This window comes from Bos taurus, chromosome 24 (assembly GCF_002263795.3).
Source record: "Bos taurus isolate L1 Dominette 01449 registration number 42190680 breed Hereford chromosome 24, ARS-UCD2.0, whole genome shotgun sequence".
In the NCBI taxonomy this organism is placed as follows: Eukaryota; Metazoa; Chordata; class Mammalia; order Artiodactyla; family Bovidae; genus Bos; species Bos taurus.
In genome coordinates, this window is record NC_037351.1 from 55,237,694 (window position 1) to 55,381,872 (window position 144,179).

General features: G+C 40.4%; 1 long non-coding RNA gene across 1 annotated transcript; it reads left to right on the forward strand.

The window, feature by feature from the left end:
- Nucleotides 1-18,831: 18,831 nt before the first annotated feature.
- LOC132343741 (uncharacterized) lies at nt 18,832-77,888 on the forward strand. The gene is made up of 4 exons (XR_009492671.1): nt 18,832-18,945; nt 44,962-45,078; nt 55,071-55,124; nt 77,170-77,888. It is a non-coding gene; the product is annotated as an uncharacterized lncRNA (long non-coding RNA).
- Nucleotides 77,889-144,179: the final 66,291 nt, after the last annotated feature.

Genomic DNA, 144,179 nt, shown 5'->3' on the forward strand with positions numbered 1-144,179 from the left:
TTTGATTTCTTCTGTGATTTGTTGGTTATTCAGCAGCGTGTTGTTCAGCCTCCATATGTTGGAATTTTTAATAGTTTTTCTCCTGTAATTGAGATATAATCTTACTGCATTGTGGTCAGAAAAAATGCTTGGAATGATTTCTATTTTTTTGAATTTACCAAGGCTAGCTTTATGGCCCAGGATGTGATCTATCCTGGAGAAGGTTCCATGTGCGCTTGAGAAAAAGGTGAAATTCATTGTTTTGGGATGAAATGTCCTATAAATATCAATTAGGTCTAACTGGTCTATTGTATCGTTTAAAGTTTGTGTTTCCTTGTTAATTTTCTGTTTAGTTGATCTATCCATAGGTGTAAGTGTCAAGACAGTATGGTACTGGCACAAAGACAGAAATATAGATCAATGGAATAAAATAGAAAGCCCAGAGATAAATCCACGCACATATGGACACCTTATCTTTGACAAAGGAGGCAAGAATATACAATGGATTAAAGACAATCTCTTTAACAAGTGGTGCTGGGAAATCTGGTCAACCACTTGTAAAAGAATGAAACTAGACCACTTTCTAACACCATACACAAAAATAAACTCAAAATGGACTAAAGATCTAAACGTAAGACCAGAAACTATAAAACTCCTAGAGGAGAACGTAGGCAAAACACTCTCTGACATACATCACAGCAGGATCCTCTATGACCCACTTCCCAGAATATTGGAAATAAAATAAAAAATAAACAAATGGGACCTAATTAACCTTAAAAGCTTCTGCACATCAAAGGAAACTATTAGCAAGGTGAAAAGACAGCCTTCAGAACGGGAGAAAATAATAGCAAATAAAGCAACTGACAAACAACTAATCTCAAAAATATACAAGCAACTCCTACAGCTCAACTCCAGAAAAATAAACGACCCAATCAAAAAATGGGCCAAAGAACTAAATAGACGTTTCTCCAAAGAAGACATACAGATGACTAACAAACACATGAAAAGATGCTCAACATCACTCATTATCAGAGAAATGCAAATCAAAACCACTATGAGGTACCATTTCACACCAGTCAGAATGGCTGCAATCCAAAAGTCTACAAATAATAACTGCTGGAGAGGGTGTGGAGAAAAGGGAACCCTCTTACACTGTTGGTGGGAATGCAAACTAGTACAGCCACTATGGAGAACAGTGTGGAGATTCCTTAAAAAACTGGAAATAGAACTACCTTATGATCCAGCAATCCCACTGCTGGGCATACACACTGAGGAAACCAGAAGGGAAAGAGACACGTGTACCCTAATGTTCATCGCAGCACTGTTTATAATAGCCAGGACATGGAAGCAACCTAGATGTCCATCAGCAGATGAATGGATAAGAAAGCTGTGGTACATATACACAATGGAGTATTACTCAGCCATTAAAAAGAATACATTTGAATCAGTTCTAATGAGGTGGATGAAACTGGAGCCTATTATACAGAGTGAAGTAAGCCAGAAGGAAAAGCATAAATACAGTATACTAACACATATATATGGAATTTAGAAAGATGGTAACAATAACCCGGTGTACGAGACAGCAAAAGAGACACTGATGTATAGAACAGTCTTATGGACTCTGTGGGAGAGGGAGAGGGTGGGAAGATTTGGGAGAATGACATTGAAACATGTAAATATCAGGTAAGAAACGAGTTGCCAGTCCAGGTTCGATGCACGATACTGGATGCTTGGGGCTAGTGCACTGGGATGACCCAGAGGGATGGTATGGGGAGGGAGGAGGGTTCAGGATGGGGAACGCATGTATACCTGTGGCGGATTCATTTTGATATTTGGCAAAACTAATACAATTATGTAAAGTTTAAAAATAAAATAAAATTTAAAAAAAATCAAAAAAATAAAAAATAAAAATAAAAATCCTTAATTAAAATCCTCAGTAGTGACGGTTGTATTCTAGAGAAAGTCGTCATTTTTAAGGTGCTCCAAAAATCTGTTCCCAGCTTACCTTTTCCACATCAGCTTTCACTGCTTCTGCTTATGAACCCTACTCTGCAGCTGACCTCGACTCCCAGCCAGTTCCCAGACACATCAGACCTACTTGAACTTTTGCCTTTTGTCATTACCCATCATGACCCATCTTTAGTCAAAGGCTTCCCTGGTGGCTCAGACGGTAAAGCATCTGCCTGGGTCGGGAAGATCCCCTGGAGAAGGAAATGGCAATCCACTCCAGCACTCTTGCCTGGAAAATCCCATGGATGGAGGAGCCTGATAGGCTACAGTCCATGGGGTCGCAAAGAGTTGAACACGACTGAGCGACTTCACTTTCATCTTTATTCAAGCCTTTTTCATTCTCCCAGGCACAGTTCAAATACCACCAACTCCAAAAATGTTTTCTGAAGTAATTTCTTCTCTACCAACACTGAAAATATTTGGTTTGTCCATCAACAGAGGAATAGATAAATAAGATAAAAAGATGTGATAAACACACAGGTATATACATATGTGGGGCTTCTCTGATGGCTCAGATGGTGAAGAATTTTCCTGCAATGCAGGAGACCAGGGTTTGATCTCTGGGTCAGGAAGATCTCCTGGAGAAGGGAATGGCTACCCGTCCCAGGATTCTTGCCTGGAGAGTTCCATGGACAGAGGAGCCTGGCAGGATACAGTCCATGGGTTTCAAAGAGTTGGACACTACAGACTGACTAATCCTTTCACTTTTTTCATATATATGTATATACATAAACACAATGGAATATTACTCAGCCATAAAAAAGAAAAATGTTGCCACCTGCAACAGCATGGGTGGACCCGGAGGATATTATGCTTAGTGAACTAAGTCAGACAGAGAAAGACAAACACTGTATGTTTTCACTTATATGTAGAAACTAAGCAATAAAACAAATGAATATGACATAATGGAAATAGACTCATAGATACAGAGAAGAAGCTTATGGTTATGAGTGGGGAGAAGGTAAGGTAAGGGCAACATAGAGGAAGGGGTTTAAGAGGTACAAACTACTAGTTATAAAATAAACAAGATACAGGGATATAAAGTACAGCACAGGGAATATAACCCATATTTTATAATAATTTTAAATGGAATATAAGCTATAAAATATTGAACCACTATGTTGTACAACTGAAGCTAATATGATACTGCAAGTCAACTATACTTCAATTAAAAGTATTTGGTTTTTACAATCATTATGTATGTATACATTATCCATGTCCTATATACTAAAGAGGAGTTTAGTCAAGGTTTGACCACATAAACGGATGAATGAATAAATACCTACTGTGTTTGTTCTTATGCTTTCTATTAGGGTCATGCAATAGATAAGAGTATGCATAGAAATATGTTAATATAAATATATAATATTTATGTTAATACTATATTTATAGGAAATCTTAGCCCACCCAAAAGTAAATAACATTTTCAAAAAAAGTAAAATGGAAACACATGTGATTTGCTCTAGGTCAGGCCTTCATTCATCAAATCTAAAAATACTAACCTTGTGCTTTCCAATGTGATGGATCTGAAATGTCATATTTGTCCACCTCCTGCCCTTCCTGCCCCATGTGAAGCCTGCACCATCCCTTGACAGCAAAACATTTCCAACAGGCTTCTTTGATTCCAACTTTATCCATCCTTCATGGATGTCTTGGCGGTCAGACTGAACTTCTGATACAAAAGACAAGAGGATGTCAGTCCCCTGCTTAGAGCTCTTTGAAGCCTCACAGACAAACTTCTGATGGTCTACCCCATGCAGTTCAGATCCCTTAAGCTGCCATTCGGTGCTCTCAGCCATCTGTTCTCAGGGTGCCTCCCCTGACCCATTTCCTCTCACCTCCCACCCCATGCCCCATGCTCAGTCTCATGATAACCTTCACCTCACCTTGAAAATGCCCTTATACATCCCGCCTATGGACGGGAGCTTCCTTTCTCCCGTTTTGCCAGTCAAACGCTTCCTACTGTTCTAGGCTCAACTCCAGTGCCCCGGTGTCTGCTAAGCCTTCTCCGATCCTTCCGGTCAGAATGGGTTGCATTTCATTTGTTATTCACCTATATTTCCCTGTGCCTAAACCTACGAGTAACTTGCATTTTCAACCCTACCAGATTCCATGTACATTTCCCAAAAGCAAGAACCACGTCACCATTGCATTTGTGCTCTTTCATCAATGGTGCCTTCTCACTTTGCCTTGCAGGCAGTACCTGGCTGCCTCTTGAGCAATTCAATCACTTCTTTTGGATGTGTGAAAGTGAAAGTGTTAGTAGCTCAGTCGTGTCCAATTCTTTGCGACCCCATGCACTGTAGCTCTCCAGGCTCCTCTGTCAATGGGATTCTCCAGATAAGAAGACTGGAGTGGGTTGCCATTTCCTTCTCCAGGGGATCTTCCTGACCCAGAGATTGAACTCGGGTTTCCTGCATTGCAGGCAGATTTGGATGTATTTGGATGTATATTTCAATGAGAATTGTATTCTTAGAATAAATAAATAAATTTAGAAAATTCTGATTAGCAGTCATAAGTTAATAATGAACTTAATTGCTGAAGCATTGAATGGTTGGCAGTTTTAAGTGAATTGTCTCTACCTCAATTGTTTTCCTGTGTCAAATATATTGATAAATAAGAAAAAAGCTTGATATTTAACCTCTAAATCCTTTTTTGAAATCTAGGACAGTTTGCAGTTGAATTATCTGTATGGATAAGTATAATAATAATGCCTTCAGTGTTGGTACTTTTATTCAAGTTTGGAAAGTCAGGTGGAATATAATAATACCTATGGAGTGAGTGATGACCTCATTCTCCATGGCAATAATCTGCCTTTCAGAAAAAGTCAAACAAACTCCTTTATTTATTTTTTATTAACCTTTTTATTTTGAAACAAGCTCCTTTTGTACAGAACAAAAGTAGGCTTGAGTTTAACTTTGCTGGTTGTCTGGACTATAAAATTGAAAGTGTAAGCCAAGTTACCAAATGAAAAGAAACAGGAGGTGTCTTTCATTTGGAAAAGAAATTGTAAAACAGCTCACACCAGGCATTTATTCATTTTTATATTTCATGCATTTTAAGAGTTGTTATTGCAACTATAATATTTTAAATACTTAATTTCGGGCTGTGTGTGTGTGTGTGTGTGTGTGTGACTAAGGCTAAGATTCTAAATTGTAGGATGGGGTGGCTCCTTCTCAAGATGCAAGAGCCCCAAGCACATAGAGGGTCTTACTCTATATGTAGACATTTATAATTCCTTAAGGAAATATTCTAGCTCATGTCTTACCAGATTCTTACAAAGGGCAAGTGAACATTGTCCGCTGGCTGGAGATTAAGCAGAGCTTTCTGCTGACCTTGGAGTGAGACTGGAAGATTATTTTAACCTGATAATCCTGGAAATCCTGCATTATGGTATTTGGCAGTATGAAATCACGCTCAGTTTACCTTACAGATAAGAATACAAAATGCAGAGAATGAAAGTAACGTCTCTAGACAGGAGCCAGTCTGGACTAAGACTTGTACTTTTCTCAATGCTCAGTTTTTTTATTACCAGTTCATTCTTCTTACCATTCTCGATTTGGAGTTTTCATCCTTGGTAAACATTGTGATCCATCCCTTTAATTTATTTTGTTCCCTTCTGAGCTTGGCAGTAAGTTGGAGGTAAGCACAGCTGCATGACTGCTGAGCATGCGTCCAGATGCTTTCAGATGGAGACAGAAGCTCTTTTATCCTGCAAACTCCAGCTGAATCAGGAGGCCAGAGGCCATGACTACCTGTACACATTTTCTTTAACGTATCCAGCCAGCTTTGCTGACAGAATTGTATGGTTCCACATGTCTTAATTCAAGAGAGATGTATTTAGCTAGGGATTCCTGGTGAAGTGCATCATTTTGAAAGTACTCATGAAGCTCCATAAATGAGTCAACTAGACTTAATTGAAAGAAGATGCTGCTTGCTTTGTATACTCCCGTTAACAGTGCTGTAATGATAGAGACATCCTGTGCTGGGGCTGCTCAGTGTGGTAGCCATCAGCAACGTGTGACCACTGAGCACGTGAAATGCGGCTTGTGTGACTGAGGACATGAATTTTAAATTTTAATTTACTTTAAATATTTGCATGCAATTAGCCGCTGCCATAGTTGACAGAGCAGCTGTATAATAATATGTGATTGAAATATAGGAAGAAAAGTTTGATAGTTTTTAGTTATTGCCCATTTCTTTATATTTAATAACTGATATACCTAGAGGAGCTATCCCACGTTGAAGGTCAGGAAGGGTGGTGGTGAGGAGATACCCCTCATTCAAGGTAAGGAGCATTGGCTGCGCTTTGCTGGAGCAGCCGTGAAGAGATACCCCACGCCCAAGGTAAGAGAAACCCAAGTAAGATGGTAGGTGTTGCAAGAGGGCATCAGAGGGCAAACACACTGAAACCATACTCACAGAAAACTAGTCAATCTAATCACTCTAGGACCACAGCCTTGTCTAACTCAATGAAACTAAGCCATGCCCGTGGGGCATCCCAAGATGGGCGGGTCATGGTGGAGAGGTCTTACAGAATGTGGTCCACTGGAGAAGGGAATGGCAAACCACTTCAGTATTCTTGCCTTGAGAACCCCATGAACAGTATGAAAAGGCAAAATGATAAGATACTGAAAGAGGAACTCCCCAGGTCAGTAGGTGCCCAATATGCTACTGGAGATCAGTGGAGAAATAACTCCAGAAAGAATGAAGGGATGGAGCCAAAGCAAAAACAATACCCAGCTGTGGATGTGACTGGTGATAGAAGCAAGGTCCGATGCTGTAAAGAGCAATACTGCATAGGAACCTGGAATGTCAGGTTCATGAATCAAGGCAAATTGGAAGTGGTCAAACAAGAGATGGCAAGAGTGAACGTCAACATTCTAGGAATCAGTGAACTAAAATGGACTGGAATGGGTGAATTTAACTCAGATGACCATTATATCTACTACTGCGGGCAGGAATCCCTCAGAAGAAACGGAGTGGCCATCATGATCAACAAAAGAGTCCGAAACGCAGTACTTGGATGCAATCTCAAAAACGACAGAATGATCTTGTTCGTTTCCAAGGCAAACCATTCAGTATCACAGAAATCCAAGTCTATGCCCCAAACAGTAATGCTGAAGAAGCTGAAGTTGAACGGTTCTAAGAAGACCTACAAGACCTTTTAGAACTAACACCCAAAAAAGATGTCCTTTTCATTATAGGGGACTGGAATGCAAAAGTAGGAAGTCAAGAAACACCTGGAGTAACAGGCAAATTTGGCCTTGGAATATGGAATGAAACAGAGCAAAGACTAATAGAGTTTTGCCAAGAAAATGCACTGGTCATAACAAACCCTCTTCCAACAACACAAGAGAAGACTCTATACATGGACATCACCAGATGGTCAACACCAAAATCAGATTGATTATATTCTTTGCAGCCAAAGATGGAGAAGCTCTATACAGTCAGCAAAAACAAGACCAGGAGCTGACTGTGGCTCAGACCATGAACTCCTTATTGCCAAATTCAGACTTAAAGTGAAGAAAGTAGGGAAAACCACTAGACCATTCAGGTATGACCTAAATCAAATCCCTTATGATTATACAGTGGAAGTGAGAAATAGATTTAAGGGCCTAAATCTGATAGATAGAGTGCCTGATGAACTATGGAATGAGGTTCTTGACATTGTACAGGAGACAGGGATCAAGACCATCCCCATGGAAAAGAAATGCAAAAAAGCAAAATGGCTGTCTGGGGAGGCCTTACAAATAGCTGTGAAAAGAAGAGAAGCGAAAAGCAAAGGAGAAAAGGAAAGATATAAACATCTGAATGCAGAGTTTCAAAGAATAGCAAGAAGAGATAAGAAAGCCTTCTTCAGCAATCAATGCAAAGAAATAGAGGAAAACAACAGAATGGGAAAGACTAGGGATCTCTTCAAGTCAATCAGAGATACCAAAGGAACATTTCATGCAAAGATGGACTCGATAAAGGACAGAAATGGTATGGACCTAACAGAAGCAGAAGATATTAAGAAAAGATGGCAAGAATACACAGAAGAACTGTACAAAAAAGATCTTCACGACCCAGATAATCATGATGGTGTGATCACTGACCTAGAGCCAGACATCCTGGAATGTGAAGTCAAGTGGGCCTTAGAAAGCATCACTACGAACAAGCTAGTGGAGGTGATGAAATTCCAGTTGAGCTATTCCAAATCCTGAAAGATGATGCTGTGAAAGTGCTGCACTCAATATGCCAGCAAATTTGGAAAACTCAGCAGTGGCCACAGGACTGGAAGAGGTCAGTTTTCATTCCAATCCCAAAGAAAGGCAATGCCAAAGAATGCTCAAACTATCGCACAATTGCACTCATCTCACACGCTAGTAAAGTAATCCTCAAAATTCTCCAAGTCAGGCTTCAGCAATATGTGAACCGTGAACTTCCTGATGTTCAAGCTGGTTTTAGAAAAGGCAGAGGAACCAGAGATCAAATTGCCAACATCCGCTGCATCATGGAAAAAGCAAGAGAGTTCCAGAAAAACATCTATTTCTGCTTTATTGACTATGCCAAAACCTTTGACTGTGTGGATCACAATAAACTGTGGGAAATTCTTCAAGAGATGGGAATACCAGACCACCTGATCTGCCTTTTGAGAAATTTGTATGCAGGTCAGGAAGCAACAGTTAGAACTGGACATGGAACAACAGACTGGTTCCAAATAGGAAAAGGAGTTCATCAAGGCTGTATATTGTCACCCTGTTTATTTAACTTCTATGCAGAGTACATCATGAGAAACACTGGACTGGAAGAAACACAAGCTGGAATCAAGATTGCCAGGAGAAATATCAATAACCTCAGATATGCAGATGACACCACCCTTATGGCAGAAAGTGACAAGGAACTCAAAAGCCTCTTGATGAAAGTGAAAGTGGAGAGTGAAAAAGTGGGCTTAAAGCTCAACATTCAGAAAACAAAGATCATGGCATCTGGTCCCATCAGTTAATGGGAAATAGATGGGGAAACAGTGGAAACAGTGTCAGACTTTATTTTTGGGGGCTCCAAAATCACTGCAGATGGTTACTGCAGCCATGAAATTAAAAGACGCTTACTCCTTGGAAGGAACGTTATGACCAACCTAGATAGCATATTCAAAAGCAGAGACATTACTTTGCCAACAAAGGTCTGTCTAGTCAAGGCTGTGGTTTTTCCTGTGGTCATGTATGGATGTGAGAGTTGGACTGTGAAGAAGGCTGAGCGCCGAAGAATTGATGCTTTTGAAGTGTGGTGTTGGAGAAGACTCTTGAGAGTCCCTTGGACTGCAAGGAGATCCAACCAGTCCATTCTGAAGGAGATCAGCCCTGGGATTTCTTTGGAAGGAATGATGCTAAAGCTGAAACTCCAGTACTTTGGCCACCTTATGCAAAGAGTTGACTCATTGGAAAAGACTCTGATGCTGGGAGGGATTGGGTGCAGGAGGAGAAGGGGACGACAGAGGATGAGATGGCTGGATGGCATCACTGACTTGATGGACGTGAGTCTCAGTGAACTCCGGGAGTTGGTGATGGACAGGGAGGCCTGGCGTGCTGCAGTTCATGGGGTCAGAATGAGTCAGACACGACTGAGCGACTGATCTGATCTGATCTCTTAATTATTACTTAATTATTATATTAATTAATATATATCTTAATTATTGATTAATATATATCTTAATTATTACTCACTATAAGGCACTCTACTCCAGTACTCTTGCCTGGAAAATCCCATGGATGGAGGAGCCTGGTAGGCTGCAGTCCATAGGGTCGCTAAGAGTCGGACACGACTGAGCGACTTCCCTTTCACTTTTCACTTTCATGCATTGGAGAAGGAAATGGCAACCCGCTCCAGTGTTCTTGCCTGGAGAATCCCAGGGACGGGGGAGCCTGGTGGGCTTCCGTCTGTGGGGTCGCACAGAGTTGGACACGACTGAAGCGACTTAGCAGCGGCAGCAGCAGGAGGGGTGAGTACTAAAGATCTGTGTGATAATATGGCTTCATTGAAACTATGGTGCTGCAGTGAATAATGGACCCACTGCAACATTTCTATGTTATAGAATCAAAGCGTGCCTTCGAGAACTAAAACATATGGAGGCAGGGGACTTACCTTTCAATTTGGCCCTATTTTCTGAGTGCAGTTCAGTTCAGTTCAGTTGCTCAGTCGTGTCCGACTCTTTGCGACCCCATGGACTGCAGCATGCCAGGCCTCCCTGTCCATCATCAACTTCTGGAGCTTGCTCACACTCATGTCCATTGAGTCAGTGATGCTATCCAACCATCTCATCCTCTGTCATCCCCTTCTCCTCCCACCTTCAATCTTTCCCAACATCAGGGTCTTTTCAAATGAGTCAGTTCTTTGAATCAGGTGGCCAAAGTACTGGAGTTTCGGCTTGAGCATCAGTCCTTCCAATGAACACCCAGGACTGATTTCCTTTAGGATGGACTGGTTGGATCTCCTTGCAGTCCAAGGGACTCTCCAGAATCCTCTCCAACATCACAGTTCAAAAGCATCAATTCTTCTGCACTCAGTTTTCCTTATAGTCCAACTCTCACATCCATGCTTGACTATTGGAAAAACCATAGCTTTGACTAGATGGATCTTTGTTGGCAAAGTAATGTCTCTGTTTTTTAATATGCTGTCTAGGTTGGTCACAGCTTTTCTTCCAAGGAGTAAGCATGTTTTAATTTCATGGCTGCAGTCAACCATTTTCTGAGTTATCTTGGGCAATTAAAAATATTCGGTTTTTTCCTTTTATACTACCATCTTGCTTTCATTTTCCATTCCTCTCTGAATCAATTAGCTACCACCTCATTAATGCTATATTAAAAAACACGTAAAAGTCAGTGGTTTAATATAATAATTGTTCTTGTCTGTGTACATGAGTTTTCTTCTAGAGGTGTTTAGTAGATCTAGGCTAACCTCAGTTGGTGTTGGCAGCAAGCTGCAAGTGAGTTCAGGTCTGTTCCATGTCTCTTTCATATTCCTAGTCCCTGTGGCAATAAATATGTATATACTGATTCATCAGTATGTATACATCTGTATTTCTACTCTTGAGAGAGGTTGGGAAGTCATTCTCTTTCTCTTTTGTGAATGAAGAAGCAAGTTGTCTTAGTTGCTGCTGGGAGCTATTCTGCAACTGGGTCAAAGAAAGGCTGAGCCATGAGAATGGCAGGGAGAAAACTGCAGTCCTGACCGGGCTCTCCCCAAACCTACTCTACCTATTAACGTTCAATTATGGGATTTATTAATTGTTCTAATCATTTAAGCCACTGTGAGTTAGCTTGTATGTCTTCATTTCATTTAATTATGCATGCTATTTAACTTCCTCCTTTCTTATTCATTTATTCACTCATTCATTTGTTCATTTAATATGATCACATGAAGGTCACTCAAGTGCATAATTCTCACTCGTCTTTAGGAAAGATGTAAGATGAATTTAAGAAACAAAAGGACAGCTGTTTGGGGGTAAAATTGCAAAGTAAAATTATGCTTTAAGAAAATCCTTTATTTCAAACACTTGGCAACTGCAGGTGGAATTAAAAAAACAGATAACCAAAACGACATAGCTAGGTACAAAAATGAGTAAACATCTCTATGCATCACAAATAAACAGAAACACAAAATTCGAGCAGGGGTGAAGGTGTAGATATGACAGCTTCCAATCTGGCAGCAGACAGTGGCAGCTTGGAGCTGCTGTGCTGTCTGCGTCGAGACAGACGACAGACCAGGCCAGATTTACAGCTGGAAGCCAGGGACTGAGGTGGGCCAACCACCTCCTGACATGAGGCTGAAAAAGAGTTATTGCTGACTCACTGTCTGAAGTCGTAGTTTTATAGGACTCAGTGGGCCCAGGCAGACAAGCAGACAAAAACACCGTCTCAAAACAAGGAATTGAGCCAACCCATCTGATGACTGGATTTGTGGTATCTCTCAAATCAAGACGGAGCAGGAGAGAAACTCACTGTTGCATAAACTGGATGTTGACTGCATCCGTCTTAACAAGTACAGACTGGAAGGGAGAACCCAGGAAAAGAGAGAAAGAGAGATGAAAACAGAGAGAGAAGAGAAAAATTCTACAGACAAATATCCCCAAAAAAAGAAGGCTGATGCTAAACAAAATAATCAATAAAATCAAGAAACAGAATAGGAGTGAACTTAATGGTATTAAAAGACTAAAATGAGAATGCTTAGAATGCTTCAAGAGACACATAAAAACATTTTACTCATTAAAAAGGAAAAGATTATGAAACGAAGGCAGCCAGAGTTAAAACAGGGACAGAAAGATAAGAGAAAATGGAGATAATAGTAATAAAAGTAGAGCTATTGAAATAAAAATAGAATAAATGTGACAATATCTAGAAACGAGCAATTGGTATCTTTATATGATATTACTAAACAATAAGCCATGTCTCAGGACCAGAGTTTTTAAGAGACTCATGTATCATGTCTTTCTTTATTTCAGAGCATAGAGAAGGACAAAATTACTATAACTTTGGTAAAAACTTTAAAAGGAGAGTTAAAGAAAGAAACATAGATTAATAATACTTACCTAATTACATGCATCCTGAATAGAATGATAATAAATTATCTCTCTAGTATATTTTAGAAAACATGAACAAGTAGAGTTTACTGCAAGCATGTAAGAATAATTTAACTTTAGAAAATGTACTAATGTATTTCAAATTAGCTGATGAACAGAGAAAAATATGGTTATTCATTTATCTGTCCATGGATACTTAGGCTGTTTCCGTGTTTTGGCTATTATAAATAAGACTGCAATGGACATGGGGATGTAGATATCTTTTCAAACTGGTGGTTTTTTATCTTTGAATAAATTTCCAGAAGTGGAATTGTTGGGTCATAAGACAGTTCAACTTTTAACTTTTTGAGGAACCTCCATGTTATTTTCCATTGTGGTTATACCAATTTACATTCCTACCAATAGTACACAAGAGTTTGCTTTTATCGATAGCCTCTCCAACCCTTGTTATTTCTTTTTATTTTATTTTTTTATTATTATTATTTTTTTTACTTTACAATATTGTACTGGTTTTGCCATACATCAGCATTTGATAATAGCCATTCTAACAGGTGTGGAGTGATATTTCACTTGTGATGTGAATTGCATTTGCCTGGTAATTAGTGATACTGAGCACTTTTTTCATGTATCTATTATCTGTGTATGTATCTTCTTTAGAAAAATGTCTATCCAAGTCCTCTGCCCAGTTTTTTTCTTTTAAATTCATTTTTTTCTACTGAGTTGTTTACATATTTTTGACATTAAATCCTTTGTTGTAAACCTAACTCCAATACAATATTTTATATCAATAATTTGTTGTGGTTCAGTCACTAAGTCGTGTCTGACTCTTTGCAACCCCCATGGACGGTAGCACAGCAGACTTTTCTGTCCTCCACTATCTCCCAGAGTTTGCTCAAATTCATGTCCATTGACTCCGTGATGCTATCTAATCATCTCATCCTCTGCTGCTCCCTTCTCCTTTTGCCTTCTTCAGTCTTTCCCAGCATCAGGGTCTTTTCCAATAAGTCAGCTCTTTGCATCATGTGGCCAATGTATAGGAGCCTCAGCTTCAGCATTAGTCCGTCCAGTTAATATCCAGGGTTGACTGGTTTGATGTCCTTACATTCCAAGGAACTCTCAAGAGTTTTCTCCAGCACCACAGGTTGAAAGTGTCTACTGGTGCTCAGCTTTCTTCATGGACCAGCTCTCACACCTGTGCCTGGCTGCTGCAAACACCACGCTGCTTGGTCGCTCAGTCCTGTCCAGTGTTTTGCAACCTCCTGGACTGTAGCCCATCAGGCTCCTCTATCCATGGGATTCTCCAGGCAAGAATACTCGAGTGGGTTGCCATTCCCTTCTCCAGGACTGGGAAAACCACAGCTTTGACTATATGGACTTTTGTCGACAAAGTAATGTCTCTGCTTTTTAATGATGTCTAGGTTTGTCATAGCTTTCCTTCCAAGGAGCAAGTATCTTTTAATTTCATGGCTAAAGTCACCATATGTAGTGATTTGGAGCCCAAGAAAATAAATCTATCATTGTTTCCATTTTTTCCGCTTCTGTTGGTCATGAAATGATGGGGCTGGATGCCCCAATCTTACTTTTGTAATGTTGAGTTTCTAGCCAGCTCTTTCATTTTCCTCTTTCACCTTCATCAAGAGGCTCTTTAGTTTCTCTTCATTTTCTGCCATTAGAGTGATATCATCTGCATATCTGAGGTTGTTATTTCTCCCAGCAATCTTGATTCCAGCTTGGGATTCATCCAGCCTGGCATTTCACATGATGTACTCTGCATATAAGTTAAATAAGCAGGGTGACAATATACAGACTTATTGTACTCCTTTCCCAATTTTGAACCAGTTGTTCCATGTCTGGTTCTAACTGTTGCTTCTTGAACCTGCATACAGGTTTCTCAGGAGACGAATCAGGTGGTCTGGTACTCTTGTCTCTTTTAGAATTTTCCACAGTTTGTTGTGATCCACACAATCAAAGGCTTTCTCGTAGTCGATGAAGCAGAAGTAGATTTTTTTCTGGAACTCTGCTGCTTTCTCCATAATCCAGCTAATGTGGGCAGTTTGGTCTCTGGTTCCTCTGCCTCTTTGAAACCCAGCTTGTACATCTTAATTTAAAAAAGAGTGTAGTTATCTTAATAGAGGTAGATAAAAGTGGTGAAACTCTATGTTCATTTATAATTAAAAAATAAGAACAAAATACAAAACTCACAGTACATTAGAAATAGAAGTAAAATTTTCAAACCTGAAAAAATAAATTTGAGAAACTTTGAAAAAACATCAGGTATCTGTGAATCATTAATGAGAATCCATTTTGGTCAGAAAAAAGACAAGAATGGATTCCTATTATTAATACTCTTCAGTATTTTACCTGCAGCCTTACCAGAGTAACAAGAAAAGCAAAAACAAATGTACCCAATGCCTCAGCAGGTAAAGAATCTGCCTGCAGTGTGGGAGACATGGAAGACTTGGGTTTGATTCCTGGGGTGGGAAGATTCCCTGGAGGAGAAGAATAGCAACTCACTCCAGTATTGTTACCCGAGAAATTCCTTGGACAGAAGAGCCTGGTGGGCTATCATTCAAAGGCTCGCAAAGAGTGGAACACAATTGAGTGACTAAACGCTCAGAAAGAGACAAAATGGTTCTATATGGAAAAATTGAGAATCTCTGTAGAACAGTTATTAGAATTAATAGAAGAATTTAGAAAGGCTGATGATTCAGAGACGTCCATATGCGAAGACTGAATACTGTTTCTCTTCAAAGAAATAACCAGTTAAAATATAATTAAGATGTTTCAAGTAGTAAAAAGATACAGTAAGGTGCATAGAAGTTAATTTAATAAAAATGAGCTAGATTTCTTGTGGAGTGCCTTATTAAAGTAAAAAAGAATGAATGTCAGAATAAAGAGGTAAGCCGATATTTTGGGTGAAAAACTTTAAAATTGTAAAGATGTTAATTATTTCCATGGCTAAACTGTGAAATTAATGCTATTTCAATAAAAATAGTTATTGTATAATTTGAAAACTATTACTAAAACATAAAGTCAAGAAAAATTAGTGTAATTCTTAAAAATAATGAAGTAGTGGAATAAGCTGTTTTAGCTCAACAAATGAAGCTGGAAGAGTTGGTTTCCCAAATTCCAGGGATATAAAGCATCTAAATGTTACTGCAAAAACAATACTTTCAGAAGAAAAAAAAATAATCTTGATTGGTGAAGATATCTTCTTTAAATAAGATGCAAAAAGTAGCAATCATAAGGGAAAAGATTTATGACTATCACTGCACTAAAATTTCAGATTATTATAAACAAAAAAAACAAAGGAATGTTAAACACCACCACCAACAACAAAAACCAAACAACCAAACACTGGAAGAATATATTTACAGCCAGTAACTAATAGGAGACTACTAGACAGGAAGTACAAGTCCTTACAAATCATTGAGAAAAAATCTAATATAAAAACAGGCAAAAGAAGTGAACAATCAATTCAAAAATAAGTATCCAAATGGCCAATATATTCATGTTTACATGATCACAGGGACTGTTGATATAAAATTTTAAACCAGTTGGATCATTAAAAATGATTTTAGCAACTAAGTGAAGTAACAAGAATTTTCAGAATGTATCACAGCCACCTTTGAAAGAAATTTGTCACAAGAATCTGCCTGCAAGGCAGGAGACCCCGGTTTGATTCCTGGGCTGGAAAGATCCCCTGGAGAAGGGATAGGTTACCCACTCCAGTATTCTTGGGCTTCCCTTATGACTCAGTGGTAAAGAATATGCCTACAATGCGGGAGACCTGGGTTCAATCCCTGGATTGGGAAGATCCCCTGGAGGAGAGCATGGCAACCCACTCCAGTATTCTTGCCTGGAGAATGCCATGGACAGAGGAGTCTGGTGGGCTACAGTCCATGGGGTTGCAAAGAATCAGACATGACTGAGTAAGTAAGTGCAATACAGCACAGCACAGTAAAGTTGAAGAGATGGCTGAGTCTGACCCATTTCAGCATTTGTGTATCACAGAAACTCTCATACTTGTGCACAAGGAAACATGTATCAGAATGTTAATGTGGTATGTCACAATCTGCCACAGGGAAAATGGGTTTTAACATTTGGTGTATTTATGCAAAAGAAGGCTTTGTAGCTCTTACAATGAATGTATATTTAATAATTAAATTTTAAAAGTATTTTAAACAGCAAATGAAATAAATATAGGATAATATATACAATATGATACCATTTATGTAAAGTTTTGCATCATGCACAGAAAAACTCTTTATTATTAACATTTATGCATGAAAATGGTAAACACTAGATTAGGAGCTATGTCGATTCATTTTAGTAGTCTCTCAGGGGAAGGAAATAGGAAAGTGGAATAGAGACACATTATCGATGCATTAAAGATTATTTATTATAATCATATCTCTTAAAAATCAGAAGTACATGTTGCCAAAATGTTAGGATTTGACAGAGCTAGTAGAGGGAAGGGATACATGGAGTCCTTTAGTTAATGCTCCTGTTTTTCTCTCTGATATATTGCATGGAGAAAATGAAGAGGGGATGAGTCTGAAATTTTGAAGATGGAGTGATGATTATGGATTTATGACAGATGAAGAAAACATTATATTTTCACTAGTTAACTAGTTCAAACACTGTGACAGACAACAAGGTTTCTGATAGAGTTGTTATTTCCCTTCCTGAGTGAGCTTTTCAATATTCTCTCCCTGTCCATCACTTCCAACCACTTTCAGCTCAATATACACTTCTGGATTCAGACAAGTGGAGAAGGAGGACAGCAGTATCTCAGGCATACATTCTTTATGGGGAGGGGTGTGTGTGACTGGAATTCTCTTGTTAAGATTATAGAAACAAAAGATTTTTTGTCAGATGATATGTGGCTTTGGGAAGCCATGGAGATCTGTGGCTCTCAGCTGGTCCAGAGAGGTAGTTAATAGGCATAGACAAATTTACCCCAATATTTTCAATAGCCTAACGGAAACTGAGCAGTTACCCAAGCCAGGATTCCCAAGGCTACTAATGTTTCTTTTCTTTTTTAAACTGTTGCATGAAATATGTCAATGGTGTATGGTTTTGTTAGCTACTCCTTACTGTTAAAGTCCTCTCATAGAGTCTAATAACATTATCAGAATGTTTGAGCATCTTAGGGAAAATTAATGGAAGAATCCAGAAGCTTAAGTAGGAAAGATCTGGAAATATAGTGTCTCTAAGATAAAAAAAAAAGAGAGAAATTTCAAGATGTATTCAGGCCTCTTCAGTCAGATACAGCAGAGGCAGGGCTTAAGCCTGGACCTTCTCATGGTCTGTTCAAGCATTCTTCCCACGGATGGCGGTCCTCTCTCTCCAGTATGTCCCATGTTAGATTCAGGCTCTAACTCACTCGAAAGCCATGAGGCAGGCTGAACTAATTCCAGAAGCAGGGTTAGCGTGTTGTGGTAGCAAAAACACTGGGTTTGGTCGTGTATCTATTCTGAGTCCTGGAGACTCTACTTACTGCTTTACAGCATTGTCTTTGTCTTTAGTGGCATTTTGTTGTTGTTCAGTCACATCTAACTCTTTGTGCCCCGTTGGACTGCAGCACGCCAAGCTTCCCTATCCTTCACTATTTCCCAGAGCTTGCTCAAACTCATGTCCATTGAATGGATGATGCCATCCAATCATCTCATCCTCTGTCACCCCCTTCTCCTCCTGCCCTCAATCTTTCCCAGCATCAGGGTCTTTTCCAATAAGTCAGCTCTTTGCATCAGGTGGCTAAAGTATTGGAGCTTCAGCTTCAGCATCAGTCCTTCCAGTGAATATTCAGGGTTGATTTCCTTTCAGATGGACTGGTTTGATCTTCTGTTCTCCAAGGGACTCTCAAGAGTCTTCTCCAGTACCACAGTTTGAAAGCATCAATTCTTTGGCACTCAGCCTTCTTTATGGTCCAACTCTCACATCTGTACATGACCAGTAGAAAAACCATAGGTTTGACTATATGGACCTTTGTTTGCCAACAAAGCGATGTCTTTGCTTTTTAATACACTGTCTAGGTTTGTTGTAGCTTTTCTTCCAAGGTAGCATAGCATTGCACTAAAAAGCATCAGCCCAGGCAAGGATTATTTCTCAGCACCATCGTCTTGTGTCCTGGTGGGATTCATGTCACTTGTTCAGCCCAGAAGATATCAGTACAAGTTATGTGTATCATTTTGGAACCAAAGGGCTCAATACTTTTAAATAAGTAAAATAAGCATGAATACTTATTTTCCTTGCTCTTTCCCCTTCCCCTTACAGGTTGCAGAAGCTTTGAAGACTAACGGAGGCAGGTGCAAGGAGGCTGGGTCTCTGAATCACCACATGAGGGACGCCCCATCTGCCAGAACACCTTTTCGGGGCCTCAAGATAATGAAAAAGTAAGATTTATTGTATTAAGTTGCTGAAACTTTGGTCTTTGTTTGTTACAGCCGTTAGCATTTCTCTAAGTAGTGTGCAGGCCTCTTACTGGGTCATTCACTCTTCTGTGCTTCAGTTTCCTTATCTAAAAAGGGAATGACAATCCCTAGAGTCATAGGATTATCACAGGTCTCCAAGGAGATGTAAGAAGAAAGTGCTAGATAAATTGAGGCCTGTTGAGGGCAGCCACTTAGAGCTTGACAACTTAAATACCCTCCTAGCAATTAAAGGAAGCAAATAGGAACCATTCTGCAGCTGCCACCAAAATCGAATCAACGTTAGCATTTAACCACATCAGTCTCCCTCTGTAATTCCTTAAGCTTTTGGCCTGCTTCCCACTAGTGACACGCTTGAATCAGTCAGTCAGTCAGTCAGTCAGTCAGACAAACAAAAAATTCAAAGTTAGTTGGGAACTGCCATGCTCAGGGCATGCAGTTAAGCCACTCATAAGTTTTATGTATTTAATTCCAATGATTAATATTGACCTTGTTGTCTATTTTCCTGTTTATGGAGAAAAGGCATACAAAAAAACAAAATAAAAATTAGCCATAATCCTACTTTAGTGATAATCACACACAGGTGAGAATTTTGTTTTCTATACATATGTAAATTTTTAACAACAACAAAAAAGGGAACCATAGTTTACACACAGCATTGTGAATATGCTGTATGTAATTTTTTTGACTCAAATTATCATGGAAAATTTTTTCCAGGTCAACAAATAAAGAACTTTATAATCATTTTTAGCAGTTATGAGGATTTCACTGTTTAGTGTTTATTTATTCAGTTAATTCTCTGTCGACAAACATTTAGGTCACTTAATATTTTTCAAGATTATAAATAATGGTGCAACATTAGTTTTAGTACATGTACAGATCTTTGGCATATTTGTTCGATTATTTCCCCAGGAGAAAAACTTAGCATTTGCATTTCTGCATCAAAATGAAGGTACTTTTTTAAGGTTTTGCATTCAGACTGCCCAGTTACTTCAGAAACATTTTTATCCTTCTATTTTCTAATAAGGTTAAGTATTTACATTTGTATTTTAAAATCCTTTGTATATGAAGAAATGGAAAGACAATTAGTGCCCTGTGTAGTGTTTTAGCCATGACATCTTAGATTCCAAGATGTCCTCATTTTCTTGTTATTGTCCTGTTATTTTTCTTCACTTTTCGGTCACTACGTGCTCCTCCTTCACGAGCTGCGCCCTCGTGCTGGTCCCTTACTGCCGATAGGTGTTCACAAAATCTGTCCCAAAGACCCTGCTCCATACCGAATCTGTACACACAGACCCTACTCCATATAAAATTACCCTTTGGTTCTTTATTCCTCTCTTTTTCTCCATCAAATCGGTAATGTCTATGGTGAAAATTTATCTCATCTAATATTTAGAGGGATGTTCTTTAATTTAGGGAATTCACAAGAAATGAATGTCAGATAAGTGTCTTCCTGGTCTCTGCATGCAGACTGTAACTCCCAGCAGATTCTAACCCTGGTAAAGATCATTTCACAAGAGGCTCTTTTTGGTTATGGACTTCTAACTCTTAGTTTTAGATACCAAGTGCTTAGCTATACAAGGTCTTACTTTTAACTATTTTGGAGCTTATATTCATGCTTCTAAGCAATAAAAAAGAAAAGAAAAGAAAAGGAAGAAAATGCTAGGCAGGTAGGAAGGAAAGAGGAAAGAAGAGAAGGAGAGAATGAAGGAAGAAAGGAAGAAAAAAAATCCCAACAGTTTTCTTTCTGAGTGTTTTATAGGTTGTTGTTGAGTCACTCAGTCATGTCTGACTCCTTGAGATCCCGTTGACTGCAGCCCAGCAGGTTCCTCTGTCCATAGGATTTCTTGGCAAGACTACTGCAGTGGGTTGCCATTTCCTTCTTCAGAGGATCTTCCTGATCCAGGGATGGAACCCACATCTCCCGCACTGGCCGGTGGATTCTTTACCGCTGAGCTACCAGGGAAGCCCTGTTTTGTAGATTAGAACAGCCCTAATCAATAATTACTGCGTTGATCTCTTGAAGCAATTTTTGTGATGTGGAAGTTATGATCAAGATGATCTTAATCATTAATATTAAGCTCCCATTACATCTGTGACAGTTAACTTCTGTTCCAACAAAACAAAGAAAATGCAATCTAGCACTCATTAATTTTATAATTCAAATGAAACAACACAGATAACCAATGCAGAAAATGATCTAGGAAATAGGTTAAGTATATTCAAAATTAACATACATGAAGCATCTCAACTGCCGTATTTCAATGACTGAACTGCATAGAGGCTGTTTCTTTATGTGAAAATTCACTCCAGTGAAATTTACTGAGTTATATCATGCTGGCTACCTGGAAAGGAAAAATGAATTAAAGATGTCTCGATATTTATTGTCATCAGTCTCTAGGTAAATATAACTAAGTGAGACTATAGGAGTGGATTGTAATATTATTCATATTCTGAATATAAATATTGTTCAAAGTAGACATGACTAAGGACATCTGTCAGACAAACCGACATGACTTGGCAGAAAAATTTAAACACCTCTGTCCTTCACCACGCCCTCCAGCTTTATTGACATAAAATGGACCTATAATACTGTAGGTTGAAAGTGTACCAGGTGATGAGTTGATACATGTCTATATTGCAAAATGATTAGCACCATAAGCTTGGCTAATACATCTGCCACTTCACAGTTACCTTTTTTTGGTGAGAACATTCAAGATTTATTCTCTTAGCAACTTTCAAGTATACAATAAAGCATTGTTAACCATAGAACAATGCTGTCCACTAGATCCTCAGAACTTATTTATCTTATAAATGAAAATTCGTACCCTTTGAACACCATCTCCTTATTTCTCCTGTCAACGAACAGCAGAAATATGCTGTTTCTGTGAGTTCAGTCTTTTTAGATTCCTCATATAGATGGGATCATGCAGTATTTGTCTTTCCCTGTCTTAGTTCACTTAGCATAATGTCCTTGTTTCATCTGCGTTGTTGCAAATGGTAGGAGTTGCTTCTTTTGATGGCTGAATAGTATTCCATTGCATGAACATGTGCATGTGTATTTGTATGTATGTATCTGTCTTGCATGTTCTTTATCCGTTCATCATCTGTGCCTGGAGACTTATGTTGTTTCTTTGGTTCCATGTCACTGCGGTTGTGAATAATGCTGCAGTGCGTGTGAAAGTACTGGTGTCTCTTTAAGTCAGTGATTTCACTTCCGTCAGGTGAATGCTTGGAAGTGGGATTGCTCAATCAGAGGATAGTTCTATTTTTCAACGTTTTTAAGAATCTTCCTAATGGCAGTAACAATTTACATTCCTACCAAGAGTGCACAAGGATTCCCTTTTCTCCACAGCCTCACCAACACCTGTTTTTTCTTGTCTTTTTGATAATAGCCATCCTCGCAGCTGTGAGGTGATAGCTCAGTGTAGTATTTTATTTGCATTTCCCTGAGGATTAGTGGTTTGAACACTTTTTTTTCTGTACTTGTTTACTGTGTGTGTGGTTTTTTTTTTTTTGAAAAATGTCCATTCGGGCTCTCTGCCCATTTTCTTGATTATTTGCTGTTTTTGCTATTGAGTTATATGTATTCCTTACATAGTTTTAATATTAACACACTATCGAAAGTATGCTATGCAGATACTTTCTTCCATTCCACAGCTTGCCTTTTCATTTCACTGATGATTTCTTTGCTGTACAGAAGCTTTTCAGTTTGATGTAGTCCCACTTACTGATTTTTTCTTTTGTTGTTTGTGATTTTGGTATCATTTAATAATTGCCAAGGGCCATTTAAGAAGTTTTTCCCTATGTTTTCTTTCAGAAGTTTTATGGTTTCTATCTTAAATTCACACCTTTAATTCATTTTGAGTTAATTTTTTTAATGAGTAATGTAAGACAGGGATCCATGGATCCAATTTCATTCTTTTGCATGTGAATATCAGCTTTCCTCAGACCATTAATTGGATGGACTATGCTTTTCCCATTAAGTGTCCTTGGTTCGAATGTCAATTAGCTGATGGTATATGCATGAGTTTATTTGTGGGCTTTTGATAATGTTTCACTGGTCTATGTGTCTGTTTTTATGCCAGTACCATACCATTTTGATTATTATAGCTTGGTAACCACAGTGTGCAATTAGGAAGTGTGATTCCTCCAGTTTTGTTCTTTTTTCTCCAGATTGCTTTTCCTATTTAGGGTCCCTTGTTCCATATGAATATTGGCATTATGTTTTATATTTCTATAAAGTATGCCATTGGCATTTTGACAGGGTTTACATTGAATCTGTGCATGGCTTTGAGTTATATGGACATTTAAAAAATATTAATTCTTCCACTCTACAACACAGGATATCTTTCCATTTATGTGTGTCTTCCTCAATTTTTTTAAATCGGTGTCTTAAACAATCCTATTCTTAATTGTCATGGAATCCCTTAAGGTACATAACCTGTTTTCAATATTTGTATATTATTTTACGAAGTATTTACTACTAAAAATTATTACTAAGAGATCAACCTAAATCATAGTTTTTAGCTTTGTGAGTTCTGCTGTGTCTAACCTGGGTGAAAGATAATTGGAAATTTGGATATTAAAATATAAAATAGTTCTATTGACATAATAATGAAGGACAGGCACATATGGCTCTCAAGTATATCATAAGAGATTTTATATCATGTAGGATATTAATGTCATTATTAATACCATATTTTTTGAAAAACCAAGTTAGATATTGTGGTAGCAGCCTCAGAGTACTAATACAGATTGTAGTACCTACCTGAAAGTGACATGCTGACATATTGAATACTTAAAATATGAAAGTGGCTTTGGAATTGGGCAATGGGCAGAGGTTGAATGAATTTTGAGAAGCGTGATAAAGAAGTATATGGATGTTAATGACGCTGCTATTGAGGGCTCAAAAAGTGAGAAGTATAGTAGAGAAAGCATATATCACCTTAGAGAACATGTAAATTGTCATGAACAGACTGTTGGTAGAATTATGGACTTTATAGACATTGTTGGTGAGGGCTCAGTAGGAAATAAGGAGCATGTTATTGAAAACTGGAGGAAGGAAATTCTTGTTAAATAGTGGCAGAAAGCTTAGGAGAAATGTGTCCTGCCATTATGTGGGAAGCAGAACTTGTAAATGATTAACCGAGATATTTAGCTGAGATCTCCAAGCAAAGTGTTGAAGGTTCAGTCTGGTTTCTTCTTGCTGCTGATAGTAAAATGTGAGAGGAAAGAGATAAATTGAGGGAAAACCAATAAAATGCAACCATGACCTGATGACTTGAGAAATGTTCTGCCTGCCCAGATTGCAAAAGGTCCTAATATTAGATTCACTGTCAGGAAACTGCACTAAGGGAAAACAACAACAACAACAACAACAACAACAACAACAACAACAACAACAAAACTGAAGAGTGCCTGGAACGCCTTTTGCTGAAATCAGGTCAGAGTATTCAGTCACAAAAGGCTCTTTGAAAAGATTAAATATGTGATTTTTAGATTCCCTCAGGCAGCTCAGTAGAAACCAAAATAGAGATGAGACAGACCTTTGTTGGCAAAGTAATGTCTCTGCTTTTGAATATGCTATCTAGGTTGGTCATAACTTTCCTTCCAAGGAGTAAGCGTCTTTTAATTTCATGGCTGCAGTCACCATCTGCAGTGATTTTGGAGCCCCCAAAAATAAAGTCTGACACTGTTTCCACTGTTTCCCCATCTATTTCCCATGAACTGATGGGACCAGATGCCATGATCTTCGTTTTCTGAATGTTGAGCTTTAAGCCAGCTTTTTCACTCTCCTCTTTCACTTTCATCAAGAGGCTTTTGAGTTCCTCTTCACTTTCTGCCATAAGGGTGGTGTCATCTGCATCTCTGAGGTTATTGATATTTCTCCCGGCAATCTTGATTCCAGTTTGTGCTTCTTCCAGCCCAGCGTTTCTGATGATTTATTCTGCATAGAAGTTAAATAAGCAGGGTGACAATATACAGCCTTGATGTACTCCTTTTCCTATTTGGAACCAGTCTGTTGTTCCATGTCCAGTTCTAACTGTTGCTTCCTGACCTACATACAAATTTCTCAAGAGGCAGGTCAGGTGGTCTGGTATTCCCATCTCTTTCAGGATTTTCCACAGTTTATTGTGTGGAGAAGCTTCTTGTCTCATTGAAAGACATACACAGGAGACCCACAAGGTTCTTGATAATTTCATACCAGTAGAAATAATGTCAGCTTGAACTGAAAGGGACAGATAAAATACAAAATGAAGAAAGGCTATTGAATTTCCAAAATTCTATAGACAGGAAGTGCGTTGATAGAAATATTCAGCTACAAAATATGTGCTATTTTCGTAAAAACTCAAGGCTTTTACCTGGTTCTCTTACCTCAGTCAGACTTACTTTGATCACCTGGGGTGTGCTACTTAAGCTTAAAAATTGATCAAAACTTCCCAACACATCTCATGCCATTTACCACACTAGAAATAAGTTTCCCTCTCCCCTCTCTTTCATTCTCTTAAGTCTCACTCAATAAATTCTTTCTTGAAATAGTATAGAGCTCTTTAAAATTTTAATATTGTCACTCTGAGGAATATATACCCTGAGGCCAGGAATAATACCTTACTTAGTTTTTCACAGTACTCAATTGAGGTATAATTTACATACAGTGAAATGTTAAATGCACCTCAGTAAGTTTTTATATAATCATCTCCTAAATCAAGATAAAGAACATTTCTGTTAGCACCAAAGTTTCCTTGTGGATTTGTTGTTGTTTCGTCAGCTGTGTGCAGCTCTTTTGTGATCCCATGGACCATAGCCCTGCCAGGCTCCTCTGTCCATGGGATTTCCCAGGTAAGAATACTGGAGTGGGTTGCCATTTCCTCCTCCAGAGAATCTTCCTGACCCAAGGACTGGACCCATGTCTTCTGCATTGCAGGTGGTTTCTTTACTGCTGAGCCACCAGGGAGCCCTGTGGATTCATACACAACCATTATTTTGATTTCTATGCCATGTAATCAGTCTGTTCTTAAATATTATGAAAATGAAATTGTACAATAGATACTCTTTTGTGTCTCCTTGTTTTGCTGAATATCAGCCACAGTTAGACTCCACTCGGCATAGCTTTCATCTCACCTCTCATATAGGTGCTGTTGCTTTCTCATACTGTGGTGTTTTTGCCCCTAATTATTAAGATCCTATTAGATTTTCTAGGATAAAGAAACCACAGGACAAATCCTTTAGATTACCTTCAGGTTTGTGAAAATGAAGAGTTGAAAAAGACATTTGCATTAATTCTGTTTTTTTCAATGTCCTCACTTCATAATCGAAGAGAAATATAAAGTTACAGAAAGCATATAAGGTGAATAACTGACATAGATGATTTGGGTTTTTTTGCCCCTTTAACATACATTGTATTTTAAATAGCATGTAATTATTAATTTCTTTATACTTTTCTAGTAAATACTACCAACTTTATTTTAAGCCTTTGTACAGAATTTGTTTTTGAGTTGCATCTCTCCATCTCTTTCTGTATTTACAGTAAGTCTTTGCAATATGCAACAACTGGGTCTTTCAATGTGCCTGGATAGAGCACCAACTTGACTCCATGAGTCATAGAGAAAATTCCCACTGGCATTAACATGGTGTATAACATAGCCACATTTATTTAAGAATATATTCCAATATCAAATAGCAAAGTTCAACAATGCAAACTGCAATTACTTTTGCACCAACCTAATATGTATAGTAGTGTGTATATGTTAATCCCAATCTGCTAATATACCACTCCCCTCAATGTTTCCCCTTTAGTATCCATAAGTTTGATGTAGAGAGCTATGATTCTGTTTCTGTTTTATAAATAAATTCATTTGTGTCATTTTTATTAGATTCCACATGTAAGAGTTATCATATGATATTTGTCTTTGTCTCACTGACTTAGTATGATAAGCTTTAAGTCCATCCATGTTGTGGAAAATGGTGTTATTTCATCCTTTCTATGGCTGAGTAATATTCCATTGTATGTATGTACACGTCTTCTCCATCCATTCCTCTGTCGATGGACTTTGCTTGCATATTTTGGCTGTGGGCTTCCCAGGTGGCGTTAGTGGTGAAGAACCTGCCTGCAAATGCAGAAGATCGGAGTTTAATCCCTGGGTCAAGAAGATCCACTGTAGGAGGGCATGACAACCCACTCCAGTATTCTTGCTTGAAGAACTCCATGGACAGAGGAGCCTGGGGGGCTACAGTCCACAGGGTCGCAAAGAGCTGGACATGACTGAAGCGACTTAGCATACACGAACACACACATGTATATCTTGGCTATTGTAGATGGTTCTGTAATGAACACTGGGGTGTGTGTATCTTTTTGAATTATGGTTTTCTCCAGATATATGCTCAGGAATATGATTGCTGGATCATATAGTACCTCTATATTTAGTTTTCTAAGGAGCATCCATACTGTTCTCTATAATGGTTGTACTAAGTCGATTCAGTCATGTCCGACTCTGTGCGACCCCATAGACAGCAGCCCACCAGGCTCCCCTGTCCCTGGGATTCTCCAGGCAAGAACACTGGAGTGAGTTGCCATTTCCTTCTCCAATGCATGAAAGTGAAAAGTGGAAGTGAAGTCTCTCATTCGTGACCGACTCCTAGCGACCCCATGGACTGTAGCCCACCAGGCTCCTCCGTCCATGGGATTTTCCAGGCAAGAGTACTGGAGTGGGTTGCCATTGCTTTCTCCATATAATGGTTGTACTGGTTTACATTTCACAGCCTTTGGATGCTCAAAGCAAGTCAGTCAGTTTTTCCTTCATACACCTACCCAAGCCATAAGACACACGTTAAAAGGAGGTTTGATATAAGAAGCTGCTGTTGTCCTTAAAATAATTTCTTTTCTCCTGATCAAGATAATACAGTCTGTCATAGAAAACACAAAGTGGTAAATTTGCCAAGAGCAAATATGAAGACAGCATATTAAAAAGCAGAGATATTACTTTGCCAACAAAGGTCCATATAGTGAAACCGATGGTTTCCAGTAGTCATGTACAGATGAGACAGTTGGACCACAAAGAAGTCTGAGCACCAAAGAATTGATGCTTTTGAATTGTGGTGCTGGAGAAGACTCTTGAGAGTCCCTTGGACTGCAGGGAGAACAAACTAGTCAATCTGAAAGGAAATGAACCCTGAATACTCATTGGAAAGGCTGATAACTGAAGCTGAAGCTCCAATACTTTGGCCACTTGATGGAAAAGTCCTTAATGCTGGAAAAGATTGAGGGCAGGAGGAGGAGAGGATGAGATGATTGGATGGCATCACTGACTCAATGGATGTGGGTTGGAGCAAACTCTGGGAGATAGTGAAGGACAAGAAACCCTGGCGTGCTGCAGGTCATGGGATCACAAAGAGTCAGACATGACTGAGTGACTGAACAACAGCAACAATAATATAACCAGTGGCAAAAATAGCAAAAGGTCAAGAAAGCACCATATATTTCAATTGCAAAAAATTAGATTAGTAGGCTCAGCTTCTCCCAGTGACCTACTTTCCATTGGCTATGTCTTTGGGTTCTCTCTGTGACAGCACATTGGACAAGGTTCTTCCAGGATTCTGCAGTCAGGAACATAGCAGATGGTAATTAAAGACTATAGGGGGACAGTGGTCTTCTCTCTGTAATAAGAATTTTAACTTAGAAAAAGTATTCTATTTAGGCTGATTGTTCCACTTACCAGAATTTAGCCATTTAAAAAAAATTCTCATGAGTATTTGTATGGGATAAAAATACCCTCTTGGCCTGGGGAATAGAACCTTTCTGAATAAAGTAAAGAGGACTAAGAACAATATCATGGAAAAGTAGAAATGATTTCTTCTGGCAATTTGTATGCACATAGCTCTCCATTATTCATGAGCTGCTCCTTTAAACGATCAGTGTCTTTGCTGTTCTTTCTTTTCCCTTCTGTTTCCACCATGTTGGCATTTCACTGCTCATTAATAATTGTGGGAAGAAAAAAGAGAATACATTAATTGACGATTGCATCAACCACTACATAACTTTCCACTGGTGTAAAAGTCCTGGTGGCATTTTTAAAAGGGTAGATATTGATGGCTAAACTCCCTGTGGGAGGTGGAATGGGTTTATGATTATTCTTATCAGAAGAGCATGTGATTGTCCTCTGGCTTTCATGAGGTGGAAGAAATACTCTAAAAGAATAGGAAATACAGAACATACATCTTTAAAGTTTCTATTTTGAAAAGAGACAGGAGAGGGAATTCCCTAGTGGTTGAGTGGTTAGGATTCTGAATTTCCACTGCAGGGGGCACGAGCTTGATCCTTGGGGGAACTAAGATCCTTCATGCCCAGTGTGGCAAAAAAAAAAAAAAAGAAGAAGAAGAAGAGATAGATTTGAGAATTTTCAGAATTGTGTTTCATGCCTGGCTCCGGTATTAGTACTGTGTATACACAGAGGTGGATAATGGCAGAATGGAATTAGGCAAAGCACCACCTCACCAAAATCTTTGCTATGAACTCTCCTGTTCTGTCATAGCCCAAGAAGCCTTCTCAGACACCTACAACAGTCTAGCCTGTGGACTAATAGAATGGTCAGCAGGCTCGGACTCTCCAGCTTGCTTTGTCCATTTGAATGGATGGCTTTGGGTGAACTCGCTAGCCTGACTTAAGAACATTTCCACAACTTCCTTGAGCGCCATGTGCTTCTAACTTCATGTGGGATCAAGGATCTCTACAGACCCTTTTATGAGGTGGGTTGAATTTTGTACTAGAAACATAAAGATAGATAAAATACTCGAAGGACAGATTATCACTTAGAGTAAAATACATATAAGACTAAGAAAGTGAAACAACAAACCGAGTGCCAAAAGGATGGCACAGACATCATACGCTGGTGGGAGGAAGCAGTCCCTGAGCATGGAGCGCCCACCACAGGCTGGGAGAGGCAGAGAGAGACCTGAGCTCAGCCTGAAAGGAAGACTAGCAGGAGAAGGAGGGAGCACTCCGGGCGTGGAGGACAGCAAGCACAACAGCCCGGATGTGGGTGGGGTTGTGGCATTTTGGGGAATGAGAGAAAGGGAGAGATACACCAAACTGGATGCAGAGTTCCAGAGAACCACAAGGAGAGATAAGACAGCCTAAGTGAACAGTGCAAAGAAATAGAGGAAAACAATAGAATAGGAAAGACTAGCGATCTCTTTAAGAAAATGGAGATATGAGGGGAACATTCATGAAAAGATGGGCACAATAAAGGACAAAAACAGCAAGGACCTAACAAAAGCAGAAGAGATTAAGAAGAGATGGCAAGAATACACAGAAGAACTGTACAAAAAAATCTCTTAATGACCCAGTTAACCACGATGATGTGGTCACTCACCTAGAGCCAGATATCCTGGAATGCGAAGTCAAGTGGGTTTAAGGAAGCACCACTATGAACAAAACTAGTGGAGGTGATGGAATTGCAGTTAAGCTATTTCAAATCCTAAAAATGATGCTGTTAAAGTGCTGCACTCCATATGCCAACAAATTTGGAAAACTCAGCAGTGGCCACAGGACTGGAAAAGATCAGTTTGCATTCCAATCCAAAGAAAGGCAATGCCAAAGAATGATCAAATTATTGTACAGTTGCACTCATTTTACATGCTAGCATGATTATGTTCAAAATCCTTCAAACTAGGATTCAACAGTATGTGAACCAAAAAATTCCAGATGTACAAGCTGGACTTAGAAAAGGCAGAAGAACCAGATATCAAATTGCCAGCATATGCTGGATCATAGAAAAAGCAAGGGAATTTCAAAAAGAAGTCTACTTCTGCTTTATTGACTACACTAAAACCTTTCACTGTGTGGATCACAGCAAACCGTGGCTTATTCTTACAGAGATGGGAATACCAGACCACCTTACCTGCCTCCTAAGAAATCTGTATGCGGGACAGGAAGCAACAGTTATAACTGTACATGGAGCAATGGACTAGTTCAAAACTGGGAAAGGAGTATGTCAAGGATGTATACTGTCACCCTGCTCATTTAATGTATATACAGAGTACATCATCGGAGAAGGCGATGGCACCCCACTCCAGTACTCTTGCCTGGAAAATCCCATGGACGGAGGAGCCTGCTAGGCTGCAGTCCATGGGGTCACTAGGAGTTGGACATGACTGAGTGACTTCACTCTCACTTTTCACTTTCATGCATTGGAGAAGGAAATGGCAAGCCACTCCAGTGTTCTTGCCTGGAGAATCCCAGGGATGAGGGAGCCTGGTGGGCTGCCTTCTATGGGGTCGCACAGAGTCAGACATGACTGAAGCGACTTAGCAGCAACAGTAGCAGAGTACATCATATGAAATGCTGAGCTGGATGACTCACAAGCTGGAATCAAGATTGCCAGGAGAAACATCGATTACCTCAGATATGCAAATGACACCACCCTTATGGCAGAAAGTGAAGAGGAACTGAATGAAGAGCCTCTTGATGAAGGTGAAAGAGGAGAGTGAAAAAGCAGGCTTAAAACCCAACATTCAAAAAACTACGGTCATGGCATCCAGCCCTATTCATGGCAAATGGATGGGGAAAAAGAAACTGTTAGATTTCATATTCTTGGGCTCCAAAATCACTGTGGGTAGTGACTGCAGCCATGAAATTAAAAGACGCTTGCTCCTTGGAAGAAAAGCCATGACAAACCTAGACATCATATTAAAAAGCAGAGACATCACTTTGCCAACAAAGGTCCGTATAGACAAAGCTTTGTTTTTTCCAGTAGTCATGTATGGATGTGAGAGCTGGACCCTAAAGAAGGCTAAGCACCGAAGAACTGATGCTTTCAGAAGCTGTAGTGCTGGAGAAGACTCTTGAGAGTCCCTTGGACTGCAAGGAGATCAAACCAGTCAATTCTAAAGGAACAACCCTAAATATTCTTTGGAAAGACTGCTGCTGAAGTTGAAGCTCCAATCCCTTGACCAATTGACACGAAGAGTCAACTCATTGGAAAAGACCCTGAAGCTGGGAAAGATTGAGTGCGAGGGTAGAAGGGGGTGACAGAGGATGAGATGGTTGGATGGCAATGTACATGAGTTTGAGCAAACTTAGGGAGATAGTGAAGGACAGGGAAGCCTGGCATGCTGCAGTTCATAGGGTCACAAAGAATCAGACATGACTTAACAACAAGGGATCCCCTAGGCTGAGTAAAGCAGAGAGCACACAGAGGTAGTAGGTCTGAACTGCTAACAGGGCGGAAAGTCTTGACCATGTATGGTGTTGGCTTTGCCCAGTGGTTGGTGAGTATCCTTGAGAGGGTTCACATTTGAATCTAATGTTGGAGACTTTTTTCTTTCTTTTTCAAAATCAGCAAAAAATTCCTTTTGGTCAAAGAATGTGGCAGTGTTATGAGAAATGAGTCAACTGACAGTTTGTGACTGTTCCTGGTACTAGATAGAGATGAAAACAGGTCGTCCTGCAATCTGTCAGTCCTTTGGGCCCTAAAAGATAGATCCAGAGGTCACAGCTTTGGTCTGTTACTTCCAGAGCTCAAGCTTAACCATTGCCTTGTACCACAAGGCAGCTAGAGAAGTTTGCTAGCTAGAGAACTTTGTATGGAAGGAGCTATCCAGAGGGGATTACATTATGGGACAAATTGTATTTCATCTTCTTCATTATTACTAATAACCATGGTGACTGTCTTGCTACCTTCCTTGTGGGCTTTATAGTCTTCAACATGCTTTCAAGTACATTCTATCTCTTGATCCCCACAACAGCTCTGTTAAGTAAGCAAAAATTTTAAATTATAAAGTTATTTCTGGGCTCCCAATTATCTGTGCAATTAATCCTGGTTGCATATGCAGTACTCTCATTTGTATTGTCGTAAAAATTATAATGAACAGTTTGCCCTTCTTTTTTTTCCAAAATAGTTTAAAATTCAGGACAGGTTGTTGAAATTCTCTCCAAAAGAGTGGGCTTATTTTAGCATTGCATTTTTCTCAGATTTAGATCCTCCATCTCACATCAAAATAAAAGCTCGGCTGCCACAAAAAAAAAAATCATTTAGAACATGGCTGTGTGTCTTTAACACTCCTTAATTACAGCTGGATAAGGTGATGCACTTGGGAATCCTTGGAGAGTAGGCAGGCGATGTGCTACATGTGTTTATTTATCTAAAACAATTTAGTAATTTACAACGGTATCGACTCGGGTTTGCGTGTTGTGGGGCATTTTCTTGAACTCTTTGATTTGGTTGGTCTACATCACATTTTCTTTTCATATCAACTTATCCTCCAAGCAGTATTGGAGGATACTTTTGTTGTTATTGAGCCTAAAGTTGCCCATACCCCTTAAAGAGAATTCTGTAAAATACACGTTTAAAATTCCAGTCTTCAGGAGACTAACTTCATTGGTATGAAACTTGGACCCCCTCTTATTAAACACTGTTAAATATTCACTTCATTTTCAAGACAAATATGAACAGAAACACAACCAAACATGTACTGTATTAAAATCATTGATTCACAATATTTAAATTTTCAGCTAGCCTCCAATTAGCAGGCTTTCCAATATTTGAACAGAAGACCATTTTAATGTAATTACAAACACATTTTAGGCATCTAAATTTTTTGCATAATTAGTTCCCTATTAAACTATTTATGTAGCCCTTTTTCCATCAGAAACAGAGAAAGCAGAACAATTTTATTCCTTACTGTTACAATAATTAACTATGCAAGTAGAACAGCATATTAATAGACTATAATTTGTTTACATTTAAAAGAAAATTGTGTTAGATTAGCATAGCAAAAGACTATTTCCATATCCAGGCAGTAATATGTAGGCCTAATAGCAATTTACAGTGTAGTTAAAGAATATTATTAATAAAGTAATACAGTGTAATTCTGTTTGCCCCACCATATTTCACAATGTCCTTAATTACAGCTAATTCCATCGAGACTAATTTGGGGGTTATTAAGCAGTAGACACAGGAATCTTAAATACAACCTTTGCTAATAATGAATTTAGAAGTTACGATAGAACTTGTTCTTCTAAAACATAGGTACAAGATGAGTGTTTGTGTTTTCTCCCCAGGGTAAAATATATAAACATACATGCATGTAATTGATATCTAAAAACAAGCTGTTCTGGATCCAATGTTTTGTTAACTACTCAATGAGAAGTTTATTATAAATAAATACAGTTCAGGTGAGATGGGATGGAGACTAGCAATTAGGTAACAATTTAGATTGGTAATTTTTTTAGGTGAACAAATTTCACTTACTAATGGCTTGAGTTTTTTCAACCAAAGCAATAATGGGAGTGACTATACCATGTGGTGTGTGAGTCCTTTCCCCTTGAAAGTCCTAATAGTAATAACAATACCTCCTGTCTGTCACCAGTCACTGGGCTCAGTACTACACGTGTGCGTCATCTTCGGTCCTCAAGGGAACCCTGTGAGGTTGGTAATTTTGATTCCATTTTCCAGTTGAGAAAACTGAGCCCCACAGGGGCTAAGGGATTCACTAGAGGCCACACAATTAGGAAATAGTCAAAGAAGAGTCTGCTCAAGACCTCATAGGGCCTCAGAACTCACATTTTCCAGATGTCATGCTGTTTCCATGTTAGGATATACCTTTGGTTTTTCAAAATGGGTTGCAAAAAAATTCCCTAAGCTTTGTTGCCCTTTTGGTGGTGCTTTAATATATGCTCCCAGTTTTGAACTGTTTGTGTACAGATGCCCAAGTGGATAATAGCAAGTCTCATAACTGCGTAAAATTCAGTACAGGCAAAAGTATGATCATGTTCAGCTTGCTCCTTTAGTACATCTATTTATTGATATTTGTTTCTTTTTTTAAGAAAACATGGATGATAAATGTGAGTAAAATTACTCTGGCTATCGTTTCCAAGTGGTGGAATTCCAGTTTTGCTCTTGCCTCTTTTTGATGGACTCAAGATTCAGAATTGGTGTTTGAAATGTAGAGGCCCTGACACTGATACAAGTTAAAAATTCTTTGGTGTTTAGAAGGCACAGAGCAACAAACACTTAATTTTTAGATTGCTAGTGGGTGTGCTGGATTCAACTCTTGAGTCAGAGTTCCCAGTACATTCTGTAAACGAGAATGGTGCTCCCTCACTGTGAATCCCTTAAAGAGATTTTGAAAGTTGGCTTGCATTTCTTTAACGAACACAGCTAATTAAAGGGCAAAGGAACTATCTGTAGGCCAGGGGGTGAGAAGAAGCACCCCTGGGATGAGGCCATGTGACCTGAGGTCAGAAGACCAAGCTCAGGCTCTGCCAGGTACTAGCTAGGTGGAATGGATGAGTTGCAATTTCTTAGGGCTGTGCTTTCCAATAGAACATTCTGCAGTAATGGAGATGCTCCAGATATGTTATATCCAGTGTGGTAGCCACTACCCACACACGACTGTTAAGCACTTGAAATGGGGCTATGAAAACAAGAGACAGAATTATATTTTTATTTTAATTTGTTTAAATCTAAATAACCACATGTGGCTAAGGGCTAACTTTTTGGAGAGCACAGTCTTAGAGCATCAATCACCATGCTTATAAAATAATGCAACCTCTTTTATAAAATATAAAATATTTATATAAAATATAAAATAATGCAACCTCTTTTATCCTTTTTTATAAAAAAAGCAACCTCTCTAAATATTTCAGAGTATAGCTGTGGACTTAAGATCATACATGCAATGTGATCTGAGGCATCCCTCAAATATAAGTCATTAATAATGACCAGAATGACAATAACAGCAACAATAATACCAATGATGGCCACTACTTGGACATATCTCCCAAACTAGAAGACCTCAAGTTACCAAGTGTGGACTTCATCATTGTCTCCTACTTTTTTCCATAGTGGTGTTGATCTGTGATTCCACACTTCCTAGGGACAGATGGAAGTATATGTAACATAATTACCTATACCGCTGCTGCTGCTAAGTCGCTTCAGTCGTGTCCAACTCTGTGCGACCCCACAGACCGCAACCCACCAGGATCCCCCGTCCCTGAGATTCTCCAGGCAAGAACACTGGAGCGGGTTGCCATTTCCTTCTCCAGTGCATGAAAGTGAAAAGTGAAAGTGAAGTCGCTCAGTCGTGTCCGACCCTCAGCGACCCCATGGACTGCAGCCTACCAGGCTCCTCTGTCCATAGGATTTTCCAGGCAAGAGTCCTGGAGTGGGTGCCGTTGCCTTCTCTGAATTACGTGTACTATAGGGGACCAAAGTAGATAGACAGGCAAGGAGTCCAGAGAATTAGGTTCTAACTGTGAGACTGCCATTGGCTGACTGTGTAATCCTGGCTTCTGCTAAAACCCCAGGAGCCAATTTTCTGTAAGCTTTGACCAAAACCTCTGAGTGCAATGTGGGAGACCTGGGTTCAATCCCTGGGTCGGGAAGATCCCCTGGAGAAGGAAATGGCAACCCACTCCAGTATTTTTGCCTGGAGAATCCCATGGACGGAGGAGCCTGGCGGGCTACAGTCCACGGGGTTGCAAAGAGTCGGACACAACTGAGCAACTTCACTTTCACTTTGATCGAGGAAGTTCTTGTAATAGTTTACAGGCTCATAGAATGTTAGTGAGAAAAGGGAACTCAGAGATCATCTTGAGCAGTCCTTTCCTTCTTCTTGGTAAGCACACTGAAGCCTAGAGTTGGTAAGTGACTTGCCCAAGCTCACTCATCTAGTTGGTGGGGAGAACAGGTCTAGGGCAGAGGTCTTTGGCCCTTCCTGCTGGACTCCACTCTCTGGACTCCAGGATGGAGGAGTTAATACCATTGAAGACAGATAGCAACTTGGTGATCACAGGACTTCATCACAGTTCTATGAGAGCTACATAAACCCTACTGTAATTAGCACCATGCAGTAGATTCATTCCCAGAGAACACATTCCATTAAGTAGCTGTGCGACTCAGCTTCCATGTTTATAAAAGGATGGAGTTGGATGAGTGGGTTTCCAGGGTCCCATCCTGCTCTCAATGTCTACAGTTCTAAAATTCATGCATTCATACAATTTTTTAAAAAAAATTATAAATAAATTCTTATTTTACTTATGACAGTGGTTCCTACAAATATGTGAAGTGCTGTGATATATACATTTGTGAGTCATATTATTCTGACTGTGTGCACGCATGCTAAGTAGCTTCAGTTGTGTCCGACTCTTTGCAACCCCATGGACTGCCAGGTTTCTCTATCCCTGGAATTGTCCAGGCAAGAATGCTGGAGTGGTTGCCACTTCCTACTCCAGGAGATCTTCCTGATCCAGGGATCGAACTCTTGTCTCTTGCATCTCCTGCATTGGCAGGCAGGTTCTTTACCACTAAGCCACCAGGCACGCCCCTTTGACTGTTTCTTATTCTATAAGTTCTAGAGGATAAAGAAAGTGAAGGAAGAGCAGACCAACTTATTCAAGGGAAAGAGAATGAAAGTGGCAGCCTCCACTGTGCAACCAGTGACCTTAAACATGTTGAGATGCTTTGGTTGATAAGCAGAGCAAATTATTACTTGTTGAGGACCCCAGTCTTTTAAAATAATTTGGTTCATTTTCATATTCATTTGTGCAAAGACTTGTTCAGTTCAGTTCAGTTCAGTCGCTCAGTTGTGTCTGACTCTTTGCGACCCCATGGACTGCAGCATGCCAGGCCTCCCTGTCCATCACCAATTCCCAGAGTTTACTCAGACTCGTGTCCATTGAGTCAGTCAGCCCATCCAACCATCTCATCCTCTGTCATCCTTGAGAATAGAACAAAACTGACCTCTGCTTCCAGTCATGGTGAGGAATGGAATAAAGTCAAGATCTTGAGTTGACAGGGTGAAAACCAAGATGACCTGATAGTTCTTGCCATTTTCATTTTTATGGTTTTTTATTTGGGAACAATGGTAACATTTTCTACTTCTGAAGGGTGACTGATATATATTCATTAAGACTTTCCCCTAAAATGAGTTTTTCTACTTTCTTTTTTTGAATGAATATTTTATGAATGTCTCAGCTGTTGTGAAACATAATGCCTTTCAAAACCTACCTCTTTTTTTATGGAAAATCCATAAAGTTTTATTTTTCTTTCTTATTGAATTTTATATTTCCATCTTGTTCAAGACAGAGTACATTTTATGAAGTTCAGTTCAGTTCAGTTGCTCAGTCATGTCTGACTCTTTGTCACCCCAGGGACTGCAGCATGCCAGGCTTCCCTGTTCATCACCAACTCTTGGAGCTTGCTCAAATTCATGTCCATGAAGTTGGTAATGCCATCCAACCATCTCATCCTCTGTCCTCCCCTCTCCTTCTGCCTTCAATCTTTCAGCATCAGGGTCTTCTCTAATGAGTCCGTTCTTCGCATTAGGGGGCCAAAGTATTGGAGCTTCAGCTTCAGCATCAGTCCTTCCAATAAATATTCAGGTCTGATTTCCTTTAGGATTGACTGGTTGGATCTTCTTTCAGTCCAAGGGACTCTCAAGAGTCTTCTCCAACACCACAGTTTAAAAGCATCAATTCTTAGGCACTGAGCTTTCTTTATAGTCCAACTCTTACATCTATCCATGACTACTGGAAAACCCAGAGCTTTGACTAGATGGACCTTTGTTGGCAAAGTAATATCTCTGCTTTTTAATATGCTGTCTAGGTTGGTCATAGCTTTTCTTCCAAGGAACAAGTAGTTGGAGTATGTTATTACATCTAAGGCACTATTCAGAGTGCTACAGGGAATACCAGAAATGTGTAAGAGATTCTTACCCTCAAGGAGTTTAAACTTGGTGCAATGAGATAAGTAACCAGGTAGCTACTGAAGTGGACAACATAAAATAATTGCCAAAAAGAAGATTTAATAGAGAAGGGATATTACATCTACCTGATAAATAGGAGCAATTTTATCAGATGGAAATAATGTGTGAAATGTGTCTTAAAGATGAGTAAAATTTAACAATTGTAAGCATTAGGGGGGAAGGATAAATTAGGAGTTTCAGTTCAGTTCAGTTCAGCTGCTTAGTCATGTCCAAGTCTTTGCGACCCCATGAACTGCAGCACACCAGGCCTCCCTGTCTATCACCAACTCCTGGAGTCCACCCAAACCCATGTCCATTGAATCGGTGATGGCATCCAACCATCTCATCCTCTGTCGTCCCCTTCTCCTCCTGCCTTCAATCTTTCCTAGCATCAGGGTCTTTTCCAATGAGTCAGCTCTTCGCATCAGATGGCCAAAGTATTGGAGTTTCAGCTTCAACATCAGTCCTTCTAATGAACATCCAGGACTGATCTCCTTTAGGATGAACTGGTTGGATCTCCTTGCAGTCCAAGGGACTCTCAAGAGTCTTCTCCAGCATCACAGTTCAAAAGCATCAATTCTTCGGCGCTTAGCTTTCTTTATAGTCCAACTCTCACATCCATACATGATTACTGGAAAAACCATAGCCTTGACTAGATGGACCTTTGTTGACAAAGTAATGTCTCTGCTTTGTAATATGCTGTCTAGGTTGGTCATAACTTGCCTTCCAAAGAGTAAGTATATTTTAATTTCATGGCTGCAATCACCATCTGCAGTGATTTTGGAGCCCCCCAAAATAAAATCAGCCACTGTTTCCACTGTTTCCCCATCTATTTCCTATGAAGTGATGGGACCGGATGCCATGATCTTAGTTTTCTGAATGTTGAGCTTTAAGCCAACTTTTTCACTCTCCTCTTTCACTTTCATCAAGAGGCTCTTTAGTTCTTCTTCACTTTCTGCCATGGGTGGTGTCATCTGCATATCTGAGGTTATTGATATTTCTCCTGGCCAAAAAAAAAAAAAATTTAGGAGTTTAGGATTAACATATACACACTGCATGTGTGCACGGGTGTCACTCAATTGTGTCTGATTCTTTGCAACTCCATGGATTGCAGCCCGCCAGGCTCCTCTGTCCATGGAGTTTTCTAGGCAGGAATACTGGAGCTGGTTGCCATTTCCTTCTCCAGCAGATCTTCCCCACCCAGGGATTGAACCTGCATCTCCCATGACTCCTGCATTGGCAGGTGTATTCTTTCCTACTGAGCCACCTGGGAAGCTCAACATATACACACTATTATTATTTATTTATAACCAACAAGGACTACTATATAGTACAAGGAACTACACTCAGTATTTTGTGATAACCTATAAGGGAAGAGCATCTGAAAAAGAATAAATATATATGCATATATGACCGAATCACTTTGCTGTACACCTGAAACTAATACAACCTTGTAAACATCTATACTTCAGTAAAACAAAACAAAAAACAATTGTAGGCAGTAAACGTTAGGTGTAGGGAATCTGGTGATTAGCGTTGGGCTGGAGGACCTAGTGTACAGGTAGACTCCAAAATAAGTTGGAGCTGCAGCGTACAGACCCATGAGAGCAACGACGAGGGGTCAGCAGTTCACGTCCTTAGGGAGCTGGGAGCACCTGGAGATTTCAGGGCAGGGGCGTGGAACACCAGACGTCCTTCCTAAGATGGTTACTTTGGCGCTGGTTTATGGCATGAATTGAAGTGAAAAGAGAAGAGAGGGGACAAAGAGACACAATAAGATGTGACAAGAGCCTCAACAAAGGTGATAAGACTGAAAACGGAGGAAACAAAAGAGGATCGTGGTTGAGAATTTTCACGACTTGGAGGAGATGCATACAGGAAGTCAAAGGTGACTGGAAGGTTGAGCGTTGATCAGGAAGAGTCACTTGGTGTCAGCATGCAGAGGTGAGAGGGGGAAAGGGGTGAAGAGCTGAATCCCCTGGAAAACTCTTTCCATTTTTATTGCTTGATGTTGTATTTTCCTTCACATGTTTTCTATCTAATATTATTTTGTCTCTAAGTTTTTTAAAAGTTTTCTTTCAAAAAAGTTAGGACTTCATTGCAACTCCTTCTCTTAGTCCTTTACTGTATTGACACGGGCTTACAGGAAGCTAAGCAGAGTCAGCATTTGCACTGTAGTAGGCTGTACTGGAGAAGGGAAAGGCTACCACTCCAGTGTTCTGGCCTGGAGGTTGCAAAGAATCGGACAGGACTCAGAGACTTTCACTTCCAGGCAGTACCCGTCTGTGGGCTTTCGCTCCTTCAGGCTGTTTCACTTGATGCAAACTATCAAATGGCTTCTCAGAACGTCAATGGGGAGCAGGGGACATTTTAATATTACAAAAGTCTCATTGTGCTCCCTACTCTGTTTCAACAGAAAGAACAGTTATCTAATGGTGCTGTGGGCTGAGTTGGCATCCGCCTCACTGATGTTGGATTATCTACTGATCTCTTGGGGCTTCCCTGAGGGTTCAGCAGTAAAGAATCTGCTGGCCAATGCAGGAGACCCAGGTTTCATTCCAGATCGGGAAGATCCCCTGGAGAAGGAAATGGCAGCCCCCTCCAGTGCTCTTGCCTGGGAAATCCCATGGATGGAGGAGCCTGGTGGGCTATAGTCCATGGGGTCGAAAAGAGTCAGACATGACTTAGCAACTAAACAACCACAGCTCACCTACTGGTGCTGCAGACCCTACCAAATCAGACCCTTTAATTCAAGCCAAGACGTGGAGGCCTTCCAAGACTCTTGGGGCCACGGACCTCTGCACTTTTCTTCTTGCCTTGGTCTGGTAACATTTTCACTTTGATAGTGAACTTGTCCCAAATAAAGGCAGCGCTATTATTCCCTGACTGCAGCTGTTAAGCTGGAATCCTATCAGTCACAACAATGGCAGGAGACCCACAGCTCTCATCCTGAGTTAATCAAATTAGAAGGTATTTGTCATTCTTTCCCTAGCTAGCAAGAAAGTAAGTTTCACTGAAGCATTTGGGTCACACCCTTCATATCTAAGAATAATCTCCCTGCAAGATATATTTACAGTATTCAGTTGCTTTAGGGCATTATCTTTTTGACTACTTTCTTCATAGAGCGAACTTGTTGAAGGCAGCGTTCATGTTTTGCAAACAGCTATTCCACTTTCAGGAGCTGCATCCGTGTGGTCACGTGGTAACCCTGGCATAGTTGCCACTCATGTCAGAGGAGAATCTGGAAAAAATTGTATGAATGTTTTCTCAAAAGCTATCAGTAGGATTTTTTTTCAAGTACATTTTGTTTTCACTGTAAAATAGTGTCCAGTTCTGATAGACATTAAGCAGCAGTTGCAGCCTAGTCTGGAATGAAAACAAGATTAATCGGCCTCCAGAATGATTGGTTTCTACAAAGGTGTTTTTCTCATTCACATTTTCTGTCCTTTTTCCCAATGACTTTGCAGCTGTTTCGCAGGTCTGGCCAAGTTCTTGCCTGTTTTTCTGTTCATGCTGTTGAATATCTGGGACTCGCATCTTCCAGTATTATAGTCCTAAAACAAATTTGACCCTGTTGGTACACTGTCTGACATTCATCATGTAAAGAAAGGCATCCTTCAGTTCCCATGTGATACAGATTGGAGGGTTTCATTCTCAAGTTCTGCTATCTCTAATTAAATATAGGATTTTAGAAGGATTTGAATGGCGGGGCCGGGGGAGGGGGTAGTGGTTGGAATTCACAGATCAAGAACCAGCAGATCATATGATGAGCTCTTTCCCATTTTATATTCTCCCATCTCACACCTGAATATTCATTGGAAGGACTGATGCTGAAGCTGAAGCTCTAATACTTTGGCCACCTGATGTGACGAATCAACTCATTGGAAAAGACCCTGATGCTGGGAAACACTGAAGGCAGGAGGGAAAGGGGACGACAGAGGATGAGATGGTTGGATGGCACCATCAACTCAGTGGACATGAGTTTGAGCAATCTCTGGGAGGTAGTGAAGGACAGGGAAGCCTGGCGCGCAGCAGTCCACAGGGTCGCAAAGAGTCGACCATGACTGAGTGACTGAACAACAACAATTTCACACCTGGACTCCACATGGTTTTCATGGTCATTTGGTAACATTTGGAAAATTGCTCCCCTCCTCTCAGAAAAAAAGAAGAAATCTTAACAGGAGAGAAAATCAGTGGCCCTCTCTTCCTTTCATCCCTTTATCTCTTTTGTTGATTCTGTAAGAAAGAAGATACATGAGTGCCTCATTTTTATTTTAGAATTAAAATTCAGAATAGGATGAAATTATCTCTGTATTAAATTAGTGCAGAAGTCTAAGGCTTTTCAGCTTACTGATGGCCCATATTTGACAATTCCGATCAATTTAAAAAATATTCCTATTGACCCTTTTTATTTCCCATATTTCTGACTGCCTAAAAAAAGGAAGCAATTATTACAGTGGAAGAGACGGATGAGCATGAGAAGTCTTCCTACTACCCTGAGGGTTGTTGGGAAGTCTGTATGTTCATTTTTATTTATTTTTTACATTTTTCCGCTCTTCCGTCCAAAGTTGCCTAGTCAAATATAATCTTTGTGCTTACAAATAAATTCAAACAGCTTGCTACTGTTTGTCCCAATTTTCATGTGGGCCCTTCGAATCTTGCTTTCTTTTTGTAAAAGCCACATTTTACATTCATAAACCATTGCATGTTGCTCATTTAACCCCGTTCCCACGCTCCACTCCAAATGCATTACGGACTGACCCCGCATGTCAGCACTATGGCATTGTACAGTAAATAGAGTGTTTTGCTTCATAAATCAAGCATAGAACTTATAGCCAACTTCAGCATAAAAAAAAAAAAAGTCCTGAAATAATATGGCCCAGCTGCTGGAGATAGCCATTGTATTCATAAAGCTAGCCCTAAATTACTGACATTGAAATCCAGATTTGACAAAGCTAAGACTATTTTGGAGGATTCTGAGTAATCCTCATGAAATTCCAAATTTCTCTTTTGTTGTTTTGAACGAGATTCATTTTTAAGAAGAAAGAGGTTAGATTTCCTTCTCTCTACAAGATCTTTGATGGTATCAGAAAGGTGCACTGAAGCGGCTGGTTCACCTCATTATCAAAGTCTCTTTGCAAGTCACCTATTTTTCCTTTGGGAACCTGCTCTCCTGGGCTTAGTGCTCTTATTTTTATTGTGTCTGTCAGCAGTAAAATGCAAAGGTGATTGGGAAAACTCAGGTTCGGATTTCTCTCCCCTCTAAAAGAGATCAAACACTGTCTCATCGAGGGGATCCAAAGACAGACACTAATTTTGTTTCAAGCAGCAATTTATATTTCTCTATTGGGAAAAAAAAAAAAGTCTAAAAGTCCCACAATTGGCAGGACTTCTTGCTTTCCCTGTTCTCTGTTCATCTTTCTTTATAGGTAGCAACTTTAGCATTAAAATTTTAAAATATGCCCCAAATCCCCAGAACCAAAAAAAAAAAAAGTACATTTCCAGCACTTCCTCCAAAAACATGCTTTGAAAATTCTCTATAATGAGAACACCTTGTCCATGGTGGATTGTCAACATATCAGCTAGTTTAGGCCGTAATCTCTCTAGTCAACATGATTTACTGAAATAAATTAAAATCATTTTATTTTTCCATGAAATTTCACTCTTCCCACTTCACCAAAAAAAAAAAAAAAAAAATTCATTTTTTTAAAGCACAAAACTAAATGCTTATAACAAATGTAATTACAATAGTATAAGAATTAACGAGATGGGAAAAGCTAATGTCTGTATTATATCTTTCATGCAAGTGGATTAAAACCCATTACCACCTTGTTAAAAGCATTTATCTGCTAACTGTAAAATGAGTTCAACTAGATTTTTTTTTTTAATTTTAATGTCCTTAGTACAGGTATTTTCTTTGTTCACCCAAGATAGAAGAGTCTGACTGAATTATGTTCTGGTGTAAATTGCCTTCTGGAATTCAACTACTTCTTTTTGGAAAGTAGCAGTATCTTCAAATTAACCTCAGTTAACACGAATGGACTAAAAAAATTGTTCAAAAATTTCTGTAGTTCAAAAATTGTCAGATTTGTTGAAATGAATAATGTGTTTGGATTTTTGGAAGACCTTTACAAATTTTGAACCTCCTGCAGTTCCATTTGGTGTAAAGAATTATACTATAAACAAGGGGCTCCATCTGTACTTTTGAAATAACTATTCAGTTTTCCATTTCAGACAAATTGACACGACAAACTGAAAAGCAGAAGTTAGTGTTCAAAGAAGTTCAAGAGTAAACATTTAGTCAATTCGTCTGCTTAGACTGAGAGAGCCTCCGTGCCCAGGATTCTGAAGGTAGGTTCTAGATTGGTGGTGAAGAGTCTCTGTACTCTTTTCCAGCTTCAGGTCACATGCAGAGTGAATCTGCTCATAGTGTCCTTACTATTTCTGGGTGTTGTGTTCACATCATGCTACATTTGTGAATGGGAAAGAAATTTATATTAAAATTTCATTTACTCCCTTTTTTTTTTCTGGTCTTCCCACTGATGATCTTGACCACTATTTGGTCTCCATATTTGGCATTTCTAGGGAAAGCAGTAAGATGATAATGGCGGATGGAAACGGGTTTGACAGGGCTCAGCAAGACAAGTTCTAGAAGGCTGTTTTAGTTATCCTACTTCCCAGTGCAACTCGACAGGAAATTACAGATCACCAACACACAGGTTTTGTCTATAAGTGCTGTGATCTGCTCATAGCAGGAGCTGTCATTTCGAAAGCAAAATTTAAGGTATGTGGAAATCAGGGTGCGAAGGGCAACAAATACAGCTTCACCCAGAACAGTTGGTACACATCGTTTTCAGGATCGCAAATTCCATTTTCCCCAGCACTTGCTATCCGGGATCTGTTGCTCAAGGATTCAGGGGTTCCCGGCTTGGTCGCTGGGTCTCTCACTGTGCCGGAGGGTCACGCATGCCCCAAGGAGCCCTGCGTTCTCACCGTGTCTGCGTGAGACCGTGCGCCGCCCCACGTGAGCCTGCTTTCATGCTGCCTGCCTTTTCAGCAGCCCACTCTCCTCTCCCCTGCTATTCTTTCCATGTGGTCTCTTGTATTTGGCCTCACTTAAACCTCCCATTCTGGTGCAGTCTGGGCTTGCAGTGCTGCCCAGCGGGGCTGTGCTCGCCTCTGACCTCCCAGAGCACACGTGGTCTTTATCATTCATTTAGAGTGCCTCGTGCATAGCTGGGCATTGTGAGCTATCTTGTAATCGCTGTGTTTTTCTCTCCAACGAGATCATGCATTCTCTGAGAAATGATGATGCCACTTCGTACCCTCTGGCCTCAGTACCTGGTAGGCTTTCAATGACAGCTGGCTGATAGAGGGATGAAGCATTGTGGGGAAGTCTGTGGAAGTAGAATGAGTTGACATGATGTACTCCCGTGGTAGTTAATCTCTGCAGACTTGTGTTGGATCAGAATCATCAGGCTTAGATAAGACCATTTCAGCGACTGATTGACCGATGCAACATTGCTTTTGCAGATGAAAAGGCAACTAAAGCTAAACCTCTCTCTAGTGTGGAATGCATAGAAAGCAACTTAAATTTTGATAAAGGTTGTTTATTACAGACACGGCATTAAATCCCTCAAGGCTTCTTTTTCATAGGGGATATTAGAGTGTGATCACAGTATATGCTTTTCGGGTCATCGTTTTAAACACCCCTTTAACAGTTGGATTATCTCCACTCAGTATCCCAAAACCTATAGCAAGGAAACTCAGGATGAAGTTAGGGAAGGAAATTAGCATTCAATGAATTCATACTTTTTGGCACTTAATTCTCCATGATAACCTTACAGGGTGGATGGAATTATATCTTCACTGATTGCCTAAGAAACCAGAAATTGAGGGATGTTAAATTAATTGTCCAAGATCAAGCAGAGACAACGCAAGCCTCTCTGTTTTAGGTTTCTTGACCTATTCCACCACTGTTTTGATTTTAAAAAAGGCATCAGCTCTTCTAAGAATGGGTCAACATCTTATTAAAACTTCTGATTTACTTCAATCGAAACAGAGCTAGCACTTTTTTTCATGTGTGGTGCTGTGCCATTGCTACAGATTTGGGAGGGTGGAGGGATTCTGCTCTTAGCAAATCTGGTTTGATTCATCTAGTAGGATGAGCCCTTATAACATTCTCCAGTTGTGTTTTCCAGTTATGTGCTTGCTTACATTTAAACTAGGGCTTCCCATGTGGCACAGTGGTAAAGAATCTGCCTGCCAGTGCAGGAGATGCAAGAGATGCAGGTTTGATCCCTGGGTTGGGAAGAACCCCTGGAGTAGAAAATGGCAACCCTCTCCATTATTCTTGCCTGGGAAATTCCATGGACAGAGGAGCTTGGTGGGCTACAGTCCATGGGGTCACAGAAGAGTCAGACATGACTGAAGAAACTTAGCACACAAGCACTCAAGGATAAACAAGACACAGCCCTCTTTGCTGAGAACGTATATCCGGTAGGTGAGAGAGTGGTCTTACACATAAGTTCAATGATGCTAAAGTGTACAGATAACGCTGAGGGTACAAAAAGAGGGATCCGTTCGATGGAGTAGGTCACAAAAGCCTTCCGTGGGGAGGAGTCACCTGGCTATGGGTCAGGAGGAGAAGGATGTTCAGGTAGAACATGAGAACAGGAAGCAGTAAAGGAACAGGCAGCCACAGGCGGGACGCAGAGTCGGTTGCAGCAGGAGAACAAGGTGCCATAGGGTGCAAGTCACAGAGATTGGGCTGGAGGGCTTGATGGGCAGAACTGTTTGCAGAGGGCCTTGTTTAGCTGTACCCAGAGCCAGGGCAGAGCCCTAGAGTTCCACACGGCAATCCAGAGGCTAGAAGGGGTGGGAAGAAAAAGAGGACTCTGCCCCAGTGACCCAGATGCTCTCTAATCATGTCAAAGCTTGTTGCTTTCCCCCCAGTCATTTCCGTTTTTAATTTCAGTAGCAAAAAGCATATATGGAGCATTTACTATGTGCCTCACACTATATTTCATGCAGTAAGGGTTGTGTTTAAACCAGGTGTTTGGTTAGAAGCTGAAGAGGATTTGAAGGAGATACTACTTTTTAAAATCGAGTACCTGAAAATCTGACTTTTTCACTGAGCATAATGCTTTCCAAGTCTATCCATATTGCTGCAAATGACAACATTTCATTTTATGGTGGAGAAGTACTGCATTGTGAATACATATATTCACACACACACACACACACACACCACATACGAGAAAGAAGCAGACCCACAGATATACAGAGAACAAACTAGAGGTTGGCAGTGGTGGGGAGCCAACGTAAGGAAGGGGGAGTGGGACATACAAACTCTTGGTGTAAGATAGGTTAAAGGCTAAAGTGCAATACATGGAATATAGTCAATATTTTGTAGTAACTATAAATGGAGTGTAACCTTTTAAGATTGTATAAAAAAATGAATTTTTGGAAAAAGACCTTGGGACTTCTCTGGTGGTCCAGTGGTTAAGACTCCAAGCTTCCAGTGCAGAGGGCATGGATTCAGTCCCTTACTGGGAACTAAGATCCCATGTGCCCTGAAGTGTGGCCAAAAATAATATAAATAAATATATAAAAAGATCTTTCTTCCTTAAAAATCTTAAATGGCTCCCTGTCCTCTGGAGAAGGAAACACACACACACATACTCACACACACACACACACACACACAAAAGGACCTGAAAATCTATATGGGAGGATAGGAAAATGTGCAAGAAATAATAGCTACATGATAATATAAGAAAGTACAGGGTTAATTGCTGGTATATATCCCAAGAGTGATAAGGAAGGTGGGGGTCCTTTTCCTTTGTGAGTAGTCTTTGCAACCTGTTACTCTTTGGAACACTGGGTGGCTTGATCTATGGGGCCCCAAGTGACATAGAGATTTGCTTAATGAACACATTGCAGAGACAGGAGCTAAATGCTCTGAAAAACTGAAAGTGAAAGTTGCTTAGTTGTGTCCGACTCTTTATGACTCATGGACTGTACAGTCCGTGGAATTCTCCAGGTCAGAATACTGGAGTGGGTAGCTGTTCCCGTCTCCAGGGAATCTTCCCAACTCAGGGATTGAAGCCAGGTCTCTGAGTTGCAGATGGATTCTTTACCACTGAGCCACCAGAGAAGCCCAAGGATACTGGAGTGGGTAGCCTATCTCTTCTCCAGTGGATCTTCCCGACCCAGGAAGCGAATCGGGGTCTCCTGCACTGCAGGCGGATTCTTTACCAGCTGAGCTACCAGGGAAGGACTTCACACTATTATGTTTACTGATCGCTCCTCTATAAGCTAGAGGGGTCAAGGATGATTGAAGTCTAGAAAGTGACAGGATGTAAATAGTTAATAGTCAAACCAAGGGCCCGCTCTGAACCTTTCGAGGCAGTCAGTAAATTGAACGCAGCAGCAAGAAAACAGCCACTTCTGCTCATCCATGGAAACAGTCGAGCTGCCATAATTTGCACAAGGTGCAGTAACAGATCAGCCTTTCAGGGGACCCTGCACACGCTGCACATTGCCGCAGTCTCACCTCGGTCACAGAGCCTCTGCCTCACAGCTGGGCTGAAGGAATTAGCTTGCACACCAGAATATTAATGTCAGCATCTTTTATCACATGGGCTGGGGATTTGCAACCATTTGAAAAAAAAAAAAACAACCACCAACTCTGCTCATGATTATCTGTGATTTAGAGAATGGGGCAAAGTTATTTAAACACACACACACACACACACACACATACAACCGTCTGTCATCGAACGCATGGTTGACATGTCTCCATGTAAGAAAATGTAAGTCGAAATATTTGGGATGCTTTCTTATTTCTGAGCAGTCATGACAATGGAAAAGCAAAACAGAAAAGCAAAAAAATCTCCAGAAGGTGCTTGAGAAAAAGAATGAGAAGAATGCTCCCCCACTTCTGCCCATCCCCTCAAACCCACTTTGCTGTGAATTGCACCATCTAGGCAGAGAAACATGACAATATGCTTTTGGATTGTGTGTGGGGATTTCATGAATCTTGCCCAGCTTGTTATGACCAGATAATAGTTTAAACAGGAAGATTCTGGGAAAGGTGGGGGGCTCAGGGATAAGAGTAATCTGCAAGTGTTAGAACCCCCTACTTAACCAAGGAGGAGGAGCCGTGCCAGTAGCTAGGCATGGACTGGGGCCAGCAGAAGCCAACAGAATACAACCGAGAGAAGCCGACGTTGGCATTGAAACACGTCCATCAGGCCTAAAACATGTCTGACTTTTGGACCAGGAACCAGCATGAACTCAGCCTCAGGTGCGGCAGGCTCTTACATTTTTGTCACCAAATCCCAGAGTCAAAGCCATTTCTCTCCAAGCGTGGTAGATCCCATCAGGAGCTGCCTCGAAATCAACTAGATTGCTTTATCAATGTATCAATTTCTCCATCAAAAATCAATCAAGTGTGCTCTCTGACCTCCAGTGGTGACCATTCTAAGACAGCAGGAGGTTCACATCGGACACTCACTCATTGGCAGAAAAATTCCATCCCAATGAAACCCATTACACCAGAACTTTTACACAATTATATTTTTTTAAAAAGACCTCAAAACGGAACTCCAGTACAACTTGTCTCATATGAATAATTTTCTTATCAATCTTAATCTAGATACATCATTCTCTTAAATGTTTCAGGATGAAATATTTGGTGCTTATCATGGTATGTCTTAATTACATCCTATTGTAACACCTGCTAATCCTGCCCTTTGACTTTTTAGGAACCTTTATAGGCTCCTTCTGTATTTATTTTCCTTGTTCTTTAATCTCTTGAATACTCTCAGTTTTGTGCTCATAGATGCATAATTTTTTTTTAAAGGAGAGGTGAATTAATGAATTCTATAAGCCACTAGCACTTCCGTAATAGTTATTTAGCAATGATGTAGTAAATAGCGTAAAATTTGAGATTCATTATTGGATTTTTTACTTATCAGCTGAATTACCTTAGGAAGTTTACTTAATTTTTCTCTGCCTCGGTTTCCTTATCTATGCAATAGGGATAATGACATTTATTTCAAAAGTAGATCTTGATAATCAACGGAGATAATAGACGTTTGTCGTTTATTCGCTAAGTTGTGTCCAACTCCTTGTAATTGCATGAACTGTAGCAGGCCAGGTTTCCCTGTCCTTCACCATCTCCCAGAGTTTGCTCAACCTCATGTCCATTGAGTCAGTGATGCCATCCAACCATCTCATTTTCTGTCGCCAAACGATTTGATATCATCTCTTTTCCAGAGTGAGTTCCCAGTAAATGTCACTTCCTGCCACTTGGATTTCAGGAAATAATGGTTGATATCATTGAAATTAAGGTCCTCTTCTGGCCAAAGTGTCATATTTATTTATGATATTTTCTGAATTAAGACTGGATTGCTAGAAAAGTAAGTGCACAGCTTACAAGTAGATGTATTATTCTAGTATATATTTAATCAATAGTGTATTTTATAGTAATTTTTCTTGTCTGAGGAGCAATCTTTTGTGTTTTAAAGAAGACAGAAGGAATAATTCGAGCACAGTATTGTTTGGTTGAAAATACTGCTTTCACCTTTCCCCAAACTGCAGGTATGAGCTACATATAGCACCTTAAATCAATGGCTTCAAACTCTAAATTCCAGGCTGGTGGAGTCATGTGGGGACAATAGATGCTCTGAAAGTCTGGATGAAGAGTAGATGTCTACTTCTATTTCCAGGGACAATAACAATATTTCTAAAAGACTGCCATGAGCTCTCATTTGCAAAGTCTCATCAATTTGAGACTTTATCCTTGGCACGAAAGTAGACTTTTGTCCTCTCTGCTAAATACCAAGCAGAGTAACAGCAGGCCCACAGGAAAAGGTGGCATATTTACCATCATAACAAAACACAGAGTTTTTTAGGGAAGAGGAGTTGCATATATTTTCCAGAAAACAACATACTTGCCATGCCAGCACAGGCAGGCATTCTTCAAGCTGAACCTCAATTTCCTTTCATTATTGCCTAAATCCCCTCTCAGCAGAACACAGATAAGCCCTTTTCAGTTGCTGTAGGATTTTGAAATTTAAGAGCAAGAAAGCAAACAAGTAGACAAGGGTATAGAGGAACAGTCCATCTTTCTTCTGTTATCTTTACACAGCCTCTCTCTCACCCAAACATCGAAACTGTGTGGAATTCAGTTGAGGATGGACAACCAAGTTTAATGAGTCCTCTTGTGAATTTGAGGAGTGCAGAACACTTTACTGTATCGAATCTCAGGGCTTCTCTTGTCCCTTGATTTGGTCCATAATCAGCCAAAGAGAAATTATTGACTCTAGCGCAGGGGTAGTTCCTGTAAAATACAACTTCTTAAAAACATGTTGAATCTTAACAATATAATTAACAAAATACCACTAAGAATGGAAAACTGATGAGCCATGATGCTTATAAGAATGTGCTTTATAACATGAAGAGGGTCTTATCGTTTGGTGTATATTTCACGAACAAATGCCTACAACCAGAGAGACAAATAACGTCTCCACTCTGATGTCTTGCTGTTCCCAGTAAAGTTTCTGTGACGCATTCCTTGGGCAAAGATGTTAGACTGTATACTTCAGGAGCAAATGTTACACCAACCAAGGGCTTTATTCTATAATAGTTCTTGCCTCCTTTGTTCTTTTTCATTTTTTGTTTAGAAATTAACTATCTCTTCCTTTATGCAGTTATGTTTATCTTAGAACTAGATTATTAACTCTTCAGAATATCACAGACAATATCTAAACTCTTAATGACCTTCACCTATGGGTGTGCTGGGCATGCTAAGTCCCTTCCATCATGTCTGACTCTGTTGACTCTGTTCGACCCCATGGACTGTAGCCCACCAGGCTCCTCTGTACATGGGATTCTCCAGGCAAGAATACTGGAGTGGGTTGCCATGCCCTTCTCCAGGAGATCGTCCTGATCCAGGGAGCGAACCGGCAACTCTTAGGTCTCCTGCCTTGGCAGGCAGTTTCTTTTACCACTAGCGCCTCCAGGGATGCCCTTATCTATGGCACACTCTGCAAAAAAGCAAGCCCTTTATACAATTGATTTTGTTTCTTGTCTGCTCCACCTACATTGGAAACACCTATGTTTTAACTTCTCATTTCTGGAGCCAGATGGAATATTGTCTTGATGTGGTCTCTACAAGTGTGGGATGAAGGTATTTCTGAAGACGGTGGAAGAACTTGTCTTCTTCTAACCCCGCCTATCCCCACCTGGCCTCCAGTACCACCTACCCAATATGATACCATGAGACATCCCAATTTGTTGTTGTTGTTTTAGTCACTAAGTCTTGTCCGACTCTTTAGTGACCCCATGGACTGTAGCCTGCCAGGCTCCTCTGTGAATGGGACGTCCCAGGCAAGAATACCAGAGGAAGTTGCCATTTCCTTCTCCAGGTGATCTTCCTGACCCAGGGATCGAACCCACGTCTCCTGCATTGGCAGGCGGTTCTTTACCACTGAGCCACCAGGGAAGCCTCCTTATTATTTAATTCTTAATTGTTTATTGTTTAATACAGTCTGTAGAATTACAGAGTCAGAATAGGATTCAAGAAGTCTAATAGAGCCTTCTGGCCTCAGGGAAGATACTCTGAGACAATGTCAAACAGACTTGTTTACTGAGTCCATACGGCCTAAAATGGCAAGAACAGAAGACTGTAGCCCAGGCTACCTCATAGAAATCTGTTTTTCACTTCCTTATCTATGTACATTTCAACGTATTTTAGAAGGAAATTCATTTCTTTTGGCATGTATTCCTCTTCACCAAGCTTTTCTGCATGTTTCAATACATTCAATACATTGTCTTCCAGATAAAAGAGGTTTATCTCTTTATAGATTATAGGACCTATTTAGATGCCTTCCTGTTATCTTTCCCTTAAATATAAATGCTGTGTGTGTCTTGTCAGTGTTTGGGTTTTTTTCTCTGATCCTTCAATGAGTTTTTAAAAAGATAGTGATTTTAAAATGTTAGCTCTACTCCTTAAAAATCGCATTAATAAAAGTGATGCAATCACATTGAGGAAGGTGTGGCAAATGAAGAAAAAATATATAATAGCGAGAGTTCCACCATGCTTGTACAATCCTTGCTGTTATTTTAGTATGTTTCTTTTCAGTCTCCTTTTTCTGATACAAAATTTGTTTGTTTGTATTTATTATCATAGAATTTTTTGCTTGCTCTTTCTCAATCAATATGATTGCAAAAGCACTTCCAAAGTGTTTAGTCTTCATAATAATCACTTTTTCAGAATGGATACGGGTGTGTGTACGGCTGAGTCGCTCTGCTGTGCCCCTGAAACCACCACAACACTGATAATCAGTTATACTCCAATATAAAACAGAAAGCTAAAAAAACCAAAATAAATGTAGCAAACACATACACAAAATCACTTTTGCTGTCATATTTCATTGACTGGATCTGTCATTTTTCCTTTTCAGGATGTTTTGGGGTTTATTTCTGTATGTTGACCATAAATAATGCTGTAACGAATATCTTTGTATGTATACTAAAGATTTTTTCCTTAGAGTCAGTTTCTAAGGCAGCCAAAATATATAAATATTGGGGGACTTTGATATCCATTGCCAGATTTCTTTGTAAAAGATTTATGCTAATTCAGAGTACCATCAGCAATGTTTGAAAGTGTTTATTTCCTTTGATTCTCATCTTCAATGGGAATGATGCACTTTAAAAAGTATGAATTTAACTGACCAGAAGAATACACCATTTGAAAAAATAGATTTATTTCTAGTGAAAAGGGATATTTTCCTTCATATTTCTTCTCTTTGTAAACTGTCTATTCTCTTTATTTGTCCATTTATCTATTGACTACTCATGTTAGGCTTTTAAAGATATTTGCTTCCAGTTTTCTTAAACTGCCTGAAATGCATGTATTTGGTATTTTATAGCTGAATGTATCTGTTTTTTCTATCTCTTCTCATTTCCTCCCATCTTAGTTTAACTTAATTTAAATTACTCTTATTGTCAAGACAGCACATTTTTCTCATCTCTTTTTGGAGGAGCTGTTCCTCTTTCGTGATCTCACTTTGTTGATTTGCTCTCATGTAGTGATTTTGGGTTTTGGCACCATTCTGCATGATCTTGGCCTGCTGCAAACTCTCTGTGGTTCTCATTCACAGGACAGCACCTGCTCGAGTCTAGGATGACCTGCTAATTATTTTACCATATGCTGCCAACCTCATGTGACCCATCAGCCTAGTTCCTGACCCTGGACATTAACGGGAAGGCCTCTAAGGCTGCAGTGAATAAAAGTCCTTGTTGTTGAGCAGGTTTTCTCTTCATTCCAGGACGCATCACGCTGACCAGGGAGACGAGACTATAATAGGAAGAGCACAATGATGGTGAGTGTGATTTTGTTTTTCTGGCCACAGACTTTTCATTCCCACCGTAGAGAACACTCATGTCCGTTCGCTAAGCTCAGGAAAGAAATAATGAGAAACAGGTGACAGCCTTGAAAGCATCACGGAATCAGTTCCCTGAGCAATTGACTGCTCTCCAAAATGATGCCCTGAGCATGTGCAAAAGAAATTTAAAAGAGTATAAATGCAGCAAACCGATCCAAGTCATGTCTGGAGAGAAAGATGTATCACGCTGGGACATAGAATAGCCGTTAGGGTGGGCAGCAGAACAGGATCTGCGATTTCAGAAACTACAAACCATATCGATGTGAGAGGCTGCCAATCTCTTAAGACAGGATTATATTCCTCTTGTCTCTCCTGTGGTCCCTCTCTTCAGTCTCCTAAGACATGGTCACTGTTTTCTTTTATTTGCCTTAAATATATAAGAGGCAACAGAGTTGAGGAGAGGGTATGGGCTTTGTGACCAAACACGTCTGTCTGCTTATTCATGGGCAAGCAGCTTAATCTTTTTGAGATTCAGCGTCCTCCTCGGTGGTGAAACAGAAGCAGGGGAAATCTCCCTGTCCAGGTTGTTGCTGTGAGCTTTAAAGCTAATGTCTTAAAGTGTCTGACTCCCATCTTAGCAAATGATGGCTAAGCGAATGATTAGCAATGAATTCTCTCCTGGGTGCTTTTGCTGTTTTCATTCATGTACAGGGTTAGCTCCTGAGACGTGACCTCGCCGGACGTTGTCACGTGGAGAGCAGAGCTCGGACTCAAGTGTGGAGAAGCTGCTAATTCGTGTTGCAGAGACTGAGACGGAGAGTAGAAAAATATGCACTGCGTTCCCATAACTGTGTGCTTTCATTTGGGAAAAATACTTGGTGTTTATTTATGTTTTCATTGCATTATGTTCTTACAGAGTACTCTGTGTTGTCTGTATTGAAAAGAAGAATTAGGAATTTGCAATATTGCTGATTACTACTTGTGGGCGAGGTCAAGAAAGCACAAACCATGGGATCATGAACTTTTATACCATTTTGGAAATCATGTCCGTGCTCTCAATAATTATTTTTATCACTCAAAACATTATATTCAGTATTGCTTAGCCAAAGGAAACACTTATTTATTTGTTGTTGTTCCATCACTAAGTCGTGTCCACCTCTTTGAGACCCCATGGACCGCAGCATGCCGGGCCACCCTGTCCATCACCAACTCCCGGCGCTTGCTTCAAACTCAAGTCCACTGAGTCAGTGATGCCATCCTACCATCTCATCCTCTGTCACCCACTTCTCCTCCTGCCCTCAGTCTTTCCCAGCATCAGGGTCTTTTCCAATTAGTCAGTTCTTTCCATCAGGTGGCCAAAGTATCAGAGCTTCAGCTTCAGCATCAGTCCCTCCAATGAATATTCAGGACTGATTTCCTTCACGATTGACTGGTTAGATCTCCTTGCAGTCCAAGGGACTCTCAAGAGTCTTCTCCAATACCACAATTCAAAAGCATCAATTCTTTGGTGCTCAGCCTTCTTTGTGGTCCAACTCTCTCATCTGTAGATGAATACTGGAAAAACCATCACTTTGACTATATGGACATTTGTTGGCAGTGATGTCTCTGCTTTTTAATATGCTGCCTAGGTTGGTCATAGCTTTTCTTCCAAGGAGCAAGTGTCTTTTAATTCTGTGGCTGCAGTCACCATCCACAGTGATTTTGGAGCCCAAGAAAATAAAATCTGTCACTCTTTCTATTTATTTATACATCTATAAACTAGATCTTCCCCCAAATGAAAAATCTTATCTATTAAATTGGAAAGTAGATTTGAAAAAGTACTTAAATCCACAATCAAATTGTGCTCCCCATTACTTGGGCTAATTTTTAAAATAAGTAGAATGCTCTGGGAAAATGATAGGAAGGAAAAGACATGGATCCATTATTTCAGCCCCCAGAGAAAGAGAATCTTCAGGAGTTCCTTGCCATCACCTCTAAAGATGGAAAGCACGGACAAGAAATTCTAGTCAGCAATGACGGAAGTAGGTTGGCAATCATAAATTAAAATTAAGGAGTTGAAATGTGATATAAAATCATTTAATCTTGATGATTTATGCTGGTTCTCAGAGGCAATTATTTACCAACGTTTATGTTTATTGCTCTTTTGACTTTTTTAATTACAGTAAACCCCAAATTCAATTATACACTCTAGTATATATTTCAAGCAATAGTATTGTAAATAAAAGGAGAATCAATTAATAATGTGCTTAGTCTAGCAAAGCTAAGTCAAAGATAATACAAAGCATGGGGCAACTTGATTAAGGTTTGAAAGGGGTGGAAAAGATTCCATCTGGTTAGGCTGGAAAATCGAAAGGTTGAAAATGATGATTCTTTTCCCCCCTTTTTTTTAAAGTAGAGAGTTCTTTACTAAGCGACTTCTAACAGGTTATATAAATTGTAATTTTCTAAGTTTAGAGGCAGTGAAAACATTACTTATCAGTCATCAGGGATGTGGTTTTTAGGCCCAAGCTACAGTTTTGTGGGTTTATCTTCCTTATCATCTCCCACTGGCATATGCTGTTGGACTGATACAGGCCGATCCAGCTGTGTTTTGTGTTCCTTAAACATCTCACACTATTCCTCAAATGTTTGGGGTTTGACAAAACCCCAAATGCATTTGGCCAAGCACGTTTTCCCTTGATTTTTAAACACATGTGGGTTTTATGGGAAATTTAATCCATGTGTTTTTGATTCCTTTACACTTAACTCATCAAAATGTTGTTGTGTAAGGTCCCTTTGATGTCCAAGAAGCTTTTGGAGCTATTTTTTTTTATGGGACACTTTAATCCTTTTTTCTTAGAAACAGGAAGTTACATGATGCCAAGAAAAAATAAACTCACACGCCAGGATGGTGATATTTGATTGAACATTGAAAAAACCCGAAGGTTCAACTTGGTTCAGAATTTGACTGCAATCATTCTCCTGGTCATTAATTTCTCATTAAATTTGTGGCTTCTTGGTGGTTTTGAAACAATAAAATGTTATCTTGTTCTTCAGGAGGAAAATGTAGAGGTGGTAGAAAATCACAATCAGTGTTTATTTTTATCTGTAAATTTGTATTCATTTATTTCTGGCTGTGCTGGGTCTTTGCTGCTGCTCTCCGGCTTTCTCTATTTGCGGTGAGCAGGGACTGCTCTGCTGTTGTGGTGCACAGGCTCTGGGACACTCCAGCTTCTCTCTTTATGGCTGATGAAGCATAGTTGCCCCATGGCATGTGTGGTCCTCCTGGGCCAGGGCTCGAACTCATATCCTCTCCATTGGCAGGCCAATTCCTACCCAGTGGACCACCAGGGAAGCCACTCCACAAGCAGTTTTTACACTGATGGTGATGTCTTGTAAATGAGATCGGCATTTTAGCACATACGCATACAGACCTAAAGGAGCTCTGTCAGTTGAGGATAAATTCTGTCCTTCTCCATACGCCACAAAGGAGCCTGGAGAAAAGTATTTGATAGGAAGCTAGAGCGAAAGGGAAAACCCACTCAAAACATTTTGGGAAACATGTGCATGGCTTATATTAGCATTTTGTGTTTAAATGTGTCACAAAGACGTTAGGAAAATGTCATACATGCACATATAAATGAGGGGGCTACACGATGAGAAATGTATCCTCAGAATGGATTTTGTAGTCTGGGAAGTAAGGATAATGATAGTACTTGTGCCCATGCGTGCTAAGTCACTTCGGTTGTGTCTGACTCTTTGGGACCCCATGGGCTGTAGTCACCAGGCTCCTCTGTCCATGGGATTCTCCAGGCAACAGTGCTGAAGTGGGTTGCCCTGCACTTCTCCAGGGAGTCTTCCCGACCCAGGGATTGAACCACACCTCCTGTGTCGGCAGGTGGGTTCTTTCCCACTAGCGCCACCTGGGAAGCCCAGATGATAGTACTACCTCCAACAATTACTGCAAAATTTACATCAGTTGATACGTAGAGGGCGCTGTACTGGCTTCTTGCAGGAGCTCAGCAGGATAGCTAATTTTGTTATTTAGCGTCAGACGAGATATCAGTTTGATCTCCCGCTCTAGCAATTATTGCGACCTTGAGTAAGGCCCTCTCTCCTCAGCCTCGGTGTCCTCATCTCTCATGAGACCTCTCAGAATTGCTGGAATGAGTTATGTACATCAGGTCATCATAGAACCTCGGGGTCTTCTATGCATTGATACATGAAATGTTACCTGTTTGACAGATGAAATTTGAGTGACCTTGTCCAAAGTCACCCAGGTGGCTCTAGTGGTAAAGAACCCACCTGCCAGTGCAGGAGATGCAAAAGATGCAGGTTCGATTCCTGGGTTGGGAAGATTCCCCTGGAAGAGGGCATGGCCACCCACTCCAGTATTTTTGCCTGGAGAATCCCCATGGACAGAGCAGCCTGGCGGGCTACAGGCCATGGGGTCACAAAGGGTCAGACACAATTGAAGCGACTTCCCACACATGCAAGTGGACCCATGAAGTTCAAACCTGGATTGTTCAAGGGTCACCTTCAGTTGTTTCTTTGAGGATGTTTTTTCTATAATGTGGAAGTCTTTCCATAAAGCTAATCATATTAAGCAAAGTAGAAGGTTATGTTTACAAGACAGTGTTCTGGGGACATAATCTCTGCTTTCCTAGTTCTGAGGTTTGACAAACCTGTATAGAAAGACCACTGAGCTTTCCTCCCCGGGGACTTCTCTGGTGGTCTAGTGGGTAAGAATCTGCCTTCTAATGCAGGGGATGTGGGTTCCACGCCTGGTCCAGGAACTAAGATCCCACATGCCACGGGGTAACTAAGCGTGCATATGCAGCTACTGGGCCCGTGTGCTCCGGAACCTGCGTGCCCACGACTAAGGCCTGATGCAGCTAAAGAAGTGAATACAGAAATAAATATTTAAAAAAGCAATCACACAACTTTTCTCTCTTCTCTTCCTTTGTTTTTTCCTTAAAACCCACCTTTAAGGTAAGATGGCAGAAAGTAAGGCAGGGGCAGGACAGACAGGCCTTACTACTGGAGAGGTTTCGTTCTCTCTCTAGTAGCATGGGGATTTTGAGGGATTCTGTCTCATGAAATCATGAGCTCATTCCAGTCTGTCATCATTATCAGAATTAACCTACCAGTTAAAATGGCAAAAGCTTTATCTTGCAATACCTGAAGATTGTCACAAATCATCAGAGCCATTTAATTGATCCAGGAGATTGAAATGATAGTGGTAGTGGAAAAATGCCTTATAAAATCACATATATCATTAGCTGCCTGATAGGAACATTAAATAAACAGGAAATACCAGAATTTCGTATCTCAAGAAGGATGACCAATCACATATGAAACTAATAATGTAAGTTAATGAGAGTTTTTTCTCAAATGACAGAATTATTATTTTGCACTCTACTTTGAGAAACATCTTTTGGGCAAAGCGAGGGGAAAGGTATTGTATTCTATTGGAAAAGAATAGATGTGTACATGACTCTTTTGCTTATGCTTTGCACTAATCAGCAAATAAAATGATACTCTTACTTTAATGGTAGGTTCCATGAACTATGAAGTAGAAGAATGGCTTACAATAAGTTATTGAAGAGCAGTAATAGATGGTAGTTTTTCAACCTAATTCTAATCCTGTTAGCATTATTTGCTATTTACATATTTATTTTAATAACAATGGTAGCAGCTGGTATTTATTGAGTCTTTTCTGTGTATCAGACACTATTCTCGGGGGGGAAAGTGAAAGTGAGTGTTAGTAGCTCAGTGGTGTCCAACTCTTTGCGATCCCATGGACTGTACCTGGCAGAGTCCTCTGTCTATGGAATTCTCCAGGCAAGAATACGGGGTTGTGTAGCCATTCCCTTCTCCAGGGGATCTTCCTGACCCAGGGATTGAACCCAGATCTCCTGCATTGCAAGCAGATTCTTTACTGTCTGAGCCACCAGAGCACACACTTTTCTGTGTACCAGACACTATTCTTGGGATTTTATAGAAATTAACTCATTAAATCCACATGTGAAAGTATCATTATTGTTCCCATTTTACAGATGAACAAACTAGAGTATACAGGTTAAGGAAATCGCCCAGTGTTATTCAGCTAGTAAGTGGCAGAGTCTGGGTTGCAGAGCTTTTACTTAAAGTATAGATTATCAGAAGGGGCCACTCATTCTGTGATTTTTGTGTCATAAACACAGCTTTTCTCTTTCAAAAAAGCTGGCCCTCTGAAGACATATTTTGTTCTCTAATGGGTTCTCTGGGGGCAGTGTCTGATTCATCTTTGTGTCCCCAAAGGGTTAAGAAAACAACTTGCTGACTGCTGTTACCTGTTGTAACCAAATCTTACTTTCTTTTATATCAAATGAAAATGTGTCTCTACGTTTAGAACATCTGGCCGTACAGAATGTTTTGTAACTCGCCACCAGGAATGTGACACCCACAGTTTTTAATAAATCTCCGAGTGTGTCAAAACACCTGGTTAATATAGGCCATCTGAGGGAAGGAGAGAGGAAACCTTCTGATGTCTGTGCCCAGCGAGTTGTGGGGAGTACACCCCAGAAATAAAGAAAGGAACCAAACCCAGTGCCCAGGATTGTCAGGAGTCATCCCTTCTCATGACACTTCCCATCCATCACGCCCCCACCTGAACGAACCAGGGACGCAAGCCCTCTTTCAGAAGTCTTTGGAAAACTGAGATCTGAGCATGCTAGGAGCAACGAAAGGGAAAGAAAACCAAGGCAACAGGAAAAGTAGCTGATTGTCGTGCTTCATGACATGGAAAGTTATTGGGACGTATAGACATTATGTAGAAGTTAATTTTTTTCACTATACTATTTATTTTGGAATAATTTTAGATTGACAGGGAACTTGCCAATATAGTACAGAGAATTCCCATATATTTTCTACCCAGCTTTTTCTTAGTGCTGAAATCTTAACTGTGGTACCTTTGACAAAACTAAGATATGAACATTGGTATTGGCTTGGCCAAAAAGTTCGTTTGGGTTTTCCCATGTGCTGTTGTGGGACTTTTTGGAACTTCCGGAACTTTTTGGCCAACCCAACACAATTCTGTGAACTAAACTAGAGACTTTATTTGGATTTCATTAGGCTTCTCACTAATATTATTTTTTGCCCCCCTGATCTGATACAGAAGACCACACTGTATACATTCATCTGGTCTTCTAGTCTTTTCTAATCTGTAGCAGTTTCTCCATCTTTCTTTGTTTTTTCATTAGTGGATGGCTTTTAAAAGGAAAGAGAGTTCTCTGTAAGTATCAAACCATTTTGTGTTTGTGTGTATGTGTGTACACAAAATGGTCAGGGAACTTTCTCTGGAGGTAGCACTTGAATAGAAACTTAAGTTTAAAAGATGAGAAGTTACAAGGGATGAAAAGAGCTTAGAAAAGAGGAGTCTGGGTAGAAGGGGCAGCACCCACAAAGGCCCTGTGGCAGGCAAGCCAGGAAGAAGCTGAACATGTGCAAGGAACACTGGAAGACCAGGACGGCTGGAGTGGAGGGCCGGGGTACACGTGACTGAAGGCTGTGGTTGTACATGTGACATCTTTCCTGGAAGATTTCCTCTGTGTCTTGCACAACATAAAAAATAATTCTCCAAAAAACAGATCTAGATGGAACTAAGCTATGACTCCTAATAACCAGACAGCATTTCTCTGACCACAAAAGCCAACCCAGGCTCATTCTTGAGAGGGCAGGCAGATACCTGACTATTATTGGAGATAGTTCAACAATATCTGCTTTTTCATGTGAAGTTCTGGCAGAACAAGCTGAAAGGAGTTGCCAATATTTCTAACTACCTAGGTGCTTAATGATCTATTAGCTGTTGGCTCTCTCCTTCTCTCTGGAAACTATTACCTAGCTTAATCTACCCTCACCCCCACTGCTCCATCAGTCAGATCTATGCAAGTTGCCAAATATGACAACGTTGAAATGAATGATATAGTTATTTTAATCATCTGAAGGAAAGATTGTGTATCTTATGAGAGGATGGCAAAAAAGTATACATCTCAGACTGTTCATTTTCTCTCCAAATGCCTTTCCTTGAAGAGGTTTTTGCAATCTCTTGATTTTCTGCTGTTGAGCTATAGGGTTCATGATCTGAACACCTCTCCACTCACCAGACCCTTGCCTTCTAGGTGCTAGCCAAGAAAAAAAGAGTGGTTTATGAACCATTTGTGTTGCTTCTTCTGCAAAAGCTGTCATATATCAATATATAAAATTGGAGAGTTTCAAAAGCAATAAGTAAAACTTCAGCCACTGCTCTCAATAGAGCTTTTCAAATCTCTGTCATCCACAAAAATAAAGTGTATAAATTGAAATTGATTTTTAGAAAACCGTCATAAAAATAAATCTAAACATTTGGAAACATCTGTTGGATGGCTCAGGAATTTTATTTTTATTCTTTCTGAATGAGTCCAGCTTTTGAAAAACTGGGGCCAATTATATCTGTTAATGTACAAAATCAATCAGATGTATGGATATACACAGTAGGAAGAAACCATCATAACCTTGGTTTTCCTGTTGATCATGTTTCACCTCAAACTTCAACTGTCGAGCATAATAGATACAATCACGGGCTTTGGTTACATGTAATTGTGGTTTTAAATTCTGTGTCTTCCACTCATTAACTCTATGACCTTGAACAAGTTACTGAAACATTTCTAAACTTTGGTATATAGGTTTAACAAATGGAGATAATAATATTTCTGCTATCTAGAATGATTGCAAAGATTAAATGAGATCATTTACATTAAGGGCTTAACAATGCCTTGTTGATTTAAAATGATCAATAAAAGTTAACTCCTTATATAATTGGGCTTCCCTTGTGGTTCAGATGGAGAAGGCAATGACATCCCACTCCAGTACTCTTGCCTGGAAAATCCCATGGACGGAGGAGCCTGGTAGGCTGCAGTCCATGGGGTCGCTAGGAGTCAGACACGACTGAGCAACTTCACTCACTTTGTGGTTCAGATGGTAAAGAATCTGCCGCAATGCAGGAGACCTGAGTTTGATCCCTGGGTTGAGAGATCCCTTGAATGAGGGCATGGCAACCCACTTCAGTATTCTTGCCTGGAGAATCCTCAGGGACAGAGGAGCCTGGTAAGCTAAGTCCAAGGGATCACAAAGAGTTGGACACGACTGAGTGACTGAGCACATAGCACATTCTTAATAAGATCAAACATTTATTACCCTTCTTATGTGCAGGGCAGTATTCCAACTGTAGAAAAAATAATTCATCATGGTTTCTTTTTGGAGAACTAGGACCTATTCACATGGAAGCTTCATTATTAAATAGACAATCTAAGAACAAAAATAGAAAGAATTTAGAAAATAAAGTAAATGACTAATTGTCAAACACCCACACAGGCAGAAAGGAAACCTCTGAAGGTGAAGATGGGTAGAATTCAAAGAGGCTAGGCAGAGTATTCTATTATTGTGTGTCAGTTCAGTTCAGTTCAGTCACTCAGTCGTGTCTGACTCTTTGCCACCCCATGAACCGCTACACGCCAGGCTTCCCTGTCCATCACCAACTCCTGGAGTTTACCCAAACTCACATCCATTGAGTCAGCGATGCCATCCAACCATCTCATCCTCTTTCGTACCCTTCTCCGCCTGCCCTCAATCTTTCCCAGCAATTATTGTGTCTAGAGATTGTATTAATATAGTAACAAATCATATATCAAAGATTGCAGCAGTAGAAAACTTAGTTATTGTGAAATGAATAGTTCAATAGTCAGAGATACCAAAGGAACATTTCATGCAAAGATGGGCTCAATAAAGGACAGAAATGGTATGGACCTAACAGAAGCAGAAGATATTAAGAAGAGGTGGCAAGAATACACAGAAGAACCATACAAAAAAGATCTTCACGACCCAGATAATCACGATGGTGTGATCACTGACCTGGAGCCAGACATCCTGGAATGTGAAGTCAAGTGGGCCTTAGAAAGCATCACTACGAACGAAGCTAGTGGAGGTGATGGAATTCCAGTGGAGCTATTCCAAATCCTGAAAGATGATGCTGTGAAAGTGCTGCACTCAATATGCCAGCAAATTTGGAAAACTCAGCAGTGGCCACAGGACTGGAAAAGGTCAGTTTTCATTCCAATCCCAAAGAAAGGCAATGCCAAAGAATGCTCAAACTACCACACAATTGCACTCATCTCACACTCTAGTAAAGCAATCCTCAAAATTCTCCAAGCCAGACTTCAGCAATATGTGAACCATGAACTTCCTGATGTTCAAGCTGGTTTTAGAAAAGGCAGAGGAACCAGAGACCAAATTGCAAACATCCGCTGGATCATGAAAAAAGCAAGAGAGTTCCAGAAAAGCATCTATTTCTGCTTTGTTGACTATGCCAAAGCCTTTGACTGTGTGGATCACAAGAAACTGTGGAAAATTCTGAAAGAGATGGGAATACCAGACCACCTGACCTGCCTCTTGAGAAATTTGTATGCAGGTCAGGAAGCAACAGTTAGAACTGGACATGGAACAACAGACTGGTTCCAAATAGGAAAAGGAGTACATCAAGGCTGTATATTGTCACCCTGCTTATTTAACTTATATGCAGAGTACATCATGAGAAACGCTGGACTGGAGGAAGCACAAGCTGGAGTCAAGATTGCCGGGAGAAATATCAATAACCTCAGATATGCAAGTGACACCACCCTTATGGCAGAAAGTGAAGAGGAACTCAAAAGCCTCTTGATGAAGGTGAAAGAGGAGAGTGAAAAAGTTGGCTTACAGCTCAACATTCAGAAAATGAAGATCATGGCATCCGGTCCCATCACTTCATGGCAAATAAATGGGGAAACAGTGGAAACAGTGTCAGACTTTCTTTTTTTGGGCTCCAGAATCACTGCAGATGGTGACTGCAGCCATGAAATTAAAAGATGCTTACTCCTTGGAAGGAAAGTTATGACCAACCTAGATAGCATATTCAAAAGCAGAGACATTACTTTGCCAACAAAGGTCTGTCTAGTCAAGGCTATGGTTTTTCCTGTGGTCATGTATGGATGTGAGAGTTGGACTGTGAAGAAGGCTGAGAGCCGAAGAATTGATGCTTTTGAACTGTGGGGTTGGAGAAGACTCTTGAGAGTCCCTTGGACTGCAAGGAGATCCAACCAGTCCATTCTGAGGGAGATCAGCCCTGGGATTTCTTTGGAAGGAATGATGCAAAAGCTGAAACTCCAGTATTTTGGCCACCTCATGCAAAGAGTTGACTCATTGGAAAAGACTCTGATGCTAGGAGGGATTGGGGGCAAGAGGAGAAGGGGACGACAGAGGATGAGATGGCTAGATGACATCACTGACTCGATGGACGTGAGTCTGGGTGAACTCCGGGAGTTGATGATGGACAGGGAGGCCTGGCGTGCTGTGATTCATGGGGTCGCAAAGAGTCGGACACAACTGAGCGACTGATCTGATAGTTAGTAAAAGTAAGATACTGAAATGAAAAGAATATGGTGATGGTTAACAACAGTTAATTCAATTAATTAATGTCAATTAAACATAATGAATTCATTAAATCCCTTCCATAAATAGAAACTTTTCATGAGAAATTCTTGTAATGGGTTGGAATGTTTTTGTTCGACTCTGATTGCAGCCTTCACTCAGCAACTCTGATCTTTTTGAGCAGTCGTGATAAGGCCAGCTGCATCCGAGATGAGCATGTATCAGTATTCCAACACCTTTAGGTCTATCACCCCTACAAAACCCTGTCACTTTAGTTTAATTGCAAATTCCCCGAAGAGCCTCCTCTAATGACCCATTTACATTAAAGCTTTTAAATTAGATTTCAATCTTAATTTCACTTGAAATGTTACCCTGGAGTAATCATTCCATTATAAATCATTTTATTTGATTTTATGGAATTGCTCAATTACAAGAGAAGTATTGAAATAAAGTGCAGCTATACCAAGAAAAGGAGAGAGACAAAAGCAGAGTCTGTTTGACTTTGGGAAAATGTTATCAGTGAGGACAAAACTTAAGTCATTTATAAGCCACACAATGTCTTACAGTACTGAACTGGGGTATATTTTGAAGCAGAGTTAATTGGAGGACTGTGCCAGTTTGAATGGATATTGAGGCTTTAAACTTGGGAAGGAAGCAGGGGGAGGATGCCAAGACCATTCCAGATCAAGATAGGATGTTTCTTTCCCTTCTGAAGAAATTGTGAACCCCAAGAGGGCAACTTTAAACATTTCAGAAATTAACTTCTTCTTTAAATTTGGATACCATTTATACATGTGTGTCTTTATCAACTCTCCTTCAGTTGACAGTTCCTACCCTGTGATGTATTTTATTTGGGCTTCACTCTATACCTGGTAATGTTGCCATATTCAAGGTGAAAACTTTCTGAGGATGTCTTTTTTTTTCTAGTATTAAATTTATTTTTTAAATTGGAGTATAACTGCTTTACAATGTTGTGTTAGTTTCTGCTGTACAACAGGGTGACTCAGCTCTGTGTATACATATATCCTCTTTCTTGATCCTCCTTTCCAAGCTGAACTGTGTGCTATACTGTAGGTTCCCACTGCTTATCTATTTTACACATGGTCATGTCTATATGTCAGTGCTACTGTCTCAATTTGTCCCACCCTCTTCTTCCCTGCTGTGTCTGCAAGACCATTCTCTTTGTCTTGTCTGTATTCTTGCCAATATGTTCATCAGGACCATTTTTCTAGATTCCATGTATGTGCATTAGTATACGATATTTGCTTTTCTCTTTCTGACTTACTTCACTCTGTGACAGACTCAAGGTTCATCCACATCACTACAAATGACCCAGTTTTGTTCTTTTTTATGACTGAGTAATACTCCATGGTATATATGTACCATATCTTCTTTGCTGGAGATGTCTTTTTAACCTACTATAGGGTGAATTGGAATGCTTTTTATTATTAAAAATAAGCCACATTGCATTCTTTGGTTGACAAATTTGGGGAGGTAAAAAGGAAAGATGGACAGGGCTTTTATATGGATAAGCAGATAAGTCTTGCGGCTTCCTTGGTGGCTCTGTGGTAAAGAACCCACCTGCTGTTGCAGGTAGATATAGGCTTGACCTCTGGGTTGAGAAGATCCCCTGGAGAAGGAAATGGCAACCCACTCCAGTGTTCATGCCTGGAAAATTCCACGGACAGTGGAGCCTGGTGGGCTACAGTCCATGGGGTTGCAAAGAGTCAGACACGACTGAGTGACTAAACAACAACAGATAAGTCTTGGAATGGGCTGAAGATACAAATTGGCCAACTCAGAAAGATTATAAAACAGAGCACTGAAGCTTCCGTAGAGTTAAGTGACGTGCTTCCTTTGGGACCAGTTACAAATCTAGCTACTCTGGCAGAGCAGAAACTACTAAGAATGTTCACACATTTCCTTTCTATAACGTTGATATTTTACTCTCTGGAAATACAAACTTCTTTTAAATGTTCAGAAAGGAATGATTTACATTCTTCTAAAAAGTCATTATGAACACCATCTTGTCATAGGATGCAAACTCCATCATTTGTAATTTTTTTTGGTTTTCTGTATAGCCTAGTATCTGGTCAGTTTTTAAACAAGTGTGGTAAAGAATCTGCCTGTCAATGCAGGAGGCGTAAGATAAGTGGGTTTGATCCCTGGGTTGGGAAGATTCCCTGGAGGAGGGCATAGCAACCCAACCCAGTATTCTTGCTTGGAGAATTCCATGGACAGAGGAGCTGGGCAGGCTATGGTCCATAGGGTAGCACAGAGTCAGACACGACTGAAGTGACTTAGCAGGCATGCACACAAGTACTTACCAATGTGTTAGTAAAGTTTTCTTTATATTCATCCAATAATTCATTCAGGGAATACTTAGTATCTGTTATGGGCCAAGCACTATTCTAGACAATGGGCATGTAACAGTCTGCAAGAAAATAAAACATCTACGACATCTTCTAGCTTGTTAATTCTTATCAAAATTCTTATAGTCTTATTAATTTTTTGTCTGGTTGAGAACTCAGTTTCTGAAATATCTACTATAATTGTGGCTATATCATGTTCTGCTTAGAGTTCTGTCAGTTTTTGCTTTAATTCTTTAGGCTAACATTTGAAGTGAAGAGAAATGTAATCATCAACTCATTGGCTAACTGTCATTTTTACTTTTAATAGTGCCCCTCTCTTGGTGCTTTTTTCCACATGTATTTTACCTAATATCAGTATTCTAAGAGCAGCTTCCTTTATACTTTTGTTAAATATCCTGTATAAAATATCTTTTTGTGTTTTTTTATTGCAGAAATATTTCTTTTAAACAACATGATGATTGTTTATTTTTGTACTTTTTAAAATTTTTATTGGAGTATAGTTGATTCACAATGTTGTGTTAGTTTCTGCTGAACAACAAAAGTGAATCAGTTATACACAGACATGTACCCACGCTTTTTTTTAAAAGTTTCTTTTCCCATATAGGCCATTACAGAGTATTGCATAGAGTTCCCTGTGCTATACAGTAGGTCCTTATTGGTTATGTGTTTTTATATATAGTAGTGTCTATCTGTCTGTCCATATCTCCCAATTAACTCCTCCCCCCACTTTCCCCCTGGTTGCCATGTTCGTTTTCTACAATTGTGATTCTACTTCTGTTTTGTAAATAAGTTCATTTCTACCCCCCACCTCTTTTTTTTAAGATTCCACACATAAGCGATACTTGTCTTTCTGTATTTGACTTACTGCACTTATTATAATATGACAATCTTAAGGTTCATCCATGTTGCTGCAAATGGCATGACTGTGTTCTTTTTTATGGCTGAGTAACATTCCATTGTATATATGTGCCACATCTTCTTTATCAACTCATCTGTCGATCGACATTTAGATTGCTTCCCTGCTACGGCAATCAAAGCTACAGTAATCAAGATGGTTATGTTTTTGTATTTAAGTTCAAACTTGTAAAACAGCAATTTGTTGACCTCATTTCCCCCCCTGACAGCTCCCCTACTTTCCATACCCATTTTCCTTCTCTGGAAAGAGAAGTGATAGCCCCTCTCTCCCAGAAGTGCTCAGGGAGAAGTGAGGGACGTATGGGGTAGATGTCTAACTTTCAGCTCAGTCATTGACTCACTTGCCTCTGCTGGGCCTGGGACTCCAAGTGTGAAGCCCTCCAGTTTAGTTATTTGTTATTATCCCCAGAGAAATGAACACATCCCTAATGTGACGATGCGGGCCTTGTCTGGCTGGGGGAGACGGTGAGGAGGGCTGTTGGATTTGCAAGTTTTCAACCAGTTCCCCTATTTTTAGCCCTTGCCTCTTTCTCCTTTTACCACGTTTCACCAAATCAGGTGATTCTATTTCTTGACGCCTTCTAGATTTCTACCTGACAAAGGAGCTGGCTTTGCATGATACCACACTCCTGCATTTATGCTGTAATTTTCTTCTCTGTGCTGAGACAATTATCACTATCCTATCTTCTCCCTCTTTTCTTTTTTTTCTTATCTCTACCTAATTATTTTTTAATTAATTAATTTATTTATTTTACTTTACAATATTGTATTGGTTTTGCCATACATTGATTTGAATTCGCCATGAGTGTACATGTGTTCCCCATCCTGAATGCCCTCTCCCACCTCCCTTCCCATCCCATCCCCCTGGATCATCCCAGTGCACCAGCCCTGAGCACCCTGTATCATGCATCAAACCTGGACTGGCGATTCGTTTCACATATGATATTCCACATGTTTCAATGCCATTCTCCCATATCATCCCACCCTCGCCCTCTCCCACAGAGTCCAAAAGACTGTTCAATACATCTGTGTCTCTTTTGCTGTCTCGCATACAGGGTTATCGTTACCTTCTTTCTAAATTCCATATATATGCGTTAGTGTACTGTATTGGTGTTTTTCTTTCTGGCTTACTTCACTCTGTATAATCGGCTCCAGTTTCATCCACCTCATTAGAACTGATTCAAATGTATTCTTTTTAATGGCTGAGCAATACTCCATTCTGTATATGTACCATAGCTTTCTTATCCATTCGTCTGCTGATGGACATCTAGGTTGCTTCCATGTCCTGGCTATTATAAACAGTGCTGTGATGAACATTGAGGTACACATGTCTCTTTCAATTCTGGTTTCCTCAGTGTGTATGCCCAGCAGTGGGATTGCTGGGTCATATGGCAGTTCTATTTCCAGTTTTTTTAAGGAATCTCGACACTGTTCTCCATAGTGGCTGTACTAGTTTGCATTCCCACCAACAGTGTAAGAGGATTCCCTTTTCTCCACACCCTCTCCAGCATTTATTGCTTGTAGACTTTTGGATAGCAGCCATTCTGACTGGTGTGAAATGGTACCTCATTGTGGTTTTGATTTGCATCTGATAATGAGCGATGTTGAGCATCTTTTCATGTGTTTGTTAGCCATCTGTATGTCTTCTTTGGAGAAATGTCTGTTTAGTTCTTTAGCCCACTTTTTGATTGGGTTTTTTATTTTTCTGGAATTGAGCTGCAGGAGTTGCTTGTATATTTTTGAGATTAATTATTTGTCCGTTGCTTCATTTGCTGTTATTTTCTCCCATTCTGAAGGCTGTCTTTTCACCTTGCTTATAGTTTCCTTTGTTGTGCAGAAAGTTTTAATTTCAATTAGGTCACATTTGTTTATTTTTGCTTTTATTTCCAATATTCTGGGAGGTGAGTCATAGAGGATTCTGCTGTGGTTTATGTCGGAGAGTGTTTTGCCTATGTTTTCCTCTAGGAGTTTAACAGTTTCTGGTCTTACGTTTAAATCTTTAATCCATTTTGAGTTTATTTTTGTGTATGATGTTAGAAAGTGTTCTAGTTTCATTCTTTTACAAGTGGTTGACCAGTTTTCCCAGCACCACTTGTTAAAGAGATTGTCTTTTCTCCATTGTATATTCTTGCCTCCTTTGTCAAAGGTAAGGTGTAAATAGGTGCATGGATTTATCTCTGGGCTTTCTATTTTGTTCCATTGATCTATATTTCTGTCTTTGGGCCAGTACCATACTGTCTTGATGACTGTGGCTTTGTAGTAGAGCCTGAAGTCAAGCAGGTTGATTCCTCCAATTCCATTCTTCTTTCTCAAGATTGCTTTTGCTATTTGAGGTTTTTTGTATTTCCACACAAATTGTGAAATTATTTGTTCTAGTTCTCTGAAAAATACCGTTGGTAGCTTGATAGGGATTGCATTGAATCTATAGATTGCTTTGGGTAGTATACTCATTTTCACTATATTGATTCTTCCAATCCATGAACATGGTATATTTCTCCATCTATTTGTGTCCTCTTTGATTTCTTTCACCAGTGTTTTATACTTTTCTATATATAGGTCTTTTGTTTCTTTAGGTAGATATATTCCTAAGTATTTTATTCTTTTCATTGCAATGGTGAATGCAATTGTTTCCTTAGTTTCTCTTTCTGTTTTCTCATTGTTAGTGTATAGGAATGCAAGGGATTTCTGTGTGTTAATTTTATATCCTGCAACTTTACTTTATTCATTGATTAGCTCTAGTAATTTTCTGGTGGAGTCTTTAGGGTTTTCTATGTAGAGGATCATGTCATCTGCAAATAGTGAGAGTTTTACTTCTTCTTTTCCAATCTGGATTCCTTTCATTTCTTTTTCTGCTCTGATTTCTGTGACCAAAACTTCCAAAACTATGTTGAATAGTGGTGGTGAGAGTGGGCACCCTTATCTTGTTCCTGACTTTAGGGGAAATGCTTTCAATTTTTCACCATTGAGGATAATGTTTGCTGAGGGTTTGTTATATATAGCTTTTATTATGTTGAGGTATGTTCCTTCTATTCCTGCTTTCCGGAAGGTTTTTTTTTTTTTTTTTTTTTTTATCATAAATGGATGTTGAATTTTGTCAAAGGCTTTCTCTGCATCTATTGAGATAATCATATGGTTTTTATTTTTCAATTTGTTAATGTGGTGTATTACATTGATTGATTAATTTGCAGATATTGAAGAATCCTTGCATCCCTGGGATAAAGCCCACTTGGTCATGATGTATGATCTTTTTAATATGTTGTTGGATTATGTTTGCTAGACTTTTGTTAAGGATTTCTGCATCTATGTTCATCAGTGATATTGGCCTGTAGTTTTCCTTTTTTGTGGCATCTTTGTCAGGTTTTGGTATTAGGGTGATGGTGGCCTCATAGAATGAGTTTGGAAGTTTACCTTCCTCTGCAATTTTCTGGAAGAGTTTGTGTAGGATAGGTATTAGTTCTTCTCTAAATTTTTGGTAGAATTCAGCTGTGAAGCCGTCTGGTCCTGGGCTTTTGTTTGTTTGAGTATTTCTGATTACAGTTTCAATTTCCATGCTTGTGATGGGTCTGTTAAGATTTTCTATTTCTTCCTGGTTCAATTTTGGAAAGTTGTACTTTTCTAAGAGTTTGTCCATTTCTTCCAAGTTGTCCATTTTATTTGCATATAGTTGCTGATAATAGTCTCTTATTATCCTTTGTATTTCTGTGTTGTCTGTTTTGATCTCTCCATTTTCATTTCTAATTTTGTTGATTTTATTTTCCTCCCTTTTTTTCTTGATGAGTCTGGCTAATGGTTTGTCCATTTTATTTATCTTCTCAAAGAACCAGCTTTTGGGTTTGTTGATTTTTGCTATGGTCTCTTTTGTTTCTTTTGCATTTATTTCTGCCCTAATTTTTAAGATTTCTTTCCTTCTACTAACCCCAGGGTTCATAATTTCTTCCTTTTCAAGTTGCTTTATGTGTAGAGTTAGGTTACTTATTTGACTATTTTCTTGTTTCTTGAGGTATGCCTGTATTGCTATGAACCTTCCCCTTAGTACTGCTTTTACAGTGTCCCATAGATTTTGAGTTGTTGTATTTTCATTTTCATTCATTTATATGCATATTTTGATTTCTTTTTTGATTTCTTCTGTGATTTGTTGGTTATTCAGCAGCCTTTCTTGCATCTTCTCGATCCTTGTCTCCAGGCTATTTATCTGTAACTCCAATTTGTTTTTAAGATTTTGCATCATTTTCACTATCATTATTCAGAATTCTTTATCAGGTAGATTCCCTATCTCTTTCTCTTTTGTTTGGTTTGGTGGGCATTTATCCTGTTCCTTTACCTGCTGGGTATTTCTCTGCCTTTTCATCTTGTTTATATTGCTGTGTTTGGGGTGGCCTTTCTGTATTCTGTCAGTTGGTGGTTTCTCTTTATTGTGGAGGTTTCTCGCTGTGGGTGGGGTTAGACGGGTGGCTTGTCAAGGTTTCCTGGTTAGGGAAGCTTGTGTCAGTGTTCTGGTGGGTGGAGCTGAATTTCTTCTTTCTGGAGTGCAATGAAGTGTCCAGTAATAAGTTTTGAGATGTCAATGGGTTTAGTGTGACTTTGGTCAGCCTGTATATTGAGGCTGAGGGTTATGTTCCTGTGTTGCTGGAGAATTTGCATATGTCTTGCTCTGGAGCTTGTTGGCCCTTGGGTGGTGCTTGGTTTCAGCACAGGTATGGAGGAGTTTGATGAGCTCCTATCGATTAATGTACCCTGGATTCAGGAGTTTTCTGGTGTTCTCAGGATTTGGACTTAAGCCTCCTGCCTCTGGTTTTCAGTCTTATTCTTACAGTAGCCTCAAGACTTCTCCATCTATACAGCACCAATGATAAAACATCTAGGTTAATGATGAAAAGTTTCTCCACAGTGAGGGACACCCAAAGAGGTACACAGAGTTACATGGAGAAGAGAAGAGGGAGGAGGGAGACAGAGGTGGGCAGGAGGATAAAAGGGGGAATCAAAAGGATAGAGACAGATCTAGCCAGTAATCAGTTCCCTAAGTGTTCTCCACAGCCCAGAACACACAAAGAGATTGACAGAGTTGGGTAGAGAAGAGAAGGGAGAGTGGGGAGACAGAGGCAACCTGGTGGAGAAAAAAGAGAGTCAAAATGGGGAGAGAGCAATCAGGCCAGTGATCTCGCTCCCAAGTAAAAGTGGGTACTGAAGACTGGGTTCTTAAAGGTACAAAGTTGATAACAAATACCAAAAAGCAAAGATTAAAAATCTTGAGTAGAGGTTAGATTCTCAAAAATACAATATTAAAAACAAAAACAAAACCCCAAAAAACAAAACAAAACAAACACAAAGTCACAGTAATTATAAAATATATATATATATATATACAAAGTTTGCTTTTAAAAATAGTGTTTCTTTTTTTTTTAGTCAAGGTAATAGTAAGTTATAAAAATGAAAATTAAAGGAGTAATGGGGACTTAAAAATAACAAAAAAAATTAAAATAAATTTTTTAAATTAAAAAAATGATAATAGTAAAACTATATCTAAGACTTTCTCTGGAGCTGTTGTGGACAGTGTGGGGTCAGTTCATTTTCAGGTAGTTCCTTGGTCTGGCTTGTACTTCTTACGGTCTATAGGCCCCTTCCTATGTAGTCAGGGCTAACTACAGGGTTTTAATCTATTGCACCTGTCACTTCCAAAGCAGTTCCCTCTGTTTATTTTAGCTTTTTCTGTTTGCTGGTCTCTTCAGTGTCTAATTTCCACCCTGACACAAGGGGCACGGTGGTGGTCACTTTTTTTTGGTCTCGCTTGTTCAGTTGTGCTTTGGGGAGGGAGAAACTCTGCAAAAAAATACTACTGGCATGTGCTCACAGTGATTCAGCCACACTGTGTTTGCCCCCGCTCATGGTGTGTGTGCTTTCCCAGTCTACAATGTGCTCTGCCGGGAACTGTCTGATGTGGGCCCTGGTTTGCATGCACTTCCCAGGTCTAAGCTGCTCAGGTTCAGGTTCTCAGGTACTCCACAAAGGTGCAGACTTGGTTGGGCCTGCATTTTGCACCCATCCCAGGTCCGAGCAGCTCAGGTGACCACGTCCTTGGCGTGCATAGTCGCCCCCAGTTGAAGGCTGCGACTTATCCCCTGCCCCGTCCCAGTTGCTCAGTTTTCTGGATGTACAATGGGCATGCCTTCTCAGGTGTGCCATGTGTCTCTTCTGGGAAGTTGATCTCTGGCTGCAACACTCCTGGCTGATGTCGACTGTCCAGAATCTTAAGAAGTCTTGGTTAGCAGCGAAGTCTGCTTGCAGTTTGGTATAGGATGCCTCTCTGGGGCCATGATTGCCCCCTTCTGGCTCTGGCTGCCCTCACCTGCCTGTCTCCAGTGGGGGATGGGCCGGTCCACAGCTGACTAGCTCTGCTCAGTCCTTTGTTCTGTGAGCATGCCTGCTGGTGGTTAGGGCTCTTTGCGGGATCCCAGGATAGCTATCCCACAGTCTGGGTTGCTGTCTCAAGCTAGTTCCCTCAGATTGCCCTCAGGGCATTCAGGCCCAGTCCTTACCCTAAGCAATGCAGCCCACTCCTCCCTGTCCCGCCCCCACTTGCTAGTAGGGGATGCAAGTGTGTGGGCTGCTGCTCTGCTGGGAGTTGCTGTTAGGCACGTAATCTGTGGGTTTTAATTATTTATTTATTTTTCCTCTCTGTTGTTTTGCACTCTGAGATTCCAAGGCTTGCCACAGACCCGTCAGAGAGAGTGTTTCCTGGTATTTGGGAACCTCTCTTTTTTAAGACACCCTTCCTGGGATGGATCTCCATTCCTACCTCTTTTGTCTCTCTTTTTATCTTTTATATTTTATCCTACCTCCTTTCAAAGACAATGGGCTGCCTTTCTGGGTGCCTGATGTCCTCTGCCAGCATTCAGAAGTTGTTCTGTGGAATTTGCGCAGGGCTCAAATGTTCTTTCGATGAATTTGTGGAGGAGAAAGTGGTCTCCCCGTCCTATTCCTCTGCATCTTAGGACTGCCTCCTTCTTCCTCTTTTCTAACATTCGTTGACTCAATTTGTTCTCTGTTGACTCTTCTGTTCAATAGGTCTTTAAAGATTTATAGCATTTTATTCCTTTATTTTGATGGAATTTTTGGAAGGAATGAGACTAAATACACATGTTCATGATGCTAACAATTTTTATTGTTGCTAAGTTCTTAGCCAGAATTTCTATATTTCTTTTTTTTTTTAATTGGAGTATAGTTGGTTTACAATGATGTGTTAGTTTTAAGTCTAGAACAGTGATTTAGTTATACATGTTTCTATCTATTCTTTTCAGATTCTTTTTTCAAGAGTCCCTTGGACTGCAAGGAGATCCAACCAGTCCATTCTAAAGGAGATCAGCCCTGGGATTTCTTTGGAAGGAATGATGCTAAAGCTGAAACTCCAGTACTTTGGCCACCTCATGCGAAGAGTTGACTCATTGGAAAAGACTCTGATGCTGGGAGGGATTGGGGGCAAGAGGAGAAGGGTACGACAGAAGATGAGATGGCTGGATGGCATCACTGACTCGTTGGACACGAGTCTGAGTGAACTCCAGGAGTTGGTGATGGACAGGGAGGCCTGGCTTGCTGCGATTCATGGGGTCGCAAAGAGTCGGACATGACTGAACGACTGATCTCTGATCTGATTATAAAATACTGTGCTATGCAGCTGGTCTTTAGAATTTCTCTGTTTCTGTGAGTTGAGGAGGATGGTATGTGTGTTGAGGCAGGAGGAAGAGGCAATTATAGGGTGTGTTCTTTCACATCCATCCAGCTTGGTATATTTACTCTTTTGTTTCTTATTAAACATTTCACAATAAATGTTATAATCTCTGTTTTACAGATGGGGAAACTGAGACTCAGGGTTAGTAAGTCCCTGACTCATACAACAAAATCGTGCTAAGTTTGAGAGCCAACATCTAATTCCAAAGCAAATGCGTAATATCATCTCTATTTATGGTTAATGATTAAGGATTTAAGATGACAATAAGTGTGTCTATTATTAATAAATCAATTTCACCCACCATTGATCTGATTTGTAAAGTGTCACTGTTTATAGTTTACTTATAGTCACCTTTCAACCATTCATTATTCCCACTCCAGGTACTAAGATTTTCATAACAATTGATTTTGCATATCAATGCCACCACACATTCTGGAGGGCAATTTTTAATGAGGAGACAGTTAAATATGGTCTAATTGGTTTACTGTGGCTGGGTTCCATAATCAATCTACATAATTAACAATTAGATGTATCTGATGGAGTAATGTGGCAGTTTGATAGAGAATCATGGGTCAGAGTAGTTCAGGAAACCACTTCCAGCATATCCTTCTTTCATGAGCACAACCAGTAACCTTCAGATCCTCACATTTACAGACAGATTTGAATACTCCCCACTTCCCTTATCTCTAGCCCTTCCCTCCCTTCCATTCTTTATTTATTTGTTTAACTTTCTTTACTTCTCCCCCTTTCCTTTTTCTTCTTTCTTTTCCTTTTAATTTTTTGATTCCTCAAAAATTGTGCTCATGATAGGCAAGAAAAGACAAATAATTCAGGAACATTTGGGTCATTATTAGAACTTTACCGTAAGCACTGTGCCTAGATAGCAAATACACCTTCTGAATGGATGAATCAGTGAATGAGTAATTGTTCATCAGTGGCTTCTGTGATACACAAAGGAAGTTCTTGAGCCTCTGGGGAATTGTGAACAACGTGCATGGTGACTTCTTTAGTTTCTTCCCTATCTTTTCTCTTGTTGTTCAGTCACTAAGTTGTGTCTGACTCTTTTCGACTCCATGGACTGCAGCATGCCAGGCTCTTCTGTCCTCCACTATCTCCCAGAGTTTGCTCAAACTCATATCCATTGAATCTGTGATGCTATCCAATGATCTCACCCTTTGTCATTCCCTTCTCCTCCTGTCCTCTCTCTTTCCCATCATCAGGGTCTTTTTCAATGAGTCGGCTCTTCGCATCAGGTGGCCAAAGTATTGGGGCTTCAGCTTCAGCATTAGTCCTTCCAATGAATGTTCAGGACTGATTTCCTTTAGGATGGACTGGTTTGATCTCCTTGCAGTCCATGGGACTCTCACAAGTCTTCTCCAGCACCACAGTTTGAAAGCATTAGTTTTCTCTAACAAGTCACAATTTTTAAAAAAATTTGGCTGTGTCACGTCTTAGTTGTGGCATGTAGGATCTTTAATTGCCACATGTGGGATCTAGTTCCCCCACCAGGGATCAAACCCAGGCCCCCTGCATTGGGAGCATGGATTCTTAGCCACTAGATCACCAGAGAAGTCCCAACAGGGAAGTCCCAACAAGTCATAATTCTTAAAGATGATCTAAGTACATATATTAATTAGAAAGAAATGAATAAAAATACTATATTTTGAACTGGTCAAGGTATGGGGTGCTATAAATATGTCATCTAAGAAGGTGTTATGACTAGAGATGATGGTGGGACCCCTGGGGAATGAGCACAGGAGTTAAACATTGAAGTACATAGAGTAGATGTATATCAAATGCAGGACATTTGCCTGTAAGATTTCTCCTCCCCATTTCAGCATGTGTGTGGTGGGGGGCATGGCATGGGGAGATTCCTCATTCCACCAAGAGATTCTCCAAGGCTCAGTGGGTGTCCAACTAGTCCGCTCAATCCTGGCACCGTCTGCCGAGAGACAGCATCCGGGCCCACAGATTGAGGGCTCTGTACCTCAAGACTGCCCTCGACTTCAAATGCCAATCACAAGTCCAGGTTGTTCCCTGGCCTTTTACCAGTTTGGCTATAAACTGGAGATTCCTATGATCTCCTCTTTGTGTTTGATTAACTTGTTAGAGCAGTTTACTGGACTCAGGAAACTAGTTTGCTTCCTAGTTTACCAGTTTATTATAAAGGATACTGAAAGTTACAAGTCGATAGTTGAAGAGATACCCAGGACATGGTCCTGAACAAAAGAGCTTCTGTCCTTGTGGTTTGGGGCCTGGCACCATGGCACGTGGAAGCTTTCTGGTTCCACAACCTGGAAGCTCTCCTAACCCCCTTCTCTTGGGTTTTTTAATGGAGGCTTCATTACAGGGATGTACTCGACTAGCTCATTGGCCATTGGTGATTGATTCCGCCTCTGGCCCCTTTCACCTCCCTGGAAACCAGGAGAGGGACTGAAAGTTTCAACCTTGTTCCCCTGGCAACCAGTCCCCATCTTCAGATACTTTCCAGAAGTCATGTCATTAACATAAGCCCAGTTGTGGTGGAAAGGAGCTTGCTTGAATAAAAACAACAGCGTTTCACTTTCATGTCTTTATAACTTCAGGAACTGAGAACTAAATATCATGAAAGATGTCCCTATTGTTCTTATCTCTCAGGAAATTCCAAGGGTTTTAAAAACTCAGTGCTAGAAATGGGACAAAGACCAAAAATATATTTCTTATTATAAATCACAATATCAAAGCTTAGTATGAGTGATCCTGTTGAATGTTGGCCTATAGGAATATAAACTTAGGATTGCCAGAACTGCTTTTTAAAAATAAACCAGAAATTCTGATATTTTTGTGAATTCTCTAGATTTTTTAAGGTTAGAAAATGTGTCATTTGGACTGTTCAGTTGCAAAACAGACACCCCTCTAGCTAGTTTAATAAACAAAGGGATTTATTAAATAATATATATGCACACAGGCTCCAGGAGACCAGAGAATCACTGCTCTGGTCTGAGTGTCTGTGTCCCTCCAGAATTCATATGTTGAAATCTTAACCCATAAGGTGATGTTGTTAGGAGGTGGGGCCTTTGGGAGGTGAGTAGATCTTGAGGGCCAGTCCTCATGATGAGAATACTGCCTTTATAAAAGAGGCCATTGTAAAGCTCCCCTGCCCCTTCCACCACGTGAGGACACAGGTCTGCAGCCAGGAAGAGCATCTTCACTGGAACCTGACCATGCTGGTGACCTGATCACAAACTTCCAGCCTCCAGAACTGTGAGAAATTAATTTCTGTTGTTCATAGGCCGCCCAGCCTGTGATGCTTTGTTATAGCAGATAAACCACACTAAGACAACCAGTCTTAAGAGATTATGCAGCCAAGAACGGTGCCCAAAATATGCTGCAGGACTGGGTTAGTGAAGAGACTACTATAGCTACCAATAAGCGTTGATGCTGAAACTCCCGCCATCGATGCTAACTAACTACTACGCGAGAAGGGCTGCCGCTGGGCTAGTGAAGAGACTACTGTAGCTACCAATAAGCGTTGATGCGGAAACTCCCGCCATCGATGCTAACTACTACGCGAGAAGGGCTGCCGCTGGGCTAGTGAAGAGACTACTGTAGCTACCAATAAGCGCTGATGCGAAAACTCCCGCCATCCATGCTAACTACTACGCGAGAAGGGCTGTCGCTGCTGTTGTGCCTTCCTCGGAGCGGACGGCTTGCAGCGCTTACTTTTGAACTGAAGCCTCACTCTAGTGTATCTGACCGGGTGAACCCATACTATTGCTTCAAGGCATCCTGGGGGAAGGATTATATGTCTTCTATCCTGGAGAAATAAGAACTTACAAGGCAGAAAACAAAACAAGAGGAGGATTCAAAGGAATGGATGATAAAGAGCATGTCAAGTTTCCATTAAAATAACCAATTCAATTTTGAAAAGATAAACACTGTGCTGGCCATCAAAGTATGACTTTGTGTGAATCTGCCTGTCTGTCTGTCACTATTTTGTAGCCTCTGGTCTAGAAGGATGTTTCACTCCGTATGTAAAAATAGAGCAATGCTATTAATACATGGAAAAGTAGTTGAGACAGCCAGCCTGTCCTTCAGAACCATGACAGAAAATAGGCTCCCACAGCTCTGAGTTTACTCTGCCAGTAGCTACAGTCATTTCTAATCTACTCAGTTTTGCCAGCGGCATCACATACAACGTCACGGCTTGTCACATACGTGTTGTAGACTCATATAACAAAACTGTCCTGGAAGATGAATGAAATAATAAATTTCTGCCTAACTAAAGTTTCTAAAAGATGTTGTTCATGTCTTAGAAAAGTTTTATTTGAGCAGAAAGCAAAGATGGAATCAATAAACTCCGAGAATAGATGCAAAACCACAGTCTTAAACTCAATGGCATACCCCATTCCTTTCTTCCATTTCCACTAGACGCTCAGCATTTGAGTTTTGAGCCATACCCTGATTCTCAAGTTATTCCAAATGCACTGCTAGAAACCCCAGGTCTTCGTTAGAGATCCACTTTTGAAGTTATTGCCCAATAAATATGTCATCTCCATAATTAAAATTTGTGCATTATAAAATTAATAGCAGGATTTTAGTGTGTGGCCATCTTGTCCTTATTTACTTTGTATTACTGAAATATCTTTGAGGCTGTGATTTCACTATTTTAGTATGGTAAGTTGGATCTTCCTTCCATCTTGTGATCGAATTTTGTCTTATGTCTACCCAGGAGGAAATTTAGGGTTTTCTGTCTTTCAGAATTGAAGGTTTCCTCTGTGTTTCAGACATTATTCTGATGTTTAGGAAATAAATGGATTTTGAAAGGAGAGCATCACGTTATCATTAAGATCAACTTGGCCTTTAAAAAAAAAAAAGCTATTACAAGTTCTGAATAACTCTAATAATGGTGAATTGCTCTTAAGGGTAGCTCTGAATTTATTTTGATTTTTCTCTTTGGTCTTTTATTCTATTCAAAATTCAAAATTTAATGGGGATTAAGGATAATCAATAAATAATTTTGAATTATTGTTGGCTACAGCAGTTGAGATTAGCTCAGAGTAAGACATTTCTTCACTTTCATAGCCCACCTCTGCTGGTCTGCTTTTTTTTTTTAACCCCTTATTAAATTATTAGTTAAAAGTTTTTAAGTCTGACTCTTAATCTCGGTGTCTTCCTCTTGTTGGGAGTCCAAGACCATCCTGTTACATTTACTTCCTTCCTCAAATTGGATGGCTGGTTATGTATACAAAGGCTGTATATATATATATATATATATGCATACAAACACAGGCTATATACAAAGAATTGTAGCTTGAGATTTCCAGGCTCACAGTGTCACCATTTTCTGGCTATGGGCTAGGAGAGAAACAGATTATAAGAGATGAGTAGAGGAGCTATGGAGCTACCACTTGGATTGGCCATTTTCACACGGCCATTGAGTTGACAGCCACAAATCTCCCAATGTCATTCCACAGCAGAAGTCAGATCTGTTGTGTCAGGAACACATGACTAGAGAAAGTATGGTCAACTGGCATTTAACTGTCCTCCGATTTCTACCTCTTCTTCCTTTTAGCAGTATAATTCTTTAGACACCTAGCTAGAGAAGACATATCTTAGCCTCTTGGTGGCTAGGTGTATTCCTGAGATTGAAATCATTGGATGTTAGTATAAGACAGTTGTATAAATTCTGGATTAAATTAATTAAAAAAGTGAAGTCACTCAGTCGTGTCCAACTCTTTGCAATCCCATGGACTATAGCCTACCATGCTCCTCTGTCCATGGGATTTTCCAAGCAAAAGTACTGGAGGGGGTTGCCAGTTCCTTCTCCAGCGGATCTTCCCGACCCAGGGATTGAACCCAGGTCTCCTCATTGTAGGCAGATGCTTTACCATCTAAGCCACCAGGGAAGCCCTAGAACATTAAAGGTGTTTACGTAAGTCTGTTTATTCCTTGTCTGGTTACAGTAGCTCATCCTGGAAACAGTCTGCATGTTCTCCCAGAAGGGATTGTTTGCTTCAATGATGGTACATCCATTTTGTGGAAACAATGCAGTTATTTGTAAATGAGATAGATACGTAATATGCTGCTGCTGCTGCTAAGTCACTTCAGTCGTGCCCGACTTTGTGAGACCCCATAGACAGCAGCCCACCAGGCTCCCCCATCCCTGGGATTCTCCAGGCAAGAACACTGGAGTGGGTTGCCATTTCCTTCTCCAAGGCATGAAAGTGAAAAGTGAAAGTGAAGTCACTCAGTCATATCTGACTCTTAGAGACCCCATGGACTGCAGCCTACCACGCTCCTCCGCCCATGGGATTTTCCAGGCAAGAGTACTGGAGTGGGTTGCCATTGCCTTCTCCCAGATACGTAATACAGACTTGAAGAAATATATTTAGAATGCCAGTAAAAGTAAATGGCTGAAATAAGTGTGTGCACGTGTGTGTATAAGCATAGGAAAGATTTTGGGAGGATAGTCAACAAACTGTTCCCAAAAAGGAATCAGCTTTTTCTCTCTTGCTGTGAGCAGGAAGGGGTAGTAATTCGCTAGCTTTGCTTATGTGGATCTTGAAATCAATGGAGAGACCAAAGCAACGAGACAGAAGTAGGTTAGGCGCCTGAATGACCTCAGGAGTAAAGCTGCCTTACTGGTCCTGCACCACTCGTTTCTTTACTGCTCAGTGACAGAGAAATAAATATCTATTTTCTTCATACTTTTGATGTTTTCTACCATGTTTGAATTAATTACAGGAGGCTAGACTATATTAATACAATCTGGAATTTTTTAAAATGTTTTTTCACTATTTTTTCAATTACTACAAGACTGCATACTACAGTTGAAAGATCATGATATTAAGGATAGACAGATTTGGGTCTGATCGAAAGTCCTGCAACTTCTTGAAGTGCGTGATCTTGAACATGTCATTCAATGTCTTTAAATCTCAGTTCCCTTATCTTTGAAGCAGACATTTTAATATCTATCTTATAGGGCAGCTATGAGTTCAGCAATGTCTTTAATAAAATTTCTGCCCCCATGGTAGATATATAATATATTGCAACTATTTTGCTTGGATTGTCAAATTGCATTGTTTCTAAAATGTGATAATGGTATTTGTTATTGTTGTTCAGTCACTTATTCGTGTTCAACTCTGTGACCCCATGGACTACAGCACATCAGACTTCCCTGTCCTTCACTATCTCCTGCAGTTTGCTCAGACTCGTGTCCATTGAACTGGTGATGCCATCCAACCATCTCATCCTCTGTCACCCCCTTCCCCTGCAGTGGTTATATTTATTAAAAGAGTTCTTATTGTTTAAGGACATATACTGGAATGTTTACAAATGAAGTTAAAAAAAAAACAACCTAAGGATTCATTATAATTAATTTCTCAGCCTCCATTCTGTAGCTCAACCATGCTTACCTTCTTCTAGCTTCTAAATTTACCTTTCTAAAATGTTGGCTTTTAACGTGTTAATTGCTTTGTTTATTTTCTTATTACTGAAAATCAAGTGTTCTTTATTGCTTCTAAAAAATAGTCTGTTATCAGAAATGAGAGTTGCAAGTATTTTCTCTTGGTTTGGTAAATGCTTTGTCTTTACATTCTCTTGACAGTCTCATTCAAAGAGCAGATGTTCTTAATTTTGATGAGATTCAATGGATTATTTTATCATTTTTTGCTTTTACTTTTGCATTTTGTGTTTGTGTGTCTAAGAAAGTTATACTTAACTCACAAGGTTTTCTCTTAGATTTTCTTCTAGCAGTTTTATAGTTTCAAGTTTCATATTTATTTCTGTAGGCGAGTTCAATTTTCATATCATGCACATACACAGTCAGTTCTTACAGCACCATTTGTTGACAGATGATTTTTCTCTATTGAAATGTCTGTGCACCTTTGAAAAGTTAATTGACAAGTGTATGGATTTATTTTTGGACTCTTGTGTTCCATTCATCTACTTGTGTATAAGTATGCCAATTTCACCCTTTCTTGAAAACAGTAGCTCTATAAATAAGCCTCGAGACGAGGTAGCGTGAGTCCTTCTGCTTTGTTTTTCCTTTTTGAGGTTGTTTTGGCTATTCTAGGTCTTTTGCATTGCTGTTTGGATTATAGAAACAGTTTTTCAATTTCTACAAAAAATCCTGCTGTGAATTTGATTTGAATGGCACTAAATTTATATGTCAACTTGGGAAGAACTAAAATAATAACAATATTGAATTTTCAGATCCATAGCTATGATAGCTCTCTCAAATTATTTAAGTTTTCTTATACTTCTCTCAAATTGTTTAATAGTTTTAGCTTGCGAGCCTTACCCATTATTCGTCAGTTTTACTCTAAGTATTTCAAGATTTTTGATGCGGTTTTAAATGCTATTTTTTGATTTTCAGTTTCTGTTTTTTTCATTGTTTATATATAGAAATTCAGTTGATTTTTAAATATGTATCTTGTAGTCTATAACTTTGCTCGATTCATGTGTTACTTCTAGCAGCTTTCTTATAGACCCTATAGGAATTTCTACAGGAGTGCTCACATCATCTGTGAATAGAGTTTTACTTCTTACTTTACAATTTGGCTTCCTCTTATTTCTTTTTCTTATCTCATTTTGCTGATTCAGTTCAGTTCAGTCACTCAGTCGTGTCCGACTCTTTGCGACCCCATGAATCACAGCACACCAGGCCTCCCTGTCCATCACCAACTCCCGGAGTTCACTCAGACTCACGTCCATTGGGTCAGTGATGCCATCCAGCCATCTCATCCTCTGTCGTCCCCTTCTCCTCCTGCCCCCAATCCCTCCCAGCATCAGAGTCTTTTCCAATGAGTCAACTCTTCGCATGAGGTGGCCAAAGTACTGGAGTTTCAGCTTTAGCATCATTCCTTCCAAAGAAATCCCAGGGCTGATCTCCTTCAGAATGGACTGGTTGGATCTCTTTGCAGTCCAAGGGACTCTCAAGAGTCTTCTCCAACACCACACTTCAAAAGCATCAATTCTTCGGCACTCAGCCTTCACAGTCCAACTCTCACATCCATACATGACCACAGGAAAAACCATAGCCTTGACTAGACAAACCTTTGTTGGCAAAGTAATGTCTCTGCTTTTGAATATGCTATCTAGGTTGGTCATAACTTTCCTTCCCAGGAGTAAGCGTCTTTTAATTTCATGGCTGCAGTCACCATCTGCAGTGATTTTGGAGCCCCCAGAAATAAAGTCTGACACTGTTTCCACTGTTTCTCCATCTATTTCCCATGAAGTGATGGCATCAAATGCCATGATCTTCGTTTTCTGAATGTTGAACTTTAAGCCCACTTTTTCACTCTCCACTTTCACTTTCATCAAGAGGCTTTTGAGTTCCTCTTCACTTTCTGCCATAAGGGTGGTGTCATCTGCATATCTGAGGTGATTGCTATTTCTCCCAGCAATCTTGATTCCAGCTTGTGTTTCTTCCAGTCCAGCGTTTCTCATGATGTACTCTGCATATAATTTAAACAAACAGGGTGACAATATACAGCCTTGATGTAGTCCTTTTCCTATTTGGAACCTGTCTGTTGTTCCATGTCCAGTTCTAACTGTTGCTTCCTGACCTGCATACAAATTTCTCAAGAGGCAGGTCAGGTCAGGTGGTCTGGTATTCCCATCTCTTTCAGAATTTTCCACAGTTTCTTGTGATCCACACAGTCAAAGGCTTTGGCATAGTCAATAAAGCAGAAATAGATGCTTTTCTGGAACTCTCTTGCTTTTTCCATGATCCAGTGGATGTTGGCAATTTGGTCTCTGGTTCCTCTGCCTTTATTAAAACCAGCTTGAACGTCTGGACGTTCACAGTTCACATACTGCTGAAGCCCGGCTTGGAGAATTTTGAGGATTACTTTACTAGCGTGTGAGATGAGTGCAATTGTGCGGTAGTTTGAGCATTCTTTGGCATTGCCTTTCTTTGGGATTGGAATGAAAACTGACCTTTTCCAGTCCTGTGGCCACTGCTGAGTTTTCCAAATTTGCTGGCATATTGAGTACAGCACTTTCACAGCATCATCTTTCAGGATTTGAAATAGCTCCACTGGAATTCCATCACCTCCACTAGCTTTGTTCATAGTGATGCTTTCTAAGGCCCACTTGACTTCACATTCCAGGATGTCTGGCTCTAGGTCAGTGATCACACCATCATGATTATTTGGGTTGTGAAGATCTTTTTTGTACAGTTCTTCTGTGTATTCTTGCCACCTCTTCTTAATATCTTCTGCTTCTGTTAGGTCTAAACCATTTCTGTCCTTTATCGAGCCCATCTTTGCATGAAATGTTCCCTTGGTATCTCTAATTTTCTTGAACAGATCTCTAGTCTTTCCCATTCTGTTTAGGGCTCCACTATAGTGTTGAATGGACAGAGCATCCTGGTGGGTTACAGTTCATGGGGTCACAAAGAGTTGGACACAACTTAGTGACTAAATAGCAACAAAGTAAACACTGGTAAATTCTTGCAGTGGAATTCTAAGCAGCCCTTAAAAACAATGAGTCCGTTCCATATGTAATACTGTAGCTAAGACACCTTGTCAAGTGAAAAAAAAAAAAAAAAAAGACATTGTGTATAGCTTGCTGCCATTTGTAAAGACAAGAGAATATGCATCATATATATTTGTATGTTAAAGATTATCTCCAGAAGAGTCCAGAAGATAATAGGGAATAGCTGTTAGCTCTGGTGAGGAGATCTGGGTGACTTAAGGATTTCAGCCAGAGATTAATTTATCACAGGACATTTGTCTGCTTCTCTTGAATTTTGTGTCAAGTGAATGCATTATTGAAGTAAAACAAAAAGAGAAGAATTTAATAGGCTACAGGGTAATGCCGACCCAGGGATTCAACCCGAGTCTCCTGCATTGGAGGCAGACGCTTTAGCCTCTGAGCCACCAGGGAAGCCCCAGTGCTCACATTAGGCTAAATCATATTGTTCCTCCTCTGTTGTATATTCCAGTAGATCAGAAAATCATGTGTACGAGCTGCCTCGATATTTTATTGATTTGTTTTTAGTAGAAATGATTGTCTCATGCTCGATCCGGGATGAGTAATTTAACATTTATTCTGCAAAGGGCACTGAGGCCTCTTATTCCTTCCTGTGACTCCATGAACCTCATCAAAGCTCCAGTGAGTGGGTTTTTGGAAACCAGCACTTTGCATAGTTTTCCTTAGGACAGTCCTCCACCAGCCACACCCCTAAATGCAATTTAACCATAATCAATGAAAGATTAAAAAAAAAAAAATACTAAACACACATACTGCAATGTAAGGCCAATTAAAATCTCAGAGTGTGTCTAGTCTTTTGGTCTTCATCCACAGAGTGCTCCCGTGAGACACTGTACTGTCCCCATTTGGGGCTGGAATGAATGTGACTCTCAGAAGAAGGTGTCCCTTGAGCTGAAACACAAACCCAGGAGAAGCCCTGTTTGTGGGGGACATCATAAAGCCGCCTCCCTCAGAACAAGAGGGAGATTGATTTCTGCGGTGACAAAGTGTAAACAGAATTCTTTGCTCCCCTGAGAGAAGCCCCCCAAAGGAAGTAATTCATGGAAAAGGTAATTACCAATTAAATAGTAAACGTGCTACTTGGCCTGTAAGAAGAATTAAAACATATTTACACTTCAAAAAGAAGCAATTAGTGATAGTTGATTCACTAAGGAAAGTGCCAGACCAGGACAGAGGAAAGTGTGTAAATAGATAAAGACAGAGAGATTTATTATTAAATTAAAGCCCCTTAATTACTGCAAATGTTAAATATGCAGTTTTCTGACATTTAAATGATGCTTTTCACCCAAATGAAAATGAATTGTCCACCTCAGATTCCCACTTCCTAGGCAGGATGTAAATGCCAGTCCTAAATTAAAGTTAACTAGTTTCTGCTATACATTAAAAAAATTTAATTAGAATCAATAAATCATTTTTTCTTTTAAAATTTTGAAGTCGAAGTGTTTTACTCCAAACATTCAGCCGGCTCTCCAGGAGGAAGGAAATGGTCAGAGTCCCAGGGGTTTGGGTACAAGGTAGGCCTCTGCCTCAAGGCCCTGTCTGTGACCCCCCAGGAGATGGGGTGACAAGTGCACATTTCCAGGGAAAGCCATGGCTTTCTAACCTGCCCCCTCTTCCTTTGCCCTAGAGTGCCCCCGAGTGATACAAGGTGTGTGTTCTGAATTAGAAGCACATTTCTATTGAGAAGGTGTCCATGGGGTCGCAAGAGTCAGACAAAACTCAGTGACTAAACCACCATCACTGCACTTATGTATCACCTGCTGTGTACCAAGAGTTTAACTTACATTTCCTTATTTCAACCTCATAGACCAGATCAGATCAGTCGCTCAGTCGTGTCCGACTCTTTGCACCCCATGAATCACAGCACGCCAGGCCTCCCTGTCCATCACAACTCCCGGAGTTCACCCAGACTCACGTCCATCGAGTCGGTGATGCCATCCAGCCACCTCATCCTCTGTCATCCCCTTCTCCTCCTGCACCCAATCCCTCCCAGCATCAGAGTCTTTGCCAATGAGTCAACTCTTCACATGAGGTGGCCAAAGTACTGGAGTTTCAGCTTTAGCATCATTCCTTCCAAAGAAATCCCAGGGCTGATCTCCTTCAGAATGGACTGGTTGAATCTCCTTGCAGTCCAAGGGACTCTCAAGAGTCTTCTCCAACACCACATTTCAAAAGTATCAATTCTTCGGCACTCAGCCTTCTTCACAGTCCAACTCTCACATCCATACAAGACCACAGGAAAAACCATAGCCTTGACTAGACAAACCTTTGTTGGCAAAGTAATGTCTCTGCTTTTCAATATGCTATCTAGGTTGGTCATAACTTTCCTTGCCAGGAGTAAGCGTCTTTTAATTTCATGGCTGCAGTCACCATCTGCAGTGATTTTACAGCCCCCAGAAATAAAGTCTGACACTGTTTCCACTGTTTTCCCATCTATTTCCCAAGAAGTGATGGGACTCTATGCCATGATCTTCGTTTTCTGAATGTTGAGCTTTAAGCCCACTTTTTCACTCTCTACTTTCACTTTCATCAAGAGGCTTTTGAGTTCCTCTTCACTTTCTGCCATAAGGGTGGTGTCATCTGCATATCTGAGGTTATTGATATTTCTCCTGGCAATTTTGATTCCAGCTTGTGTTTCTTCCAGTCCAGCGTTTCTCATGATGTACTCTGCATAGAAGTTAAATAAGCAGGGTGACAATATACAGCCTTGACGAACTCCTTTTCCTATTTGGAACCAGTCTGTTGTTCCATGTCCAGTTCTAACTGTTGCTTCCTGATCTGCATATAGGTTTCTCAAGAGGCAGGTCAGGTGGTCTGGTATTCCCATCTCTTGAAGAATTTTCCACAGTTTCTTGTGATCCACATAGTCAAAGGCTTTTACATAATCAATAAAGCAGAAATAGATGTTTTTCTGGAACTCTCTTGCTTTTTCCATGATCCAGCGCATATGTTGACAATTTGATCTCTGGCTCCTCTGCCTTTTCTAAAACCAGCTTGAATATCTGGAAGTTCACAGTTCACGTACTGCTGAAGCCTGGCTTAGAGAATTTTGAGGATTACTTTACTAGCGTGTGAGATGAGTGCAACTGTGCGGTAGTTTGAGCATTCTTTGGCATTGCCTTTCTTTGGGATTGGAATGAAAACTGACCTTTTCTAGTCTGTGGCCACTGCTGAGTTTTCCAAATTTGCTGGCATATTGAGTACAGCACTTTCACAGCACCATCTTTCAGGATTTGAAATAGCTCCACTGGAATTCCATCACCTCCACTAGCTTTGTTCATAGTGATGCTTTCTAAGGCCCACTTGACTTCACATTCCAGGATGTCTGGCTCTAGATGAGTGATCACACCATCGTGATTATCTGGGTCATGAAGACATTTTGTACAGTTCTTCTGTGTATTCTTGCCACGTCTTCTTAATATCTTGTGTTTCTGTTAGGTCCATACCATTTCTGGTTCCAAATAGGAAAAGGAGTACGTCAAGGCTGTATATTGTCACCCTGCGTATTTAACTTCTATGCAGAGGACATCATGAGAAATGCTGGGCTGGAAGAAGTACAGGCTGGAATCAAGATTGCCGGGAGAAATATCAATAACCTCAGATATGCAGATAACACCACCCTTATGGCAGAAAGTGAAGAGGAACTAAAAAGCTTCTTGATATAAGTGAAAGAGGAGAGTGAAAAAGTTGGCTTAAAGCTCAACATTCAGAAAACATTCATAGCATCTGGTCCCATTACTTCATGGGAAATAGATGGGGAAACAGTGGAAACCGTGTCAGACTTTATTTTTGGGAGCTCCAAAATCACTGCAGATGGTGATTGCAGCCATGAAATTAAAAGACGCTTACTCCTTGGAAGGAAAGTTATGAGCAACCTAGATAGCATATTGAAAAGCAGAGACATTACTTTGCCAACAAAGGTCCATCTAGTCAAGACTATGGTTTTTCCAGTGGTCATGTATGGATGTGAGAGTTGGACTGTGAAGAAAGCTGAACACCAAAGAATTGATGCTTTTGAACTATGATGTTGGAGAAAACTCTTGAGAGTCCCTTGGACTGCAAGGAGATCCAACCAGTCCATCCTAAAGGAGATCAGTCCTGGGTGTTCATTGGAGGGACTGATGCTGAAGCTGAAACTCCAATACTTTGGCCACCTCATGCGAAGAGTTGACTCATTGGAAAAGACCCTGATGCTGGAAGGGATTGGGGGCAGGAGGATAAGGGGACGACAGCGGATGAGGTGGCTGGATGGCATCACCGACTCGATGGGCATGAGTTTGAGTGAACTCCAGGAGTTGGTGATGGACTGGGAGGCTTGGCATGCTGTGATTCATGGGGTTGCAAAGAGTCAGACACAACTGAGCGACTGAACTGAACTGAACTGAATCCTTGTTCACCAGGTTTTCTTTTTTAACAGGACTTCCCAGAGCCTTTATGTACCAATGTGCCCTGGCAATCTTAAGAAAGAGATAATATGTATCAATTTCAGAACATATATGATATGGAACCTTTTTTATTCCTTTCCTTGAGGATTCTCTTTTGTTAATAATGTCTAATGAAACATAATAGGGACTGCTAGGATAACAATAGAGGCTATGAAGGAAGAAATAATTTGAGAAAGTTTGAGAAAGGCAGTAGAATTTTAAACAGGCAAAATTTAAAGTTTGAGAAAGGGCAAAAGGCAGAAGGCCAGGGAGAAGGAACTGGCTTCTAAGAAGGCAGATCAGTAAAATCGAAGTTTTTAAAAAATGTTTCCTTCAAATTGCTGTCACAGGCAACATGTAGCAAAAATTCCCCCAAAAGAAACGTTATGGGGTGTTCTTAAATCACAGCATATTGCTGTCTCAATATGCCTCCTTTTTAATACAATATTTCAATAAAACAGAAACATGAGGTGGGTGTGAGCACAGACTAGAGTCCAATGAGAAACTCATCTTGTCTCCTGGGTTTACACCCAGAAGGTCTGCAATGTGGTGATCATCATCAGAAGCAAAATCACAAATCCTACACGTGGTCCATCCACCAACTGAAGTGTCTCAGGAACTCTTCTGATCTGTCTACATCACGGAAGAGATAAACAGCTGGAAAAGACTGAAAAGAAGCTAATTAGAATTGTCTAGAGCACAGAACAACTTTATATGAGGCATGAATGAAAAAAAAAGTATTTAGAAGAGAAAGTTAAAAGAAGACTGATGTTTATATCAATATTTATACAGTACATGTTATATGCGGGTCTTATGCTAAAATAAAATCTTAAAGATATAGATTGTGGAACAACAGTTTTCACATTAAATCCTGGAATAGGAAATTTCTCTTCTTGGATCATTTCTTGAAGCTTGGAGAAATTGTTTTAATGAAAATAAAAAAGAAACTCTTACATACCAAACCCAATCTATACATTAAAATTTTTTTCCTAAAGGGTTTGTCAAAATGTTTCCATGGTATTTTTGTTGTTCAGTTGCTAAGTCATGTCTGACTCTTTGTGACCCCATGGACAGCAGCACGCCAGGCTTCCCTGTTCTTCACTATCTCCTGGAGTTTGCTTAAACTCATGTCCATTGAATCTGTGATGCTATCTAACCATCTCATCCTCTGCCACCCCCTTCTCTTGCCCTCACTCTTTCCCAGCATCAGGGTCTTTTCCAGTGAGTCAACTCTTTGCATCAGGTGGCCAAAGTATTGGAGCTTCAGCTTCAGTATCAGTCCTTCCAATGAATATAGAGCATTGATTTCCTTTAGGATTGACTGGTTTGATCTCCTTGTTGTCCAAGGGACTCTCAAAAGTCTTCTCCAACACCATGGTTCAAAAAACTCTTAATAGGTCTCAAAAAAAAAAAAAAAAAGATTTCATAATCCTCCCTTTTAGCATTCTTCTTCAGTGACTTAGATATGCTAGAGCAATCTGACTTTTATAAGAATATACAGTATTTTGCAAACTTTTCTGATCACACAGTGTTGCTCTGAGACCATATCATCTTGTATAAATGTTGATTCAAGGAATACATTTTGAAAAATGTTCTTAGGGATGAAAAATGCAGAATAGCTCAAAGGAGGATTTAGTGAAGTTTTTATAGATCATTAGCTTGTAAGTCTGATGACCTAAAAGAAAACTATCTTTGACTTTCAGTTAGTTTTGAAATGTTACCAATGTATTAGAAATTAGGTGGATATTTAGATCCTCCTTTGGGTTACTGAAGAGCTTCCCAGGTGGTGCTAGTGGTAAAGAACCCGCCTGCCAATGCTGGAGACACAGGAGATGTGGGTTTGACCCCTGGGTCAGGGAGATGCCCTGGAGGAGGGCATGGCAACCCACTCCCATATTCTTGCCTGGAGAATTCCATGGACAGAGGTGCCTGATGGGCTACAGTCCATAGGGTTGTTAAGAGTTGGACACGACTGAAGCGACTTAGCACAGCATAGCACAGGTGAAATCCATGGAATCCATGAAATCCATGGAAAAAAATACCTTTTAAAAATATTAACAGCTCACCTAGTGTCTTTATAGACCCTCTGTCATGGAATTATCTTCACAACAGTGTTTTTAAGTAGATATTAGTAAACTGTGACTCCAAGATGGCCAGTTATTTTCTCAAGATCACACAGCTTGTTCATGGAAAAGCCAGAACCGAGTTCCGAGACTTCTGATCACACATTTTGTTTCCTTCCCATTACAGTCCTTCTTCATAAGACTAAAGAAGATAATGTATAACATATAGGCTAGTTCAAAACTTGTCCTGAACTTGTTTTTATTGCAGTCCTTTGATGGATATAAGGAAGCCTGAACCTTCCTGTGCTCTGTTTGGTTACCTCTTAAGTCTTGCCTTATGCGTAATACAGAATTTTACTCTCCTCTCTTTCTCAAGGAAAATCATAGAATTTGAACAATAATTGATCATCAGTAGAGTGTTTAGTGTATTGATAGGTTCATGGGAGGAAACAAAGATCTTCCTCCTTTGACTGGGTTTAAAAAAAAAAAAAACCAAAATGACTTTTATAAAGCAATTTTTTCCTGTTAACTTAAAAACTCATATGTACTTTCAAGAAAATTTAATCTATATGTTTTTAAATCATTTGCACTTAACTCATCACATGCTTGGTAAGAGCTATTTGATTTCCTAGAAGTGCAGGGACACTTGTTTATAGGATTTTAAAGCCCTTCTTTCCTTGAAGTCTCATCTTACAAGGTTTTCCAGTGAACTAAGCCACAAATGACTCAAACTCAGGATCCCTAATCTTAGGTTTCCAAGTAGCATCTGCCAGATGGTCCTTGATTTTATTTATTTATTTAGGCTTCACTCTGCAGCGTGTGACTCTTAGTTCCTCAACCAAGGATCGAACTCATGCTCCCTGCCGTGGAAGCATGGAGTCTTAACTGCTGGACCATCACCAAGTCCCCCAGGTGGTCCTTTACAAGTCAATCTTTCTTTGGCTTCCATGCCATCATGCACGGTCAAAATGTTGGATTCTATCTCTACTCTTACACTTGTCTTCTTTGCCATGGACCCAGATAATCTCTGTTGAGGCTAGACTTCCTTAACTTTGCAGAGTTAACCACGAATATCTTGCTCTTGAAATCAGTTCCCAAATTCTTTGACATTCTCTCCAATTTTGCTTCAAGCATACTGAAAAAAGCCACCCATGTTCTTAGCCAACTTGATTATCCCCTGATGCATCAGTTGCTTCTATGACTCTCATTTTGCTTTTTATTTATTTATTTTTAAAGGAAGGATAATTACTTTACTGTATTGATTTCTACCAAACATCAACATGATCATTCTTGCTTTTGAGCCTACAATAAAATAACCAAAAAGAAGGAAAGAAAAGGAAACCATGAGATTTTTCTGCTTGACAGAAAAATGGTAATTGGATTTCTTATAAGAGAATTTAAGTTTGAGTCTTTCATAATAAGGGTGTTCAGAAGGTCTTGGTCAAGATGCCTCAGGGTGTAGGAGTATTAATGATTATATTAAAACTGCTCTGATTTTAAGTTGAGTTGCTGGCATAGTAAGCTAATGGTTAGTAAGGCCATTTTTTTTTTTTTTAAACTTTACATAATTGTATTAGTTTTGCCAAACATCAAAATGAATCCATCACAGGTATACATGTGCTCCCCCTCCCGAACCCTCCTCCCTCCTCCCTCCCCATACCATCCCTCCAGGTCGTCCCAGTGCACCAGCCCCAAGCATCCAGTATCGTGCATTGAACCTGGACTGGCATCTCGTTTCATACATGATATTTTACATGTTTCAATGCCATTCTCCCAAATCTTCCCACTCTCTCCCTCTCCCACAGAGTCCATAAGACTGTTCCATACATCAGCGTCACTTTTGCTGTCTCGTACACAGGGTTATTGTTATCATCTTTCTAAATTCCATATATATGCGTTAGTATACTGTATTGGTGTTTTTCCTTCTGGCTTACTTCACTCTGTATAATAGGCTCCAGTTTCATCCACCTCATTAGAACTGATTCAAATGTATTCTTTTTAATGGCTGAGTAGTAAGGCCATTTTTATAAGCCCTTTTGCCAAAATTCTTTAGACAACTCTTTAAGATTATAATAAGCATTAGTCAATATTAGCATGAAGCTAATATTTATTTGCTCTCTGCTAGAACGTGTCAAATCTCATTTTGTCCTCCTAGTTACCTAACAATGTAGATATTATTATCATGTGCCCAGAGATTCTACCAGCATGCCCAGAGCTGCCTAAAAATACCATCGTGCCTAAAAACTCCATCTTCATTAAGGAACAAAGGACTTTTGGTAAAATACTGATTCCCAAGCTTAGCAGTTATTTCTTCAAGGCAATAACTTTAAATAATTCTAAAGAAGTTACTTTAAAGTTTTTGGGAGGGTCTACCTTAAAGCAACTCTCACATCCAACTCTCACATCCATACATGACCACAGGAAAAACCATAGCCTTGACTAGCCGGACCTTTGTTGGCAAAGTAATGTCTCTGCTTTTGAATATGCTATCTAGGTTGGACATAACTTTCCTTCCAAGGAGTAAGCGTCTTTTAATTTCATGGCTGCAGTCACAATCTGCAGTGATTTTGGAGCCCCCAAAAATAAAGTCTGACACTGTTTCCACTGTTTCTCCATCTATTTCCCGTGAAGTGATGGGACTGGATGCCATGATCTTCGTTTTCTGAATGTTGAGCTTTAAGCCAAACTTTTTCACTCTCCACTTTCACTTTCATCAAGAGGCTTTTTAGTTCCTCTTCACTTTCTGCCATAAGGGTGGTGTCATCTGCATATCTGAGGTTATTGATATTTCTCCCAGCAATCTTGATTCTAGCTTGTGCTTCTTCCAGTCCAGCATTTCTCATGATGTACTCTGCATAGAAGTTAAATAAGCAGGGTGACAATATACAGCCTTGACGTACTCCTTTTCCTATTTGGAACCAGTCTGTTGTTCCATGTCCAGTTCTAACTGCTGCTTCCTGACCTGCACACAGCAACCATCCTGTGGTCATGTATGGATGTGAGAGTTGGACTGTGAAGAACACTGAGCGCCGAAGAATTGATGCTTTTGAACTGTGGTGTTGGAGAAGACTCTTGAGAGTCCCTTGGACTGCAAGGAGATCCAACCAGTCCATTCTGAAGGAGATCAGCCCTGGGATTCCTTTGGAAGGAATGATGCAAAAGCTGAAACTCCAGTACTTTGGCCACCTCATGTGAAGAGTTGACTCATTGGCAAAGACCCTGATGCTGGGAGGGATTGGGTGCAGGAGGATAAGGGGACGACAGAGGATGAGATAGCTGGATGGCATCACTGACTCGATGGACATGAGTCTGAGTGAATTCCAGGAGTTGGTGATGGACAGGGAGGCCTGGCGTGCTGCGATTCATGGGGTCGCAAAGAGTCGGACACGACTGAGCGACTGAACTGAACTGACTGACCTTGAAGCAGTATTGATCTTTCTAGTGGATCAAGAAAATTTGCAATAAGAAGGCAAATAGGCTAGGATTAGAACTTTTTTTCTAAGAAAAAAAAAGGATGAAGTAGTTTGAATAGGTAAACAATGTGTTCTCCGGTAGCTTTTGGCACAGTATTGTTCATTCATTATTTGTGATCAGTTCAACCCGTCTGAATTCCTCCTCCTTTTCCCCAACACATTTTATATGCTGAGGAAGGCGAGATCTGGGAGGAGCTGAGCTGCAGAAACAATAGAAGGGGTTCTTTTTAGAGGCTGTGGGGAAAGCAAGGTGGTAAGAGATGAGAAATTGGTTGAGAAAACCAAACTTGGTGAGATGACCAAAAATGTCTCATCAGCGATAAGAATGTGACCTTCAGGTGGTGTTTGGTGTGACTCTTCCCACTTCGACATGAAACGTTAACTAAAAACATTTTGTCCAATGTGTTATGGAATCAGAGCTTCAAAGTGCACTCATGAGCTGTATTCCAATTCAAATTAGGTGTCAGGTAAAATAGAGGTTGCTCAAACTGGGCCCAACGCACAGGAATTACAAGTTTTTTCAACATATTTATCAAATGTTTACACAATGATCTGAGTAGATATTAGGGATACTATGTAAATAAATGTTTCTGTCCCCCCAAAATTTAGTCATAAATAGACAAAAACTGCGTGTGAAGAGTTAGAAAGTGAGTAATTGTAGAGTGCTTGGGAGTATCAGTGGAGGATGCTATTCCTACGGTGACAGAGACAGGAAATGTGAACTTGGAAAGCGGAACAATGAAAGGGACTCTGAATTCCTTTACTGGAAGACTCTCTGAAAACTAAGAGGGTGCTGATGAATTTGGAGGCTTGTGGAGACTGGTGCTTTCACATTTCCATCGCGGAGAACAATTAAGGATAGTATGAGAATTGCTGTCAGTCCCAACAGAAGGCCAGCGGATACGTGGTAGAAGCCTGCAGCTTTTTCTGACATTTTTCGCAGCCTTTAGCGACCGCAGAACAGATTTTCAGAATGTGTCCCTCCCTTTGTTGGTTAAAAAGTGCTTTGAATAGACGAGCATTTTTCATGTGCCGAGAAAGGCGATGGGGGTGGATTAGGCCATGAGTTCGGGGTGGGAAAGGCTGGTGTGTTTTCTTATGGAGGCAACTGCAGGGAGGTTTATTATTCTGGGGCCTTCCCTGGTGGTCCAGTGGTTCAGACTTTGTCTTCCAATGAAGAAGGTGCTGGTTTGAATCTTGATTGGGGAGCTAGGATCCCAGAAGCCTCTGGGCCAAAACATGAAACATAAAGGAAACAATATTGTAACAAATTCAATAAAGACTTTAAAATTGGTCCACATTGAAAAAAAAAAAAAAGAGTCCTGAAAGCCAACTCATCTTTTCCTTGGTCTGTAACCTAACACAATAAAAATCTCATGATTCGACACTGACCAGAAACAAAGCGTGTGCTGTTAGGGTTCACAAGGATCGTCATCACTCCCTGCCTTGGTCAGTGCAGGCTGCCATGACAGATTACCGTAGACGGGGTGGCTTAAGCAACAAAGGTTTACTTCTCACAGTTCTGGGGTCTGGGCAGAACAGATCAGTGTCTGATGAGGGCCCACTTCCTGGAGTGTAGGCGGCTGTCTTCTCATTGCATCCTCACGTGGTGGTGAGCAGAGAAGCAGGCTGTCCTGGCACTAATCCCACTCATGGGCTTCCCTGGTGGTTCAGTGGTAAAGAGTCTGCCTGTAAATGCAGAGACTCAGGCTCAATCCCTGGGTCGGGAAGACCCCCCTGGAGAAGGAACGGCAACCGACTCCAGTATATTTGCCTGGAAAATTCCATAGACAGAGGAGCCTGGTGGGCTACAGTCCGTAGGGTCACAAAAGAGTCGGACATGACTCAGCAACTGAACAACGGCATACAATCCCATTTATGAGGGTTCCAGCCTCATGTCATCATCTACTTATAATTACCTTCCAAAGGTCCCCACCTGTTAATACCATTGCACTGGGGTAGCGGAGGCGTATCAATAGATGAACTTTGAGGGGCAACAAACATTCAGTCCATAACATTCTACTGACTCTCTGTTGGGAATGAATGAGGCCAGCCCACAAACCCTGTGTGAAGGGTTCAGCAGACCCATCCATTTGAACTGGAAACACAATTATATCATCATTTTTTTTTTCTAACTTAAAACAAATATTTTAAAGTCTCCTTTTTTGGTTACATTAAATCTCAGAAGGCCAATAGGCAGTGCAGCTCTGTGAAGATGAGTCTTTCAAAGCCATTTCAATTGTGCAGGCGTGTGATTTGCCCTGCTTGTCTGGCTGTGGCTATGGTCACGGCCAAAACGACATCAACTCCACATTGCCCCTGACTCCCCAAGCCTGAAAGAGAGACAAAACATTCTGTAATTGGGGATTGCTTTGCTTGAGTTTGGAGAAGGAAATGGCAACCCATTCCAGTGTTCTTGCCTGGAGAATCCCAGGGACGGGGGAGCCTGGTGGGCTGCCATTTATGGGGTCGCACAGAGTCGGACACGACTGAAGTGACTTAGCTTGCATGAGTTTTAATTTGATTAGTAACATCCCATAAGGCTAACTCAGTATATGGAAATTATGGGCAATTAAAGCTGTGATCAATTAGGTCTAAATTGTTAGTCCATTAAGGGTCAGTAACAAGAACTCTTGATTTTCAAAATCTTTTCCCCTAATCCTTTTGCCCTGGCAGTCCTCATACTGACAGATGAAAACTCTTCTGTTAACTCCTGTGTTATACCAGGAGTTTAGATAAATCCATTCATTTTTATTATTTAGGAGCATGCAACCAGATCATCTAGGTAAAAATAATGTATAAAAAAATCTTTGCAAATGCAACACACTTCCTTTTTATCACCATCATAAAAACAATAAAAATAATTGTCCAAATGGCTTTAGCAATCCAGAATGTGCAGACCATGTGTACAGTACAAGGACCTATCATCTCTGGATAAATTAGGTACAAATGTCCTCAGATTAGTTTATAAAAGCTTCAGAGCAGTGTCTTCAAAGGACACTTGAACTTTAAAGATATGAAGTAGAAAAATCCCTGACTTCAAAACTATAGCCTTTTTCTTTTTTTTTTTTCCTTTTTTAGTAATAAACTGAGAAAAAAAAATATCCGCTGGAGGAATTTTCAGAAACATTGTTCAGTGGGTCTCTATCTGGGGCCTTGTGTCTCCACCCAGGTCAAAAAGCACCTGTTTCTTATTTCCTGGTGAACTGTTCCCAAGACTTCAAGGCCCAGGTCATATGCCACCTCTCCAAGAAGCAGTCTGTATTCATCCCAGAAAATGTACCTCTGAACTCCCACAGGCATTTCTTCACTGGGCCCCTTGCGGCTATCTTGTGATTTTCTTCCTTGTCTTCATTTTCTTGCCCTTCACACTGTAGACCGTTCTCTGCATCCCATGGTGTTTGGCATATGATTTTGAACCCAGAAGCCACAGATACGCTTTGGCTGAATTTATCAATGACTTACTAAATTCCTGGTACAAATGTTCTCTCATGGCCTTGAGGAGATGATATATACTCTTTTTATTTTTTTCCCCCATTACTGAGAAAAGTCTAAAACTGAGTTTCATTGAGATTTAAGCTTGTGACCCTCATACAGCAGCCAAAACAAAAATCTGGTTGCTCACTTAAAAGAATTCTTACAGGGAAAGATCCATGTGACACGCTGACAGATGCTCTCTAAGCTCAGATTAAAAGTAGATGTTTGGAAACTTCCCTGGTGGTCTAGTGGTTCAGACTCCACGATAGGGGGCCCAGGTTCAATTCCTGGCCAGGGAACTTGATCCTGTATGCCATGACTAGTAAAAGATTCCAGGCAATAGTTTATAGCTGATTATACAACCTACAGGAGAATGTTTATTTTTTAATGGCAACTGTCCCCCAGATAAAGCAGTTAGAAAGGGATTGAAAGTGATGGAAAAGAGAGATGTTGTCCGGCTATGGCTATGCTCACGGCCAAAATGACTGTTTCCAGATTTAAGACTTTCTTGCTGTTTAATAGTGAATACTCAGTGAGTATTAAAAACAATCACTTGAATTGCTGGAGGGGGTCAGGAACAACAGAGGCAAGGGTGATAGCCTCAGATGAGGCTCAGCTCAGCTCAGTTCAGTCATCAGTCGTGTCCAGCTCTTTGAGACCCCATGGACTGCAGCACACCAGGCCTCCCTGTCTGCCACCAACTCCCAGAGCTCACTCAAACTCATGTCCATCGCGTCAGTGATGCCATCCAACCATCTCATCCTCTGTCATCCCCTTCTGCCTTCAATCTTTCCCAGCATCAGGGTCTTTTCCAGTGAGTCAGCTCTTCCCATCAGGTAGCCAAAGTATTGGAGTTTCAGCTTCAACATCAGTCCTTCTGATGAACATCCAGGGCTGATCTCCTTTAGGATGGACTGGTTGGATCTCCTTGCAGTCCAAGGGACTCTCAAGAGTCTTCTCCAACATCATAGTTCAAAAGCATCAATTCTTTGGCGCACAGCTTTCTTTATGGTCCAACTCTCACATCCATAGATGACTACTGGAAAAACCATAGCTTTAACTAGATGGACCTTTGTTGGTATGAGATTAGGGTTTTAATTCCACTGCTCTTCCTTTGACATTTTTGTTTATTGCAGCCATACCTTGTTTTGTTGTGGTTCATTTTATTGTGCGTTGAAGATATTGCTTTGTTTTTTTAAACAAATTGTAAGTTTGTTACAATCCTGCACTGAGCAAATCTAAAGATCCCTTGGAGAAGGAAATGGCAACCCACTCCAGTATTTTTGCCTAGAGAATTCCATGGATAGAGGAGCCTGGCAGGCTACAGTCTATGGGGTCAAAAAGAGTTGGACACAACTGAAGTGATTTACCATGCAACAGAAGGCAATGGCACCCCACTCAAGTACTCTTGCCTGGAAAATCCCATGGACGGAGGAGCCTGGTGGGCTGCAGTCCATGGGGTCGCTGAGGGTCAGACACGACTGAATGACTTCACTTTCACTTTTCACTTTCATGCATTGGAGAAGGACATGGCAACCCACTCCAGTGTTCTTGCCTGGAGAGTCCCAGGAACGGGGGAGCTTGGTGGGCTGCCGTCTATGGGGTCACACAGAGTCGGAGACGACTGTAGTGACTTAGCAGTAGCAGCAGCATTGTGCTCTGAAGATACTGCTTGTGTTTTGTTTGTTTTTTTGACAGATTGAAGGTTTGTGGCAATTCTGCATTAAGCAAGTCTGTCAGTGCCATTTTTCCAACAGCAGTTGCTCACTTTGTGTTTTGGTAATTCTCACAAAATTTTCAAGCTTTCTCATTGTTATCATATTTATTGTGACGATCTTTGATCAGTGACCTTTGACTTTAGTACTAGGACTTGCTGAAGACTCAAATGACCATTAGCATTTTTAGCAATAAAGTATTTTTTCTTTAGATAAGTACATTGATTAATTTATTAGACTACTATTGCACAGTATAGTGTAAGCATAAGTTTTATATTCACTGGGAAGCCAGACATTTTTGTGTGATTGACTTTATTATGATATACCCTTCACTGCAGTGGTCTAGAAATGAACCTACAGTATCTCTCAGGTGTGCCTGTATCTTTGTAAAATAACGTTTCCTTGTCTTGTCTCACACATTTATAGAAATCTAAGGGTTGACTTTCACTGCAGTACAGTACAAAAGGCATATAGGAAGTGACCTTGGTGAACCCAGGCAATAAAAGTCAAAGGCAAGGAGCAGAGATTCAGATGGAAAGATGGCCCAGTGGAGATGAAAGCAGAAAGCTGTGGAGGGCATTAAATGAAGCCTGCATGCCATCCCTGGCTTGGCCGTATCACTTTGCTGGTATTTCTTCACTTTAGATGCTGTTTTTATAATTCTTAACATCTAAAGCTCAAGGAAAGAAAGAGTTAAGATTAAGGTAGTGAGAAGTTATGAGTGACTTGAGTTGGCAAGAGCCTTAGTAATTGTACGGGGGTCAATGAGCTTGTTTTGCAGAGGGGCAGATGGTAAATAATTCTGACTTTGCAGGCCTTATGAGGTCCATTATAATTACTCATCTCTGCCATTTTAGCATGAATGCCTGCGTGTGTGTATACTAAGTCCCTTCAGTCATGTCTGACTCTTTTGCTTCCCCATGGACTGTAGCCCATCAAGCTTCTCTGTTCGTGGGATTTTCCAGGCAGGAATACTGGAGTGGGTTGCCATGCGCTTCTCCAGGGGATCCTCCTGACCCAGAGATTGAACTCACATCTCTTATGTCTCCTGCATTGGCAAGTGGATTCCTTACCACTGGTGCCACCTGCAAAGCCCAACAGGAAAGCAACCACAGACAATATATAAATGAACAGGGGCGGCTGTGCCCCAGTGAAATTTTATTTGTGGCACAGATATTTGAATTCCTTACAATTTTTGCATGTCACAACATACTCTTCTTTTGATTGTTTATCAATAACCTTGAAATGAAAACTTTTTTTTTTTTAGCTTGTATAGCAGCAAGCAGGAGTCTGGATTTGCCCACAGGCTGTAGTTTGACAACACCTGGTCTTATCCAACCTCCTCATTTACAGATACAAAATGGAGGCCCAGAGAGGGATTGACCTGCTGGGGATCACACAGCAAGTTGTCGTGGCTATTTTCTTCTCCTGAGCAGACTTGTTCTATTCAAGAAAGGACAAAAGAAAAGCATCATTCATAGAGAATAACTCTAGATGCTGGATTGTTGGAAATATAAAATGTTGGGTTGCAGAACATAATTGTATATTCTGGGATGTATTTGTGATTGTGGACATTCCAGAGGCCAGTTAGGCATTAATCTGATGGGGTAAATATTCATGTTTGTGAAAATACTGTTACCTGCCCCTCACTAGAAACCTCACCAAGACAGCAACACTGAGACCATGCAGACCTTTAGCAGAAAAAGAAAGATTTTTTAAAAAATGGTGCCAAGAACATGCAAAATATGATTCTGCCACTAAGCAAAATCCTAAATGTTCCCCCCCCAAAATAAGATTTTATAAATTATCAAAAGGTTTTATGTTATTTATGTAAATTTTATTTTATGTAATAAAATTTTATTTATGTAAATCCCTTTAAATATTAACTTCTGCCTGAGTAGAAGTTAATATTGTTAAATGTCTTCTCTAAACATGAGTTGAGAGAACTTATTGTCATTCATCTCTCTAGATGGGATATACTTCTAATTCCTAATCTTTTTGGAGAAATGAGAGGTGAATGACTGCCCTACAGTGTGTGGCCAGGTGATACTTTGGTATCTGACATTGGAATTAAGATTTCTTTAAAGATTCCTTCTAGCGACTTTCCTGGCGGTCCAGTGGTTAAGACTTCACCTTCCAATGCAGGGGGCGAGGGTTCAATCCCTCTTTGGGGAGCTAAGATCTTTCATGCCTCATGGCCAAAAAACCAAGACATAAAACGAAGCAATGTTCTAACAAATTCAATAAAGACTTTTAAAAATCACGTACATCAAAAAAAAATCTTAAAAAGAATGAAAGATTCTATATTCAGCTGTTTCTGATTAGAAGGACAGCTGGTCCTTTGGGGCACGCTAAAGTTACATACTGTACGTGTGATAGTGTCATTGAATGCCTCCTGGCCAAGGGCACACAGTGCTGTTACTACCACTCTACAGAGGAGGAAATTCAAGTTCAAGCAGGTGACGTAGATCCATAGTTAATTAACGCGAGACTTGGGATGGAACTCAGGCAAAGAGGACGCTGAACTCCCACACAGGGCATAAGAAGTCAATGTTGTAGCTCTCTGATGGCACCGAATTTCATTAATTTGGTGTTAATATTTCCAGTGTGAAACATTCTAATGAAGTGTTTATTCAATGAGAGGAGGAGGAGGGTGGGGCCTCACTGTTTCATCCCCGACACCAACAGAATCAGAATTTTTCTACTACTTAATGACTCATGGGGCATCCCACACTGCTGGGTTACACAGACGTCTCTGTGTAAGAAAATCCAATTCAAGGAAATCAAAATGTTTCCTTTTGGAAATAATTATTTGCAACGCAAAAGGATGCTTAACAAAAGATTTACATTCGGTTTTCCTCTAAATAGTGAGTTCTTTAAGTATATTTATAATATGATTTCATCTATAAAAAGGTTTGATTGACACAGTTTCCAAGCAGATCAGTTCATCGATTGTTAAGACATAAGCTACATATATATTCCATAGCTGAATGAAACCAAACCAAAGAGCAATAGGAAGAAATTAGAAAATTTGAGAATCCTTTAAACGGAGTTGCTCTTCCTCCCAGGGCAGGAATACACCCTTTATAGCAGATGAAGTACAGAGACCAGCCTTTGCTGGAAGAACAAGACTTATCATAGGAAAACCAAATCTTTGATCTTTAGAAACATCCATTTTATATTGTGGCAAAATTTGTTTTTCATTCTTTGTGTTTGGCTGCGTGACATGCCAGATCTATGTTCCCAGGCCAGGGGTCAAACCCACGCCCCTGCAGTGGAAGTGTAGAGTCTTAACCACTGGACCACCAAGAAGTCCCCAAATTTGCTTTTCTGATACCTCCACCCCATTCTTTATTTTGCTCTTGGGCTTACCTTGTGGCTCAGATGGTAAAGACTGCCTGCAATGCAGGAGACCTGGGTTCGATCCCTGGGTTGGGAAGATCCCCTGGAGAAGGGAAAGGCTACCCACTCCAGTATTCTGGCCTGGAGAAGTCCATGGACTGTGTAGTCCATGGGATCACAGAGGATCGGACACGACTGAGTGACTTTCACAGGGAACAACCAAAAGCAGGTTGCCTCTCTCAAACTCTTCTGATAATTCCAAGAGGACAACTTAGATTCTTTTAAAAAAAAATCATATCTACTTCCTTTGTTCCTCATAAAGCACACTTTCCAAACTCCACTTTTTCTTACATGTGTCCTCTTCTGGATAATTCGATTCTGTCACTGTCCTTTCTTACATCGAGGGAACCAGCACTGAAAAAGTATATAATAAATGTGTTCCACAGAGCACAGAGAATGATATCGACTTCTGCTTGCATTAATGAAATCTAAGGAAAGTTTTTCACATCTGAAACCTCTACTCCCCCAAAGAGGTCGCTGACTTACACTTTTGACGGTGTTGAACCAGCATTTTAATCCTCAGTTCACATCTGCCAGTACTGTTTTCAATGAGCAACTGTTATGAAACATTTACTTTTAAAGCATTTTCTTTTACATTTGGTATTAATTCAAAAGAAAACAGGGGTCACAATAAATCAACTCCGTGAATGTTTACATGTACATTACAACAGAGCTATTCATGTTTCCATACATGGACCCTTAATTCACTGAAGGGAACTAGCTTGGGGGCATTACCCACGGAAAAACCTTGGACTAGAGCAGATAGCAGTGGATTGTTTCATTGTTGTGAAGTGAAGTGGAAATTCTGGTGACGAGAGCCTTCTGTTTACATGAAACGGGTCTGTGCAAAATGTGATTTCAAGATGGCTTTTTGGTGGAAACCTGCTGTTTCCATGCCACTGGCTTATTACTCACATTTAAAAATGAACTCCGTGCTAGGCAAGACATCCACATGTTCAATCACTTCAAAATGATTATGGCTGTGTTTTCATTAAAAATGTTTCAATAACCATGGGAAGCTCATGAAATTCAAAACATGAAAAATGCCTGGGTGATAAACATGTCTCTGAAATTCCGATTAAGCAAGGTGACCTGGGCTTCCATGACAAACGACTTTTTAAAAAAGAAGTTAAATGATTTTAGTTCAATTTAGTAAAAGGAGGGGATGTGTTGGTCAGGGGTGAATGTAGTGATGGTATGAATCGGCGGTCAACCCATGGTTGTTTCAATAGCCCCAGTCTCACTGTTCAGCTGTACCTACTGCAGAGAGAAGACGTGGTACAACTGATGCCCACGGGTCACCTACAGGCATGAGCTTTCCCTGAAAACTAGGGTTCTGTGGCCACGTTTCCTTACTGCGTTTGTCATTGCTGCCTCTGTACCCTGACCTGGCTCTGTAAGCCAGGGTGAGCCCCTAACATTTGGATCAAGGATGATATAAACACACGGCTCTTGAACAGGGCCCATGGAAGACTTCAGTAGTCTTATTTGACAGGTGCTTATCCCCAGGGAGCTTAGAAATGAGGTCATGCTTACCCTCAGCATGGGGCTCCAGGCAGCCAGCGTATAGAACCGGTCCAGTTCTCATTCAGTCCCGTTCAGAGAACCCATCCTGCTCCCATCTTTGTTCTCCTTGAGCATAATCTTCCAAGGAATCTTAACTCATGCTAGATGCATGTATTTCTGTCAGCTCCCATCCAAGGGCTGGAAGACTGGATATGCCTAGAGTAATGGGGGAAATGTAAGGAGACAGGGGCAGCCAGGAAACGCAGGCAACGTGACGGAGTCTTAAATAATCCTCAATATCTGCCATTTTGTCCTTTTATTTATTTATTTATTTTTATAGCTGGATATCTTATTGGCAGTGAGTTTGCTAAGGAAACCAAATAGTTGGAACAGAGAGCCCTAATCCCATTCATGCAGTCTTTTCTCTGCTTTAACGGAGTAAGAACATTGAAGCAAAGCTCATGTTTTACAAAACTATAGCCCATCAGATGCCAACATGATGGGTGTCAGCGTCCCTTATTTAGAAGGAGATCATGTTGGTTAATCTTTTTGTTTTCACCAAAGAATTTATCTTTAAGGTCAGTCATCTGTTGCAGTTCTCTTTTCCTCTCTCCCTCTTCTCTCCATCCCTCCTTCCTTCCTTTCTTTCCTTGTTTACTTGAGAATGTTCTCCCACTCATGAACATTTGGGAGAAGTTAAGCCAATTCAGGGATGACATTTCATGAAAATTACACCTAGTAAGACAAAACATGTTTTGTCCTTCTTTTGGATGCCTGAATTAGAACTAAGCAAATAAACACAGGTGGGAGGTGTCACTCATGCAACAGAAATAGCTGTACACCAACATCTACCTCAATCCACAGTAGCTGTTGTTCTCCTCGTGGGAGAAAGCCCTGGTCAGTCCTCTTTGTTGTTGTGGGCAGCATCAATTTCTTATGGCAATACCTAACAGATACCCAGTGCTTACTTTATTATACCGGGCATATTATATGCATTATCTGATTTGGTCTCCAGCAAGATTAAAAAGGTATAAACTTTTCAACTGTCCATTTTAGCAGTGAGGACATTGAGGCTGAGAATGGTTGAAAAATCTTGTTCCAGAGTCACAGTTGCCAAGTAGTAGGTAAGAATTTTTGTGTTTGTTTGTTTGTTTGGCTGCACTGGGTCTCAGTTGCAGCATGCAAACTTTTTAGTTGTGACATGTGGGATCTAGTTCCCTGACCAGGGAATGACTCTCGGCCCTCTCTGCATTGGGAGCTTGGACTCTTAGTCACTGGACCACCTGGGAAGTCCCAAGAATTTAAAACCAGGTCTGATGGCTCCAGATTCAAAGTTTAATCACAGTGCTTCAGTGCTCCATGGAATTCGTAGGAGGAAGGAACTTCTCTTCCACCTCTGATATAAATAAGCTTTTGTCTACAAGTTCATTATTGCTACCTGTAAGAAACGAGATATGTAATGACATGACTAAATTAGTTCAAGCACATTTGACTCCAAATTAGAAGGTGCAAAGCATCGTTGATAAACCAGCAGCTAACCACCTCACCTCCACATTTCCTGAGTAGTTAGAAGGAAGTTACAACCTCTCTTAAATCTCTGGATGTGCAGGATGATAATTTCCCAATAAACTGAATCCTGTTACTATCGGAAGATTTGAAAACATCTAACGATTATTACCAATGCCTCTAAACAACACGGGCTGGTGACAGCCAATCAAAATCTCCCATCGGATGATGCTGAGTTTTATTTCCAAAAGGTAACTTAGCAGAAATGGAGTAACTGTTCGTTATTTTCTGTCATTTTTATATCATTTTTTGCCATGCATATTGTGCAGTAATTGCAGGAAATTAAATTTGTGACACAAGCATGTTGTGAATATCATAAAAAACACATATGTTCATAAATGGTAAAAAAAAGGAAGAAAAGAAAGGTGATAAAAATTACATTTAGAAGACTTTTACAGTCTTTCAGAACAATGGGAAAAAGAGTGTTTGAGGGTTCTTTGTTCAGGCTGAATCTCTAGGTGGAAATGCTTTCAGGAGGCAAAGGTTTGTTTTGTGGGGCATATTTGTACTTTTGCTATTTTCTCCAAATTTTGTACATGGTGCCCTAAGAGCAGGAGGACATTTAAAACCCTATACAAAGAACTGGCTTGAAAAGAATTCCTGGCCAGGTCCAGTAGATACAGAGCCTGCAGACAAAGCCGTTTTTCACTTGCCACGTGAAAGTAAGAATGGACAGGGAACCACCATGACTTCTTCAGCTTCTGCTGTCATGTCTCCTCTGCTTGGTGGTACCTGCTGCTTTCCTTGCTGCCTCTTCCTGTATAAGGTTAATTCCTATCTAATCCTCTTAGTGATACTGTAGAAACATCCCTGAAGCTGTATGTTTACACCCTACTGTGTGGCTTGACCTAGAGTCAACCTCATCAGTTGATGTGATGGAAGAGCCAGTGACTGGCGCCTGAGTGCTGATTTGCCGTCATCAATACCATCTCACATCCAGCTTTCATCACGTGATTTCTCTGGGTCCATGGGTAATCCTCTGGAACAATCTCACTCTGCAATTTCCTATATTAATAATGGCAGACAATGAATTCATCCTAACACATTTGCAGAATGATAAAGCATTACCTTTTACAAATTAATGCCACCCAGGATTGGCAAGTTACATAAGGGCCTGACCTCCTTACAAAAATCCTGTCTACCACCCAAACATAGTGTATAGTCGAGCTCAGTTCCAGACTTCCCGTGAAGACTTCTCCGACTACTTGAGTTGATTACTATTTCCTCTCTTTGAAGTTCTTATTGACTGGGTTGTTCATTTCAGTTTAACAGTTGAGCATCAGTTACAAGAATCTTTTGTTAAAATGTCAAATCTTTGTAAGTAGAAATTAGGTCTCTGTTATCTTTCAGATCCTTCAGGATGCTTCAGTAGTACCTGTATCTTCATCCAAAACCATCATGATCCTATTTGCCTCCCCAAGCCAGTTCTCTTCCTTACTTGCTACTGTTGCCACTGCTTCGGTTGTTTCTACTACCCAGGCCACAGTCTTCCAAGGTAAGTCTTGACTTCCCTCTCTCCAACACACCCCATAGTTAATCAATTGCAAAGTTCTTCAGATTGGCAATTTTTTGATTTGTTTGGTCTCTAGAACCCTTTTATCAAAGGAAATCTTGCATAAAAGTCCAGTGTATAAAAAATGCGGGACTTCTCCCATGCTTCAGTGGTTAAGAATCCTCCTGCCAATGCAGGGGACAGGAGTTCGACCCCTAGTCTGGGAAGATCCCACACGTCCCAGGGCAACCAAGCCCATGCTCCACAGACTACTGCAGCCTGCATACTCTAGAGCCCACACCCTCTAGAGCCTGTGCTCTGCAGCGAGAGAAGCCACCCCAATCAGGAGCCCCTGCAGCGTTCTAGAGAGAGCTTGCCTGCAGCAACGGAGACCCAGTGCAGCCAAAAATAAATAAATAAAACTGAAGGAAAAAAATAAAAGGAAAAGCAGTTATGGTAAGAAGAGGCTGAACTGCCTGGTGCCTCTAACTGCAGCGCTTGAAAGAATTAGAATCTCTGAGGCTGAACACCATTTAAAGGCACGAAAAAGCAGCATTCGAGAGTGAAAAAACACTGGCATAGATCAGAGGATCTGAACTGAGCCCTGATTTTCTTATCTTTAAAATAGGGTATCTTCCCTGCTTACATCACAGGCTTATTGTAAGGATTAAACAAGACTCTGCATGTGAAAGCACGTGGCGAACTCTCAAAGGCCATGTTGACTTAGGGAGCCATCACCTCTGGTGTGATCTTCAGGGTTCTATTCTCCTCGTTCTACCTACTGCCTAGCCAAACACTGCTTCATAGAGTAATCCTCCTAAAGCACATCCCTTCTGCATCATTTTATTTTTTATAATAACATTATTTGTTAGAATGAAACCATTGCAACTTAGTAAGATGGAAAGTTCTAACATGCAGAACTTAAATAGGTAAATGAACGCCTGTGCTCATTATCCTGCTTTAACAATAATCAATATTTTGCCTATCTTGTTTTTATGAAAAAATTTAAAAACCTAATGAAATGTCTGAAAATAGAAGAACAGTTGAATAAACTGGGGTCCATTGATTTGTAGTGCTATGAAGCCTTAAAAATAGTACAGATTTGTATTATAAAACAATTCAGAATATATGGTATTACTGCAACTATGAAAGTTCAAAAATGAATATTCAATCTGTGTAGAAAAAAATATAGGAAAGAAGTAGAGTAAAATATTAACTAGTTTCCCTTTAGTGTTTCAGGTCATTTCTTGACTCAGAAATGTCTAATAGTCACCACCGACTGCTAAGTTAAGATCAAGTGTTTCAACTTAGTGTTGAAGCCTTTTACAGTGAAGTCAGACTTCCCTTTCTAGTTATTAGTGGGTGTCATTCTTCCACATAAACCTGATGCTTTAGTAAAATCACCTACTAAGTGTTTTCTAAATGCATCCTCTTCTTGCTTGTCTCTCAACTTGTGTTCTGACTGTCCGCTTTGGCACCACCCCTGAAATGCAATCTATGATTCAAGTCGCATGTTTGGTACCTCGTGTCTGGTGAAGCCTTTTCTGATCCCAGTCTCTGCTTCAGTCTCCTCCAGACTCCCAACAGGAAGCAGGGTAAATTCTCACGGATTCCTGAAAGGCAGAGAAATACGGTATTTAGAAGTATGGAGGATTTATGAAATTTTCTCCCAAGTGTTTAATAAAGCAAACTGAAATATGTTTTTGAAAGCCACCTCTCTCATTGTCTTTTGAAAGATAGGTAGACCTTTTAAAGATAGATAGAAATAGGCAGACCTTTATTTGAGGGTAAGTTTTCTCAGTTTATAATTTTCTTCTTTCTGCTGAGAGACTAAAATGCAAGTCAGAGGATGCTATTTTGGCAAATGGGGACTGCCTTGCTGGCCTTAGGGAAGATTTTTTTTTGGCCATGCCACGCAGCATGTGGGATCTTGTTCCCTTAGTGTGTGCGCGTGCTGAGTTGCTTTAGGTGTGTCCGACTCTGTGCGACCCCATGGACTGTAGCCTGCCAGGCTCCTCTGTCTGTGGGATCCTTCAGGCAAGAATACTGGAGTGGGTTGCCTGTCCTTCTCCAGGGGATTCTCCCAAATCAAACCTGAGTCTCTTCTGTCTCCTGTATTGGCGGCAGGTTCTGTATCACTAAGCACCCCCTGGGAAGCCCCAGTTCTCTTAGACCAGGGATCAAACCTGTGCTCCCTACAGTGAAAGCGTAGTGTCTTAAAAACTCGTCCACCAGGGGAGTTACAGACCTTCTTTTCTGAAAACTTACATTCCCTGAATATGAGTATTGCTATCTTCACACCAAAAGATTTCAGTTGTTTAAAAACTGCTCATTTATCAATATATAATTTAGACTTAGAAAAGCAGGCTGAGTTGGTGAATATATTTAACAGAAAAAAAATGTCACTTTAAGGTATAAAAGAGAAAGGGACCATCTGCCATGTAGGGGTTCTCATCTGTGTTTGACAGAATAACGAAAAGAATTTGTGGAAAACTAGCGATGAGATAGAATAACTCAAGTGGGCTTTTAAAGGTTCTCACTCATTTAACTACTTGATAGATATCCTAAGTAATTTACTTAAATAAATAGACGGTGTTCATTTAAAATGAGCAAAGCTTTTTGTTCATAATTATCTGCTTAAGTTAAAGATAGTTTTCCTTTTAAATGCTTTAAACCTTTTCTTGTTGCCATCCTTTACCCCATCTACTTGTCTTTTTTTAATAAAGACAGAATCGACTGAATAGAGATAAACTTAGTCTATGACGATTTGCATGATTTCTCTTATCAGTTGGAGGGTTTGGAATCAATAGCGTTTTACTCCCGTACACCTGGACACATGATATTCCATGGAAACTCACCCATGACTTTATATTTTCCTCTATCAGTTAGACAAAGAAAATATTATATGGATATCTCACTGCCATTCCGTTGGTAACCTTGGAGATTCTATAGTGAACTGGAATGTCGAAGTCATTATTTTAGAGAAGCTCCAGAGATTTACCCTGGAGAAGGAAATGGCAACCCACTCCAGTGTTCTTGCCTGGAGAATCCCAGGGATGGGGGAACCTGGTGGGCTGCTGTCTGTGGGGTCGCAAAGAGTCGGACACGACTGAAGCGACTTAGCAGCAGCAGCAGCAGCAGCAGCAGAGATTTACCCAAGGGGCCCCTCGAACAGTTAGCTGAGTGCTGACCAGACATGTACTTGAGGTAACTTTTCAGAGATGGGATAAAACTCACCTGAAATGATTAGAGATATAATTGCCTTAGAGTCACACAGACTTGAAAATATTACCTGTTTCCATCAGCCAAATGAAGAATGCCATGATTCACAGGGTAGTAGAGGGAGAAGGATCTTGCCTCACTACGGGGGAAGAAAAGCAATGACAAACCTAGGCAGCGTATTAAAAAGGAAAGACATTCCTTTGCCTACAAAGGTCTGTGTAATCAAAGCTATGGTTTTTCCAGTAGTCCTGTATGGATGTGAGAGCTGGATGATAAAAAAGGCTGAGTGCTAAACAACTGATCTCTTCAAACTGTGGTGCTGGTGAAGACTCTTTGAAAGTCCCTTGGACAACAAAGGTCAAACCAGTTAATCCTAAAGGAAATCAACCCTGAATATTCATTGGAAAGATTAAAGCTAAATCCAGTACTTTGGCTACCTTATGAGAAGAGCCAACTCATTGGAAAAGACCCTGATGCTGGGAAAGATTGAAGGCAGGAGGAGAAGGGGACGACAGAGGATGAGATGGTTGGATGGCATCACTGACTCAATGGACATGAGTTTGAGCAGACTGCGAGATGATGAAGGACAGGGAAGCCTGGTGTGCTGCAGTCCATGGGGTTGCAAAGAGTCGGACACGACTGAGCAGCTGAACAGCAACAAAGGGAGGAATAATCAGCCCCAGCATGAGTACTGCCTTAGTCTTGTCTAACAAGCCTTAAAAGTAAGACTGAAAAGGATGAAATAGTTTGCAAGTAACTTAACTATATTACAGAGTAAAACTCAAGAGAAATATGTATAGAAATGCAAAAATATTCAGTGCCCCCAAAGTAAAATTAATCTGGCGTCCAAATTTTGATTGGCATTCAATCAAAAATTACTTGGCATGAAAACAAGGAGGAAAACATAATGACTGATGAGAAAAAATTTTAAAATAACATAGGAATTAGATGACAAAGATAGTTATTACAACTGTACTCTATACGTTTATAAAGTTAAGTAGAAAAAAATTAACTAATGAGATGGTCATTCACACATACACATTACAATGTCTGAGGTGAAAAATACACAGGATTAGACATTGCAGAAAAATATTTGCAAATTTGAAGGCACAGTGATAGAAATTATTTAAATAAAAGAGAGAAAAGAAAAATTTTTTTAATTAACAGAGCATCAGTGAATTATGGAACAGTTTTAAGTAGCCTAATATAAGTATAAACAGAGCCTCCCAAATGAAGGGGGACAAAAGTGTTTGAAAAAATAACAGGTGATATTTTTCCAAATTTGATGAAGGCCGTAATCTTAAAGATCTAAGAGTCTCAATGAACCTCAAGCACAAGAAATGTAGAAAAAGCCACCCCAGGGCACATCATGCTAAGATTGTTCAAAAACAGGGACAGTGAGAAAAATCTTAGATGCTGACAAAGGGGGAGAAAAAAAAAGTCCCATACTTAGAAACAAAGATAAGAATGACATCAAATTTCTCATCTAAAACAGTGCAAGTTAAAATGTAATGAAGTGTAAATTTTAAATTTATGAAAGGAAAAAAATTGTCAATATGCATTTATATATGCAGTTAGAGTGTCTTTCAAAATCTAAGTCAAACTGAAGACATTTTAAACATATAAAAGCTGAAAGAATTCTTGCACTAAAAGAAACGTTAAATAAAGTCGTTTGGACAGAAGAAAAATGGTACCTGATGGAAATATGGATTTAAACAAAAAATGAAGAGGACTGGAAATGGAATCTGTATTGGTGAAAATATAACATTTTAAATAATATTTAAATTACTTTAAAAAAGCATAACTGACTAAAGAAAAGCAACAATTCAGTGTGGACAGTGTTAAACTAAATATGTGACAATGGTGGCACAAAATTTGAGAGGGAAACATTGCAGAATGCTCTTGTAAAACTCTAGTTCCGTGCGTGAAGTGGTACAGGATCATTTAAATACGTAAAGTTGTATAACATCGCTTGGTAAGTTAAAAATGTAACCAATAAACTGTAAAGCAACCACTAAAATAACAGAACAAAGAGTTTTAGCTAATAAATCCCAAAAAGAGAGAGCAATGAAATCATAACAAGTACTGTTAATCCACAAGAAGTCAAAAAATAAAAGAGGAAAAGGGGAACAAGAAACAAATGGGATAAGTTGAAAACAAATGATAAGGTGATCTATTCAAACTAAACCATACACGTGATCATCTTAAACTTAAATGATCAAATGCTTGAGTTAGAATGTGGAGACTGTAAAATTGGGTTAAAAAATGACCCAACCATAGCTGCCTAAAAAGAAGGCATTTTGAATGTAAAAACACAAACAATAGTAAAAGGATGGAAAATGGTATAGCATGCTAAGACTCGTCAAAAGAAAGCTAGACTTTACTCAGGAAAAGATAAAATAGATTTTAGAGTGAAGAGTATTACGAAGGATAAAAATAGATATTTTATTATAATAAAAGACGTCTGTTATATATAACATATTACATATGTATGTGAGCTTCCCTGATGGCTCAGACAGTAAAGAGTCTGTCTGCAATGCAGGAGGCCGGGTTCAACCCCTGGGTTGGGAAGATCCTGTGGAAAAGGGAATGGCAACCCATATTCTTCCCTGGAGAATTCCATGGACAGAGGATCCTGGCAGGCTACAGTCCATGGGGTTGCAAAGAGTTGGACACAATGGAATGGCTAACACTTTCACTTTTCAGGTACATATGTAACATAATATATCAATGCTATGTGACAGAATAATCTGTGTCAATTTCAGGTCTCCTGTGTCCTGGTACTGTATCTAAGCTGTCAGTGCTTAATAGAGTACCAGTGTGTGTGGGATCAAGTCCTCTAAACTTCAGTAGTGTTTCTTAATCTGGGAGCCTATTACTTTACATGGTCCCTAGCTCTCTGTTCTTACAGACTGCGTTTATGGGCAGGACCCTCTTATTTGCCTGCACCCTTAACCTTGGCCCTGCTTCTCTGCCGCACTCAGAGATACAGTAATGACCGCACTCTGAAGCAAGGATTGGACAAGAATGGATTAATCCATGGCCCTGGAGTCCCACTCCACCATGTAACCATTCCCTTCTTATGACTTGCTGCCTCCTCAGAGGCCTACTCAGAAAGCAGAGAGCTGCTCCCTCGACTCTCAGAGGTCTTCACCTCTCCAGGCTTCTTCACGAAAAGTTACCCAAACAGTGCTCTCTCACGCTTACTGTACTATTCTTTCTATCTTCTGGAGGGTTTTTGCTACGGGGAATTTTTTTTTTCCTTTACGAAAGATGTGTTTTGTGTGTGTGTTGTGTTGAGTTGTGTACACTGTGCAACTGCTGAGATACGGTACAGCTGTTCCCAGGTATTTCTCTATGCCTCACCATCGCTCCAGTACTCTTGCTTGGAAAATCCCATGGACGAAGGAGCCTGTTAGACTGCAATCCATGGGGTCGCTAAGAGTCGGACACGACTGAGCGACTTCACTTTCACTTTTCACTTTCATGCTTTGGAGAAGGAAATGGCAGCCCACTCCAGTGTTCTTGCCTGCAGAATCCCAGGGACGGGGGAGCCTGGTGGGCTGCCATCTATGGGGTCGCACAGAGTCAGACATGACTGAAGTGACTTAGCATTAGCCTCACCATCGCTCAGAGCTTTCAAAACACAAAGCCAAAATGCGTGTCTTTTTTTTTTTTTTTTGCTTTCTAGTTTATCACTTTCTACCCTGAGTAAGGAGAACAAAAAGGCTTAATTTCTTGAATAGAGAGAAGATGGTGGAGGGAAAATTAACATTTTATATTTGTGGTTTTACTAAACAGATATCTAAAAAACTAACCATTACAAGCACATATCTTGAGAACAAAAACATGATTTCATGGAAAATCAGGTCTATATGGAAACCAACTCGCATCCTGATTGAGTAGTTAGCTGCCTCCATCTTCACCAATGTATCCTGAAAAATACATTAACACAAGACCTTCAGAAGTTGGCATGATCTTAAGCCAAGTTATTGTGAAATAAGTATAGGTATATTTTTTAAAAGGTTTCCATTGCCTTCTTGCATTTTTCAAAAGCTTTGTGGATTAATCCCATGTAAAATAAGAGGTGGAAATATATGTGAAAGGTTAAATAACAGCATCAGGCAGAATATGCTAGAATGCCAAGTGAATGGTGTACTGTGTTTCTTTAACTGAAGACTAAGAAACCTTGAGCACCCACAATTTCTTTGAGAAATTTAGAATTTTATTTAGTTATTCCAGTACTTTTTTACATTTATATTTACAAATGCATTTTTTGGGGAGTGAAAGTCAGCTGGCTAGACAACTCACCATATGAATGCGGGTTTCATTAAAGCCCAAATGGCGAAACTAATGCAAGAACTGAGTCATGAAATCTACCATAATATTGTCATGAGAACTCAAAGACTGAACAAGCCACACCAGGATTCCATCTTCCCTGGGTCATAACCATATGACGGGGAATTTTCCACTTATGACTCCAGGAATCATTGGATTGTTGTTGTTGTTAAGTTGCTAAGTTGTGTCGGACTCTTGCGACCCCATGGATTGTAGACTGCCAAGCTCTTCTGTGCGTGGGATTTTCTAGGTAAGAATACCTGAGTGAGTTGCCATTTCCTCCTGCAAGTGATCTTCCTGACCCAGGACTTGAACCTGTGTCTCCTACACTGGCAGGAGGATTCTTTACCACTGAAGCCTGGGAAGCCTTCCCACCTGGGAAGCCTAATTATTGGGTTCAGTTCAGTTCAGTCACTCAGTTGTGTCTGACTCTTCTCTACCCCATGAATTGCAGCACGCCAGGCCTCCCTGTCCATCACCAACTCCCGGAGTTCACTCAGACTCATGTCCATCGAGTCAGTGATGCCATCCAGTCCTCTCATCCTCTGTCGTCCCCTTCTCCTCCTGCCCCCAATCCCTCCCAGCATCAGAGTCTTTTCCAATGAGTCAACTCTTCGCATGAGGTGGCCAAAGTACTGGAGTGTCAGCTTCAGCATCATTCCCTCCAAAGAACACCCAGGACTGATCTCCTTCACAATGGACTGGTTGAATCTCCTTGCAGTCCAAGGGACTCTCAAGAGTCTTCTCCAACACCACACTTCAAAAGCATCAATTCTTCCACACTCAGCCTTCTTCACAGTCCAACTCTCACATCCATACATGACCACAGGAAAAACCATAGCCTTGACTAGACAGACCTGTGTTGGCAAAGTAATGTCTCTGCTTTTGAATATGCTATCTAGGTTGGTCATAACTTTCCTTCCAAGGAGTAAGCGTCTTTTAATTTCATGGCTGCAGTCACCATCTGCAGTGATTTTGGAGCCCCCAAAAATAAAGTCTGACACTGTTTCCACTGTTTCCCCATCTATTTCCCATGAAGTGATGGGACCTGATGCCATGATCTTCATTTTCTGAATGTTGAGCTTTAAGCCAACTTTTTCACTCTCCACTTTCACTTTCATCAAGAGGCTTTTGAGTTCCTCTTCACTTTCTGCCATAAGGGTGGTGTCATCTGCATATCTGAGGTTATTGATATTTCTCCTGGCAATCTTGATTCTAGCTTGTGTTTCTTCCAGTCCAGCGTTTCTCATGATGTACTCTGCATAGAAGTTAAATAAGCAGGGTGACAATATACAGCCTTGACGAACTCCTTTTCCTATTTGGAACCAGTCTGTTGTTCCATGTCCAGTTCTAACTGTTGCTTCCTGAACTGCATACAGATTTCTCAAGAGGCAGGTCAGGTGGTCTGGTGTTCCCATCTCTTGAAGAATTTCCCACAGTTTATTGTGATCCACACAGTCAAAGGTTTTGGCATAGTCAATAAAGCAGAAATAGATGTTTTTCTGGAACTCTCTTGCTTTTTCCATGATCCAGCGAATATGTTGACAATTTGATCTCTGGCTCCTCTGCCTTTTCTAAAACCAGCTTGAATATCTGGAAGTTCACAGTTCACATATTGCTGAAGCCTGGCTTGGAGAATTTTGAGCATTACTTTACTAGCATGTGAGATGAGTGCAATTGTGCGGTAGTTTGAGCATTCTTTGGCATTGCCTTTCCTTGGGATTGGAATGAAAACTGACCTTTTCCAGTCCTGTGGCCACTGCTGAGTTTTCCAAATTTGCTGGCATCTTGAGTGCAGCACTTTCACAGCATCATCTTTCAGGATTTGAAATAGCTCCACTGGAATTCCATCACCTCCACTAGCTTTGTTCATAGTGATGCTTTCTAAGGCCCACTTGACTTCACATTCCAGGATGTCTGGCTCGGTACCCATTTAATGCAGATTTTCATAACGCTATCATCTTAACCTTATTTCCAAGTGAACAGGTCAGCTTTTCAGAGAGACCAGGTGACACTTTATTATAGCTTGTGTTAGAGCATTGCTCATCATCGTAGCTTTGGTTAAGTGTGAAGCTTTGTTATCCTCCATTACCAAATAAAATCTTAACACTACAAGCACCAGTGTGCTGCTGCTGCTAAGTCACTTCAGTTGTGTCCGACTCTGGGCGACCCCATAGACGGCAGCCCACCAGGCTCCCCCATCCCTGGTATTCTCCAGGCAAGAACATGGGAGTGGGTTGCCATTTCCTTCTCCAATGCATGAAAGTGAAAATGAAAGTGAAGTCGCTCAGTTGTGTCCGATTCTGTGCGACCCCATGGACTGCAGCCCAGCAGGCTCCTCTGTCCGTGGGATTTTCCAGGCAAAAGTACTGGAGTGGGGTGCCATTGCCTTCTCCCAGTGTAGTTGTATGTAAATAGGCATTCTCTGTATTAATATTACTAAAGTTAAAACACAAAAACTGGTTTAGATTAAAACTAAAGGCTTCATTTTTCTCCCATGATTAAACCCCACATCAAAGGTTTAGTTTCAGCAAAACAATGTAATCCATCACATTTAAATTCACATTGTCAAACTGAATTTTATTGACTGTGTGGTTTTGGTGAGGTAGTGTCATTAATGTAAAAACACAAGGATAAATGTGCTAATGCACACGGTGGACTTGGTATGGTTGCGGCGCGTGAAAAGCTTTCAGTAAACACGATCTGTTATTATTTTGTGGAAATTTACAGTGAGTTTTATTTTAGTACATGTTTATGGAGCGTTATTATTATACCTCATTTAGGATGGCACTGAGGTCCACCATTTTTTCTTTAAAAGGTCTGTAAACAGGACTCAAGTGTAATAAACCCTAAGTTGGAAAGTAACTGCCAGAAGTTCATTAGTAACCAGGGGGCTTCCTGGAAGACATCAAAAAGCTGCCTTATTATTATGACAAAAACTTAAAATGGAGGCACAGAAAAATAAAGCGCCTTATTCAAGCCCATTCATCAGAGTGATAGAAGAGCCTCTTATACTTTGAGTTCCCATCTCTGGCACTCTGAGTTCTTTCTTTCTCTCCTGTAACTGAACCCCAGGAGTAAATAGTACTCATTCTTTTGTCTTTACGTAATGCTTTTGGAGGCAAATAACAGTTGATTATATTTAGCAAACAGTACTTACTGTATTTTGATATAACAATTTTTTCAGTTTGCTTTGGAAACTGACAATTATGATAACATTGAATAGAGGTTAGGGGACACATTGATTATTAGGGTAACCTACATATTCACATGAATGCCAGTTTTGATGAAGCCTCAAATTCTTATTTGGCATATACATTATGTCAATTGTGAACTCAAATATTTCTGTGGAAATGCCAACAGAAAAGCTTGCAATCTGCTTGCCAGAAAGAAATTGCATTTTTAAAAAAAATATTAGAAGTGTATCATACCTGTGTAAAAGCTACATAGACACCACATTTTAAAGGAAATCTATATATGTGCTTAAAAAGAAGTTATACATGAAATAAAAGCTGTGCAGTATTATCATAGTGACTGGAGATTTCCATTCAAAACTCATCACATGGCAAAGACTGGTTACAAAAATTGGGAAGATTTGCCTCCCAGCACCAAAGAAGTAATTTGAAGCAAAATATGCACAAAAGCAGTGGTTGCTGAATCTTTCTTTCCCAGGCCATTTAGTAATATATTGGAGAGGGCCTTCCATGCGCAAGATGAATTGAGACTGGGACCTTTAAAAGATATGTTAGATATAATAGATATGAGTGTGTGTTTACATATGTGTCTGTGTACATATACACACATACACAAATACGTGTGTATATAAATAACACACACATCTACACATGTGTGTGTCTCTCTACATAGACAGATATTAATGGAGATAGATTAGATAGAAATGGCAAAATCTGGTCTTCTTTAAGGAGCTAAAAATTCTACTTGGAGAAATGAGACTGATGCATGAAGCAAAAGTAAAAATTTTAAATTGAGATAGCTACAAATAATTGTAGCTCCGTTGCCTTTAAGCGCCCCCAGCTTCTGGGTCATATTTCCCTTTCATGTCCCCATACCACTGAGAGTTGTTCAGAGAAGAGGAGGGAATGAAACTTCTTTGAGGTACTCTGCCTTCCTAAATTCCGTATCCCTGGTCTTTGTCCTTCCTTGGTCTGCTGTCACCTCTGTATTAACCACCCCCGGCCCCAGCCTCCAGCCCCATGATCATCCCCAGGGTATCACATGATGCCTGTCTCAGGTCTATCCCACTCCTGCTTTCTCTGTGCCCGTGTCATTCCCCGCACATCCCCTCTGCAGCCAGGGAAACCCACTCCCTGGACTGAGGGAGAACTCACTTCCTTGCCATCTGTGTATCCAACCCAGAGAAGGTCACCACTTAGACCTTCTGGTCTGACCTGCTGTCATGATTTCACAGATCATCCTCCCTGTTTTCAGCTCCTCTCTCACCTCTTCTTTTGAAATCTTCTCTTTCAGAACTCCCCAAACTTTCGTCTCTCAGAGCATTACTGGGGAGTAGGGGGAGGCGGGAAGATCCTTATTATTTCATGACACAAAATGCACAATAAAAGCTGTCTCAACTGCTTTCATTCCAGACAAAACACTGTGTCCCAGCTTTGTCTAAGAGTTCTTTTTCTTCTTTTAAGATTTTTTAATTTTTGGCTGCCTGTGCGTGCAGGCTTTCTCTAGTTGCAGTGAGCAGGGTTCTTATTGAGGTGGCTTCTCTTGTTGCTGAGCACGGGCTCTAGGGCACGCAGGCTTCAGTAGTTGTGGAACGAAGGCTCAGTTGTCGCAGTTCCCTGGCTCTAGGCACAGGCTCGAAAGTTGTGGTGCACGGGCTTAATTGCTCCATAGCATATGGGATCTACCAGGACCAGGGATTGAACCCACATGCCCTGCATTGGCAGGCAGATTCTTAACCACTAGACCACCAGGGAAGTCTTTTCTAAAAGTTCTTTAAGCTGTTCCCCCAGAGGCATCTGTCCCAAAGTGGAATTCTGCCACTGTCCTAAAGGATAGAGATAGCATTTTTTCTAGTAAGCGTTAGTATTGTATTTTCCTGGGCTTCCCTGGTGGCTTAGCTGTTAAAGAATCCGCCTGCAATACAGGAGACCTGGGTTTGGTCCCTGGATTGGGAAGATCCTCTGGAGAAGGGAACAGCTACCCACTCCAGTCATCTGCCCTGGAGAATTCCATGGACTGTATAGGCCATGGGGTGGCAAAGAGTAGGACAAGACTAAGCAACTTTCGTGTCACTTTACTTGTATTTTCCTAATAAAGGTTAGTATTAGACTAGAGGAGCAATACAACATTCCATATATTTTGTCGCTAGTGAATAAAAAATTCTGAACATAGAGTTGGAGTGAGATGGGAGCAGAATTGGAAGAGTAGAGAGGATTCAGATGATGGGAAACTTTCAAGACTGAACAAAAATGGTTTGTTTGGGTATAAATTCTTCTTTGATTCATGAAATGTTCATCACTGTATTGATTAATTTCTAAATTTTTGGCAATTTATCAGTTTTATTTTTTATTTCTAGCTTAATGCCACTGTGGTCAGAGAACATGCTTTGTTTGTTGTCAGTATTAAGAAATTTGTTGGAACTTGCTTTTATCACCCAGCATTTGGTACATGTTAGTGACTACTAGATGTGTATGCAAAAAGAACTTATATGCTGCAGTCACTTGTTTTACTTTTTACATATGCCGACTAGATGAAACGTGTTACTCTTACGGTTTACATCTTCTCTGTACTTCCTCATTAGCTTGTCTGCTTGCTTTGTGTTACTGAGAAAGACATGCTAAAATCTCTCAATTAGTTTATTTCTACGTTAAGACTCATCCCAGTTGCAGGGATGTGGTGAAAATATATGGGACTTAGAATCAATGCAATGTGGGAGAATGCTACCTATCTGGACATAAGAATAGTGTGTAGACTTTAAACCCAACAGAATAAGAAAAGAATCTGAGTACATTCTGGGCAATGGCTGGAATGGGAAGATGGCAGAATAACTAGAGTTGAGTTTAGGTTTTTGTGGGGAGGGGGTAAGTAGGGACTCTACAGAGAGGAACCTTGCTGCTGCTGCTGCTGCTAAGTCGATTTAGTCGTGTCCAACTCTGTGCGACCCCACAGACGGCAGCCCACCAGGCTCCCCCGTCCCTGGGATTCTCCAGGCAAGAACACTGAAGTGGGTTGCCATTTCCTTCTCCAATGCATGAAAGTGAAAAGTGAAAGTGAAATTGCTCAGTCGTGTCTGACTCTGTGCGACCCCATGGACTGCAGCCTACCAGGCCCCTCCATCCATGGGATTTTCCAGGCAAGAGTACTGGAGTGGGTTGCCATTGCCTTCTCCTAGAGGAACCTTGGGTTTCCTTTAATTACCCTTTGAGCCAAGAGCAAATCCCAATCAGCTCATTCACTGCTTCCTCCACTGAAGGTCTCAGCTTCAATCCCTTTTCTAGGAGAAGGGATCTCAACCTGAGGTTCCATGGACACCCTAATTTATGAGTTTCAGGACCCCCCCCCATGACTTTAAAAGCAGGTACAGAATTGTGTGTTCATGTGAATATGAACACTTATGTGGGGAGAAGTTCCATACTCTCACCAGATTATACAAGTTTTCCATCACTCAAAAGCAAGTAAGGGCCACTGCTCTGGAGCCAACGAAACTTTTCACACAGCATATATTCACCCCAGAGGACGAGGCAGGGGACTGAAAGGCACACAACCCCAAGGGCCAGGCCCTCTCCCCTGAAACCACCCCAACAGCCAGCCTAACTCTTCTAGATGTCTTTACATAACTGTTTGCACAACTGCGGAAAGAATATCAACAACCCCATCTGTCCTACACCGAGGCATTAACTTCCCACCGTTTCAAAAAACGAACGTTTGTGAGTGATGTGCTTTACATTTTTGCCGTCTCCTTGGCTGTTTACCAAATCTATCTTCTCCCCTCCTTCTTTCCTGAGGACGAGATGAGTGACAGAGGACATAGGGTCATAACTCAACAAAGAAGCTTCCCCTCTTTTCAGGGACTTCTGACTGAGCCTGGGCCCCATGTGCTGTGATGTGTGAGTTTCACACACCAGGTGCTCTGCAGCTTCTGGACCATATGAGACTCCTGTGACTCAAGAGCGTTTTTCAATCCTGGATACATTTCTGCTATGGCAGCAGTCCTAAAGACATGGCTTAAGGTTTATCCCGGGATGTGACCTCATCCTTTTTTTTCACATTGTATTTGTAAACATTTCAGGATGACAGTTGACAACAAGGTCGTGCACAGGAGGAAGACCGTTGTGCAAGGAGACTCAGAAACAGGAAAGACTAATTCAAGTTCACTGGCCTTTCCCAGATGTACATCTTCTGGTCCTCAGGCATAAAAAGCTGAATTAGCTTACTCTTTTTCCAAAGAAATTGAGGAAAACAAATGTACTGAAGACATCTACTAGGCTTAGTAGAAGTCAGGAAACAAAAAAAAAACACGCTTTTTTTTTTTTTTTGGTAGGGTCATGTAGAAATCCCCAATATAAGGGGATTTATATTGTCTAAAATATCCCCAATATAAGGATACTTTTTAATTCAACAGATGTGGAAATATTACATAGCTTTTTCAATATAGGTGAAGGGAAGTCTGCAGGGGTGATTTCAGGAAACAGTGTCTTAAATTTTAAAAACAGATGCAAGGAAGAGATTGTCTCCCCTACTCCTCCAGCATTTCTAGCTATTGGCGGGTAAAGATGTGATGCATGGAGCTATAGCAGTCATCATGTGATAATAAGGAGAACTAATGAACATACATACAGATGGTAGAGCAGAAAGAACTTTGATCTTCATTATACTTTGAGTGACTGAATAATCCAGCCTTAAACTTCTTCACTTCTGCAATTCATGTGAAATTACAGGGATTTTTAAAAGAAAAATATGTTTGGCATAAGATCAAACTTATATGTGCTTGAGAAAAGCATTTTCCAACTTTTTATTGAAGTAGAGTTGATTTGCAATATTTTATCCGTTTGAGGTATATAGCATGGTAATTAAATATTTTTTATAAATCACACTCCATGCACAGTTATTAAAATATTGACTGTGCTGCCTGTGCTGTATATTATGTCCTCATAACTCGCTTAGTTGATACCCAGTAGTCCCTACCTTAGTCCCCTAGTAGTTTCTGCCTCTCCTACCACCATCTCTCCTCAGGTAAACCACCAATTCTCTGCATCTGTGGATCTGTCTCTATTTCATTATGTTTTTATTCATTTGTTGTATTTTTTAGATTCTACATATAAGTGAAAACTTACAGTATTTGTCTTTCTCTGTCTGACTTTTTTCACTAAGCATAATACCCATCCGGTCCATTCACATATCTCAAAATGCAAAATTTCATTCTTTTTTTTTTATGGCTGAGTAATATCACATCTTCTTTATTCATTCATTTGTTAATGGACACTTAGGTTGCTTCCATAACTAGGAATATTGGAAGCAATCTAGTTAATAGTTCCTAGAATTATTATCAATAGAGATAATGTTGCTATGAATATTGGGGTGCATATATCTTTTCAAACTACTGTTTTTGTCTTCTTTAGGTATGTACCCACACGTGGTGTGCTGGACAGTGCGGTGGTTCTGTTTCTATTCTTTGAGAAACCTCCATACTGTTTTCTACAGTGGCTGTACCAACTGAGGCTTTTACCAGCAGTGTACAAGTTTCTCTTTTCTCCACATCCTCACCCAAACTGATCACTTCTTGTCTTTCTATTGATAGCCATTCTGACAGGTGTGAGGTGGTATATCATTATAGTTTTGATTTGATCAGGGCAAACCCCTGATGATAATTCATGTTGAGCATCTTTTCATGTGCCTGTTGGTTATCACTATGTCTTCCTTGGAAAATCATCTATTCAGGTCCTCTGCCCATTTTTTAAAAGGTCTGACATTTTGATACTGAATTGTATGAGGTCTTTGTATATTTTGGGGTAATAAACCTTTATCAGATGAGCTGTGTGTGCTTAGTCGCTCAGTTGTGTCTGACTCGTTGCAACCTCATGGACTATAGCCCACCAGGTTCCATTGTCCATGGGGATTCTCCAGGCAAGAATACTGGAGTGGGTTGCCATGCCCTCCTCCAGGGGATCTTCCAAACCCAGGGATCGAACCCAGATCTCCCTCAAGGCAGGCAGATTGTTTACCGTCTGAGCCACCAGGGAAGCCCAGATTATCAGATGTATCATTTGAAAATATCTTCTCCCATTCGGTAGGTTGCCTTTGTCTTTTGTTGATGGTTTCTTTTGATGTGCAAAAGCTATTTATGTTTAAGTCAATTGAGTCGGGCTTTCTACTAAACGTAACTAAAACCTTCCAAAATGATTCAGTCATATGGTACAATTAGTTTTCAAAGGTTTGCACCAGTTCTTCCCCTATCAGCAACGTGCTGATGTGTCAGTTTCATTGGAATCTTAATTGGGGCTGTGTGCAAGCTCAGCAGTATCCCCATGTGTGTGTATCTGTGTGTGTGTATACACATGCATACTTTTAGGGAGTGCATATTTAGCCTTTACTAAATTTAAAATAGTACCTCATTACTATTTTTCACTGAACTTAAAGTAAACTGAGCTGAAAATAAGATTTTCATTTCGAATATATTCTCTCCCATCCCCCCTTCAGATCTTTATATCCCATCTCTGTGAATGCACCATGACCCACTTAGGTGCCCCAACCTAAAACTTGGGCATCTTCCCTATCTACTGTTTTCCCTTTCCATTCTCCATTTAATCAGTTTCCAAGTCACTTCTGTTTCATTTGATATTTTTTACTCCATCCCTAACACCAAATCTTCTTCACTCATCCTTTCTTCTGAATTCCTAAAATAGTCTCCTAAGAGATCTCCCCTGCTGGTCATCTCAACCTCTTTGGCAACCCACCTTCTACACTTCTTTCTAGCTATCCTGGATGGATACAGGTCTTAACATGTCACTACCTTCCTGAAGTCGGATCATGTGATCTGATTCTCACTTGGTATTTAAGGCACCATGTAGTCCTCCTATTCATTTTCCTCTGATTCATTTCTCCCACCGTCTTGAATACAAGTTCAGCTCAGTTCAGTTCAGTTGCTCAGTCATGTCCGACTCTTTGCAACCCCATGAACCGAAGCACGCCAGGCCTCCCTGTTCATCACCAACTCCCGGAGTTCACCCAAACTCATGTCCATTGAGTCGGTGATGCCATCCAACCATCTCATCCTCTGTCGTCCCCTTCTCCTCCTGCCCTCAATCTTTCCCAGCATCAGGGTCTTTTCAAATGTGTTAGCTCTTTGCATCAGGTGGCCAAAGTATTGGAGTTTCAGCTTCAACATCAGTCCTTCCAATGAACACCTAGGACTGGTCTCCTTTATGATGGACTGGTTGGATTTCCTTGCAGTCCAAGGGACTCTCAAGAGTCTTCTCCAACACCACACTTCAAAAGCATCAATTCTTTGGCACTCGGCTTTCTTCACAGTCCAACTCTCACATCCATATATGACCACTGGAAAAACCATAGCCTTGACTAGACGGACCTTTGTTGATAAAGTAATGTCTCAGCTTTTTAATATGCTATCTAGGTTGGTCATAACTTTCCTTCCAAGGAGTAAGCGTCTTTTAATTCCATGGCTGCAATCACTATCTGCAGTGATTTTGGAGCCCCCCCAAATAAAGTCTGACACTGTTTCCACTGTTTCCCCATCTATTTCCCATGAAGTGATGGGACTAGATGCAGTGATCTTAGTTTTCTGAATGTACAGCTGCCTAAAAGCCATGTCATATCATATCTCCTGTTGACCAATTTTCTCTTTCTTGAACGCCTTTTCCTAATTGCTTGAAAAGTCAACTTGGATATTACCTCTTCAAGAATGCAGTGCCCCTTACCTTGCTCTGTGCCACTACCACGTTTATCCCCATCACTGTCTTTTCCTTTACTAGATCGTGAGCAGGGATTATGGTTTATTTCCTAGCTCACTCTAATAATAATGCTAATTATAACAATGACAGCACTTATATCATGAAAGTAGTATTTGCAAAGGTGCTTCTTACATGTTTAATTTAATTGATTAAGTTGTTTACTCTCATATCTGCCTTATTAGGTAAGTTATTACGATGATTATTATGCTCAATTTTTATCTGGGAAAAATGGAGGTACAGAATGATGAAGAAAATTTCCCAAGTTACACCATTGCTAAGAGACAGAGCGAGGCTCTGAACTCAGGCAGTCTCACTCCAGAGACTGCATTTTTGTCCATGTGATGGGTGGATTCTCTGGTTATTTGATGAATGTCTGGTTGATGGAAGCCGAGGCAGGATGGGCAGTTTGGAGAGATGCTTCTGACACTTCCAGCCCATGTGTTCCTTTTGAAGGAGGCAGGATGGGTAGGCTGGTATAGGGTCCCCTTCCCACTTACAGCTTTCTCCCGATGAGCTTCCACAATGGAGTCTTCTTTGATTCCACAATGAGGCCTGTATCTTCCTCTACTCTCTAATCCTTTGAATACTCAGTGTTTCCTTTCTCAGGACATAATCTGGTATCTTAAAAGCATAATAATAGTAATAATAATGTTGATGATTCCTAACATTTACTGATTTTTTTTTAAATTTTAGATACTCCATCCCCTTGTCAAGAAATTTTGAACAAGAATTCTTAGTGTTTGCATTCATGTCATACAGCTGACTATCCCTACTGCTTGCTTGCAAGCTGCTCTATGCTTTCTCCTGCTATGATCAGGACAGAAAAGCTATTTGCTCCTTCTCTGACTACTCGCAGCCCACCACCCCTGAAAACCTCTTCTTAACTCCCCCTCCCACCACCACCCCCAACCCGCACCCATGGCAGCTATGGTGTCACGGAAAGAGAGCAAGGCTGGGAACCGGAAGACCTTGTTTGTGGGTTAATAGCTGTGTTACCTTCAGGAAATCATTTTGTCTTGCTGAGCCATGGGTGCTGCATCTTTTAAATGCGAGTGACATTACTTCTGCCTCACAAGGTTACCTCCTCTGGGGGGTCTTCTCTGACCCCATCGTCTTGGGAAGGAATTAACCTCCCCTTCATATGAGTACTTAGCTGCCTTGTTCAGGCTCTGTGTGCCACACTCCATTGTAATTATTAGTTTATTGACACCATCTACTATACTGTTAATGTCTCAAGAACAGCGACTGGCTCATAGTTGTCTTTGGGTCCCCCCTTCCTAAATTTCCACAGTGACCACAGCCTTTCTCCTGAGCTTCTCATATGGAGTTTCATCCCATCCTCACAGCCATCCATGACATCCATTTGGATCCAAAATCACTTGAGTAAAAATGAATGGGATTACAAACATGGAACCCCATCAGTCTTCAATAGGAGACAAGGAAACATTCCTGGTCGTGGTCTTCAATCATTGTCCCATCCAATAATAATAAAAAGGTCATCCTGCATCTCATGCTGATGAATATGGTAGGACTTCTGCTGATGACGTGGCCAAAATACCTATGGCACCACACACAGTGTCTTAATTTCTAAAGCAGAACTTGGACAGGCGGATGAGCTGTGACCTGGTTTTCAGTGGAATGGCTCTGCGTAGGGAACTCGATGGAGATGCATTATTGAGAGATTCTGAACTTCTAGAATGTGTGGTAATCAGTGATTTTTTTTTTTTTTTTGATAATACTCTTTCCCACCCCCTTCTTCATTTCACAGTCTATTACGGCTCAGGGGTCTGGAAACTTGTTTGGGCTGAATATTGTTTGGAATGTCAAAACAAACATGCATATTTTAATGATTAAGTTGATCCCTTTCTATGAGGATACCACTCATCTGGATATTTTCACCTCGGAGTGTGAGGAAATGGATCTTGGAGTGTGTGCGCTTCCTATCTTCAAAGGGAAGAGGAGAGAGAGAGAAGACGGTCTAAGTGTCAGGAAGAGGAATGATGCTCCAGATGCGCCCTTTGACTCCATTTCCTGCTCCCCACCAAGCCTCTGGAGAGTATGCTCAGGGAGCTCTCCCTCTTCCTGTGAGGCCAGAGATGTTTCCAGTTTTGAGGCTGTTGTGGATGACATGTCTGGGCAAGCATGCGGCAAAACCACAGAGAGACAGGAGAGGAAAGAAACAAAGCTGGGCAAACTCCAGAGCACCTTCTGCAGGACTTCTGTCAAGCCTGAGGTAAGTATTGCCACCTCCTCTTCCTCTCCAGTGGCACCGTCCACTTTTTCCTCTGTGTTTGCCCCGTGGCAAGTCCTTCTGCTACAGAGAAGGGGAGGCAAGTTGCCCTGTAAGAGGGGCTTCTCCCAAGTAGCAAGACTTCTTTGAGTTCAGGTCTGAAAGAGAGAGAGAGTGTCCCTTCCTGAGGAGGGTAATCTCAAAGGCCAGAAAGCCATGGCCTCCATCCCGCCAGGGTGCGTGTGCTTGCTCGCTGGGCGTGTTGAGGATAACCTTTCTTCAGAGCCACACCCTGTGGTCTTTGGATCCGGGCGCCAGACCAGCCCATGTCAGAGAGTGGGCAGCTCTGTCCCTTTTTCAAGACACATCAGACTTACAGGCAGATTTCTTCCCAAGGTGATCATACCTTCCTCTTACCTGCGATGAACCCTGTCTGAGCCAGGCTTCCTTTGGCCAAGTTCCAAGCGCCATCTTGACATGGAGGAGGCCCATGAGTGCTCACCAGTGGTTCTCAGCCCTGGCATATGCAGCAGCCTCATCCGGATTCCAGCAAAGAGGAATTGGCAGGGCATGAATAAGGGCAGAAGGTAATTGAGGAGCTGGGGCTGGTTTTAAGGCAGGACAGAGCCTAGCTCCACGAGTTGAGCTGGAAGGAATTTGCTGTCTGTGCCAGATGTCATAAAGAGCTGCTGAGCTGGTCGAGCTCGCCCGTGCTCGGGAGCGAATCAATCAGATGAACTGGGACTGCGGCTCGGCTACAGACCAGGAGCTAATGCGGACTCTACTGCAGCAAGCCAGCGCCACGCGCCCTGAGCCGGCCGCAGGAGGCCGGAGAGCCGACGCAGCAAATGCCTGGAGCCAGCAGGGAGAGACCAAAGAGGGTCCGGGATGAGGGCGGCTTCCAGCAGCTGTGTTTCCACGCTCATCACCTCTGGGCACGTTAGCGGCGCTAATTGTGGAGCCGGAGAGCTGTTACAAGCAGACCAGATATGTTCGGGTGGGGTCCTGACAGTACTTAGACCGGTGTCTGCGATTGAATAGACACAAAAGCATGATGCCCAGAGAAGAAATAAAAAGAAAGCAGAGAATGAAGGAAGCTGATTGGCTGATCCCACTTGTTACCTCAGCAACTCGTCCATACTGTTTTATCCAGAGAGTCTTTATCACAGAGTGATAAATTAATAAAAAATAATCTCTTGTTTATTGAGCTGTTACTATGTGCAAGCACTCTTAAGGGAATTTGATCTACATCGTTTCATTTAATCCAGACTCAGAGAGGTCAAATATCTTACCCAAAGATACATAAATGTGTGTGTAAGCGTATATTGTGTAAATACATAACTATTGAACAGCAATCAAGTTTCAAATCCCATTCTCCCTGACTTCAAAGCCAGTATGCCATGAAGTTTCCTGTTTTAAAAGCAGATACTTTATAAGAATTTTTCAAATTAAGCAACTATGGCACTGATGGTCAAGAAAATAAAATTAACCAGTCACCCAGTTTTGAAATTTAAAAAAGAATGTTTCCCCAGGAACCAAAGAAAGGGACATACATTGGCCATATGGTCACAGATTGAAGTTTTCCGTTTTCTTTCCCTATAATAGCCCTGGCAGACAGCTAATAAGAAAAACATATTGCAGAAAGAATGTACTCTTCTCTCAAATCACATGGTAGATTTTTGGTAGCAGCAGAGTTTGCTGAAAACAAGTAATAATCTGCTAATAGGTAAATTCAGCCCCTCTCATTCTGGGGGGGCAAAATACACTGAGAGATTTATGAGTTTATCCTCTAAAGACTGACCTTATTTAAAGAAAAATTGAGGACGGAGGCGTGGAGACAGTGATTGTCCTCTTGGACAACACTTGAGTTCATCAGATGCCATGTTCCCCCATGTCCCCCTCCAGGTCAGACTGTTCACTTGATGGAATAATTTGAGATTGTTCTGGAAAGATAGATGAACATTCATATCATCTATAGAAGGGGAGACGGGCTCCACTACTACCTTTTTTATAATATTTCCAACAAGAAAATATTCAGGTTAGTCTAATGAAAGGAAATCAACTTTGAACACAAACAATGGGAAAAATCACTCTTCACAGTAGAAAAATTCCAAGCTCCTACAATCCATTGGCCCTCTGTTTTCTTTAATTTAAATCAAGGTAAGAAGATGGGAAGTACAGCTCTTTAGAGGGGTATAGAATCCACTGTGCCTTTTAACAGAGCTGTCTAACACGAAGTTAGTTCAGATTTTTCAGCCTCTTTGGTATTCTTCACCAAAGGAAGAGCAGAACCGACAGCTGGGTTTGCTCAATTCTGTTGAATCTACATGCTTACTCTTTTGCTGAGAAATTAGCAAGCACTATATGAATACCTCTCCTCCACCATTCTGTCTCCCATGGGTCTTTTTTTCTTTGAAACAATGCACTGTAAGCGCTTGTGTGGTGTTCAGCAAGTCATTTTAAAAGTAATTCTAAAGTATCAAAGTTTGTGCATAGTTTATTTGCAAAAAGTAAATCTGAACATATTGCAAGTTACCTTTTAAAATATCACTTGCTCATAAATCTTTAACTGAGTTGCCCTGTGTGTGTGTTAGTCACTCAGTTGTGTCCAACTCTTTGCAGCCCCATGGACTACAGCCTTCCAGGCTCCCCTTTGTCCATGGGATTTCCCAAATAAGAATCCTAGAATGGGTTGCCGTTTCCTTCTCCAGGGGATCTTCCTGACCCAGGGATCAAAACCAGGTCTCTTGAACTGAAGGCAGATTCTTTACCATCTGAGCCACCAGGGAAGCCCACAGCATCTGCTGGTAGACTTAAACTCCGTCCTGACATTCAACTTTCTGACTGAGTTACCATCTGACCCAGCAATTCCATGCTGAGGTTCATACCCAAGAGAAGTAGAAACATGTTCACACGAAAATTTGTACATGGATAGTCAAATAGTCATAGCAGCATTATTCACCATAACCCCAAAGTGGAAACAACCCAAACAGCCATAACAGATGGATGGATAAACAAACTAGATACGTCCAGACAATACACTTTTATTAAGCAATAAAAAAATTACTGATACATGCTACAACATGATTGAACCTTGAGAACATTATTATGCCAAGTGAAACAAGCTGGATACAAAAGGCCATATATTGTATGACTTCATTTATATGACATATTCAGAATTGGCAAATCTCTAGAGATAGATAGTAGATTAGTAGATTAGGGCTGGAGGAGATGGGGATGGGTCCAGGGTTTCTTTTTAGGGTAATAAGTATGTTCTGGAATTAGATAGTCATGTGGTGATGTGTACACAACTTATGAATATGTTAAAAACCACTGAATTGTGGTTCAAAAGGGTAAATTGTTTGGTATGTTAATAATCTCTCAATGAAGAAAAAATATCACTCACATCAAAAATGTGTGTATACCTTGCAGCCTCTGAACACAATGAAGCACAGCAGCCCCTGATCATGGGACTTGTGTCATCCAACCTCTTCGCTTGATGAGACAGCAGAGCACTGAGGTTAAGAACATAATCTCTAAAGCCAGTTCATCTGGGTTCAAACTCTGGAACTGTCGCATGCTGGCTGTGTGAGCAAGTTACTTAACTTCCTTACAGTTCAGCTTCCTTGCCTGCACAGTGGAGATTCTAATTAGCCTCTTAGAGTTACAATAATTAAGTTGGCTAATATGTGAAATGAAAGTCGCTTAGTTGTGTCCGACTCTTTGCAACCCTATGGACTATACAGTCCATGAAATTCTCCAGGCCAGAATACTAGAGTGGGTAGCTGTTCTCTTCTCCAGGGCATCTTCCCAACCTGGGGATCCAACCCAGGTCTCCTGCATTGCAGGAGATTCTTTACCAGCTGAGCACTAGGGAAGCCCAAGAATACTGGAGTGGGTAGCCTATCCCTTCTCCAGCAGATCTTCCTGACCCAGGAATCGAACCGGGGTCTCCTGCATTGCAGGTGGATTTGTACCACCTGAGCTACCAGGGAAGCCCAGTATGTGAATAGTGGGGTGTTATCTATCACCATGATCATTACCACCATCACTCATCACCATTATCCCAAGTGTCCCAGTGGAAACAATGTGGGAACCGTATCTTGTACAGTTACACAATCAGCATTTATTTCTTAATCACTCATCACTCTTGATATATAGCCAAATTTATTTATGAACCACATAATAAAGAAATTGAATACTTAAACTATAGTTGGGCTTCCTTTATGGCTCAGTGCTAAAGTATCTGCCTGCCAAGTAGGAGACCTGAGTTCAGTTCCTGGGTCAAGAAGATCCCCTGGAGAAGGAGATGGCAACCCACTCTGGTATTCTTGACTGGGAAATCCTGTGGACAGAGGTACCTAGCAGGCTACCGTCCATGGAGTTGCAGAAGAGTCAGACACGACTTAGCAACTAAACAACAACAAAAATGATAGTTAAATGATTGATTTAATATTATTTATGAACCACATAACCTGGTTACAAATTAATTGAAAGCGAATTCCTGCATTCATCTTTCATCCTTTCCACTTGTTTTATATTCCCCAGTATCCAGCCCAGAGCTGGCTCCTCCTATTTCATCTGTTTTACCGAGATGGGCTTTCAAGCCCAAGATAGGCATTAAAGGAATGGCGAGGCTCCTCAATGACAAACTCATGGGTTTAATTGCATTTCAAGAAACCTCAGTGGTGTTCTCAACTCTGTTTTCTTCCTTAGGGTATTGTAGTTGTTGACCTTCCTCTACTTGTGCTGTTACCAAATTCATTTCGACCACTGTTTCCTGTTTATTGTAATATATGGGGTCTGATGTGCTTGTGGAATACTATGACCAGGTATCTGGTGATAGCTCTTCAACACCTTGGTGAGTCCTTAAGACTCATTGTTAGTGGGGTGTTCCCTTGGCCCCTTTCTACTCTTAAAATGGCCATACATGCCTCCAATGCAACAGCAGAAGGCTGTTGAGAAATGGCTAAAACCCAAGGCCACAGAATGTACTCAATGAGGATTTTTTTCCCCCCAGATTATTTTGGGATGCTATAGAGATACTCTTGCTTACCTCTGTGTTCCAGACTCTTTGGATTTTCTGTGGGTGAAAATACCTACAGAGCAGGGGGAATGGCTGCAGCATGCATGATTGTGGGGAAATCATGAGAAAGTTGTGCAGCCAGGAGGTAGTCCTGAGATGTGTTCTGTGATCTGTATGGAAACCCCAGAAAGAGATTGTGAAGGGATTTGTCTCTCCACCACCATAGACAATGATGCTTTTCAGCTTTGTGGCCCTAACTAGCAATAACTAGTACTCAAACAGGCTTCCCCTGGTGGCTCAGATGGTAAAGAATCTGGCTGCAATGCAGGAGACCCGGGTTCAATGCCTGGGTCAGGAAGATCCCCTGGAGAAGAGAATGGAGCTACCCACTCCGGTATTCTTGCCTGGGGAATCCCATGGACAGGGGAGCCTGGCAGGCTACAGTCCTCTGGGTCACAGAGTCGGACATGACTGAGCAACTAAGCACTAGCACTAGCTAGTGCTCACCCACTAGGGAGAGAGGAGGCTGAGCTGGAGAACACAGTGTCCAGAGTCTTTGACCCTGGACAAACTGGTGTGGGAATATGTCCCAAGTTTTTCCTGGTTTCCTGTTGCTCCTTGTGAAAGTGTCCCTACTTCCTGTGTGGTAGCTTTGGTACAAGTCCTACTGTGTCATTCAAGTCTGTAATAAAGTCCTGGAGGGGAAAAACATGGCCTTTATATTTCTCTCTCTTTGCTCTCAAGTCAAGCCAGGAGCACTGGAGCACTAGTACAACTCAGGAAAACATCCCTTTGCCAGGTTCCCCAGAGCACATTTGGTATGCTAGCCTTCTCTGTGTTTATTTTCAGGATAGTGATAAAAGCCCAGAAAAAAAAACATCAGGGAAAAATCGGTAAATTTCAGTAATATTTCACATGTGCAAAGGGCAAACAGTTTAGAATTTCTCCTGCTCCATCTGAAGTTGGAAACTCTCACCACAGCGGGAAGCTCGGCTCTTTTGACTTGGCAAACCAAAGCAAACAGCTCACACCTGCAAATGCACCGTCTCTGACGTGAGTAGCTGTGGCCGGAGGGTCAGTCTGTTCTCAGGTTTTCATCCAGAAACCACACGCTGCAAATGGAGAGAAAACCACTGCTGGATTAAAGGAAATCCTTGCCACAGAGATGAAGCGCACAACTTTAATTAACTCATCATTTTCTAATGAGCATCCCCAGAGTCCTGCGCTTGGGCAGCTTATGTGGTGGAATGTCCATCAGATTGTTCCAGACAGTTTCGTAAAATAAAGTTTTAGTTTTTATAAACATTTATTTTAGAGAGTTGGAAAATGTAGAAAACATTTTAAATGTTTGGGGTGAATTACCCAAAACTTATCAGTCATAGAAAGTCAGTCTTTGGTGTATTTCTTTTCACTCTTTATGTTTTAAATTCTGCATTTTGTAGAGAATTGAGAGTGTCTCAACTGTAGAAGTGTCTTTCTGGCTTTTTTTTTATACTATTTTATGTTAGGCATTTTATCATTTTAGTCTAAACTAAAGTCACTGTTGATATCTGCATATTGTACTGAGTGGATTAATTAATGGATTAATCCATTATTATTGAATTATTTCAAAATTTCTATATGATCTCAAACTCTTGCTGTTATAATAATGCTGCCATGAAATCATTGTGCTTACAGCTTTCTTATGTATATTAAGAATTATTTTCTTAGGAAAGATCCTCAGAGGTAACCTGCATTGTGGAAACTCATATAGACTTCTGATGCAGAATGCCAAATTGATTTCTAAAATTTTCACTCTGCTGTCTGTAATGGGGTAGTACTTTAATTAATGGGTATATGTGTGTTATTCTCTCAGTCATGTTTAACTCTTTGTGACTCCAAAGACTATAGCACGCCAGACTCCTCCATCTATGGGATTCTCCAGGCAAAAATACTGCAGTGAGTAGCCATTCCTTTCTCCAGGAATCTTCCTGACCAAGGGATCAAACCCAGGTCTCCTGTATTGCAGGCAGATTCTTTACTGTCTGAACCACCAGTTCAGTTCAGTTCATTTCAGTCGCTCAGTCGTGTCTGACTCTTTGGGACCCCACGAATCACAGCACACCAGGCCTCCCTGTCCATCACCAACTCCCGGAGTTCACTCAGACTCACGTCCATCGAGTCAGTGATGCCATCCAGCCATCTCATCCTCTGTCGTCCCCTTCTCCTCCTGCCCCCAATCCTTCCCAGCATCAGAGTCTTTTCCAATGAGTCAACTCTTCCCATGAGGTGGCCAAAGTACTGGAGTTTCAGCTTTAGCATCATTCCTTCCAAAGAAATCCCAGGGCTGATCTCCTTCAGAATGGACTGGTTGGATCTCCTTGAAGTCCAAGGGACTCTCAAGAGTCTTCTCCAACACCACAGTTCAAAAGCATCAATTCTTCGGCACTCAGCTTTCTTCACAGTCCAACTCTCACATCCATACATGACCACAGGAAAAACCATAGCCTTGACTAGACAGACCTGTGTTGGCAAAGTAATGTCTCTGCTTTTGAATATGCTATCTAGGTTGGTCATAACTTTCCTTCCAAGGAGTAAGCGTCTTTTAATTTCATGGCTGCAGTCACCATCTGCAGTGATTTTGGAGCCCCCAAAAAGAAAGTCTGACATTGTTTCCCCTGTTTCCCTATCTATTTCCCAAGAAGTGATGGGACTGGATGCCATGATCTTCGTTTTCTGAATGTTGAGCTTTAAGCCAACCTTTTCACTCTCCTCTTTCACTTTCATCAAGAGGCTTTTGAGTTCCTCTTCAATTTCTGCCATAAGGGTGGTGTCATCTGCATATCTGAGGTTATTGATATTTCTCCTGGCAATCTTGATTCCAGCTTGTGTTTCTTCCAGTCCAGCGTTTCCCATGATGTACTCTGCATATAAGTTAAATAAGCAGGGTGACAATACACAGCCTTGACGAACTCCTTTTCCTATTTGGAACCAGTCTGTTGTTCCATGTCCAGTTCTAACTGTTGCTTCCTGACCTGTATACAGATTTCTCAAGAGGCAGGTCAGGTGGTCTGGTATTCCCATCTCTTTCAGAACTTTCCACATTTTATTGTGATCCACACAGTCAAAGCCCTTAATAAATAACATTAATTTTCATCTGATAGGATAGGCAACAATAGACTCGAAGTGTTGATTTACTTTGCATTTATTTGACTTTTCTTTTTTACCTGTTTTAATCCAACTTTGTAAATGATCTCTTTTAGCTCTTTGTCTATTTTTGAGGATCTGTTATCAATTTATATGAATACTTTATTTACATAAAGGGCTTCCCACGTAGCTCAGTCGGTAAAGCATCTGCCTGCAATGAGGGAGACCTGGGTTCAATTCCTGAGTCCGGAAGTTCCCCTGGAGAAGGAAATGGCAACCCACTCCAGTATTCTTGCCTGGAGAATGGCATGAACAGAGGAGCTTGGTGGGCTACAGTTCATGGGGTTGCAAGAGATGGACACAGCTTATAGTGCTATCTTTTCTTTCTTTCTTTTTCTTTATTTACATAAAAGGCACCAACTTTTTTCTCAACTTATTTGCTGCAAATAATTTTTCAACTTTATTGCTTTCTGTCCATTTTAATTATGCCTTGAGATATAGAAATATGATTTTAGTAGTCATATTATTGATCTTTTCATTGATAATTTTCTCTCCTGCTTAACTTCTAACCCTCTAGAAATTTTATAAATATTCATCTATATTTTCTTTTAGATTTTCTATGGTTTGACATTTTTCATATCTCTAATCTATTTTTAATTTATTTTAATGAATGGTAGGCAATATAAATAAACCATATTTCACATAACCCATTCTGCAAATGTCTAACCAAATTCAATAGTACTTGTTAGGTTAATACATCCCTTCTCTACTGGATCTTTCTATTGTCCTTATGAAGCTGGTGCTAAGTTTTTAAATTCAATCTCTACTTTGTTTCATTACTGTGCTTGTAAGTTTTTCTTTTAAATGCTACGTACTTTTACTTCCGTATTAGTTGCTCAGTTGTGTCTGACTCTTTGCGACCCCAAGGAATGTAGCCCACCAGACTCCTCTGTCCATGGAATTCTCCAGGCAAGAGTACTGGAGTGGGTTGCCATTCCCTTCTCCAGGGGATCTTCGCTACCCAGGGATTGAACCCAGGTCTTCTGCATTGTAGGCAGATTCTTTACTGTCTGAGACACCAGGGAAGCCCCCAAATCTTGTTAAGATGATGAGCTGCTCCATTCAAGGCAGTGCAATGGAACACGCGGGAAATTGTTAGTTGTTCAGTCGTGTCCAACTCTTTGCGACCCCCTGGACTGTAGCCATCCAGGCTCCTCTGTCCATGGGATTCTCTGGGCAAGAATGCTGGCGTGGGTTGCCATGCCCTCCTCCAGGGGATCTTTCTCACCCAGGGATTGAACCTGAGTCTCTTACATTGGCAGGCAGGTTCTTTGCCACTTGGGCGACTTGGGAGGCTCCAAGATACCTTACTTATATTGATACAATTTCAGCCTCTAGTGAGATAAGTTCTTATCTTTGTCAAAAATTTCTTTTTATACAAAAATTGAGAAGACGCATGTATCCCATTTTTCATTGCAGCACTATTTACAATAGCTAGAACATGGAAGCCACCTAGACGTCCATCAACAGATGAATGGATATAGACGTTGTGGTACATATATACACAACGGAATATTATTCAGCTGTAAAAAAGGAACACCTTTTAGTCAGTTCTAGTGAGGTGGATGAACCTAGAACCTTTTATATAGAGAGGAGTCAGTCAGAAAGAGAAAGATAAATATCATATTCTAATGCATATATATGGAATCTAGAAAAATGGTACTGAAGAATTTACTTCCAGGGCAGCAGTAGAGAAACAGACGTAGAGAATAGACGTGTGGCCATGGGGAGAGGGGAGGAGAGGGTGAGATGAATGGAGAGAGTAACATGGAAACTTACATTGCCATATTTAAAATAGATAGCCAGCAGGAATTTGCTCTGTGACTCAGGAAACTCAAGCAGGGGCTCTGTATCAACCTAGAGGGGTGGGATGGGGAGGGAAATGGTAGGGAAGTTCAAAAGAAAGGGTTATATGTATACCTATGGCTGATTCGTGTTGAGATTTGACAGAAAACAATGAAATTCTGTAAAGCAATTATCCTTCAATAAAAAAATAATTTAAAAAATCTTTGTTATACAAAATAAAACTGGCATCCAAACCCCAGTAAGATGGCTCTTTGGGGTGCTTGTCTACCATCATCTCAATGTACTGGCTTTCCAAATAAAGTTGCTATCCCTTGCCCCACCTCCCCCCAATTTCTTCACTGCTATTGCTGTTTCATTCCAGGTAAACTTTAGAATTTTGTTAAGTTCCTAAAATTCCTGATGCCATTTAGTTCTAACCGCATTCGGCTTAATTTCCTGGGAACTAATCTGACCCTCAAAGCACATGGTGGGTCACAGCACATATTCATTTTTTTCATGAACATCATCATCTTGTATTGTTTTTATTATTTTTTTTTAATTTATGTATTTATTTTTGGCTGTGCTGTGTCTTTGTTGCTGGGAGGGCTTTTGTCTAGGTGTGGAGGGCGGGGACTGGTCCCTAGGTGAGGGGTGCAGGCTTCTCGTTGCAGTGTCTTCTCTAGTTGCGGAGCACAGACTCTAGGCACAGGGGCTTCAGTAGCCGCTGCACCTGGGCCCAGCAGTTGCAGCTTGTGGGCTCTAGAGCTCTGGCTCAGTATTTGTGACGTAAGGGCTTAATTAGATCCCCCCAGACCAAGGATCAAGCCACCAGAGAAGCCTCTGTGTATTGTTTTTAAATGCATAGGTATGTGACTCTATTCTCATTAAAAAAAAAAAAAAAGATGAAAGGGGAAAACTTCTCTCGCCAGAAAATTCCTCTTTGGAAGGTTATTTGGGTCAATTTAAAATTTTTACTGTGATTCAAAAGTCAATCTGTGAAGATATCTTTGTGTTTATTTGCACATATTTCTCTGGAGTAATCTCCTAGAATGTGGGTGAAAGGGTATTCATAATTTTGATAGTTCCTGCCAAATTGTCCTTAAATAAGACTGTATCAATTTACACTCTTATTAACAGTGAATAAGAAATTCTGTTTTCTCACACTAGATGTTATGGAATCAAATATTTGCCAATCTGGTGAAAAATATAATCTCAGTGTTGTTTTAATTTGTATTTTCCTAATTACTAGTGAAATGGAACATATTTTCTGGTGTATGTGACCATTTGCACTTCTTTTTCTTTGAATTGAATCTTCAAATTAATTTCTTAATTTTAAGTTAGGCTTATTTGTCTCTATACACATTGCATATATTAAGCCTTCATCTGTTACATACTGTGCAGATATTTTCTCTTAATCTGTCCCTTGTCTTTTAATATTGTTTTACTGTCTTTCCTTGTAAAGAAGTTATTCATTTTCATATGGTAAAATCTGTCATAATTTTTATTTTTGTCTTTTGATTTTCCTCCAATTTTCTATTTCATGATTTCATAGATTAAAAATGTTTAAACTTTCAAGCTATGTAGAATCTGACTTTATATGTGGTGTGAGAGAAAAATCTAAGTTTGTTTTTTCTTTCTATCTACTTGTCCCAGTTCCAATAAATGAATAGTCTATCTCCTTCAGGAAGTATCTCCATAACCATATGCTAAAAATTGTAAGAGTGTGTGTGTATATGTGTGTGTGTGTGTGTGTGTGTGTATAACACACATATTCTTCAACTTTATTTTGTCCAGAATCTATTTGTCCATTCCTATGTTAGTGTGCCATTGTATTACTCTACTCATAAATAAAGTAATTATTTAATTATAATAAAATAAATATAATTTTAAGCTATAAAATAATATATTAATTACTATATATAGTATTCTGGTAACTTATAGGGAATGTCTCCTTTAACTGTTATTTAAAAAAAATTTCACAGGCAATCTTTTGTATTTTCTCTCTCAAGTCAGATTGTAGAGCTTCTTTAAAACTATTTTTGGGGAATTTTGATTGGGGTCATCCTCAAGACCCCTCAGTAAAGTTTTATATTTATCTTCATATACCTCTTGCATATTTTTTGTTAGACTCACTTCTAGATATTTTAAAGTTCTTTTGCAATAATGAATTACATCTTGTTTTCCAATTGCATTTTAAAATTTCTTATTGCTAATCTATAGACGCTTAACAAATGGACCTTTCATTGAATTTG